This window comes from Phascolarctos cinereus, unplaced genomic scaffold, assembly GCF_003287225.1.
Source record: "Phascolarctos cinereus isolate Bilbo 61053 unplaced genomic scaffold, phaCin_HiC Scaffold_7;HRSCAF=346, whole genome shotgun sequence".
In the NCBI taxonomy this organism is placed as follows: Eukaryota; Metazoa; Chordata; class Mammalia; order Diprotodontia; family Phascolarctidae; genus Phascolarctos; species Phascolarctos cinereus.
Window position 1 is genome coordinate 33,609,061 of NW_027556180.1, and position 103,838 is coordinate 33,712,898.

Sequence of the window (103,838 nt, forward strand, 5' to 3'; positions counted from 1 at the left end):
TTGGTGCAGTAAATGAGAGGAAGTACGTAGTTCAGAGTCAGGCTGCAAAACTGCCTCAGCAATTAATCAAATAAGCAAGAGTTATCTCTTAAATGGGCCGTAACAGCAACCCCGGGCGGAGTTGTTCCGGCCTATCAAATACGTTGTCTCTTTGACTCAATGCGTTAGTATAACGAAGGTAAGGGACTCTCCCAGCCCTGTACCAATGGGCTTTTGGGGTTGGGGTTACATCGGTCTGTAGATTTAGAGCTGGAAGGGACCTGAGAGGCCATTCAGTCCAGTCCCCTCCATTTGCTGATAAGCAGAGAGAGGCCTAGGCCCCACTGAAGTACTGAGCATCAGAGGCAGAGCCTAGGTTCTCCAAGTCCTTAGCCAGTAATCTTCCCACCGCCTTCCTCGTCTATCCATTTAAAGTATAATCTGGTTCCACCACAGAATGCAAGCTCGCTGAGGGCAGGGACTATTTCATTTTTGTCTTTGTAATCCCGGGGCACTTGACACTTGTTTAACAGATGTATGTTGATTGATTGATACCCTCAAGAAAGAACTAGAGTTGGAAGGTAGGAATGACATAGAAAATTAGAGAAAAGGGTGATTAGGCCACTAGGAAAAATTGGGCTTCAGATGGGGCATCTGTGTGTACAGTACTATTAAATGTCCTACTGATAAGAGAGTGGGGTTTCCGGTGTATTTGGGGGGAAATTTCATTGATGGGCCAAGAAATAACAAAGAGAAAATGATTGTGAGGTATAATGAGGGGAGAAGCCAGGTGTTTCAGGTAACTTCACAGACATAGGGAACTCCAAGCTAGGAAATTCTCTTCACCAATGAAAATGGCAAATTCATTGAACTTGCACTCTAAGAGTATTGCCTTGGGCACTGACAAGTTAAATGATTTCCTCCCAGGTTATGTAACTTAATTATGTATTTTAGATTCTAAAATGGCTAACAGCTTCCATTTGATTACCCAACATTAAGTATGGTTTAAATTTGCATTTGTATTTTTTGGGGGTCTTTTTAAAAATTAAAAAAATTTTTTAAATATGAATTTATTTATTTGTAGTTTTCAACATTCATTTCCACAAGTTTTTGAGTTTCAAATTTTCACCCCGTCTCACCTTCCCCCCACCCCAAGATGGCATGCATTCTGAATATCCCTTCCCCTAGTCTGTCCTCCTTTCTTTCTCTCCCCCCTTCTCTTATACCCTTCCCCTTCTATTTTCCTGTAGGGCAGGATAGACTTCTGTACCCCCTTTCCTGTATTTCTTATTTCCCAGTAGCATGTGAAAACTTTTTTTAAAAATGTTTTTAAAACTTTAGGTTTCAAATTTTCTCTCTTCCTCCCTCCCCACCCCCTCATTGAAAAGGCAAGCAACTCAATATAGGTTGTACATGTGCAGTTATGCAAAACACTTCCATAGTAGACATTTTGTGAAAAACGAACTCTATTTCCCTTAATCCTATTCTGCCCTCCCATTTATTCTATTCTTTCTTTTGACCCTGTCCTCCTCAGAAGTATTTACTTCTGATTACCCCTTTCCCAATCTGCCCTCCTCTCTATCATCCCCCTGCTCTCTTGTCCCCTTCTCCCCCTATTTTCCTGTAGGGTAAGACAGATTTCCATACCCAATTGAATGTGTATGTTATTCCCTCCTTAAGCCAAATCCTATGAGAATAAGATTCACTCATTCCCTCACCTTCCCCTGTTTCCCTCCACTGTAAGAGACTTTTCTGTTTTTTTTTGTGAGATAATTTACCCCATTCTACCTCTCCCTTTCTTCTTCTCTGAGTATAATCCTCCTCATCCCTTAATTTTATTCTCCAGATATGACCCCTTAATCTTCAACTCACCCTGTGCCCTCTATCTATCTATATACATACATATAATTTTTTCCTCCAACTACCCTAATACTGACAAAGGTCTCATGAGTTATAAATATCATCTTTCCATGCAGGAATGTAAACAGTTCAATCTTAATAAGTCTCTTATGATTTCTCTTTCCTGTTTACCTCTTCATGTTCCACTTGAGTCCTGTATTTGAAAGTCAAATTTTCTATTCAGCTCTGGTCTTTTCATCAGGAATGCTTGAAAGTCCTCTATTTCACTGAATGACCATTTTTTCCCCTGAAGGATTATACTCAGTTTTGCTGGGTAGGTGATTCTTGGTTGTAATCCTATCTCCTTTGCCCTCTGGAATATTATATTCCATGCCCTGCGGTCCTTTAATGTAGAAGCTGCTAAATCTTGTGTTATCCTGATTGTGTTTCCACAGTACTTGAATTGTTTCCTTCTGGCAGCTTGTAATATTTTCTCCTTGACCTGGGAACTCTGGAATTTGGCTATAATATTCCTAGGAGTTTTCCTTTGGGGATCTCTTTCAGGAGGAGATCTGTGGATTCTTTCAATTTCTATTTTGCCCTCTGGTTCTAATATATCAGGGCAGTTTTCCTTGATAATTTCTTGAAAGATGATGTCTAGGCTCTTTTTTTGATCATGGCTTTCAGATAGTCCAATAATTTTTAAATTCTCTCTCCTGGATCTATTTTCCAGGTCAGTTGTTTTTCCAATGAGATATTTCACATTGTTTTCTAATTTTTCATTCTTTTGGATTTGTTTTACAGTGTCTTGATTTCTCATAAAGTCACTAGTTTCCAATTGCTCTATTCTAATTTTTAAGGAAGTATTTTCTTCAGTAATCTTTTGGACTTCCTTTTCCATTTGGCCAATTTTTCTTTTTAGGGCATTTTTCTCCTCATTGGCTTTTTGGACCTCTTTTGCCATTTGGGTTAGGCTATTTTTTAAGGTGTTATTTTCAGTATTTTTTTGGGTCTCCTTTAGCAAGCTGTTGACTTGTTTTTCATGATTTTCTTGCATCACTCTCATTTCTCTTCCAGTTTTTCCTCTACTTCCCTTACTTGCTTCTCAAAATCCCTTTTGAGCTCTTCCAAGGCCTGGGACTGATTCATATTTTTCTTGGAGGCTTTGGATGTAGGAGCTTTGACTTTGTTGTCTTCTTCTGGTTGTATATTTTGATCTTCTTTGTCACCAAAGTAAGATAATATAGTCTGACTCTTTTTGCGCTGCTTGCTCATGATCCCAGCCAATTACTTGAGTTTTAAACTCTTTGTTAAGGTAAGAGTCTGCTTCCCATGTGGAGAATGTACTGTCCCAAGCTTCAGGGGTTTGTACAGCTCTTTTCAGAGATACTCGTAGGGACCTGTAAATTTTCAGTTCTTGCAAGGTGGTATGATAAGGGGTGAGGTGTTTACTCCTTTCCTGGCCTGTGACCACAAGTGTTCCTTTCTGTCCTGTAACTGTAAGGAGGGGTTCCTCTCTACAGCCACTACAAGCTCCCACCACACCAGTGTTCCTCCTCACCCCAGCACCACCACCCAGAACTGTGACCCAGATCCAAACACGGGCAAAGCAAGAGATTCCTGCCTCTGCACTGGCAAAGAGATCCCTGCAATCCCTCTCTGATCAGCCACTGGATTCCCCCTCAGTCTGTGGGCTGGAAGTTCGGGAAGCAGCTGCCCCCCCAGGGCCATGCTCTTGGGGAATGAAGCTGAGACCCCACCTTCCTTTCTCAGCACCAACAGAAACAGACTTTTCCCACTGATCTACAAAACTTTTTTTTCTATTTGTATTTCTATTATTTTCAGCATTACTCTCCTAATCACTTATTTATCTCCTTTTCAATGTCTCTATTCCTTCATTTGCCAAATACATGGAATTTTCCTTTAAAATACCTGTGATTGATGTGACCAGTTAGATGGAAGACTACAATTTTTTCTTATCCTCATGATCTCTCGAACCTCTACAAAATAAGAACTATTTGTAAGAAATTTTAGTTATCACATATTTATGTATATATGTATGTATGTATGTATGTATGTATGTATGATGAAGATCCTTAATGAGGCAAATAAAACAAAACAAACAAAAAAACAGCAACCTAATGAACCAACATTTGGGTAGTCCCAAAGCATTCCCTCAGCAACCATGATTTTCTAGCTGGGCTGCAGAAGCCACCAAATAGATTTGAAATAAAACCTACTTCTACCCTTCTCTGGACTATTGCCTAAGGAAATAGAAAAACAGAAGTTTCTTGAAATAAGAATACAACATGGCAGTACTTTCTGTGCAATAGCACTCAACCATAGAATTGAAGTCCAGAGAGAACTAGGACATGTTGCCAGTATGTTTGTGTTTCCACCCAGCTTTCTAATACTTCTCCTTCTCCTTTGTGGCTCCTCATCCAAGTCATATCCCCTGCTAGGCTGTTCACCAGAGTTCTGCCCTACTCCCTCCTCTCTTTTTTCTTTACATTCTTTCTGTAGGTTTAGTCTATAATCTCTATGCAGATAACTCATAAATTATACACATATATGTATATAATATATGCATATTATACACACATATATCTGTGTATTATATGTGTGTATATGTGTTGTGTGTATGCATATACATATGTAATACATATACAGCTCTAATTTTCTCACCCAAGCTTCTATTCTGTATCACCAATTGTCACTGAATAAAACAGAGACATTTCAAACTAAACACCTCTAAAAGTGAACTTATTATCACATAGCCATGCAAACCCTCCATTCTTCCAAACTTCCCTTCTTATAATGAAGGTACTACCATCTTGCTGGTCTCCCAAATTTGTAACCTTGGCATTATCCTCAACTTCTCACTCTTCTTCATCCCACATATCCAGTCAGTGACCAAATTGTTTCCTGGGAAGATGTATCATTGATGTTGTTGTTCCAATTTGGGGTTTTCTTAGCAAAGATACCGGAATGGTTTGTCATTTCCTTCTCTAGCTCATTTTACAGATGAGGAAACTGAGACAAAGAGGGTGAAGTGACTTGCCCAGGGTCACATAGCTAGTAAGTGTCTGAGGCCAGATTAGAACTCAGGAAGATGAGTCTTTCTGACTCCAGGCTCAGCACTCTATCCACTATGGTGCCACCTAGCTACCCTAAGATGTATAAACTGATGCAGACTAAGTGGGAAGAATTAAGACAACAGTCTGTACAATAACATCACTGCAAAATGCCAATGACCCTTAGATGCCAGATGCCCAAATCCTTAAGTTCCGAACTGGCTTATTTTATATAAAACTCATAGGTGCCATAAGTCTCCTCACACATTATTCCTGTGTGACATCATTTCCATTTATCCAATGGCTTTCAAGTAAATCTGAGATCATCCAAATTAGATTTTTTGAATTTAGTTTAAAGTCTGTGATTGACTGATAGAGTTGTTTTTACCTCATAAGGTAATAGATGCTAAAAGGAATGAGGTAATAGATTCAGTGGACTCCTGCCCTTACCGTGACATGTTGGATATAGTCTATATTTAAAAAGAAAGGCAAGCTGTACATAATAGTCTGACAATTTTATATATAACCGCCTCTGTTCTACTGTATATATGGAAAAGCTCATTTTAGTTGATGTTGGTTAAATATGGAATAAAGTAGATCAGAAAAATGATGATCTCTTTAGCAAAATATGGAAAATTAATATAGTTGTTGAATTTTTTTTTTTTGGCTAGGCAATGGGATCAAGTGACTTGCCCAGGGTCACACCTTTGTAAGTGTTATGTATCTAAGGCCTGATTTGAACTCAGGTCCTCCTGAATCCAGGGCCAGTGCTCTATCCACTGCACCACCTAGCTGCCCCAAATAGCACTAATTTAAGTACATGGGACCACTTCTCAAATTCATTATTCACACTAATTGGGACTGAGCTGGATAGGAACAGCCTCCTTACCTTCTCTCACCACTCCAGTCTAGCCTACACCCTTCCTGCTGCCAAAGTCATTTTCTTTAAGCACAGACCTGGCCACTTATGACTTCTCTACTCAGTCAACTCCAATGGCTTCCTACTGCCTCTAGAATAAAATATGTCCCCAAACTATCTTTCCATTATTCTTCTGCCTACACCCTGAGATCAAACCAGCCTTCCCTCATTTTTCCATCCAGGCCATTCCATCTCCTCTCCATTTCTTTGCCTTTGCACTGGCAGGGCTACATTGCCAGGAATGTGCTCCCTCCTCCCCTTTCTCTAATAGAGTCCCTCTCTTCCTTTCAGATGCAGTTTAAGCACTACCTTCCTCATGGAATATTTCTCGACCCCTGAATCTGCTAGGGTTCTCCTTTCTGGCCAACTTTGTATTTAACCATTTCATATATATATGTATATGTATGTATTTGTAAAAATGTGGTTGCCTGGAGAAGTTCTTCAGCATTGTATGCCAATTTCATGATGGCATGCTTGCACATGTTCTGGATAACGGACGATGCTCTCAAGCTGTCCCAGTCGCCAGTGGAGTGAAGCAGGGCTGTGTGCTTGCTCTCATGCTTTTTAGCATGATGCTTTTAGCCATGTTGTCAGACACCTTAAGCAAGGATGAAAACTGCATCAAGGTCAGTGTGGAATATGTGCATGCTGCTTGTGCATATCACTCAATCAGAGCTTGGAGTCAGTTTAAACTGGAAGAGAATGTGAGAAACAGGGTTTTTTTTGTTATTATTTGCGCAAAAGTCTAGTGGAAAGGAATGCAGTCTGGGGGCTAGGTGGAAGTTGAACAAAGGGAGTTATATTAGAATAAGAAAACACTCTTGATGGTGAATAGACCAGAAGGCCAGAAAACCAGTTCTAAGGTTAGGTATAGATTAACATCAAAAGGGGTGTTCCTGCGGACAGCTAGGTGATTGCAGTGGATAGAGCACTGGCCCTGGAGTCAGGAGGACCTGAGTTCAAATCTGACTTCAGACCAAACACTTGACACTTACTAGCTGTGTGACTTAAGTCACTTAACCCCAACTGCCTAAAAAGCAAACAAACAAAAACAAAACAGAACAAAAAAGGGGGTATTCCCAACTAAGGGTCGTGGAATTGTGGGGAGTGGGAGATGTAATTAAGGATGGAGACTCATGTGGAAATTAGGCGCCTCAGATAGGCTGTAACCTCTACAGTACCCAGCGAATGGGGAAACAGGGGAAGGAAATTCGAATGGGAATAGGGAATAAAAAGGTGTGCATTTGTTGATACATGTGCTCCCACATGCATGCTCTTACACACGCAGGACACCGGGCCTTCCCAGATCATTAGTAAAGTTTCTTCCTGATTCAACAATGACTTAGTGGAATTTGTGATATTGTTATAGACAATAGTCAGCTACCACACTGACACACTGAAATTCTTCAACTTGAAAAAGCTACAAGCCAAGACTAAAGTAGAGGGAGTATTGGCTCATGATTTTTTTTGTTCACAGATGATTGTGTACTTAATGCAGTCTCTGAGGTTGAGATACAACAAAGTGTGGAGAGAATCTCTGCTGTTTGTCTAATTTTGGTCTAACAATTAATACCAAGAAAGCACAGGTTCTCCACCAGTTAGTACCACACCATCCATACATGGAACCATTGGTTGCAGCAAATGGAGAAAGAGTGAGTGCTGTGGATATATTCACTTACCTTGGCAGTATACTTTCCAGGGATGGTTGACACATTGCCAGAGCTAGCTTAGTGTTTGGGAGGCTCTGAAGGAAAGTGTGGGAGAGAAGAGTTATCAGACTGCCTACCAAACTGAAGGTCTACAGGGAGAGAGAGAGAGAGAGAGAGAGAGAGAGAGAGAGAGAGAGAGAGAGAGAGAGAGAGAGAGAGAGAGAGAGAGAGAGATGGCAGCAACAAAAACTAGGGACCCAAAAGGCAGCTCCAAGAAACCCTTGGGGAGAATTTGTCTCAGACAGTGCCCCAGAACAGCATCGAGAGACTCAGTCGAACTCAACAAACATACTTTAAGCTATTTTATGCAAAGCACTACTATGCCTTAGGCATACAAGATAATAACCAAAACTCTTACTTATGTTCAACTTGGGTACATCACGGATAAGACTAGACACATACAAAAACATTTAAGGGAAGAGAGCGCTAATAACGGTGGAGATTGGAGATCAGTAAAGGCTTTCCATAAGAAGTGGTGCCTAAGCTGATCCTTGAAGGAAGCTGAGTAGGCAGTGCTTTCCAGGCATGCCATTGCTTGTGGAAAGGCCAGAGGTGGGAGGTAGAATGCCTAATTGGGGGAACAGACAGCACGATGACTAGACTACTGGACTCAGAGTCAAGGACGCCTGAATTCATATCCTGTTTCATATAATCACTAGCTGTGTGACACTGGGCAAGTCACTTTACCTCTGTCTTTTCAATTCCCTTCTTCAAACTCAATACCTCAGACTTTTCAATTCCTTTCTTTGTGAAATAGGGATAGGTTTCACAAGGTTATGAAGTTTGAATGAGATAACACACATGCAATGTTAAATAAATGTTATGTTAGCTAGTAGACCACCTTGTCTGGAGCACAGCCTGAGGGGGAATAATATGAAATAAATATGAAAGGTAAACTGAAGCCACATGGTGGGAGGTTTTGAGTACCTAGCTCAGGAGTCTTAGAGGCAGGGAATGAAGTTTGGGCATGGGAGAGAACCAGGCAGAACTGTGTCTTGGGAAGATTACCTTGGCCGCTTTGTGAACGAAACATCAAATAAGGCAAAGACTATAAGCAGGGAGATCAGTGAGGAAGGCTATTACTATAGCCTGCCAGGTGAAGTGTTAGCAGGGCTGCTGGGAAATTCTAGTACATTATTGGTAGTGCTTCCGACTGGTGCAAGCCAGCCTTCATTAGGAAAAGCAGTGTGGCACTAAACAATGAGTCACAAAACTAATCACACCTAGTAACTCTACTGCCAACACTCATAAAAAAAAAGGGAGGGGGAATATCTGTACCAAAAATATTCATTCCTTCTCTATTTGTAATAGTAAAAAAAAAAACTGAAAACAACCTGTATGTCTAACAACTTGAGCATGGCTGGATAAATGATGATATGTTAATGTAATGTAATACTATGGTACCATACGTGACGAGTGAAATCAGCAGAATCATTTCCAGCAAGAAGTGGTCATCAACCGAACTAGTGGTCATTGCGGATAGGGGGAAGGGAAGAACTGTGAAAGATGTCTGTAACAGAAAAGAGAAGGTGAAGAAGAGAGAAGGTTCAAAAATGACTACAAGATTATAAACTTGGGTTAGAGAGATGATGGTGCCCTTAATAGAAAGAGGGAAGTTTAGAGAAGGAGCTGATTTAGGGACAAAGAATGAGTTCATTTTAGCCATGTGGAAATACAGATATGGATGAAACAACCATTTTTCCCATATGTCCAGAAGGCGGTTTCATAGCTGCATTCAAGAAAGAGGTTAGGAATAGATCTATACATTTAAGAGTCATCTGTGTTGAGATGATACTAGGAAGGATGAAGCAGATGAAATCAACAAGTGAGAGAATAGATAAGAATGGATGGAATCTGGAAGGGAAACCCATGCTTAGGGTATAGGAAATAAATGGATATATACATACACGCATATACATACATACATACATACATACATATATATGTTCTTGGGGGACAGGAATTGTTTTTGTTTTTGTTTTTGCTTTCAATCCTAACTGGTAATCTCCCAATGTCAAAAAGTTGGCAAAAGCCATTGCCACGTATGGGTATATCACATGGTGATCTTATAGGAGGATATAATTTTCAAAGGCAAGATAGACAAGGGATAGGTTGTGCTCTTTAGTGTTGGAGGGCAAATCCTTTTTATAGAAGACTATTCTCTCTCTCTTTCTCTCTCTCTCTCTCTCTCTGTGTCTCTCTCTCCTCCCCTCCCCATTGTGTGTGTATGCATACACATACACACGTATATAAATATATACATATATGTGTGTATGTATATCTATTCCTATATTTGTGTGCATATGTACTTATTTATGTGTGTGTGTATGCACACATAAATATACATTTGAGCATTTTAAGCATTAACAGTGCCTAGCCCAATGCTTTAGACAAAGGATAAAAATAAGAATCAGATATATGATTTCCCTGGCATAGAGCACCCCTAGGTGAGGATATTCTTTCTAATAATGCAAGTAATCACCTACTCTACAATTTATAATCTTAGACGCTCAGAACACTGAGAGGTGAAATAGTGTACCCAAGGTCACATAGCCAGTATGTATCAAAGGGAGGACTTGAATCCAGATCTTCCTGGCTTGAAGGCCAGCTCTCCATCTACTACAGTGTAGTGTACTGTCTCTCCCACAAAGCAGACACCTTATGCCTACTTGCTGGATTGGACTGGACCCAAGTAGAGAGAGACTATGGGAGGAGAAGAAAGCCTGGGCTATATCGTGGAAGCTACACAAGAGTCTCATGGTAGGATGAGGTCTTCTGCATGGTCAGTAGAGAAGTCAAGCAGGATAAGGGCTGAGAAAGGGCCATTCCATGGAGCAGTTGCCAGATTATTGGCAACCTGAGAAGAGCTCTCTCAAGACTAATGGTGTTAGAAGGCAGGCACTGAGTGCGAAGTGAGGAAGTGGATTCCTCATGAATATAGATGATTTTTTCAAAGTGTTTCACTGTGAAAGGAACAGCAGCTATAGAAGAATAGTAACCAAGAAAGGGATGGCAAGATCTAGGAGTCAAGGCAACAGACATTTATTCAGCTCTTATGAAGTGCCAGGCACCGTGATAAGTGCTGGGCATACAAACACAAGCATAGAAAAAGAGTGAGATGGGGTGTGTGTGTGTGTGCGTGTGTGTGTGTGTGAGTGTGTGTGTGTGTGTGAGTGTGTGTGTGAGTGTGTGTGTGTGTGTGAGTGTGTGTGTGAGTGTGTGTGTGTGTGTGTGCGTGTGTGTGTGTGAGTGTGTGTGTGAGTGTGTGTGTGTGAGTGTGTGTGTGAGTGTGTGTGTGTGTGTGTGTGAGTGTGTGTGTGTGTGTGTGTGATGAAACATTGCAATTTTTTGTACTGCTTGATCAATTCTTACCAAAATCATAAGAGCATGGACATAAGGCTAGAAGGGACCTTGCTAAGCATTTAGTTCAACTCTCTCATTTTCTAGGTGAGGAAACTGAAGCCCAAAGCTGGAAGCCATTTGTCTAAGGTTTTAGAAGTAGTAAATAGCACATCAGGTATTTGAACCCGGGCCCTTTGATGCCAAATTGTCTTTCATATACATTTTATTTAAACCAAAACCTGAGACACTTAATCTGATAATTTTGAAGAAATTATACATATGCGTGTGTGTGTATATAGACACATATGTAAAATGTATATATAAGGACAGAGATATAGTATATATGTACATGTATGTATATATATTTTTAGTTTATGAGAATAATGAGGGACAGAAAATTAAATTAGGGTCACCTTGGCAAATCCAGGACATATGGTCATTGTATTTTACACTTCTTACTTGACATAACATTTAACATTTATATAGAACTTTAAGGTTTACAAAGTGCTCTACATGTATTATATCACATTTGATCCTCACAACACCTCTGTGATGTAGATGCTACTATTATTCCAATTTTAAAGATGGGGAAGCTGAAGCCCAGAGATATTAAACAAATTGCCCAGAGCCGACCTTCTAGTAATCATCTGAGGCATGATTTGAACTTGGTGCCTTTCTGACTATAGGACCAGTGCTTTAGCCACTACACCACCTGGCTGCCTTCATCATCATTCCCATTTGCAATCATCTAGTAAGAGGGTTACTATAGAAGCTTCTTTTTATTTCCTACTTCCTAGAATATCTAGACAGCTAGGTGGCTCAGTGGATAGGGTGCTGAGCCTGGAGTCAGATAGACCTGAGTTCAAATTTGGCCTCTGACACTTACTAGCTGTGTGACCCTGGGCAAGTCACTTAACCTCTGTTAGCCTTAATCCACTGGAGAAAGAAATGGCAAACCATTCAGTATCTTTGCCAAGAAAGCCCCATGGACAGTAATGGTGTGCTATGGTCTACAGGGTCATGAAGAGTCCGAGGCGACTGAACATCACAGAGTATCTACTTTAAAGTAATCTGCTGCGTAATAGCCTCGACCCAAAGAAAACTATTTTCTAGTAACTTTAGATAATACATCCACTATAAATTGATATGGCATTTCTAAGAAGACTTATGTTAGTCCTCAAAGCACAATTAGTGGTTAATAATGAGCGTTTCACCGAATGGCTGTTAAAACTTACAGTCATTTCACTGATTAATTTCTTTAAAAACTATTACTTAAGTACAGCTCAGGTACTGTCTCCTACACAAAGTCTTTCCTGATTCTCCCATTCCTCCAGTTGTTCGGGGTTATGTAATCTGGGCTTCAAGTTAGACATTTGCATGAAACTCTCCTTAGGGGAATGATGAGGAGCCAACTTTCTCCTATAGATCTCCCTTCCAAATTCTATTCTTATTCTTTCAGTTCCAAGAAAGAAAAAAATAGAATATCTCCCTTTCTCCAGCCCCTCCTCTCAGTCAGCTGCTCTGTTTTGGATTTGTCTTTCTCTCCACCAATAAGAAGTCTTATGCAAATGACCCAAGCTTGAATCCTGGGTTAAAGATACTTTTTTATTTTTCTCTTATATCTCCCTCAAACCCTCTTTCCTTCTCCCCCCACCCCACCTCCTCTCCTGACACATAATTACCTTGTGGGCATCCAGTGCCTAGTGTCTAAGACTATTTTGAAGTTTTGTTGTAGTTTAGTCATTTTTCAGTTGTATTGGACTCTTTGTGATCTTATTTGGGATTTTCTTGGCAAAGATAATGGAGTGGTTTGCCATTTAATTCTTCAGCTCATTTTATAGGTGAGGAAACTGAGGCAAACAAGGTGAAGTGACTTGCCCAGAATCTTATGCAGCTTACACAAGCACAGATTTACTCAGCTAGGAAGGATCTGGGGCCAGACTTAAACTTAGGAAGATAAGTCTTCCTGACTTCAGGCCCAGCACTCTCTCTAGACATTTTAACAAGCAAAAGGGAAAAAGATATCACACAAACTAGACATAGCATCTAGAAAGAAAATTAGTTTTTAAGAGTATTAGGAGGGAAAAAAAAACTTAAGAAAAGAAGAATGTTGCAGTTTCTATACATGTGACCCTAAGGGAAGACTCTTCTTTCAAACAATGTCATTAATTACAGGACAATATGTAAAAGTGTTATTATGAATGAGTTATTGATCAAATCATGTCTTGCAAAGTCCTGGGCAGTAAGTCACACGAATAACAGGGCTTTTGTCAACCCCTGGATGGCTTTATGAATGAATGCTTTGTTTCTTGGTGTATGGACTCATGTATAGTCACTGGCTGTAAGTGGGGAGTAACCTGCCTTGAGGGGTGGGGGCTAGCATAGGGGTGTTGGCTCCGTTTCATGAGAGGTTCGATTTTTTTTTAAGCTGTCACTATTTTAAAATATGGGTTTGTTTTTTTGGTTTTTGCAAGTGGTAAGTTATTTTGTAGTTAGCTTTACCGGACTTTTACTTGCAAATAGACACATTTACTGGCATATCTAAGACAAGTTTTTAATTTGCAAAGCACTTTACCTGTACTATCTCTTTTGATCCTCACACCAACTCCATGAGGTAGATATCATTATTTCCCCCACTTTACAGATCAAGAAACTGAGGGTCATAGAGGTAATGTGAATTTTCCAGAATAACACAATGTCTAGCACTGCCTCTTCTCTTGCTCTTGATGAAATACTGACACAAGTCAGACAAAGAGAAGAGATAGGTTCTTGTTGACTAGGGAAGAAGGAAGGGGAGGTAACAGCACCTACTGGGTGCCAGGTACTGTGCTAAGCATGTTACAAACATTATCTCATTTAAGCCTCACAACAACCTTGAGAGTTGGGTGCTATCACCCCTATTTTACAGTTGAGGAAACAGAAGCAGTTAGAAGTTAAGTGACTTGCCCAGGATCACGCAGCTAGTAAGTGTCTGAGGCTGGATTTGAATTCAGGTCTTCCTGATGCCAGGTCCAGAACTTTATCCATTGTGCCATTTACCTTCCTCTAGTGCTTTTTGAACACACCTCACTTTTGTTCATTCATCCAACCAAAGAGGCTCCTCTTCACTGTGTGCTTAGCACACTGGAACCACCCTCAGAAGGGCTTTGCATCCTCCAAAGTCCACATGGGGACTGCAACAGCTAAGCATTCTCTGCATGTTCATTGGCTCACAGGGTTCATGGCCAATCAGTCCCCTGTTACATACCTATTCTTCTGAGGTCCAAGTCACACCAGATCCCAAGTTTGATGACTCAGGCTGAATGGAGATCCTATCTTCACCTACAACCCAAATCCAGCCCTTGCACCGTGAGTTCCAGGATGAGTTCCTCCAGAATCACTGTTTTCTTGTGCAGCTGAGTCAAGCATATGGAGGGGCCTCTGTGCCACTAGAAAGGGAACAGCAACAAGGACCAAAACAAACTCAGATTGTATACATCTTAGAACTCCTGGATCTAGACAAAAATCCCTATGACCCAGGGGACTCGAGGGATTCGAAAGAGCAGCAAAGCAATTACGTAGATATTTTATGTGCTTATTCTGTGTTGTTCTCTGGTTATCGCTTAGTTTTCTTTGCTGATTGATTCTATGCTGAGTAGATGTTCCATCCAGTATCCAATTGTGTTTTCTGCTTCTCTATAAAGCTGATGTCATCATACCAAAGTCACACGATGATCTTAGGAGGTGAACGCTAGCACTCACTCAGATATAGTCAATGGGGTGGGGGCTTAGAGCTAATCTTGGTTGATTGGTAGATCCACAAATTCACATACAGCTTCTGACTACAAGTTGGCGCTGTCCCACATTGAAATGGGCCTGAGGAATAGGTCAGAACATTTAGTCAGCACTTCTGCTCAATGAAGCATGTGTAAATCAGGGTGAGTATGGAGAATTCCCAGTGATTAGCTATTAATACCTGCTTGGTGGCTAAACTTTAAAAAAAGTTTTATTTGTGCTTTTTGATTTTTACATCACAGCTACTTCTCAATATACCACTCTTACTCCCTACCTTATCCTTTGCCTCAAACCATATAGATCTTTCAGCACATGCAATGTTTTACCCCTGCTATCTGAACTTCCCCACTGAGAGGAGGGAAGTTTGTTGTATCCTCTATTCTCTGGAACCAAGATTGATTGTGGTAGTTAATCAGAATTCAATGACCTTTTAGTAATGCTTTTATTTATGCTAATAATAGTATTGTTTTCATTTATGTTACCGCAGTCATTGTGTTTATTATTCTCTCAGTTTTATTTTCTTCAGTCTGCATCAGTTCATACAAGTCCTCCCATATTTCTCTGAATGATTTGTGCATTGTTTCTGATGATGCAATAATTATATTCATACACTACAATTTGTTTAACCATCCCCTAATTGATAACCACTCACTGCAGCTTTTTCTTTCTTTCTTTTTCTTTTTTCTTTTTTTTGTTTTTGCTAACCAAGGAAAATGTTGCTACATATATTGTGGCATTTATCTTATTTGTTTGGTTGTTGTTGTTTTACATCTTTGGGCAATGTACTCCATAGTAAGATTACTTTCTAGGGTAAAGGAAGTTGTTTCTGACTCAGTCACATTTTATCCTTTTAAAAACACCAGCTCTGAGGATACATTTCTGCTCTTTGCTTCAAAAGCATTTTATTATTTTCTCAGGATGACTTCATGGCTAATTATGGCTCTATAAATACAAAATTGTAAACATTCACAAAGTCACTGTGTGTGTGTGTGTATGTGTGTGTGTGTGTGTGTGTGTGTGTGTGTGTGTGTCCCCACGCATATGCTTTCCAAAGAAGTAAAAAAAGACAACCACCCCAAAACTCTGCCCTGTCCAGGGAAGTCAGGAGGAATTATAAATAACTGACATACATTGTGGTTTAAGGTTGGCAAAGTGCATGATATGAGATTATAGGATCACATATCTGAAGCTAGAAGGGACCTTTGAAGCTTATCAAGTCCAGTCTCTCCATTTAGGAGATAAGAAAATTGAGGGCCAAAAAGGTTAAGTGATTTGTATGAGGTCACATGCCCAAGTAGCAAAGTCAGGATTCAAGCCCTAGTCCTTGTACTCCAAACACATCTGATTTTCCACTGTGCCATTTTACTTTTTTTTTTTTTTGCTTTTTGGTGAGGCATTTGGGGTTAAGTGACTTGCCCAGAGTCATATAGCTAGTAAGTGTTATGTGTCTGAGGCCACATTTGAACTCAGGTCCTCCTGACTCCAGGACTGGTGCTCTATCCACTGCTGCCCCCATTCTACTTTTAGAAACACTTCGTGGGTTGTGTTAGGTATATCCAAGTTATATAATTGCATCCTTAGCCGAAAGCCTGCCTTTGCAAAGTGTTTATTTGGGTAGACTTGCCACCAGCTCCTCATTTTGGGTCAGAAGTTATTTTTTTCCTTCTTCTATCCAGAGACTTGGAGCGTTCATGATTAGGTCAATATCAACTGCTTTATCAATAGTGTCCAATTCAAGGCCTAGTGATTGGGCCATCTACTCCACAGTCAGTGATGGAAGAACTTGCACTTGACTTTATCAATTGAACCCAGAGAATTATTTCACAGGCTGAAAAACAATGTGTATTTGGATGCATTTGAGTTTAGGGATTTTCTGTAATTTCTGAACTCTTCAGTTCACCAAGCTTCCACTGACTTCAGGAAGGTAGAGAATCTGACTTTTCATATACAGTACCTTCATTGCATGTTTGGAACCAACCACATGTGTCTTTCCCCAAAGTTGCTGTGGCACCAAATCTGACCCTAATGCAGGTCCATAGAATCACATCAGCATTCTTTCTACCAAGTAGGAGTCACATTTTCCTCTGAAAATGTAGCTTTACAAAGAACACTCCAGGTTTCAATGAAAGCCCGGTTACACATATTGAAGTAAGAAAATGTAAGAGAGGTAGCACCATATGATGGAGAGAGGGCTGACTTTTGAGGCAGGAAGACCTAGGCTCCACACAATGGCTGTGTGACTAAGACCACGTTGCTAAACTTCTCAGTGCCCCCAGCAATTTTTTTCGGATGATAACTCATGGATCCACTGCAGATCTTCATCAGCTCCTGTACCAATGAAATAACAGACCTCAACCAGCCCACTGGCCAAACAAAGAATTAGATTGCCTAGTTACCTTTCTCCTTTGAAGTCAGGGCTGCTGTGTACATTTTAACAGCTTTGTGGTTACTATTGCAACATAGTCTTCTACTTTATATAATTGTGGCCAAATGCGTGGGCACAGTCTAAACATATTAAACATGTAAGATCTGATAACTACACAGGACAGGCAACATTGAAAACACTTTGGGATCACTGTTTGGGCTCCAAATACACACACACACACACACACACACACACACACACACATGCATATATATGTATGTATACTCTCTATATATGCATATCTTTGTTTTACGTCTCAGAGGATTAGAAATGGCTGATTATGGAATAGCAAGGAAATGTATTTCACAGTCATATAATTCTGTTTTAAATTACTATACTGAACCACGTGTACAAGATGTGTCTCTTCCACAAAGTCCTCCCAGGATGCCTCATCATAGATAAAAGGGATCTTGGTTTTCTGAAGACTGTGTTGATGGAATACAAGCTCTGCTTTAAAAGACTTCCAGTCCAGGAAGTGTGGCCAACTGTGTTGTCATGTGAGGACCAGCCTTGCAAAGTTTGAAAAGGCTCCCACAGGGAAGGTTGGCCACCAGATGAACTTTTTCCCCTTAGTTGCAGAAACTCTTCATTGCCTACTTAGTGCTAAATGAGGCTCTGTGTGTGTACATACATACATACATACATACATACATACATACATATGAATATATAAATCATATATAAACATATACCCATTATGTAGTTATTTAATATATATGTGTGAGTATAGACATAAATGTGCGTGTAAATATATAAAATTCACCTTCTGATAGTCCCATACCACACATACACAAAGTCCCATTATACATATGTGTGTGTATATGCATACATGTATCTGTATATACACATACCTATCTATAGTTTTGTTTAGTTGTTTTTCAGTTGTGTCTCACTTGTTATCGCCTTAATTGGGGTTTTCTTGGCAGAGATGATGGAGTGGTTTTCCATTTCCTTCTCCAGCTCATTTTAGAGATGAGAAAACTGAGGCAAACAGGGTTAAGTGACTTACCCAGGTTCATACAGCTAGTGTTTTCCTGACTCCAGCCCAGCAATGTATCCACTCTTCCACCTAGCTACATGTGTGTACATATATCTATACACACACACACACACACACACACATACATACATAGAGAGAGAGAAGGAGAGAATTCTTGCTTAATGTAAATGAACCATTTCACAGACCTCCCGGAGCCTCCCTTCTCAGGGATGTGCATGGTCCTACTCTTTGCAGCTTTTCAGCCAGAATGGTTTCAGTGCCTGGAGTGGAGGCCCAGCTATCACTTCTCTCTCTCTCTTTCTCTCTCTCTCTCTCTCTCTCTCTCTCTCTCTCTCTCTCTCTCCCTCCCTCCCTCTCTCTCTCTCTCTCTCTCTCTCTCTCTCTCTCTCAATCCCTCCCTCCCTCCCTCTCTCTCTCTCTTTGTCTCTGTCCCTTTCCATATATATATATATGTATATATATATATATATATATATATGTATATATATATATATGTATATACATATATATATATATGTATATATATATATGCAAGTGCATGCGTGAGCACACACACACACACACACACACACACACACACACACGGGGTGGGACTGTCAGAAGGTGGATTTCTTTAAGGGTCAAAAAAATTAAATATAATTTAAAAAATTACATACCAAAGCATGGACAGATTGAGGTCTGCATTAGTCAATGCATGACGTGATGGGGAAAGTCCTAGCTTTCAAGTGTGGGACTTGGGTTCCCCTCCTGGCTTTGCCACTTACTGCTTCTGTGACCTTGGGCAAACTTCCTCACATAGATCCCAAAGGTTCTTTCATCGGTGAATCTCTGATCACATGACTATGTACCCACACTTTTGGAATGACTGGCGCTGGTTCAGGTTCTGTTTGGGCAACACGGTCTCTGAGGTCCTTTAATTCTTTATGTAATGAAATAAGCACAAGGTATGATGTTGCAGTGTTGGCACTGGTTTCACAGTAACACATGCGCACATTCACATATTCAGCAAGGAAAGACTTCAGGAGATTTTGGACAGTTTCCCCTGTTTAGGGCACCTTGATTCTCGGTGTCTTCCACATTGGTAGGTTTGCCACTATTGTTTATTCGTCCTTCTCCTTTATCTGCTGTGTCTAGGCTGTCACCCAGCCCAGTGAGTATCTCAAGCACCTGATACATCACTATGAATGTTCTTTTTAAAAAATCTATTGATATATTTTGTTTTTACATGACCTTTCCTCCCTCTCCCACCCCAACTCAGGGAGCTAGTCCCCTGTGACAAAGAATAAAGGAGAGAGGGAGGAAAAAATCAGATCAGTAATATGCACCAACATATCCCCTAAGTCTGACGGGTCCATGCAATGTTTGGCACCCATAGTACTCCAATTCTGTAAAGAGAGAAAGAGGTATATCTTCTCATCTCTTTTTTGGAGCCATACTTCTTCATTTTCACTTTATTTTAAAGATCTTTAGGGCAAAGTTCCCAACTTTCCTTAGAAGCCCATTTCAATGTGACAGAGGCAAGAATTTCTCAAATATCCAACTTAATTTAAGCTTGATAGTGTAATTGAATTACATTTCCTTCTGTTGTACATTCTGTGAGTGGAGATAGAAAGAAACTGGTTAACGTCTTCCTCCTGAAATAGGTTATCCTTCATATTTGGAAGGGCGGCACCAAGTTATGCTTGTACTCAGGTGCAAGTCTTCTGCGCCCACCACTTGGCTGGCACCATACATGCCCTTCCTGGCTGCCCTACTGCTCTTGGCAGCAATTAAGATTTCTCCAAGTGGAACTGTCCAGTTAATAGAGATTGCAGCAGCTGGCACTACTTTACTCCAAATGGATCAGAGCATCAGCCGGACTAACAAAGCTGTCCTCCCCAGAAACTCTAGCCTTGGTTTTCTTGCACTGGGTTATTGCCAATGCCAACTGTTCTGATTAGGAACCTTTTCTTTCATGAATTAGTTATCTTCTCAGTCACTTCTACGTGTCCTTTGTCAAATGTAAGGAGCCAAAGTGGATGCAGCTCTCTGGGAAGATTTTTCTTAGTGCTCAGGAAAGCTGGAGGATTATTACTATTATTATTATTAGTTTACATAATTCTCCTGCTAATTAAACAATCAATAAGCATTTATGAAGCACTATTTATGGGCACTGGGGATACAATGTGAACCCTGCTGTCATGCTTATACTTTAATACAGTAGGATTACAGTGGTGCTTTAGTTTTCAAAGACTCCGAGGTTTTTTCTACATGGGAGTATTTAGGTATTTATTTTGGTCCAGACCTAGGATTTCATTGGTGTAGGAAACTCCCAAAGTGGAAATTCCCTCTATCACTGCAGATCAGAAACTTATCTATAACTTACTGTATAACAGAGTGGTCCAGGTTCAATGAAGAGGTTAATTGACTCGCCCATGGTAAAAAATGGGATTTGATTACAGGTTTTTCTGACTCCTCTATCCATTTAGACCAATGATGTCAAACTCAAATAGAAATGGGAGTCACTAAATCAGATAAGGATCCCTGTGGGCTACATATTGACTTAGAAAACTATACACGTTTATACATTTCTTTATTATTATTATTATTATTACTACATCAACCCATTAAAATCAGGTGAGAACTACATTTTAATCTGGCTCAGGCCATGGCGCAAGGGCCCCATATTTGATACCTCTGCATAAGACCACACTGCCCCTCAAAGAGGAAGGTGGCAGTTTTTAAAAACCCAGGGCAAAGTTTACATCACAGAATTTCTCATTTATTTCCTTACTTTCACAGTATCATTTAGGATGTGCATTTAATTTCACCCTGATTTTCCCCAGGGCTGTGATTTGGAGCACATATATTTTCTTTTGCCAACCCTATTCTTGGGGGGTGGGGTGGAGAATGGGGGAAGTGGAAGAAGGTTTTTTAATGAATAAAACAAAACCTCACATTTTAAAATTTGGAAACAGTTGCCCAGAAACTGAGAGGCAGTGTGAAGTAGAAAGGACATAAAATGTGGAGCCTGTGAACCTGGGTTCAAATACTGACTGTTTCTAAGTAACTGTGTAACCAATCCTAGGCAAATTACTTAGTTTCTCTAATCCTGTTTCCTAATTTATAGAATGGGAGGATTGGATTAAATAATCTAAGGTCCTATTCTATCTGTAAATCCTGTGAAAATGCCAAGACAAATCTTAGGGATAGGAAGCCAGGGACTTTTTAAAAGTCAAGCATTACTGTTCTAATTTGCTTATAAAAGAGCAATATGTGGTAATTTTGATGAAAAATAAAAGGAAGGAGCAAGTAATAATGGAAAATGAGGTTAAAAAAGACCCTTTCACTTTTTTAGTATATTCAAGTTTATATTCCGTACAGTAGCACATTATGGAGAGAAATTGTCTTGGACCAAATAATCTAAGTCCCCTTCTGTCTGTAAATCCTGTGAAAATGCCTTGAAATCTCGAGGACAGAAAGCCAGCATGCTCATTAGTGGGGCCACAATGACTTTGCCATTCAGGATTCTAGGTCACACTTGCATAGTTTGGGCCATCATACACAAGGGAAAAGGAGATCCATGTGTGGTTAAGCTAATAAAGATGATGACTCACTTGTCTTCATAATATGTGAACTGTATGGAGTATATATTGAAGTTTGCAAAGCACTTTCTATATAAATTATTATCTCATGAGAACTGCCAACACCTCTGTAAGGTAGAAACTTATGGATATTACTCTTATTTTCAAATAAGGACACTAAGATTCAGAAAAGTTGTGTTATATAGCTAATTAAATGTCAGAGGCAGGATTTGAATCCAGGCTTTCCTGACTCCAACTCCAGCAAGATAGCCTCTACCCTGGTGCCTCAGTACCATATTTATAGATGAAATAATTTTGTCAATCAACTAATCAATCAAGTATTTGTTGATGCCCTCCTTTGTGTGCTGTTGGGTGAGGAAGGAAGAGATGAGCAGGAGAGGGAGGGATGTGCTCCTTGCCTCCTGGGAGCTGTCAGACCAGTTAATGTGCCGAGTCTAGGAGTGAAGGGCTTTCAGTTCCAGTCCAAGCTCTACCAATAACTAGTTGGGTGCTGGGGGCAAATCACACAATGTCTTTGGACAGGTTTCCTTGTGTGTGAAATAAGGAATTTAACAGATTTCATCATTTTCAGCTCTAAAAAATGTCTGACAACATAGAATTCACATTCTACACAAGGCTATTTCTGTGTTGCTATGCTCAGGGGATAGACCACTGGGCATGGAGTCAAGAAGACCTAAGTTCAAATCAGACCACAGACACTTAACTAGCTGTGTGACCCTGGGCAAGTCACTTAACATCTGTTTGCCTTAATCCACTGGAGAAGGAAATGGTAAACCACTCTAGTATCTCTTTGCCAAGAAAAATCCATGGATAGTATGGTCCAGAGTCTCATGACGAGTAGGACATAACTGCACAACATATAATAAACACCAAAGTAATCAGTTGAAAAGTGAAAAAAAAACCTGTTAGTTATAGAATACCAAGTAGGCAATTTAATATAAATTTTCACTTAGTTGATTTTTTAATTGAGTTGAATAAATTGGCTCCTGGTGTTAGATTTCATAGACATTATGCATGTGTGTTTATACTTTTATACATTCATACTATAATGGGCTAATATACAAACTACTAAAACAAGTGTCCATTATATTGTATACTGGTTAATCAATAGATCATAGACAGAAAGTTAGATGATAGATTAGATAGATAGATAGACCGACAGACAGATAGACAGATATCTTTATCTTTTGAGGAAAAAGTGATGGCCTTGGCTTTAGGCTTAGCCATTTGCTTTAAATGACTAACTCTGTTCAGAGACGCTGGTAAACAATTAATGGCATTCTACTTAAAATATTGATTCTTGAAACTGAAGTAATTTGCCACTATCCTCAATGCACATATCCTATTTCCTTGCCTGATCTACTCACCTCTTAAGAATAAATGTTAGTGAGAAGATATACATCTTAGAGAAATAGAAACAGTTCACTAGAATGTGTTGATATGCAAGCTGGTGGCATTGGTGAGAAAAAAAAATCATGAGATCAGGAACATTTAACATTAGGTTTCTCCTGCAGTTTAGAGAATATGATGAAATTTAGTCATCACTGGCAAGTCAGCATATAGTCAGGAAATTAATAGTCTGATTCTTAAGATCTTGAGAAACTCACACTTAAGTTTGAGGAGCAGTATTTCTAGGTTTCCTTGGCATAACCATATGGACACATCCTCAGAAAGCAGACAGCAAACAACTTGACCCAATCAAATTCAGCCAAAGCTGTGTAGACCCTCAGGACAGCCTTCTGAAGAAAAAAGGCTGTCAGAGGGACAGCCAATAACAATATGGTTCAATGGAAGAGCAGTGGATTTGGAGTATGAGGACCTGGAGTACTGGGTTCATCCTTGTTCTGCCACTTTTTTTTTTTCATGGAGGCAATTAGGATTAAGTGACTTGCCCAGGGTCACACAGCTAGTAAGTATCTGAGGTCAAATTTGAACTCAGGTCCTCCTGACTCCAAGGCTGGTGCCACTTTGATGCCCCATTCTGTCACTTACCTGTGTAACATTGGCAGGTCCCTTACTCTCTCAGGGCCTCAAGTTTTCTCCTCTATAAAATGAAGCGCTTTGACAAAATGACTTCTGAGGTCCCTTCAAGCTCTAAAGCTATGAAAATCTAAACAGTAATAATACCTGGCAAAGGTGTTTATGACCAGAAGGCTGGCACAGTCTAGTGGATAGGTCACTAGACTTGAAATCAAGAAGAACTGGGTTCAAATTCCACCATTATGCCAGACACTTACTAGCTATGTGACCTGGTTAAATCGCTTAACCTCTGTGCCTCAGTTTCCTGATCTATAAAATTAAGAATTTGGACTTGATCTATAAACTCCTTTCCAGCTCTAAGGCTATAAATTCTATGACATTTGATCCTATAACATTAGGTCTATGCATCTGTGCTGATCTTAGTTTTGAAATCATCTAGTACTGTGGAAACTTCTTGGAATGCCCAATATTCATCCTAGATATAAATCATCTAAAAACAATCTATGATTTTCTCATGCCTGGTGAGGAAACCCCCATTCCCAATGCAGATCAACACCTGCTCTGCAATTTACAGAGAATTGCCTAAGGTACTGAGAGATTAAGTGAGTCTTTGGGCTATCAACTACCTTATAGCTACCTCTTACTCTCATTTCAGAAACGGGGAAACTTTAATCCTTTAAATCTAGGGTGAGCCAGTTATAGAAATGATATATAATCACACGGGCTGAATACAAGAATGTTAGTAATGTGTTCCTATCTTTGGATAAAAGATACTTAAGTGTTGTACCTGCCGTCTGGCAATTCAGGAAACAATGTTATCCACAAAAGCAAAAGCACATTTAATGAGGGTAAAAATCTGGGGCCTTTTATAAATAGCATCAGTTAAATTGCTCTATTTAGCTGATAAACTTTCCAGTCAGCAAGAGTTGATGGTGCTCCATTTGAAGTCGCACCCTTCTGACTCTGCCACTAACTAGCTGTGACACGGGCAAGTCCCTTCCTCAATCTGGGCTGGACTTTTCTCATCTGAGAAATGAATGGGGCTGGTCTGCAACATCCCCAACATTCTTTCTGCTTTCAAAATTGTATCAATTAGATAAATGGGAATAATGTCCTCTAAACTCATTGTCCAATTCAATAATTCAACAAAAGCAGAACCTCCCTTTCACTTCAAGGAAAACTAATCCCATTTGCTCAAATGCAACTTTAAGTACTGGATTTGTGTAATCTAATCAGGCTGTATAAATTGATTTATATCCTAATGATTTCCCTGAATGAAACAATGATCCATAGCCTAATTATTGACTGTTGATGCGCATAAAATAGGCTCTACTGTTTTAAGGTAATTGTACACAGCAGATAGGATAAAAAAAAGCCACCTTATTACAACTAGCTTGAAAGGTAAATATTTCAATCAGCAAATTCTGAGCATGGCAACGCAATTCCCTTTTTTAATTCATTACTTTTTTTTCTTTTTTTTTAAGGCAAAGAAGCTTAGGTTTTTAAGCTCCTAGACAAACTCCTCTATAAAATGAGGTGTTTGGAACAAAATGATTTCTGAGGTCCCTTCAAACTCTAAAGCTATGAACATTTAAGCAGTTAACATTTGGTAAAGGTATTGATGACCCAAAGGATGGCATGGTACAGCCTAGGAGTGGCGAACCTGCAGCCTTGAGGCCATGTATGGCCTTCTAGATCCTTGGGTGTGGCTTACTGACTGAGTCCCAAGTTTTATAGAACAAATCCTTTTATTAAGGGGATTTGTTCAGTGAAGTTTGGATGTAGTCAAAGGGCTGCACTTGAGGAACTAGAGGGCCACATGTGGCCTCAAGGCAGCAGGTTCCCCACCCCTGGTATAGTGAATAGGTCATAGCACTTAGAATCGGGGAAGACCTGGGTTCAAATCTTAGCACAGAAACTTAGTAGCTATGTGGCTCTGATTGAGTCCCTCAATTAGGAGGTAGGATTTGATCTTGTTAAATCTTTACACAGTACCTAGTGCAGGGTACAGAGACTAGACCCTTAATAACTGATATATAGTAGTGATTATGTTGGTGATTAGAAGAGATAAAATAAATGACTTGAAGTTTATTTTGTATACATTTTTTTTAAAAGTCAGTAATTTTATTTCTAAGAATATGATGAAAAATTACATTCATTCAACTCGAGTTTATTCAGCACATACCATATGTAGGAGACACTGAGGGACAAAGAAGAAAACAAAACAGTTTCTGTCCTCAAGGAACTTCCACTCCACTGGAGGAAGCAGCTAGGTAAATGGCAAAACAGCATTCCAGCAATGATGTGCGAATCCAGGAGTGAGGCTGCTATTTGGATTGGAGGCACCTCCACCTCTTCTAGGGGGTGCTCCTTTTTCCCAGCTCCTCCTTTGGGTGGATTCTGAGGGGAAAGCTATACTTTTCTATTGATGAGCGAATGATCTTTTCCTAAGCACCTACTATGTACTAAACACTAGTGCAAAGCACTGGGAATACAAACAGAAAAAAGAGCAAGACAGTACTTGATGCTTCCCTCCAAGTGGGAGGGGTCAGCTGCAAGGCTCCAGGTCCTCTGGGGTAGGTACAGCAGGTTAGTGGACAGTGCCAGGGCTATGGAGGGCAGTGGGTAGAAGGCCTGGTGCAGCCCAGAGGACTTGAGGAGGCAGTGGCAGGGCACATGGTAAGTCCTGGTGGAGTTTCATTTCACTGAAAGGTTTATAGTCGGTAGTTGAGCTCATCCTAAGGCTGTGAGCAGCCATGTCCAGGTATTGAGCTCTTCTTCACCTGGTAACCTATTGGTCTGGATGAATCTTAAGTGCTTGTTGAACTGAACTAGAGTACTAGTAGCATCCAATCTAATAAGCATTTATTAAGTGTCGAATATGCAAAGCACTAGGGACACAGACAAAATGAAAAAACCCAATTGTTAAAGGTTCCAGGGTCTTAAAGTGGCATATTCTGCCTTAAGAAACACAAACCTCTCACCCAAACCTAAGGCTTTTAGAATTAGGGAGATGCCTGTGGTGTTGCAGTATATAGAGCGCTGTGCCTACAGTCAGCAAAACCTGAGTTCAAATCCTGCTTAGACACTTAGTAGCTGTGTGACCCTGGCCAAGTCACAACTTGTCTACCACACTTTCTTCAATTGTAAACCGGGCATAATAATAACACCTACCTCCTAGGAGTATTGGGAAGCCCACAAGAGATACTTGTGAAGCATCTAGCACAATACCTGGCACACAGTAAGCACCATATAAATGCCAGCAATTGGGATAGCTAGATGGCACAGTGGATAGAGCACTGGCCCTGGCTTCAGGAACTGAGTTCAAATCCAGCTTCAAACACATAACACTCACTATCTCTGTGACCCTGGGCAAGTCACTTAACCCCAATTGCCTCATTAAAACAAATCAATGCCAGCAATTATTTTATTGCAAAGGTAAAGTCTTTGGATTATAAACGACATTGACGAAGCATCAATAATGTCAAGTAGTATTTAGAGCGGCCGACTCACTATTATCAACATATGAATGTAAAACTTGACATTTCCTCAGATTCAATGAATTACAGATAGAGATAGATTGGTCTTGAGGGAGACTGAGGGTGTTTCATTTGTTTTTATCTCATCATCTGTAATAAGTCCTTGTAAACATCTGGGAAAGAAAACCTGAACTGCATTTCCAACTGGTTGTTAGACCTCTTCCCATCAGTACCCCAAACTCACCATGTCTAAAACTGAGTTCATCTTTCCCACCAAACCTACTCTTCCTCCTGACTTCCCTATTTCTGATCATGGCATCACCATTCTCCACAAATTACTCCGATGTGAAACCTCGGTCTCACCTACTCTCCCTCACCTCCCATCAGTCACCAAGTTCCTGGCAGTCTCACCTATGTATCTACTCCGTCCCCTTCCTTCTTTCCACACCATGTGTTCAGTCGATCACTACCTCTTCCCTGGGACTTTTGTAATACCCTTCCAACCTGGTTCCCCACCTCTACGGACTTGTCAGCTTGGTCTTCCTGATGTGCGGCTCTGATCCCAGGATCTCGGAGGCCAGCTAGTCCAACCCCCATCTGGACAAACGTCCATCCTATACCATCCTCCGAGAACATGCTCTGCCCCCACATCCTGGGCTTTTACAGTACTTTGCTGCTCTGACATCCCAGACTACCTCATTCCTGCTGCTTTGCCGGTCTGGGCCCCAGGTTCTCTCTATGATGTTCTAGGCCCCACACTCCCTCTGCTCTGATGCTCTAGGCCCCCAAGTTCCCCCTGTTCTGATGTTCTAGGCCCTCATATTCCCCGTTCTGAAGTTCCAGACCCTCTCATTCTTGCTGCTCTGACGATCTGGGCCTCACATTCTCTCTGCTCGGACGACCCAGGCCCCCACATTTCCAGTGCTCTGACATTCTGGGTCCCCGTTCTCGCTACTCTGAAGTTCTACGGCCCCCCTCCCCGCCCCCCTTGGTTCGAAACATCTTCTCTAGCTCTAGAACCCATGACTCGTGAAACGCGAGGCACGGCGGGGGCGCAGGCTGGGCTCCTCGGGGCAGGCCCACGCCTTCCACGGAACAGACAAGGGTGCGAGAGCGCGGCCTGCGCCCAGGAGCCCCGCGAGAGGAGCCGGTATCAGATTCTAGCCCTCCGCGCCTGCGCAAAGCGCAGATCTCCCTAGAATGACCGCGGTCTCCCGGAAGTGGGATGTGGGAGGCCGCAGCCTCCGCTGCGGCAGGCGCACCTGCCGCTCTGGGGGAAGGGGCGGATACATCCGGGCATTTCTTCTCTGACGTCCAGAGCCGTTGGGCCAATTTGAAAAGCACGCACAACCAATCGGCTTGCATCCACGGCGTTGGAGCGAAGGAGGGAAGGAGGGAACAGGTGGAGCGACGGGACCCAATCATAGAACGCCCGCCCGCCTCGGTCTCTCGGACCAATGGGAAGGGAATTCACAACACGTGCGCCTCGTCCGGGCCAATGGGCGAGGCCCTTAGAAGGAGCCGCTCACTTTTGAATTGGCGGCGGCCGCAGCCGGCGGGGAATGGCGGATGCGGCTGGAGGCAGTGGAGGCCTGAATCCCGGTGACAGCGACAGAGGGTGAGGAGGCTGCGGCTGCGGGGGTCGAGGTGCCCCGGGGCCGGGCTGGCGGCGCGGGGGGACCTGCTCAGCGTCCCCCAGTGGCGGCGCTCCCGCCTCGGCTGGTCCGGGCGTGGGGCGCGGGAGATTCCGGGGCTGGGGCGCCGCCCTCCTCTCCCCGCGGGGCCCGGCGCCCATCCCTGATCCTCAACCCCGCTGAGCCTCAGTCTCCCCTTTTGTAAAAGGGGCTCAGCACGCCCTCCTGCCGCTCGAGGCCCTTGTGAGGCGCGGGGGGTGGGCGGCGACCCGGAGTGGGGGTGGGGCGGAGCGCTGGGCAGACTCGATGTCTGTCACCCCCACCTCCTTTTTCGCGACGAGGAAACTGAGGCCCAGGGTGGCGGGGAGACTCCACTGGCCTTGAGTATGTAAGTCCCTTCACTTCCCTGAACCTCACTTTGCTCTCCTGGCAAACGGCGCTGTGCACATAGTAGGCGCTTTATCAATGCGTCTTGGCTTGCGCTGGGAGATCTCTGAGGTCCCTCCAGGTCCACGCCTCCAGGCTGGACCCCAAATCCCGGGGAAGGAAGGGGTCGGCTTTCCCTGAAGTTATCCCGGGGTGAGGGGTCAGCCCCTCCCTCCCCTGATACAGACACTCATTGGGGGGAAAAAAGTAGAATAATATTTTCCTCCTATCAAGCAAAGTCAACAAGCACTTATTAAGTGCCTACTACACACACACAGTAAGCGCTTAATAAAGTTAGGATTAGATCTTCAGGGAGAGGTAAGGGTTGGATATAAATCTACCTGCCTAGAGGTAACTGAACCCGAGCTACCTGGATTCCAATCCCAGCTTACAGGTTGTGGGATCTCTCTGAGCCTCCGTTTTTTGTTCCTGGTGTGTTCACCTGCTCAAATGGTAATAGACTCATTGCAGGACCCCTGTCAGGTTAATTGTGAAAGCTAATGCATTCCTGGGCTGCTTTAAGTAAGGTCCAGGGGCCAGGCATGAGCTGTCCTGGGCAGGACTGGGGTCAGAGCTTTAGACCTGGAAGGGACTTGAGAGCCCCTCCAGGTGACACTTGTCCCAGGGTGCAAAGCCAGCTTCTCTGTTTACCCTGAACCACAAAACTGGAGGATTGTGTTCACTTCTGACCACATTTTAGTCAGGAGGTTGATGAGCTAGAAGGTGACCAGGATGGTGAAGGGCTAGGTAGGGGAGGGGATGCTGCGTGAGAATGAATTGAAGGAACTGGGGATATTTAGCCTGGAGAAGACTTGGGGGAGAACTCAGTGGCTGCCTTCAAGCGTTTGAAAGACTGATGAAAGATCAGAGGGTTTAGACTTGTCTAAAACTAGGAGCAGCATAAGGGAAAGGAAAACTACTGATTTGAGCTTTGCAAAAGTGAAATGGACTGCCTAGCTAAGCCTGCCTCGTTGAAGCTGTTCCAGCGAGGCTTGGATGGTGAGCGCTTGTGGGGTGTAGTACGCTCTTGTTCAGGTGCTGGTTGGACTGTCAGCCTCTGAGGTCCTAAAGAATGTAATAAATCTTAAAACACTGTAGAAATGTAAGTTCTTACATTATGCTCAGATCTGAGCTAGTCCAACCAGAAGCAACATAGCTAGAACAGATAGTAGTTATTCTTCCACTGACTGTCGCCAGCTAGCCCAGACATTCTAATTCAGTCCTTCTGCTTGCAAGGTAATTCAAGGTAATTTCAAGACCTCTGTTGAAAAGAAATCTAAAGAAGAGGAACTTTTTTTTTTTGGTAACAAATTATATTTGACCTAGATAGTGATTTGCAGCCTTTTATCTTTAACCAGACTTGCTAGCTAAGAACGGATATGTGAGCTTTATGTAAGTGAATTACAAAATATGTTTTGAAGAGTAGCAAAAGGATACTGTGTACCACTATGAAATAGAATGTAAGTTCCTTAAGTATGATCTATATTCTTTTTTTGTATCCCAAATACCTAGCTCTCTGCCAGCCACAGTAGACACTGAACAAATGATTTTTAAATGAATGAGTGGAAAAGATACTTTTGGTTTATTTTAAGCCTCACCTTCCCAAAGAACTTTCGGATCTTGTTTATTGTTTAGTATCAATCATAGTTCTTATCATTTCTCTGAAATTCCATGGAAATTAATCAATTAGAAATTGGCTTTGGAATAGCTTGAAAGAGCAGATTGAGTAGGATACAACTGGGGAAACACTAGTTTTAAGATAATTCTTTTTCATACCCTTTTAAGTTTACATTTTTCTTTATTAATTTTAAAGAGACACCAAGAAGTATAGAGTATGTCTAAAACATTAAAAAAAAGCAAATAATTTTCCTTTACTGGAATTTAGAACAGCATTAAGGGGAGGGCAGACCTGGGGGGAGAGGGAGGAGGTATGGAGGGTTCAAGATGATTTGAATGGTCCATGTTGCTTTAAAAAGTTGGTCCAGAAAATTTACCTAAGAAAAACTTCTCTGAAGTGACATTCTGTTTACCTTAGAGCTCCATTAAATATTCTGTGTTGAGAGTCCAATATATGTAGTTTGTAGATATAGATTGCCCATTATCATCTTAGGAGTTCTAGCCTCAGTCAGGGGCTTTGTTAAGAGCTCCTCTCACATAAATTGGAATGATTTGATGGTTTCTCCCATAATTAAGCTTTTTTTTTTGCAGTTTATCATACACCTGATCTTCAGTTGATTCAGTTACTATTAGAACTTACGATTTTATATAATAAGCATAAAACTATGCACAGATGGTTAATACATATTTTTTAAATTTTTTTAAAATTTAATTTTTTTATTTTTAATTTTTTTTTGCTAGGCATTGGGGTTAAGTGACTTGCCCAGGGTCACACAGCTAGTATGTGTTATATGTCTGAGGTCGAATTTGAACTCAGTTCCTCCTGAATTCGGGGCGGGTGCTGTATCCGCTGTTCGCCACCTAGCTGCCCCCATACGTGTTTGAATGAATAAGTCTCAGACCAAATAAAAACCATCAGGAAACAAGTGTTTTATTACTTTTGACATCTTGGCAATTGTCTGAGTGCTTTTTGGGAAAAACTTAGACACTATCACTAAGTCATTAGGAATTTTAATTAGGTAGCAAGAATGAGGATAGCAACCATGTGCAAACTGGGAAAAATGAGAACTTCCAGTACTTACACTGAATTCACTTTTGAACAAAGTGAGACATCTAAGTTACAGAGGACCTGACTGAAGCCCACTTGGGATGCTGTCTTCCATCTTGTTCAACCCCCCCCCCTCAACTTGTCTCATTCTAGAAATAGACCGTTTGTAGTCATGCCAAGCACCAACCTGTGCCAACTTGTCCTTTTTCAAACCCTTTCAGGAGAGATGGCTAAATGTTGCTCTTAGCAGCAGGCTTTCTCTGCTTCATCTGAACAGAAAAAAAAACCCTGTGTCTTAAAGTTTTCAAGTAGAAGAATTGTGACTCAGGGAAGATCTTGATTCATATCAGTCAGAAGAGAATTTATGGTTTGTCCTTGTCAATGTAAAGGCAAGTATGAAATGGTTTCTGCCCTCCAGGTGGGCACAGTCTGTTGAGGGGACAGTATCAATCAGCAAACATTTGTGAAACACCTACCGTGTCAGGCGCTATGATAAAATACTGGGAATATAAAGGTAAGTGAGACAGTGTCTACCCTCAAGGAGCTTGTGTTCCAAAGGGAGAGAAAACATACACATAGTAGTATGTGCATAAAACATATAAAATGAACGGAAGGAGCTTTTGGAAAGGGGCGTACTAACGGCTTGGAAGGGGAAGGGAGTCCAGGAAGTTTTCATTTACAACATTTCAGAGGGAGAGGTGAGAAAAGAGTCCATGAGAATAGCCAGTGCAAAGGCACACGCATGGCTGATGTGATGCCATGTGTGAAGAGCAGAGACAAGCCGATTTGGATGCACTGGAGAGTTTGCTTGGAAAAGGGGTTGTTGGTCGGAGCCAATGCTGCACAAAGAGGTTGTAGTTTACCCTGGAGGGAATAGGGAGACACTGGAGCTTATTGAGCAGGAAGGCGACATAATTAGACCTAGGCTTTAGGAAAATCGCTTTGGCAGTTCTATGGGGAATGAATTGGAGAGACAATTGAGGTAGGAAGATAGGCCAATGGTTCCCAAATTGTGGTTCCTGGATCTGGATTTGCAAGTTGAAAACTGTTTTCTTAGTAATACTAACATATTATTTGCCTTTTAAAATACACATCCCTTTTCTAATTACATATCTGTGTGAGGTCAGATTTTCTTCATATACTTCAACCAAAAATCACAATAGGTTGAATGCAGAAATAGATATGAAGATCCAGCTGTCTTCTGTTAAGCTAGCCATTAAAAAGATTTGCAAAAGTCGTTAGAACAGTCCCATTTTTATCACTAATTTTTGGAGAACATATAGTTATTTTTCATAGAAATATTATTTATGTAAACATGTAGTGATTTTGCTATTATTTTTAAATGAATTAGTAAATATTTTAAAAATTTATCAGTTTTAATTTCTAACATTTTTATCAGTAAATATGAATACATTTAACTCACATAATTCTCTTTGGGTTCCTCAATAGTGTTTAAGAATATAAAAGGAGCAAAAACTTTTGAGAACTGCCGGATTAGACTATTACAGTAGTCCAGGCGAAAGGTGAGAGATAAAGACTCAAAATAGGATAGTAGCTGTGTTATTAGAGATTTGAACATGGTCAAGGGTTGTGTATCATCTGCATAGAGATAATTGAGCCCACGGGATGTGAGGTCACCAAGAAGGGTTGCAGAGAGGGAAGAGGGCTCAAGACAGCACTGGGATGCACCTACAGTTAGGGGATGCTTATTCTCATTTTTGAGGGACTAATTCCAGCCTGGTTTAGGCAGACCTGGGTTCAAGTCCCAGCTCTGATATGTAGTGGTTGTGTTAGCCTGGGGAAGTCACTAAACTTTTTGGTGCTTTAGGCTGAGGTTGTTGTGAATGGAATTGTTATTCAAACAGATGTTCATTCAATCCTGTCCCTTACTGAGATTCTATGCTGTGGAGGGATACGCATTTAAATGAATACTTGTTTTAAAAGTGAAAAATACTGCTGTAATGTGAAGAAAGCAATCAGCTTGAGTGACACCTGTATTCAGTCCAATATAGTACTCTCTGAGGTTTAACCTTGTAGAGCAGGAAGGAAATTAGGAAATCATTTTGGGGTCATTTGTAAATTAAAGCACATTTGTAGGCGAATGTTCAGGATCCTTCTCATAACATGAGTGATTACCGTCCTTGTGTATGAGCCAGCAATATAGCTACTTTTGTTCCAATGTTATTTCAGTCTTGGGTTGGTTCCTTAAGTGCTACATCTTATTTTTTTGGTGTGGCATTCCCTAACCCAAAGGTAAGTCGTACTTTTCATTATATGCTACTGCCTTACTTCTTCCTCGAGTCCTGACTAGTTTGGGGAAGGTGGTCAGGAGGAAGATGGCCCACAATTTGACACTCTTCGAGGTTTCACATTGGTGGACTGCTGGACCCTCTTGGTTTGTGTCTTCTCTGATAATTAGCTTCTGGGTGCAGTATGCAGGCTCTCCAGACTGGGAATCATGACAGTGTAGTCTAATGGAGAGAGCATTGGGTTTGGAGTCAGAAGACTGGTCTCAGTCTTGCTTCTTCTAGTTACTGCTAAGGGACTAGTTATTCCTATTCACTCCTTCGCTTCCTTCTCTGTAAAGTAAGGGGCCTGGACCATAGGACCTTTGAGGTGATTTCCAGGTCTAAATCTGAGATCATAGAAATCATCTATTTTGTCTTTACATCCTCCATATAATGCCTGAAACTGAGGATGTAGAAGATAAGAACTGAACTTGTGATTCCACTGGCTGACGGAATACCCGCAACCAATACATTTCTGCATTTCCTAGCCTCAGAGAGTTCATCAGGGCACTGTGAGGTTAAATGACTTGCCCAGGGTCTCACAGCTACTATGTATCAGGAAGGATTTGAACCTAGGGCTTTCTGGCTCTAAGACCAGCTTTCTGTTCATACACTAGCACCAGGAAGAGCAGTGGCCGTAGCATTTTTTCTGTCAGCCTGTTAGATTATTGGGAATGAAATTACATGTCATTGAGAATGGCAGAATGCAATGAGGAGTGTCTTAGTATAATGCATTTTCTTCAATATTATATGTTGGGTTGTGAAGGAAACGTTTTTAAGATTCTTGACTTTTTGTTGCTCTTAGTTATGTATTTTTAGTTCTGATGCTTTTATATTGAATGTTAGCAAGGAATAAAATAAATCTCAATATTAATCTTATAGCTTAATACATTGGATTACATTTTATACTGATAGACATCGAAGATTCTTAAGAAGTAATTAAAGTATTTCTTTTTTAAGAAATTGTAGGTAGAAGCACATTAAAACAGTGCTTAAACTTGACTGGATAAAAATCATTTAAAAATAATCTTGCTGTTCTGAATTTCAATCTCTTCTGAACTTTTAGGTAGAGAAGTTGAGAAGAATCAATAATGGCTGACAACAGTATATTAGTGTCTACTGCTGGGAAGAGTCTCTTGGCAGATACCTCTATTTTTGATTCTAAAGTTCCTGAGATGTCTAAAGAAAATGAACTTACTGGATCCGCTTCAGATGCTGATGGTAATTACCAAAACATTTCATGCTTTTAAGTGTTTTCAAAACTGAATAATAATTTTAAGAACAAAAAAGTGGAATGAAACCTACCTGTGAAGTTGGTGCCTGCTCCCTTTGGAGGTGTTCAAGCAGAAGCCATGTAACTGCTGGTTGGGTTGGGATGCATTGGACTAGGTGACTGCTGAGGTTCCTTCCAACTGAGATGTTTTGTGTTTCTGCTTTAACAAGCAAACTCTCTGTGGAAACTATTTCTGCTCTTTAAAAGAACCACCAAATGTGGATATCTTATCAGTCAATGTTTATTGACCCTGACCATGTTTTAGGAAAATAAATGTCACAGAAGACACTTAGAATTTATATTTATGTCTAGGTACAGTGAGTCTTTGTTGTAACGTTGTACTTGAGAATTCAGTAGAGCATGAAGTGGGTCTACCTGGTCTTCTGTTCAGAAGAGTTTGCTTTCACTCTTTTACCTATAACTTTTTTTTCCAAATGGTGTTAGGTATACAAAAAACCTAATTTCATTTTGGGCCATTTTAAGAGGTTTATGATGTGTCGCCCTAAGAAATTGATGGTATTGCTGTACCTTGTCCTGGACAGACCACATCTGGAGTGTTGTATTCGGTTCTGGGAACCACATTTGCCATATGAGGATTGACTAAAAGAACTGTCAATATTTAGTTTGGAGAAGAAGAAGAGGTAACATGATAGCAGAAACAATATCAAAAGTGTCATGTAGAAAAGGGAGTTGCAAAGAGACCAATTTAGCTTGATATAGTTAGAGCTATATAAAATAATGGACTGCCTGGAGAGGTAGGTAATGGAGTCCACATCATTGGAGGTCTTCACAGGTTTCATGCCGCTTGACAAGAGGAAATTCTTGTTCAGACACTGGTTGGAATAGATATCTTAGATCAGTAGGTCAATAAACTACTAGCAGTCAGGTACTTTGCTAAGTGCTGAAGATACAAAGAAAGGCAAAAAGCAAAGCAAACCACCTCAAAACTCAAAACAGCAGTCCATGCTCTCAGGGAGCTAATAATTTAGTGGGAGAGACAGCATGCAGACAACTTTACAGATGAGATACATACAGGATAAATCAATGATGATCAATAGAAGGAAAATACTAGAAACAAGGGGGATCAGGAAAGGCTTCCTGTAAAAGGTACTGTTTTGGCTGTTCTAGGCATGGGAGACAGCCAGTAAAAGTATCTTTGAGGAAGAGCAGCTCTGAAATTCTGTGACTTCAATATTAACCAAATAAGTTAGTCACTAATTGAGAGTAGTTCTAGTGTATTTATAACTTTTCTGCACACCAGTATTGTTTTGTGATTGCCAGATTTTTAGATTAAAAATTATAATATTTTTTCCTGTCCTCTAAAATGGTATTTGGCAGTTCCTCCTGCCCCCACCCCCCTCATTAATTAAAACCGAATTGGGCTTCAAGACAGTTTAGAGGGTGTTAGTCTGCGCCTTGAATGAACTGAAGACATACAGAATGACACCGTAGCAGGGAAGAGAGCCATTAATATCACTGTTCATTTCTGATGTACATAATGATGTATTTTTTACCCCTAAACAGAAGAAATGCCTCAGATTGAAACTCGAGTAATACTGGTTCAAGAAGCTGGAAAACAAGAAGAACTTATACAGGCCTTAAAGGTATGAGTTGGCGCTTTGGCCTCAGGTGGAGCCGTGTGGTTTCTTTCCTTAAGTTTGCATGTATGCCCAGTGTGGTACTTCCTTAATCTCATACCCAAGTCTCTCTTCCACAGACCATTAAAATAATGGAAGTCCCAGTTATAAAGATAAAAGAAAGTTGCCCTGGAAAAGCGGATGAAAAGTTAATAAAAAGTATCATTAACATGGTACGTCAGGTGTCTTGACTGCATGTGGCATGCTGTCCTTCCTTTGATTTGGCTATTCTGCAATCTGTGATAATCAGACCTAAATTTGGCATGGAGGTGGATGCAGTGCACTCTGAAGCTAGTTGAACAGAAAATGTGGGATGCTAATTTCATACTTCATTTTGAAACTGGAAGTTAGTAGGGCCTCACTATAGCATGTGGTGTATTTGATGAAATTTATAAAATAATTTGCTACTGCAAAATTTCTAGATAGCAGTACATTTCAGCTGAGGTCTCATATTTTCCTTTGAACTAGCTTCTTCCATTAATTTTACATTCACTCTAAAGTTTTGAAATCTTGGTGAAAGTAAAATTAAAGAACTTTGCCAAATACTGGGAGTATGTTATATGAGCATATGAAAGTATATCTAATTTTCTAGACTAGACATTCAAATACCTTTCCAGTCCATTCACACAATAACAGCTTCCAAACCACTACATTTACGAGCTCAAAGATGTTAAAAAAAGAAAAAAGAAAAAGCTTCATTTAAAAATATGTGGGTAGTAAAATGAAGATTTCATTCCTTCTTCACTTGTCTCTGAAAAATTTGCTTAATACTTTATATAGTGGCAAGTGATTATTTGCTAGATTACTTGTTTTTTATATATCCCTTTATATGTTCATTTAAAATAATTTATCATGCTTAAGTTTAAACATTAACAAACCAATTAAACCTACATTTATAACTATTTACATTTTAGAAAAACATCAAGATATTAAGTGCTCATAACAGCTCATTGGTTACTCTCTCTGTATACTCTTGGGTTGTCTTTGTCTATTCATTTCTTTAAACCCTTTTCCTTTCATACTGCAGTAGTCACAGTAGTTCATACTGTTTTCTTTTTAGATAAAAGGCCGTCTTTACTGATCCATCTCATATTTCCTTTTTCCCAATATGTAACGTTGATTAGAATGTTTATTGTTTTTCAGTTTAATTTTATTCTGTCCCTTAGTTTTTTGTTATAGTACATGTCCCTGCTGCCTTATTGTTGGATAGCAGTGTCCCTGGGTCTCTGAAGTCTCTGATAATGGAGAACACACTTTAGCAGTCCTACCAGCTAGAAGGTATTGGAGTAGAGGCCTACTATATTGGTTAGAGTAGTGAACTTGGAATTAGAAACACTTGAGTTCAAACCCCACCACTGGTACTTATTAGCCAAGTGATCTGGGCAGATCATTAGTCTCAGTTACATCACCTATATGTGTAATACTAATAAACTTACCTAACAAGATATTGTGAGGCTCAAATGATATGATACATATAAGATGCTTTTCAAACTTGAAAGCACTAAATGTCAAGTTTTCTTATTTCTTCTTATTAAGTCCCCATTTTCCCAAGACAAGCCTAGTTAAGTTCAGAAATGCTCACCACCATTTTGACTGCAGGATGTTGAATTTTTCTCCTATAGTAACTCTCAAAAATCTGTAATGAGTTAAAGAATAGTGGTGATCTGTGTTGGTGGAAGAAACATCCTCACTGACAAAATATAAATCTATAATTAAAAAAAATTTTTTTGCTTCACAAAAGGCTGCTTATATACAACTTTTTTTAGATCAGCACAAAAGAATAGAAGCAATCAGCACTGAAGAATAATAGTTGGTCTTTTTTGTGGAAATAATTAACATACCTCTTTTAAATTTGTCATTTTCCATTCCATGATATTTTCTATCAGTGTCCAGACCAATTGATTTGATGCTTAATCATCATCCATTCAGGTATTTCAATCTAGAACTAACTGAAAGTTTGTAAGGTAATAGTAGCACATAGACTAAGGCAACATTTTCAATTTTAAACTTAAATGTAATACTGATATTGAATAATTAATCTTAAATGTTTACTTTTTGGATGGATGAATGGTATGTAATGTATAATGTCTATTTAGAGTTACTTTATTAACTAATTGTGTATGCATAAATACTTCATACTTATAATATTACATTTTTAAAAAAATCAAGGAAATAAAAGTGCCTTACCTAAAGATGGAATCAGTGGCAGAATTTGAAGATTCAGATTCACCAGAATTTGAAAACATATTTGTGGTCATGGACTTTCAGGATGCTGTCTTCAATGACTTATATAAGGCCGATTATAGAATTCTTGGACCCTCAGTTGTGCTTAATTGTGCTAAAAACGGGGAGGTAAGAGTGTAAACTAATTTTAACATTTCAGTATTGGAACTGTTTGTACATGTGTGTTACACATAGTAAGTTTTATGACTTTGCATTAAATCTACTGTATTCTTCTATACCATACTAGTGCTGTGAAAGGAGGAGTTGTGGCATGGCCAATAGAGGGCCAGCTCTCCATGGGAGGAAGGCCTGGGCTCTGCTCTGACAGGTGACTGTGGGTCCCTGGCTATAACCCTAATTCTCTAAAACTACATTACATACAAGTTGCTTATTTGAATCAGTAGAGGGAGTTTTCATCTTGGGAATTTCCTATACCGATGAAATCACAGGTCTGATATAAAGAAGAGTGGAGTAGAAAGAAAGAACACTTGCTTGAGAATCCACCCAGCTGGGGTTCGAGTTCCTGTTCTATTAACTAACTGGGATCTGGGGCCTATCCCTTGACATCTTGGGACCACCTTTTCTCTATGACCTGTAAAATAAGGGTCTAGGTTAGGGGATACTTAAGGGATATTCTAGCTCTTCCAGTCTATGATTCAGGACCCAACCAGCAGGATGTTAGTTCTTCTTATTTTCTGGTATTATGCGATTGTAGTATGCATTAGAAGAGTGGTGATTGTGCCATAGGAGTACCTTGTGATAAAACCTGTTGATTTTAGGGCCCTCAGAAAATCACCTGTTTAATTGGGCGTCAGATTCTTAGTATAGAAATAATAGCAGCTGCAATGTTGTTATCAGTCAATGTTTTCCCATTACATAATAAAAGCCTTGTGGCCAATAGATGTCATTGCTGGTTAGTCTAGTACCTATGAAACTAAATTTATATGTTTAATAACTGAACTGAGTCCCAGTATCCTACCATCAAGCTGCCTCTTTTCCATGTTCCTCTTAGAGAGTTTTGTAGGTTAAGTGATGTGATGTGCCTAGGGTCACACAGCCTGTATGTGCCAAAGGTGACATTTAGAACCATGTCTTCCTAGTTCTGAGGCTGGCGCCTTTATCCATTATGCCATACTGCATCTCTTAAATATAGTCTAAGCAAAAGAATCAAAATAGAGTTCTGAATCATATTTTTTATTATTTGATTTTCTTATATTATTTTGTTTTTATATTTCCCTGGTCCTTTAGAATTATGTTATTCAATGCTGTGTTTACTTTGTGACAGTTGCCTTCTAATTAAAAGCTCTTGATGTGGTCTCAAAGTAAATTTTTTAATGGACAATTTAATACTCTTAAATAATGAAGTCAGTAATACTAATGAATTTTTGACAGATGCTGTGGAGAAAAACTTCATAATGGGTTCTGTTTTCACCTCTGTGACTAACTGAGCATTGGATAAATTGCTTAATTTGTTTCTGTTTTTTCCGTCTTCAAAATGGATATATTTTAATAAAGAGCTTTTTTCCCCCTTTAATTGCAAAAAATATTATGATCTTTATCTAATGTTATTAAATTTCTTTGATTCATTTTTAATAACTAATGATAACTCAGACAGTGGAAGTGTTTGCCACAGTTTTGTTTGCAAACTATTTCTTCTGTATAGTATACAATTTGGATTGAAGTAAACATACAAAATCTCTCTTTGAAATTTTCTGTAAGAGTAATGTCATTATGTTATGTGTAAACTAATCCTAAGTTGATTTAGGAGCATATATTCTTGGTGAGTGGTTTTATTCCCAAAGAGAAAACTGTTTAGGGAGACTAATATTTGAAGATATAAAATTTTTGATTAGGGAATCTTTTAAAAATAGGTTTTTTTTGGATTTGTCTATTTGAGTGATTATATTTATTTTTACTAAGGGATCAGGTAGGATTAAGTCAAGTAGAAAATACTCTTACCTAAGGAAAAATATGTAATGGTGCCTTTAAGTGATCATGAACCTATATAATACAGCGAGGTGCTACTGTGGACAGAGGCACTAGGCTGGGAATCAGGAAGACTGAGTTCGAATTCTGCCTTAAACTCTTATCTTGCTTTCTGATGTTGGTCAAGTCACTTAACCACTCAGTTTCAGTTTCCTTATCTGTTAAATGAGAGTATTACACTTGATAGCCTGAAAAGCTTCTTCTAGCTCTAAATCTATGATTATCTTTCAGCCTTTGCCATATTCCTGCCGCCCTCTGTACTGTGCAAGCATGTTGAATCTAGTGCTGTGCTTTACAGGATTTAGGAAGAAAGAAGAACTTGTGAGTCTCTTTAAACATATCACCATTCAAAGGGTTCCTCTTTGATAATTTTGTAAACTGCATTGAGAGCCTTATTTGTACTGTTGTCTTTTTAAAGAGATGATTGAGGGATGAAATAACACAGACCAACTATTTTTAAAAATCTTAAGTAGAGCAGTTCTGAAGAGATTATATCAAAATCTGTATGGATAAAAAAAACTTGGTAAAGAATTTAATGTCTGATTTATATACCTTTGTAACTGGTGTTGAATAGACAGGCTTAACATAATGTACTGTCTCAGACTTCAAAGATTTCTCTGGTTCACAGAATAGTGCAAGTAATAAGAATTTAATATCTGATTTTGTTTTTTTTGAGGGGGATGAAGGGGGAAATCAATTTGATAAAATATAGACTACTGAAGGGGAAAAACTCAGATGTGATGCAACATGTAGTGTTCATTGTGGAAAAAGTACTGAATGTCAGTAAGAAAACAGTTAAAACCATTGCTTAACTTACTTAAGCTCAAATGAAGCCTTTTTTTCTAAGACTATTGTCTTTGAGGTTTTTAAACTATTGTTATTGCTATTAAAATAAGTCTTTAATCTGTATGATAAAAATTTATATACTCATGAAAAATCTTGTAAAAATCATTTAATTTAAAACAAGTTTGCACTGATAACGTGCACTTTTTTTTTTCTCCTAAGGTCAGATTGGTGACTTTGGCCCATTACATGGGTGGAACTATTCGAAAGGACTTTAATTCTAAAGTTACACATTTGGTGGCAAATTGTACACAAGGAGAAAAATTCAGGGTATGTATGATTTGGTGTATCTTTAACTTTCACGTAACAAATTGCCTTGTTGTGAGTTGTGTGATACAGCAGTATTCTCTCAATTATTTGTAGGACAGAAGGAGTTTTGCTCTACTTAACCAAGATTTTTAAGCCACCTCAGTGTGGGCCTCTTATACTATAAAACATAAGAAGGCAGATCCTAACTGAACTTTTTAACCAGGTAGAGAAATATAGGGTAGTATTATTGATTTCTTATGCTTAATTTATGGTCATTAACCAAATATAGTGGCTTTACCCAAGCCCTCCTCTGGCTTATTATGGTTTGGTGAGGACTGATTTCTTGTGTACAATGCCAGTGGAGCCCAAGCTCTCATAGGTCCTGCCATGATGCATGAACCTGTCAAACAGGGAATCACAGTGTCATGAGAGTCATGTGAAAGCCAGGTTTATTACAACATGCATGTGGAACCCAAGAGTTTGACATTCTTACAGAAGTTTGCATGTTATGACCTCTGGATAAAGGAAGGAGGAGTTACTAGGAAGGAGCGTGGCATGGGAGGAGGAAAGGTGCAATAAAGGAGGAGAAAACCCCTCCTGAAGGGGAGGAGCAAGGCTATGGCAAAAGGCCCGTTCTTTTCCCTTAGGAATAGCTAGACTATGAAGGTAGGATGGTTTGCATATCTACAGGGTCCCAGCTGGGCACAGAGACTGGCCAAGGACGTACAAGGAGTCCAGCTTGGGATACAAATAACAAATTATGTTCCTCTTTCCGTCCTTGACACATTCAGGGCCTCCTGCATGCTGTGGGTCCAGTGTTTCTGGAAAATATAGCGAGTCAAAAAGACAAGTTCGGGGACCCCTGTATAGCCCTTAACAAACCTGTTATTGGTCCAGTGACAGACTCTATTTCTGTCATTTTAAGAGGAGCCTAGCTGAATTTGAAGAAGCTCCTTACCATGTTGGCCTCACTGATGCATTTTTCAGCCACAACCACTCCCAAAGACAGTTCATTAAAAAGTATTAGAAGGATTATGATTTCTGGTGGTGGAAAGCTATGCCAATTAAATCGTAGATCCATGAAATATGGAAGTATCTAGTATATACAATTGCTGCCTGCTTCCTGAAGTCTTGCTGATTTTGCTTCCTTTCCTTCCCCCTACCTTTTTCTCTCAGATTTTCTTTGAGCACTTGTCTGGACCTCTTCTGCTCTTATCATAGCCTACCTTGTATTGTACTTCTTTATCTCGATCCCCTTCATCGGATTATAAACTCCTCGGGGGAGGGAATGTGCCATTTTCATCTTTGTATCCCCACTGCTGAGCCATGATAGTTGTTCAGAATAGGTGCTTAATATTTCATGAATTGAATAGAACTGTGGGGTTTATAAAGAAGAGTTATTCCTTGCACTTTGAGATGCAAAATGTTAGCCGACTGTGTTGCTAAGGTGGGTATTTCATAGGCTTTTTATAGGCACCCAGAAATCATTACCAGAATTAGAATTTTGAGTGAGGCTTTCTTCTATATACTGGCTTGCTGCTTTTGATACTAAGAAAAAGACGATATCTTATATCTGGTAAAGTCAAAATACCTACCGTGCATCCATCACCGAGTTGTAATGGAGGCGTATAAAGAAGTAGAGGACATCACTTTTGCTTGTGCTGTTGAGGAGAAGGAAGGGAATCCTTGAAAGGTTATGAAGAGAAGTGGGAGATGAAAGACGATCGAGCTGGCAGTGCTGAGGGCTTACAGGGGCAGAGAAAGAAGGCAGCACAATTTATGGAGAGACTGTCACACCAGTCCAAGGGTGTGGCAGTGAATACTTGGACCTCTCTAAACTATTATATTCTCATTTTTGAGAAGAGCATAGTCATACTAGAAAGACTTCCATCATAGGATTGTTGTGGGCAAAATCCTAGGTAAACTTTAAAACAACGTAGCATATTGGAGAGAGAGTATAGTAGAATCAATGCAAATTGGTAACCAAATAGTAGAAGTAAGGGCAAGGAAGAGTCAGAGATGACGCCTGCAAAATTGGGCCAATGATAATAAGCTAACATTTATATACTGTTTGAAAGTTTTTAAAGCACTTCAAGGAGATCTCATTTGATCATAATGGTTCCACTGACCAAGACAGTGAAATCAGAAGGAGGTGTAAGTTTTGGAGGTAGGCTCTTTGTTTTTTTCATTTTGAGCTTGAGGTGTGGTTCTGAAGCTTGGGATCAAGGCAGGATATCCAGATTTGGGGAACCATCTGTTCAGAGGTCATAGTTGAAGCTGTGGGAATGAATGAAATTGCCAAGAGATAGAATGAGCATGGAGAACTGTATCTAGTCTTGTCTGATGGAAATGGCACTTTGGTTGTAGGTAATAATTGTGTAGGTAATAAAGTGTAAGAAAAATTAGGTTGTATACGTAGTGTACGTACAGGTTATATCTATTTATGTGAAATGATTCTTGTTTATATTTTCTGCTGTTTGTGAGGAGAAAGAAATAATTATTTGAGCCTAACTTAGTGTTGCTTCCTTATCAAGTAAAATCCTGGTTTTATAGAATATATGAGTGCCGGGAATCTTACTTTTGCTTAAATTCTTCCAAGTCTTTGCAGGGAAGTTTTGATATGTAGCAGGTGGAATTTTCACCTACTGTATATCCCAGTGTTGAGCCCTGGACAGAATAATGGAGTCACTTTCACTAAGGGGTTATGGGTGTGGCAGGCTCTAAGAGGCCTTCTTTGCCTGGACTCCTTTAAGAAAGAGATTAGAAATAAAGGAAGTTGTGATGATGAACTTTGCCAACACCTTTGTTTTGGCAGGGGATGCTTCTGCTCACTAAAATAAATTCCACTGCAAGAAAATAATTGGATTATTTGGAGTTTTTTGAATAACAAATCTTTACAATATTTTTCTTTTGTGATAATAATTCCATATATTTGTCTCAAAATTATGAATTTGTGCAAGCTAATTTATAATTTCTTTATAGCAATTAAAGTTGGAGCTACATAAGATGACTGTCCTTTAATAACTGACTCATCATTATTGTTAATAATGATTTTGTTTGTTTTAGGCTGCTGTAAGTCTAGGCACTCCTATTATGAAGCCAGAATGGATTTTTAAGGCCTGGGAAAGGAGAAATGAACAGTAGGTGTTTTATTTAAGTATTTAAATTTCTTCCGTATATCTTACTAGAATTCAGTACATGAAGCTAAATTTAGATCTTATTCGCTAAGTGAAGAAATTTTAAGGCTTCATGGAAAAATTAAGAGAATACAATCCAAGGAGATTGATATGGATAGGGAAGTCCCCACAATTGAGGATCCGTTACATATTACTACTCTCTCCTTAGAATCAACCTGGGAATTTTTAATACAGTGGATTATAGGCTCTAGTTGGTCTCCACATCGAGTCATTTGCCAAGTGCTATCGTTTGTATCTTTGCAGGCTTTCTAATCCCCCCTCTTTTTCCTTTACTTCTGCTGCTGCCACCTCAGTTCATACCCTGCTTATGTGGCCTGTTTTAGGAAGTGTTTAGGAGAGGGCAGCAGAGAATGCTGGGCAAAGGCATTCGAATTTTACTGTGAGCGGTAGGGAGATGTCAAAGACATTTTTGAGGAAAGAGAAGATATGACCAAATTTATATCTATAAAAAGTGTTTTTGGCAGCAATAAAAAAAGGTGGGTTGAAGGAGGGAGGAGTGGAGGTTAGCAGAACTATTAGACAATTGGTGGTAAGGACTGTCAGGAGGGTGGTGAGAGTGGGAAGAAAATAGGAGGAAAGAGGACATTCTTGGTTCTATAGATTTTGATCCTTTTGTTTCACCATTTTAGAGTGTTTATGGATTTTAACATTCTTTGAAATTCATATAAAAGAAGACTTCAGAGCAGGGATTGGAATTTTCTTTAAAGAGATCATTTATGGCAAAATAAATTACTACGTTCAATTGCTACTTCAGAGTGTGAGATCAACTATTTTCAATGACTGTTTATTCACATTTCAGAGCTTCTGAGCAATTAGTATAGTTCTATGAATTTGCTGTAGTTAACATTTTGGAATTTGGGCTTAACTCTTCTTTCCCCCGCAAACCCATTCATCTTCCAGTTTGTTTTCCCCTCAGGAGCACCACTGTCCTTCCAGTGTTCTGTATTTACTCCCTAGGTCAAATCATCCTTGGCTTCCCATTCTCTTTCATTTCACATAGCCATTTGAGTTGCAAATAGTCACATTTTTATCTCCACAGCCTTTCTCACTTACATTTTCTCACAGTCACTGCCCAAGTTCAGGACTTTTTTGCTGCTTGGACTGTCATAGTCACCTTTTGATTGATCTCTACGTCAGGACTCTTCCCTACCCTAGCCCATCTTTCACGGTGTGCCAAAGGGGTATTCTCTAAGCACTAGTCTGATAAAGTCATTCCCCATATCACTAACTCCATTTTCTTTCTGTTGCCTCTGGGATTAAGTATGAAATCCTCAAGCCAGTTGGCTTTTAAAACCCTTCACCACATGGCCTCAATCTCTCTTCCCTACCTCATGTTCTGACTATCCTTATTGGTCAAGTTGCTCTCATCGTGTTTCTCCATATAGTTGCCCATTCTTTTTGCCTGTGTCTTTTGCATGCTGTCGTACTTCCGACAAGGCTCAGCTAAGCACCACCTTATACGTGAAGCTTCTCTTGATCTCTTCTGTCTAATACTTGTTTTGTATCTTCCCCTCCCCCAGTCCTGAGAGCAGGCACTGACTCTTCTTCGTTTTTGTCTCCCTGGTGGCCAGCTTGATGCCTGGCACAGGGTACATTTTTAAGGAATGATTGTTGATTGGTTTTCTTTGTGTTTAGGGATTTCCATGCTGCAGCTGATGAATTTAGAAATGAATTTAAAGTCCCTCCATTTCAAGATTGCATGCTAAGTTTTCTGGGATTCTCAGATGAGGAGAAGGCCAATATGGAAGAAATGACTGAAATGCAAGGTGGTATTATCTGGTATATTTAAATGGGGATGGATCATAAGAAATTAATTTCCCCCCCTTTATCTAGTGTTGTTTCATTCTATAAATTTTAAAATATTTGGATCGGGAAGGAAATGTTTGAGTCACTGTTGGCTCTTCGTTTAACTTTAGGAGGAATCCATTTGCCAGTTGGAGATGAACGGTGCACTCACCTCGTAGTTGAAGAAAGTGCGATAAAAGAGCTTCCATTTGAACCTTCAAAGAAACTTTATGTTGTAAAACAAGAGGCAAGTGATTCTTCTCCTCGTTAAGCCTTTTAAAATACATGATCTAGGTGTGTTCTGATTAAGAAAAGGTTTGTATTGTACCAAGAGTGAGCAATAACAGCTGGATGGCTTCCATGCTTTGCTGGCACCTAAGAAGTCTCTGTTCATGAGACCACACTAGACCCTGAAGTCTGGAGAAGACTGGGCACACGAAACACACGTGTGACAACAGACCAACTGGAGGGAAATTGTTATTAAAAGAAAAAAGTTCGTGATCTGCAGGCTAAGCGTTGTTGCCCTGAAGGAGAGCACCCAGCTTACTGCCCGGCTGCTCGCTAGAGGACTCGTGGGGGTGTGACTGGCTTGTTCCTTGCACTGATGGAGGATTCATTGAAGTCTATAAAAACATTCTTTCAACTTCCATTGGCAAATCATTATTTAGACATAGAAACAGTCCCCCAACCATTTCCTTACAACAGTAAAAAAGAGGCAAGGAAAGCTGAGATACCAAGGAGAGTCTGATGTACGCAGTGTTCCATACCTGTGTCCCTTACATGCCTACAAAAAAGGTAGAAGAGATCCCTTCTGAGATCTGTTCTTTTGGGACAAAGCTTGGTCACCAAAATATACCTGCATTCAGGTTGCTTTGTTGTACTTTGTGTTGACATTGTTGTAGCCATTGGTTACATTTATATTATCTTTTTATGTCACTTTTACAACCATTTACATCTTTCCTAGTGGATGTTTTGTTTGCAGTTCTTTGCTTCTACAAAAAATGGCAGCTAGGTGGTGCAGCGGATAGAGCTCCGGCCTTGGATTCAGGAGGACCTGAGTTCAAATCCGCCCTCGACCTCAGACACTTGTCACTTACTAGCTGTGTGACCCTGGGCAAGTCACTTAACCCTGATAGCCTCACCAAAAGCAAAAGAACAAAAACAAAACAAAAAAACAAACTACAACTAGGATGAGAAAAGAAGTGATTAATTGGGAAAAAATTTTTGTGCCATATATCATAAATAATGAAAAAACAAAAGCCTTTCTCCAGTAAATAAACTGTTTTAAGCAAAACATATAAACGGTTATTTGAAGGATGCTGTAAATCATTAATAATGAAATGCAAATCAGGACAACAGCAAGGTTTTGTATCGTAACCAGCGAATGGCCAAAGGTGGTAAAAGATGGGAACACAATCACTATTGAAAGGACTGCGGAAAGATGAGACTCACTAACAGAGCTATTGGTGGAACTGGCTAGGGTTCTAATCATTTTGGATAGCCATTTGAAATTATGCTAAGTGACTATAACGTCCATACCTTTTGATTCATATTATAATGGTAGGCATGTACCCAGATGAGTTCAGTGGTGAAAGACAGGCCCATATACTCCACAGACTTAGAGTAGCAACTTGGACTTTTAAAGAGTAACCTGCTATAGTACGAGGTTAAGTGCTTTGCCCCAGGTCACACAACCATCAAGCGTCATGGGGAAGACTGGAATCCAGATTTCCTGAACTTGACTTTAGTCCTCTTTTACACATGCATTACTGCCTCATTTTAGATGGTACAATAACATTCCATCATTTTCATACCGTCACTTGTTTAGTCTTTTCCCTCTTATTGGACATCTAGTTTGTTGCCCATTTTTATTCTTATGTTGGCCCAGCTTCCAGGCCAGCCTCCACAGCTGTCATCAAGGGAGTGGTAGGGTAACCTTTTTGGTGAGGGGACCTGTTATTGCTGCTACAGTCAGGAGCGCCTGCTGACCAGCTGCCATTAAGGAGCAAGGTAGACCTGAGTGTCCTTGGAATCACTGCTCTTGCCCTGGGAATAGGAGCATGATGCAGACTGCTGATCCTGCTTCCAGCCTTATCCCCACTGCCATTGTTGGTGGTGAGGTGGGGGGGGAGGGAGAGCAACCTCTGTGTAGAACAGGGCCCATCTTCACCAGTGGCCAACCACCTGTCACCAGCGGGCAGGCAAGGGCAATAGCCCTTGGAATAGTAGCATGCCCCACTCTCGTGTTGTACAGGGAGCATCCTGTTTGCATGTGCTAAAGTCTCTGCCAGCTGGGCAATCACAGCTACTAAGGACCCAGAGAAAAAACTTCTCACTACTGTAGTCTTTATCACTGTCTAATGACTCATTTTATCAATTGGAATAATGCTAAAGGTGCATTCCCATCTGCTTTGCTGCTGCACCTTAAGAACCTCCTTAAGAACCATCTTCCTCTGATCTGAAGCAGACACTCCCATACATATTGTCTCCCCTGTAGAACATGAGGTCCTTGAGAACAGGCACTATCTTCAGTAAGCGTGTAGTAAGTGCTTACTATGTTGTAGGCACTGTCCTCTTTGTATCTGTAGGAGTACGGTGCTTTGCACACAGTAAGTGCTTAGTAAATGCTTTTTCATTCTTTCTTTGAAGAAATAGCTTTTCTAAGAATATTTTTGTACAGATTTTCTTTTCCCTGTCACTAACTTTGGGGCATAGGCCCAGCAGTGGGACCATGGGGCAAGAGATAGTGAACAGGTAGCTGTGTAGTGGGTAGAGTACAGAACACGTAAAGGCAGACAGGCCTGAGATCCAGTCTTGTCTCAGAAGCTGTCAGACTCAGAGCAAATCACTTAGCTTCTCTGTGCCTCGGTTTACTTATCTGTAAAATAGGAGTAATAGTAGCACCTACTTCACATGGTGGTTGTGAGGATCAAATGAAATAATTTGTAGAAATACTTTCGGTTATTCAGAGCTGAATGCTAGCTGTTAATTATTAGCCAAATATATATATATTCCCTAATAAAGAATCCTAAATTTCTCCACAGTAAGTTTGGTACAACTTGATAACTTTATCAACAAAATAATATTGTGCTTCCCTCCCCCTTTTTTTTTCTGTAAACTACAGCCATACCAGTTATTTTTGTTTGTATTTTATTATCTTTGTCAGTTTGGATATTAGGTAGAGATTCAAGGTTCCTTTAATTTCAAATTTAAATTTTAAAATATCCATTTTTCTAATTGTTAGATATTTGACACATTTTTATATGGTGGTTAATTTGTATTTTTCATATCCTTTAACCTGTTATCCCTTGAGTTAATTTAATAATAATATAAATATATATAAATAATATAAATTTTTGTCTATTCTTATACATTTTCTTAGATGCCAGACTTTTATTTTTACAAGTCTTTGATACAATGGTTTTTACCCATTATTTTATTTCTAGATGTATTACTTTTTGTTGTATAAAATACTTTTATTTTTATGTACTCAAATTATTCTGTTCTATAATACAGATTTCAAGTCTTCTATGTTGAATTTTTTTCCCTTGGTTCTTTTCAGTGGTTCTGGGGCAGTATTCAGATGGATGCCAGAGCTGGAGAATCTATGTATTTATATGAAAAGGTATAAAAGATTATTTCTTCTTGCATTCAGAGAGAACGTGTACTAAGTGGTGTAAATATAGCACCTTTTAATCCTTAGAGTACTTCATAATTCTTACCTCAAGGACAAAAAGCTCTGAGATATATGAACTGATTTGCAAAATCTTTAGCATTCATAGAAAATAATTTTAAATGAGATACAAAGTAATATTTTTTTTTCTTCAGGCATACATGAAAACAATCAGATCAATAAATTCAGAATAATAAAATCTAAATGGAGAAACTTCCTATGATTTTTTTTAAAGTTCCCATGTTCCTAATATAAAATTGGAAAATATACTTTAGAAAGTTAATCAAGATGTTACTATTAGGCAAATACAATTCTTTATTTACTATTGAATTTTATAAGGCTTCAGACTTGTCTGAAATAAATGTGCAGCATCTGAATTTTGTTCAAATTGGGCTATGGTCTGGTTAATGCATACATACACACATATATACATGTGTGTATGTGTGTGTGTATGTGTGTATATATGTATACATATGTATGTATACATATACATATACATATATATCTATATCTATATCTATATCTATATATCTATTTTCATGCCTTAATAAGTAATACAGAGCATTTATGTTTAATTTTAGGCAAATACTCCTGAACTCAAGAAATCAGTGTCGCTCCTTTCTTTGAGTACGCCGAATAGCAATCGTAAGAGACGCCGTTTGAAAGAGACACTTGCTCAGCTGGCAAGAGAAACTGACATATCACCATTCCCCCCTCGTAAACGCCCATCAGCTGAACATTCCCTTTCTATAGGGTCACTGTTGGATATCTCCAACACACCGGAGTCCAGTAATAGCTATGGAGGTAAAATACATTTTAATAAATTCATTTTGAATATTAAATACAAATCTTGTTGAAGTATGGGTGAGTGGAGATAGTTTGTCCACAAATTTCTATTGTAGTTAGTTAAAACCATTTCTTATGGGCTTAGTATGTGATTATGTATGATGTGAAAAGCAGAGTATTAAGGAATTTGGGGAATATAAAAAGTATAAGACATAATTCCGGTCTTTATGCCACCTATATAAAATAGTTGTGGAGAAAAGATAGAGATATACAAAGTATGTAACAGCATACTATACCATCATAAAACATGTTGCAAAATATGTCATTAGTTAGCAAAATGGATAACGGGCAGTGAATGTGCTATGCAGTCGGAGGCTGTTTGGTGAATTGTCCTTGGAGGAGATGAGACTTGAGCTGGGAAGTTAAAGATGGATCAGATTTAAATAGGAAGATGGGAAAACGCCAGTAGATTCATTTGGAAGAATTGTAAGGTTATTTTAGAGAAGTAGGAAATAAAAGATTGGAACAGTTAGTTAGAACCATGTTCTAGAAGGCCTTGCAAACCAGACAGCAGAAGCTCATTTACTTTATCCTTCAAATGAACATTGGGAGATCTTTCAGCAGGTGGAAGGAGATAATTAAAGAGGATGACTTAATTTGAGATAAGATGAATTAGAGAAAGTAGACAACAAAGAGACTAATGCTAATTGTAAGGAGAGCAAATAGTAGTCTTGGAAAGGAAGGAATGAATGAATGTCATCTCATCTCAGCGAGAAGGAAGAGAAGAAGCTTGGTGGGAGTGAGGGATTGGAAAGCATCCATGATGACTAAGTCATCGAACCAGGATATTGTACAGATAATGTTACCATTAGCATGAACATAAACTTTGAGAGATAGAGCTTGGTTCTGGGAAGATCACATATTGGTTAGGAAAGGAGTAGAAACAATTGGACATGATGGCAGAATGTTTAAATGTAAATAGCACTCAGTCTGAAAAAAAGGGACTGGGATACATAACTATGGCTAAAATCAGAGATTTGGGGATCATCCTTATGAAGGCCTAGGATGAAACCAAAAGAGTAAATGCTATCTAGAGAGAAAGAGAGAGAGAGAGAGAGAGAGAGAGAGAGAGAGAGAGAGAGAGAGAGAGAGAGAGAGAGAGAGAGAGAGAGAGAGAGAGAGAGAGAGAGAGAGAGAGAGAGAGAGAGAGAGAGAGAGAGAGAGAGAGAGAGAGAGAGAGAGAGAGAGAGAATGTATAAGGTGAAAAGAGCCAGTGACCCAGGATGAAATTTCAAGAAACATCCCTTAGAGGGAAAAATATAAGATGAATCAGTTATTTAGATGAAGAAACAGGTAAGTGGGGAAAGAGTGAAGGTTTCTAAATGTGGAAGTTTGTTGTGTTGAATAACTAGGTTTCTTTTCAAATTAACTTTATTTTGGTTGTTGTTTTTGTGTTTTTGTGTTTTAAGTGACTTGCCCAGGGTTACTCAGGTAATGAATATCATTGTGTCTGAGGCTGCAGTTGAACTCAGGTCCTTCTGACTCCAGGGCCGGTGCTCTATCCACCGTGCCACCTACCTGCCGCTCCTTTCAGATTATTTAAGAAAGTGATTGTCAGTGAAAAAATTTAGACAAATCAGCTAGGCTACCTCTGATCAGATCATTAAGTGTAGTAGTTAAACATGAAAGGAAAAAGGGAAATGCTTGAAGACAATCAACAAAGCTTTAGATAATCTATTTTTTACAAAACAGATTCTTGGAAAAATGTATATTAAATCAATGAGGCAGCTACAATTTTTCTCTCTCTTCCTCTCCCCCTCAAAAAAAAACAACAAGGAAAATTAAGTGTTTCACCTTTAAAAATAAAAGATAATACTTTGTTTTTCTTATCAACAGAGTAACGTAGTTTTTAGATATGTTCCAGAAAACTCTGGGAGATTGAGAAACAGTGTCATCTTAACAAGGTCTATTAAAGGTTCAGGTATAATAAAAGTAAGAAGTAAAGTACCTGAATCTAAGAGGGGCCAGGAAAAGACAAGTTAACAATCCCCAGTCTGGCTTTTGCCTTCATTTTAGAAAGTTTCTTAATCCTCAGATGTCTAGTAATCCTTCTCTCCTCGCTGCCCCTTTTTTTCCCCTTTCCCTCATCTGGAAAATGTTCTTTGGAAAAGTTCCTAAACCACACTTTTGTATTTCTTCCAAGTTCATTGTAACAAATGGTACCTTGCTGCTTTGGGGCAGTGTTTTTGTTTATGTCTTGATTTCCCTCATAGCCTCTGTTACCAATTTCACTTCTAATTCCTTTAGAACATCAAAGCACAATACGAATGTGTATTGTTGAAGATATCTTTAGATGACTTTGCCCTCCCATTTTACTACTCGGTGCCACACCTGCATCATGTGTCCCCTCTCTCCTGTATTATCTCTTCATTTTCTTCATTAAATACTTGAAGAGCCTATACTTCTGTTGGTTCTCTCCACCCACGTTGGCTGTAACATCTCTATAGCTTTGAGAATTATGTCAGAGAAGTCCATCAGCTTGTATGGTAGTGAAGCTTCTCCAGACTTAGCCAGGCCAATCCCTAATCACCTAGACTATCACCAGACTTGTACCCAGTGTTGCCAGATTTATAGGACCTGCCTAAAATTGTGCTCCCCTGGAATATCCTTAGAGAACCCGGAGTGAGCTCCAGAAGTGTCAGACTAGAACCAGTGTACCTCACCATTACCACAAAATGCCTCAGGCTTCATCGTGTCCTTCCTCTTCTGATGGAATAGGAACCCTCATATCTGATCCCCTTACTGGCTCTCTTGATGGTATTTCTCTTTTCTTTTACTTCAGTGTTTTTCATGGTATGGGCTGTGAAGTCATTACTAAAATATACATGTCCTTCTGTGTACAAAACATTGTCATTTTTATCTTTTATTTAGTTTTCCCAAAATATAGTCATGTGAATAATATATTTGGTGATGATGGTTTTATATTATTGATGCTTCATTTGTACCTGAAAGGAAAAAAAAATTTCTGGCCTCCTTTCAAGGAAATATTCTTGACCTTTTTTTTCTTTTTCTTTGAAGATCTGAGTTATTTTCAGATTTCATGAAGTGTCAAATTTGTTTCTCAGTGATAGAATTGCTTTGGTTTTGACTGATAAACTTATTTAATCTTCATGCATTTAATAACGTACTTTGAATATTGATAAATATTATATCTTTGAGAATAGTTGTTCATGAATTTTTGTGATAACATTATTCATGCTGAGATTTAACTTCTAATTAGATGAATTCAATGCTTACACAAGATAAGTTTCCTCACCAATTAATAGATATTTTGGCAGAAATACTCAAAATTGGAATATTCTGATCTTCTGCTTGGGATTCAGGTGATCTTAAGCAAATACTATAGGGAGAAGCATAGCTAGCTCCAGCAGTTCTTTTGTGCTTTAATAAAATAATCATTTGACATCATTACTGAATTTATAATAACTTTGTGGTCATTTTAAAAAAGTCAATAAGGACATACTTACTATCATGGAGATTTGTGAAATTATTTGGTACTAAAAAGAGGTCTTCATACTCATTATTTGGGAAACACCATATTGTACTTTGTTCTGCTGTTTATCCCTTCTCTCCTGTGCCTTCATCTCTTCCTTTCAATTAGCACCTTCCCATCTGCCTTAAGAAGTAGCATAAGCTACTGCACTTAGAGTCATCGAGGTGATTCTGGGTAAATCACTGCAATTTGGAACCTCATTTTCCTGATCTCTAAAAGGATGCCAATAATGCCTGGAGTAGTTGTTGTGATCAAATAAAATATTAAGATGCCATATATATGTCTGTTGTCCCTACCCTACAGCTATGCCCACATCTCCTTAAAAACACAAGCATTAAAAGCTTTCTGTAGTCTTGACTCGGCCTCCTATCTAACCTTAACTGCCATTACTCTTCAGTAAAGTCCTTCCCTCCAGCAAAAATAGCATTTCACACATATATAGTGCTTTAAGATTTGCCAGCACTTTCCTATTGGTGAGGACAAGAAATGCCAGTGTGAGGAAACCTATCAGAGGTAAAGTAACTGAGCTGTGATCATGCAGCTTGTATTTGAGGCAGGATTCAAACCCTTCTCCTGATTCCAGATTCCTCCCTCTAGTCTGCCATGTTTTCCCGCAGTCTGGACTCTGCTGTTTCTTGAACACGAGAGGCATTTTTCCACATGTCCTGTCATGACTAAAATAAAAGCGACCCTTCTTTCCTCTGGGCTCCTGAGCAGTATTTAGCAACGAGGGTGCTGTTGATTTTGGATACTGGAGATTTGAATCTCAGGTCTCCTATTTTACCAGGGCTAACTTGGGCAAGTCACTTGATCTTGAACTGAATGTAAAATGAGGATAGTATTCTCAGATTGAGAAGTTGGTTTTCCTATTTTGGGCCATACTGGGATGACGGCTGCACCAGGACTAGGTGTTCTCATCTGTAAAAGGAGGCGTTTGGAGCTGATTGCCAAAGCATGGGCAGCCTACCTTTTATGCAATATTTTTTAAGTTGTGTCAAAGAAGGGACCATGCTTTATGCAACCTTGATGTATGCTGAGTAGCATCTTAAACTAGGGCTTCTGGATAGCTGTCTGTGGAATGAAAGTTTATTTTTTATTTTTTATTTTTGCAGGAGTTATTTTCTTTTCCTGTTCCCAACAAGTAGTTATTGAGGGCTTGCTTTTTGCAAAGGCATTTTGCTTGGGTTTCAAGCAAGTTGTTAGTAATGCATACTAAAGGTAAATAGGTTTCCTTTCCTGGCATAGAAATTAATTTTTGTAAAAACCTTTGTTTAAGAAGAAAAGTTTTTAATTAACAAGTTTTATTAAAAAAAACCAACAGCTTTGCTTCTAAAAGAATTTGAAAGGGGCAGCTAGGTGGTGCAGTGGATAGAGCACTGGCCCTGGAGTCAGAAGGACCTCAGCTCAAATCCAGTCTCAGACCAGACACTTGATACTTACTAGCTGTGTGACCCTGGGCAAATCACTTAATCCCAGTCCCCCCCAAAAATAAATAAAAGAATTTGAGGTTATTAAAAGATACTTTTTAAAAGTTATGATTAGCAGTTTAATCCTATGGGGGTGTGTGTGTGTATAGTTTTTTGTCTTTTTTTTTTTTGGTGAGGTAGTTGAGGTTAGATGACTTGCCCAGGGTCAGACAGCTAGTGAGGGTCAAGTGTCTGAGGCCAGATTTGAACTTGGAGCCAGAGCTCTATCCACTGTACCACCTAGCTGCCCCTAGGGTATAGTTTTAAACATGTAATTTATGTCTGAAAGACTTGCTACCTAACATTTCAGTCTTACAATAGTGGATGCCGGAAAAAATTGCTAAATGTGCTGATACTTGGATATTAAATGTTACACAGTTAAAGAAACTTTCAGAATCTGGAATTTCCAAGTTTCTAAAAAGACAGTTTTGACATGGAAACCAGTTTGTGTTAGGACTCTATTAGGACACTGTATTCACAGTGAGGAAATCTGATTTATTTCTAAGGCCTGGCCTTGGTACTTGCTGTGTGGTTTCTTTTTTTAAATGTCATTTAAACTTTTTCCTCTCACTTTCTTACTAAAATGGGGATTCTTATCAGCTCATGAAGCTGTGAGAATCAATCGAAATGACAATTTGAGTATAAAACAGCATTCACACATGAAGTACTGATTTTGAGTACATTTGTAAGACTAACTTGTTTTAAACCTTATGTTAAATGAGTACATTTGCTTTATTGAAACATTTTGTGTTTAGAAATTTTTAAAAATTCTTGTTTTTCATTTTGTTTTTGTTTTTTTTTTAGAAACACCAAAATCTTGTAATAAGCCTTCCAAAAATTCCACTCCTGTTCCTCCAAAGCAGTCAGCAAGGTGGCAGGTGGCAAAAGAACTTTATCAGACTGAAAGTAATTATGTAAATATACTGGCAACAATTATTCAAGTAAGTCCAAATTGGTGGGTCTTGTTTGTTTTTAATGTTCCTGATGTAAAATTCAAAATATATGTGCTAGAAAAAAAATGTGAAGAAGGAATCTACAGTTATGATGCTAAGATGTGTGTGGCCAGAATTGGAACTAGTGACTACCACACGTTCCTCTAAAAGCAGTCAGCACAGTGGTAGACTTCAAGGAAGGTTATGTTCATGGAGGACAGTAGGGCTTCTGTTCACGTGTGGTGTATTTAATACGACTCATCACTGGTCTGGGAGGCCCTTGTGAAGCTCTGCCTGAGTTTTAAAGAAGTGTGTTTGGAGTCCCAGGGATAATCTCAGTATTGGACGTCTTTTCTCATTCACAGTTTACATTAGAACTTGGAAAATATGGCGCGTGAAGCTCTTCTGTAGCAGTCTTCTGCACTGTCATTGTTCATGAGGCAGCTTTGGAGGGAGAGGCAGTGGTTGATTTAGTCAGGCTGACTCCTGGGAATATAAACATGGCTGCTGTCAACTGTGTGGGGGTAAAGAAATTGGTAGCTGAATTAAACCCCAGATAATAGGGATACGTTGCTATTCAACTCTTTCTTGTTTCCTATTTTGCACATTGGAAGCTTATAGTTATTGGTGAATGGTTGATAACTTGTGTAAATTCTGTTAGGCCACAATAGAATACAGGGGTAGGGGGTGGGGAGTAACAGACTTCTAATTAGCATATCAGTTAAATTCACCTATACTGGGTGGTGTTGCAGATAGAGTAGAGACTTATTCAGTAGAGAAGTTATTCAGTCCTTTCCAAAACCCCTTTGGGGTTTTCTTGGCAAAAATACTGCAGTGGTTTGCTATTTTCTTCTCCAGCTCATTTTACAGATGAGGAATTGAGGCAAACAGGATTAAATGACTTGCCCAGGGTCACACAACTAGTGAGTGTCTTGAGGCCTGATTTGAACTCCGGAAGATGAGTCTTCCTGACTCTAGGCCCAGCACTGTATTGCCACCTATCTGCCCAGAGTTAGGAAGACCTGAATTCAAATGTGGACCTAAACCACTTACTAGCTGTGTGACTCTGGGCCATCACACAGCCTCTCTAAGCCTGAGATTCCTTATGAGTGTTGCTTCAAAGATTAAATATGAGGCTGAAATAAAATAACATATGTAAAGCCCTTTACACACCAAACCTTAAAGCTCTGTAGTAATGATGTCGTCATCATCATCATCATCATCATCATCATCATGATCATCAACATCTCAGAAGCCCAGGGAGCGTAACAAGAAAGCTACTACAGCATTCATATTCTAGAATGCTAAGCATGAAGTTATCAAAGCTTTCATATGAAAGACTGCAGCCTAAACCATGATAAGTCTTTGTCCTTTCTAGTTTCATTGCATGAAATTTTTTTTGTGTTTCATCTGGTATAACCATTAATTTTAGTTTTTAAACCTTCACTGAGGAACCTAATTCGATTGCTATCTATCTATCTATCTATCTATCTATCTATCTATCTATCTATCTATCCATCCATCCATCCATCCATCCATCCATCCATCCATCCATCCATCTATCTCTCTATCTATATCTATCTATCTATCTATGTATCTGTCTATGTATCTATCTATCTATGTATTTATCTATATTTATATATATAGAGAGAGTAAATTTTTATTCAATGTGGTTCAGGAATGAGATGTTCCAGTTAACCTAACATTTGGGTAGAATTGTGTACTTGTGTGGATTACCTGCTTTCGGGGAGATTTTTAACGTAAGAAAATTTTTGCTTCCCAATGTACTTTAGAATTTCATAGTGCCTCTGGGCTATCTTTATGAGTCTCCATTGTAGTTGTACTAGAGGTGGTCTGATGGACTGGTTGGCCAGCTAGACTTAGTTGGATGAACTAGCAGTTATTTTTGTTATAATTAGCATGTCAGCAGAGAAGTACACTGAGTTATTAATTAACTTGGAGCTCAACCTTTCCTTTACTGCTTGGAATAAGTTTTCAGTAAACAAATGGCTGTCAGAAGGGTAAGAAAGTTTAAAAAATCAGGCAATTATGAATATTAAATATTTTAGAAGTAGATCTCTGGAAGTTATTTATATTTTCATTGATAACCTTTTGCCTTGCATAACTTTTATTTCTCAATATATCCCTCCCTATCAGAAAGCCATCCCTTAAAGCAAAGAATTAAAAAATCAGAGAAGAGGGAAAAAACAATTCAGTAAAACTAAGCAATGCATTAAATATGTCTTTGTAGTGTTTCTAATTGTCTGAACTTTGATTGCTTTTTGCTTTTTGGAGATGTACCCTTTTCTTTAGAATAAGTATGCGCAATCAACTAGGAATTTGAATGTAAAATAAAAATTATTATGTGATTATGTGGCTGGAACTATGATTAACTTTCAATAAAATCTGATGTACTACTGGGCTAAAACATATATATATCTGATGAAGGGTATAAATGTATTTGAAAATGTGAAGGAAAAAAATTCTTGATTTTAATTTTGGAGAGATTGGGATAGAGTGTCATCTTTTGCCTTCTTCTACTTGTCTTACATATAAATCACTATTTTTCTTAGCTCTTAAAACTATAGATTTCTCTTTGCTTTCTCTCTTTAGTTATTTCAGGTTCCTTTGGAAGAGGAAGGACAGCGTGGAGGACCCATCCTTGCACCGGAAGAGATTAAGGCCATCTTTGGTAGCATTCCTGATATCTTTGATGTACACACTAAAATAAAGGTAAACTTTTTTACAGAGCAGATAGCATATTTAATCTTTTTTTTTTAAAGGCCTTTTAAAGGATTATAGATGTGCAAACCTGTAAATATTTCCTTTTGATGCTTTACTTGGAGTAAGTAACATTTTATTCCCAAAATTCTTCTACTTTCTTCCCCCTCTGATTGAACTGTTCCTGGAGCTGCACATCTGTTACATAGACCTGTTACTTTTTTATATTAATAACAATAATAATGATGATGATTGAAGGTATTAGTAGTTCTTGCTACTGTTTTTTTTTTCTTTACCTCTATTGTGGGGGTTTTTTGGGTATATTTGTTTTGCTGAAGTTTTACACTAGAAGGGATTACTATTTGTTGTTCAGTCATCTAGTCATGTCTAACTTTTTTTGATCCTGTATGGAGTTTTCTTGGAAAAGACACTGGAGTGGTTTGCCATTTCCTTCTCTAGTAGATTAAGGCAAACAGAGGTTAAGTGACTTGTCCAGAGTGAGTATCTGAGGCTAGATTTGAACTTGGGTCTTCCTGACTCCAGGCCTAGTGATCTATCCATGAAGTCACCTAGCTGCCTCTCTATTTTCTAATTTCTCTCTATTTAGACAAACAAATATGTACACAATCCAAGAAAAGATAATTTTTTTTCTTTTATTTTCATGACATTATCTCTAATCAAGTATCTGTAATCTCCCTAGAGGCCATTATTAATTTCTTCTGCAACTTAACAGCTTAGACCAGAACTCTTGATGTTATTAGACTTATTTCTCCTTCATTGTTCTTTTAGTGAAGATTTTACAGTTTGCCAGTATTTTCCCCCAAAGCAATGTTCCTTAAAATCACAAGACCTTATAATGTGAAATAATTGGGAAAACAGTCTGAAGCATAAAATATTTTCTAAGAAAATAATTTCCTCATTGTAAATATCAGCAGTACATATTTTTAATCTTTTATTTTTTCCCAGTTACATGTAAAAACAATTTTAACATTCTTTTTTTCAAATTTTGAGTTCCAAATTTTCTCCCTCTCTCCTCTTCCACCCTCATTGAGCAGTCAAACAACTTGACATAGGTCATATATGTGTAGTCATGCAAAACACATTTCCATGTAAGTCATTCTGTGAAAGAAAACACAGGCAAAAAAACCCCAAGAAAAATAAAGGTACCTTTGATCTGCATTCAGACTCTACCTGTTCTTTCTTGGAGATGGACAGCATCTTCCATCATAAGTCCTAGAGAATTGTCTTGGGTGGTTGTATTGCTGAGAATAGCTAAGTTATTCATAGAAGATCATCATACACTATTGCTGTTAATGTGTACAGTCTTCTGATTCTGCTCATTTCACTTTGCATCAGTTCACGTAAGTCTTTCCATGTTTTTCTGAGAGCATCCTGCTCACCACTTTTTAAAGCACAGTAGTATTCCATCACAAACATGTACCACAACTTGCTCAGCCATTCCCCAATTGATGGGACATCTCCTCATTTTCCAGTTCTTTGCCACCACTAAAAGAGCTGCTATGAATATTTTTGTACATAGAAGTCCTTTTCCTTTTTGTTTTTTATCTCTTTGGGATATGCACCTAGTACTGGTGTTGCTTAGTCAAAGGGTGTGCATGTTTTTATAACTTTTGGGGCGTGGTTCCAAATCGCTCCCCAGGATCAGTTCATACCTCTACCAAGTAGTACATTAGTGTTTTAATTTTCCACCTCCCCTCCAACATTTCTCATTTTCCTTTTCTGTCATATTAGCCAATGTGACAGGTGTGGGGTAGTAGCTCAGAATTGTTTTAATTTGTATTTCTCTCATCGATAGTGATTTAGGGCATTTTTTATATGACTAGATAGCTTTGATTACATTGTCTGAAAACTGCCTGCTCATACCTGTTGACCGTTTATCAGTTGAGGAATGGCTTTTATTTCTATAATTTGACTCAGTTTTCTGTGTTTAAGAAATGAAGTCTTCATCAGAGAAACTCACTGTAAAATTTTTTTTCGCAATAATGATTATCAACTATGCATTTCCCTCCACCCTATTTTCCCCATTTATCCTACTGTGTCTCTTCTTTTACCCTGTCCATTCTCAAAAGTGTTTTTCTTCTGACTTTTACATCCCCCAAACTGCCCTCCCTTCTATCAGCTCCCCCCACCTCCTTCTCCTATCTGCCTTCTCTTCCTACTTTCCTGTGTGGTAAAATAGGGTTCTGTACCTAGCTGAGTATTATTCCCTCTTTGAGCCAATTCCAGTGAGAGTAACATTCACGTGCTCCCTTCTCTGCTTCCCCTACTTTCCCCTTCACTGTAAAATCTTTCAGATCTCTTGTTTTTAAAGACTTGAATTTCTCATTATTCAGATAGAGTAACAGTAGCTCAAATAGGCTCGTGCTCCAGGACACTGTGGTACATAATGTGGAAGGAACAGCAGGCAGGGTTGTGGTCACAAAGGGAAAGCTCAGTCCTTGGAGTGGCTGCCAGTATGGGATGGGTCCAAACTGCATGCAATAAAGATGGGAGGGCAGGTGCCTAAAGAAAAAAAAAACAGACCAGAGCTAAGGCAGGGCCAAGGCCCACAGGTGCCCACCCCCTCTCCCCTACTCCCCCATTTTCAAAACTGGAAGGGGGCAGCCATATATAGCTATATATCTATATTCTCATCCCCTCACCTACAGACACACAGACAGACAGAGCAGCCCCCAAGGCTCTAGCTTCTGGGGGTAGCACCGAGAGTTGATACATGTACAGAGTTGGGGTAGATGAAAATTTGTTGTTGACACAGGATGTCTTCTGTTCTGCTCTAGCCCTGGGTGGGCAAAGTCCTTAGTTTGGCATTGATCTAAGTCAACCACTTCTGCTTTGGGTCCTGGGGAATGGGCCCAGAGAAGGAGGAGTTAGAGGAAGCTTTACAGTTCTGGAGTAGGGGCTAGGCTGCCCTCTTCCCAGGGCCAGGATACTCCCTGCCCCTTTCTGCTCAGTAGCCAAAGGTCTCCTGGGAGGCATAAACCGTGTAAAGGAAGCCATCTTCATCTTTCTCCTGCTCGTAGATCTCTGAGATGGGCGTGGAGACGCTCACCATGCTGTGCTGGCTCACCAGCAGGACAAAGGCCTGAGTGGAGTTAAGTTGGGGTCTTCGGCAGATGATCTTCACTAATTCACTTATGTTGACATGGTCAGGGACAAGGAACTTGATCTTGTCCAGGACAGGCAGCTGTTTTTCCCCTTTGTATTGCTCAGTGATCACCGGATCTTACTGGGGTGCTGCTCATGGATCTGCTGCACTTCCTTGCATCTGTTGGCGAAGCTTCGCCGCTGCTTGAAGGGCTGGTCGGAGGGCATCACACCAGGTTCCTCGGTTGGGCAGGGGTGGGGTGGGGTGGGAAGTTCAGGGCCAGGGATTCGGGTGTCGCCACTGCTGCTCCGGGTTCTCTGTCGTGTGTGCTCGGGCTAGTTCTGGTTCTCAAACCTGAGCAGCTGCTGTCCGGAGGAGATGGTAACTCCAGATCTCTTATGTCAGATAACTTATCCCTCTACCTCTCTCTTTCCCCTTCTCCCAGTGCATTCTTCTTTCTCATTCTTTAATTTTATTGTTTTGGGTAATCGTACCATCATATTCAACTCACACCTCTGCTTTTAATCTATGTATAATCCTTCTAACTGCCCTAATGAAAAAGTTTTTAGGAGTTATAAATATCATTTTTCCATGTAGGAATGTAAACGGTTTAACCATACCCTTATGATTTCTCTTTCCTGTTTACCTTTTAAAGTTTCTTTATATCTTGTATTTGAAAGTCAAATTGTCTTTCTGAGTTGTCTTAGGCTGGAAAATTGTTTTACTCTGCGCTTTTGTGGGTTCTGCCGCTCTAGAATTTGTTTAGAGGCATTATTTATGGTATTTGGAGCTGCTTGGGGGAGAGCTCAGACAAGTCCCTGCATTTACTCCACCATCTTGGCTGCACCTCCCCCATATTTAAGTATCAAGTTGTGTTTAGGGGGAGGCACTTTCAGACTTGATGATTTGAAAACCCAGTGTTTCCTCATTATTTTAGCAGGACATCATTGTCCAGTTCATAGAGCTAATTTCATTTTGAGAACAAGCAAAAGAATATTATCTCTAAAAAAGTTAAATTTGATGTATAATTTATTGTGGGGTAGTGGTGAGGGACTCCAAGTGACTTGTAGAATTATACGAGGGGAAGGAATTTCTATGGCAGGAGTTTCCCTAACCCCCTCACCCTTCCAAAAAACAATCACAGGCTCTGACCAAATCTATAGTAATTTTTTTTTATTCCTTTATACAATTCTTAAAGAATCGGGTGCACTCCTTCCCAAGAAAGAAGCACAGTATAGTAATTTTCTGAGGGAAGCAGTGCGGGGTAGTGGAAGGAGCACTTTTAAAGATAGCTCCTGCCTGGTCCTCACTGCTTGTGTGATCTTGGGCAGGCCATTGAAACTTCCTGGGCCTCAGTTTCTTCATCTGCAGATTGAGGGGGCTGGTCTAGATCACAAAAATTCTTAACCTGGTGTCTATAGTTTTGTCTTAAATTATTGACAACTGTATCGCAATATAGTTGGTTTCCTTTGTAATTCCATGTATTTTATGAATTAAAAAAAATTATTGAGAGAAGGGGTACAAAGGCTTCAAGAGTTCTGTGACATACAAAAGGTGAAACTCCGGACAAATTGTTCTCTCGTGTCTTTCCACATCTAGATCAGTGATTCTAGCAAATGTGTGTGTAGAGGTAAACGTAAAAGATGGTTAGCTTTAATCTTATGCTCCGTTTTCTATTTCAGGAGGATCTTGAAGACCTCATTATCAATTGGGATGAAAGCAAAAGTATTGGTGGCATCTTTCTGAAATATGTGAGTGCTTACTAAAAGAATACTTCTCCTGCTTAGAGTAATATATTATCTGACAGGGTGTTCCACTGAAATTAATTTTCCATACAATAGAAGCTTACCAAAGTATTGAAAATTATTTTAATGCTAATTGAGGAAAATCTTTCTTGAAAGTTCCTTGTAAGATTATGCACTCTTATTCTTTCTTCTACTGGGTGTCTCAAAAAGTCTTTGTGTGGTTGTAAGCTATTAAAGCTCATAAGCTTTAACACAAGCTTTAATAGCTTACAGCTGTGCTAAGACTTTTTGGGATGCTCTGTAGAAGGAACACTGAGCATCATTCTTTTTCTTGTTGAAGGTCATCGTTATGAACATCAACGGTTGTACTTTATTGGAGCACAAAAATTCGTTGCCATTGAAGTGTAATAAGTTATCATTAATCTGAACACTTTCCAAATACTTTGATCTTTGTTTTTTTTAGTTTATAATCTACTTTTCTTTTTCACTATCCATTCTAAATCACTAATAGTAAGAGAAATGTGAATCAAAATAAGCCTGAGGTTTCACGTCAACAATTTTTGGCAAAGATCTTTCTTATATAGCAAAGTGTTTATTCAGTTTTGGTTCTTCTGCAACTTTTTCCATCTTTCAGAAGTTCTGTGTTAGTATCACATGCAAACCTTTGCCTTTGTTCAGTCAGGTACTCAGTTATTTAGTATATGGATGGAGAGAAACATCAGAGGCATTTTCTTGTGTTTTGATTGTGTTTCAAACTGAGTCACATTACAACTCCTCTCTTGAAAAATGAACAAATGAATTGCAAATATTAAAAGTTAGCTAATATGAAAATATTTGTACCAATTAATTTAGGAGTAATATTTTTCAGGTTGGAACTTTTTTGATTACTTGAAATTGTTAAGTAATTTTTATAGTGTGTAGAGAAAATAATTAAAACATTCATTATGTTGGCTTTTTTCCCCTCTCACAGTCAAAAGATTTGGTGAAAATTTACCCGCCTTTTGTAAACTTCTTTGAAATGAGTAAAGAAACAATTGTTAAGTGTGAAAAACAGAAACCAAGATTTCATGCTTTCTTAAAGGTAAAGTGATATTTAAAAAAAAATCTTGTGAATTTACTGTATGTTGTTTTGAAAGACTTTCATAAGAAACATATTGCTAATAAGAATCAAGCATAACTCTATTAAGAATTATCTAGTTATGCACATGTTTTAACCTGCAGTGGGAAAAATTGGGGGAAAGAGGAAGGAACTGGGGGATAGGCAGCCGTAGCATAATGGACAAAGGGCTGGCTCAGAAGCAGCTTCAGACACATTCCAGTTGTATGACCTGAAAGGAGAGGTGCAGGGTGGGTGGCAGAGGAATTGTCCAAGGAAATCAAAGGCCTAGAAACTGGTTAGTGTGAGTGGGTCATTTGTAAATGGCACTGAAAATATCTGTCTCCAGGTGGTGGTTGGGGGGGGCGGGGGAAGGCAGGTGTTGGCTCATCTTTGGCTTGCCTGGGCCAGGAAAGGTAGAAAAGTAAAAATGGTGCTAAAGGGAGAGCTGATCATCTCTCAGGGATGTCTGCAGTCAGTGAGATATCAGGTTAGGTAATCTCCATGCTTCCTAAGATTCTCAAATTGAAATTTCTTTAGTCAAATATCAGTACTCCTGATTCTTTGATGTCATATGAAGATTTAAGATTTTTCATAGTAATTTTAAAAATTCTGAAAAGCTTATACTAGGACTCTGAATGGAGTTAAGACTTTGGCTTGATAGGAAATTATTAAACTGATTTCTTCTTTGAAGTCTGAACTCCTAACCTATTCGATTGCCATTTCAGACAGTAGAGGATGTAATTTCAGAGCTTAGTTGACCTACAAAAGGGCAAATGATTTTCTTCCTTCCCTTTGGTGTAATCAGGCCTACATATGTTAATCTTGAGTTGTTGTATTTAACTTGTGCTGAATGTCCAAATCTGAACTTAATAACTTTCCCCCCAAACCCTTCCTCCTTCCAAACTTCCCTATTATTTCTCTCAGTCTCACAGGCTTGCAACCAGGTGTCATCCTCAGCTCCTCACTGTCTCTCATGCCCCATGTTCAGTCTATTGCTAGGGCCTGTTGTTTTCATCATTGGGACATCTCTTGAATACTCCCCTTTTTGCACTTTTCTCTTCTGATATGGACTTCCATGTGTTTCCATCAACAAGACACTCAATCTCTTAGATCTGGGCATGTTCTCTGGGTGCCCTCCATGCTTGGAATGCTCTCCTTCCATGTTTCCCTGGCTTCCTTTAAGTCCCAGCTAAAACTCCACCTTCTATAGGAAGCCTTTTCTTAATTCTAGTGCCTTCTTTCTGTTAATTATTTTTACTTTATCCTGTGTGTAGTGTGTTGGTATGTATTTGTTTGCTTTTGTTGTCTCCTCTGTGAGATTGTGAGCTCCCCAAAGGCAGATGGTCTTTTGTCTTTCTTTGTGTCCTAAGTGCCTGGCACATACTAGGCTTAATAAATGCTCATTAACTGACTGATGTGACTATTTTCGGTTTTATAATAATTTTCAAAAATGTCATTTATTTCTAGATAAACCAAGCTAAGCCAGAATGTGGGCGTCAGAGCCTTGCTGAACTTCTCATTCGACCTGTGCAGCGGTTACCTAGTGTTGCATTGCTTCTAAATGGTACTTTAGTGATATAGTTTCATTAAATTTTAGGGAATGGAATTTTCAAGCAAAAGAAAAATTGCCAATATATTCTTAGATTTAGTACTACCTTTGAAGTATCCTTACTTAGAAGTAGTAAGGTTGTTTATAATCCTCTTTAATTTTGAGAGAAGAATGAATGTATATATGTTTAGGGGAGAGAAATATCCATAATGCACAGACTTTATAGGCCATGAAATCTGCTTGTGAGATCTTTGAGGACTCTTGAGAGTGGAGCCACCGAAATGATTACAGTATATATATATATATATATATATATATATATGTGTGTGTGTGCTGTACACACATATACATCCCAAGTAGAAACCCGCATAAGCTTCTTCTTTCAGTATTTTGGAAGAGGGAGTGTGACAAGTATAAGAACCTAAGCAGTCAGGAAATTGGCACAGTGAGGGCTGAATTCATTTAAAATATGCATACTAAATTTAGAGTCACCAAAAAAGAAACATATTTTTATATCTGGTATATAAGTATACTGTGTTTTATTAAAGAAAAAATATTCTTGGGTCACATTTGCATAATTATTTGATAAATGCTAGAATTCTAGTCCTAATGTGAGTCATATTGGGTTTATTTGAAGAAAAGAGCCTTTTTTCGTTTCCTTTTCCCCTCTTTCTTTTCCTTACCCTAACCTAGATTTTTCTATGATGTCATATCATTTTAAATAGTGTTCTGCATTATAAGCATATTTGCATTTTCATTTTAGTAAAAGAAAGGAAAGGGGAAAGATACTATAAGAAATCAATAAATTTTAAAAGCTAAAAATATGTGTTTTGGTCCACTTGTGGGCCTCCCACGTCAGAGGGATAGGGTGGTGTTGTCTAATTATAACTTGTTTGGAGGCATGCTTGTTGGTAATTTCTCAACGTTTACTTTTGGGGGAGAGAGATTGTGGTTCTTTCCATTTACATTGTTGTCATTAGGTATATTGTTTTCTTGGCTCTACGTTCATGAGGATCTTTCATTGTAGTAAAACAACTCTTTTATTAAAGATCTTAAGAAACATACTGCAGATGATAACCCTGACAAGAATACACTAGAGAGAGCTATTGGATCCTTAAAGGAAGTAATGACGTAAGTTCATTTTAATTTTGGGGTTTTGCTTAAGGTTTAGAATTACATTGATAGAAAATTTAAGTGAATTAATTAATGGGAGTGTGTTTGTGGCATAGCACAATTCACCTGTTTTCTAGTAGAGTTAACATGGCGAAATAATGATAAATGATTCCAGAAAACATTTACTAGACAATGACAGATTTTGGTTCCATGCAAATAAATTAACAGTGTTAGAAATTTGGAAATGTTGTAGACTTCCTCATCTATATATATATTCCCATGAAGAGTTTGCTTTTGAGCTCAGATGTACCAAAGTGACTTAACTTATCCATCCTGAAACAAAAGAAAAAGGTATAAATGGTACAAACATCTTTTCCTTCTTGATTCATTTTTCTTGTTGTTTTTCAACTAGTATTTAAGGAAACTTAAGTTTTGAGGACATTGGAAATTTAAAGTTTTTGCAGTGTAATGGAGCCTGTTTAAGGCAGACAATCTGTGAGTCTTTAACAAATTACTAGAGATTTTCTCTTTCACTGTCGTAGGGGAATTTGAAGTCCGACAGATGTGTGACAATCTACAACAAACTCAGTAGAGTTTTGTGGTGCCCAGGTTGTTACTCTTTAGCCATTTGTGTTCGTCATAACGGGGTGATTGAATTGGTAGCAGATAGAAAGTATTGAAAGGACACATCTCTGTTTGGAGTGTGGAGATGATGAGAAAGCCCTCATTCATCAGTCCTTAGGCATTTTAAACAATAGATTTATGAGGATGAGAAGATACATGGTCACTGATAGTAGGTGTGTGTGTATGACTGGGCTTGTAATTGAAAGTTTATGTCATAAATATTTTAATAACAATTTAAAAAAAAATGAACTTTAGTATGAATCGGGAAATTGCCTAAAGGAAACCTTAATACTACTCAGTGTTTCCTGACATCTATGTAGATGGACTGCTTCTTTGAGCAGACTAACTAGGGAATTTCAAAATTATAAAGAAGTTGTAGTCTTATACACCTTTGGAATATGTTGCCCTTTAGAAGTAATGTTATGCATGGCTATATAGCTCACAAAACTTGTAATGTCCCTGAATAGGCTTGTTTGTGGTGACTTTGGATTGGGTGACAGTTGATTTCCTTGAAAGATTCACCTGAGGGATTCTTTGTAAGGTAAATTACCTAGTTACCTGTGGATTATTGTAAATTGTCCAGTTTGGGCATTTCTGCAGATGCCTTTTCTGTTGTAAAGTAAGATAAGTTTTTACCTCTTTTTTACATAGGCTGTTGCTATGGGAATCAGAGTTACTTTTTCCTTATCTAACAATTTTCTTTTATGTTTGCAGACATATTAATGAGGATAAGAGGAAGACAGAAGCCCAAAAGCAAATTTTTGATGTTGTCTATGAAGTAGATGGATGCCCAGTAAGAGTTCTTATTTAGTAACTGCCTGTCTCTTAAAATGTTTTACTTTTCAGTTGTAATTGAAATCTGTCATTTCTGTCTTTACAAACTATTATCAAGTATTTTAAAAATTCTTTTTGTATGACTGAACACCAAGTGGTCTTGTATTTATATCTTCATTTCATGCAGGCTAACCTTCTGTCCTCTCACCGAAGTTTGGTGCAGAGAGTTGAAACCATATCTTTGGGGGAGCATCCTTGTGACCGAGGGGAACAAGTGACTCTGTTTCTCTTCAATGACTGCCTGGAGGTATGTGGCAGTATCATAATGTTAGTGGCTGGGACTGCAGCGAATACTTGAGACCAGGCTTTCAGCTGTGAAGTTAGAGGTGGCTTTCTTACTCCAAGTCAAGTTAAATTGTCATGTCTTAGTGATCATGACCAGTTGATGAATTGACCCTAGGCAGAACATATGTTTAGGAGTAGAGAAATACCTTCCCTTCAGTGGGATACATTTTAAGAGACTGATAAAGGATAGAGATTTTCCATAAGCAACTTCAGGAACACATCAGTTGCTTTCTTGAACTTAATCATTGCAGATAAAGCTTATTAGAGGTCAGAAGGTATTGTCCATAGAGATACCATGGAATTCTCTGATGTGGATGTATTTTGTTGAGAAAGAAGACAAGGATTTGTGTTGGCAGCACTGTTTCATTGTTGTCTGCTCTCTGCGATCTCTTGATCGCTTGGTAAAAAAGAACTCAAATTCTGGGTCTCTCTTCACTCAGCTGGACTTGGCTTAAAGTACTCTCCATCTCTTTGAGAGATCTTCTCTTTTACTTTGAGATCATATGGGCCTAGCTTTGGCTTACTTGTCTATCCTTCCATTGTTCTGTTTTTTATGCTAGAGCTAATTAAGCTAAATTCTCCCTTTTTTGGTTCACAATGCCTGATATAGGCTAAGGGAGCGTCTTTCTACACTCCTTTCCTTCTCTCTTAATCTCTTTTAATGCAAAGCACAAATTCCAGTTATACCAGTTTAGATGTCCATCCTCTTCTTTTTTTTAAGTCAGCCATCCTGGCAATTTCCTTTTCCCTTCTCTCTATTCATCTCATGGTCTTATTATTTCCTTATGTAAACCTCAATATATTTATAACATTACTACACTTTAATTATTCCAGTGATACAAATTCTCAGTTCATATGACTTTTGGAGAATATGTTTTACCTACATCTGTTACATGAGAATCATTGTGTTTAACAGAATACAGTAGTTATTTGATTAAGTGGAATTCATTTAGGTTTTAATTTTTTTAAGCTTGTTGGTAGAAGAAAAGAGATCTTAAGATTTTACTTACTCATCTGCGTTACTTTTTTTTCCCCTTAAACAGATAGCAAGGAAACGGCACAAGGTTATTGGCGCATTCAAGAGTCCTCATGGCCATACCAGACCCCCAGCAGCCCTTAAACACATTCATCTGATGCCTCTTTCTCAAATTAAGAAGGTGCTAGATATCAAAGAGACTGAAGGTCTGTGTTTTTGGCAATCCTCAGTGGCTAATTCATGTAAATAGTTTGTATAGAGTTGTAGGGTAGAATCTTCCAGTTATTTGAATGTTGACAGCTAATAAATCCTATTTATAAGCATTTGGCAGTTGAAGTTACAGAAATTGTTTGTGAAATTGCTATTTACATGAGTTGAGTAATCACAGCACTCAGTGATATGGGAATGTCTTTATGTTTGAACAGTGTGTAAGAAATCTTTATGTTTGAACAGCCAAAGAACTTTTAAACAGTTACTTGTCAAACCAGTGCCTCCAAGGCACTAACAGTGTTCCTCCCATTCCATCAAGACCCAATGAAAGTCACCAAGTGATTTGATTGCATTATAGTCTACATGTATATAGTACCCCTTATGCCAGTGTCAACATCTGAGGGATGAGACATTTGAGTTACTGCAGTCTAGGTATCCTTGGCAGACATTTTGTGTTTTCAGACTGACTGTGTTTCCTAAGAATATTTAGTGAGCTTTTGGGGAGATTTCTGTACCCTCGGGAAAGGGTCTGCAGCTAGTCTGGGTACTAGAGCTACAAGAAGTACCCTCCCCCGCACCCCACAAGGGTGTAGAGCAGTACCTATCAGGGTGTTGTAATACTCCTTCCCTTAAGGAGTATATGTAAGCATTTATTATGTGTTTGGAGGGCATCTCTTTGTTGCCACATTTAGCATTATAGAACTTGTTCCCTAACTGACAGAGACATATAATAGTACTAGATGAAACTCACTACAAATAGTTTTCAAGGAAAAGGTTGTGAACAACAATTAAAAATTACATTAATGTTTTCCGAAATGGTAGGTGTTCTAGTTGATGACTTCAGTCTTTGCTGAGTCCATAATGACTGTAAAGACACTGATGTTGAAATATAGACTGCTTTTCACATCTCTCGCAGAAAGTTTTAGAACAGAAATTTTAATGTCTAGGCTTTTTTGTTTCTTTGGATTTGATGCAGATAGTTTGTATTACTGAAGTAGTCTTAAAGTAGTTTTGTAATAGAAAAGTTGCTTACATAAAACTTTTGAGATCGATGAAATTTAAGTAAAAGAAAAGTATAAGTTTGCATTTTGGACAAGTAGCATGTAAAATACTAAGAAACCTTAAGTCCATTTGGTCCCTCTGTTTCTACCTAGTATGTCAGAACTGTTGTTAATGGCAAGAAGGGGAAAGATTAAGAGAACAGCTTTCTGAATTTCTCAGTTAATGTATATCCTGGTACTGAGCTTGCATGCTCTTTTTGTACTTTCAAGAGTGACCCTGAATCTCATTGATGGCTTTTTGGGATCCTAGATTGCCATAATGCTTTTGCCCTGCTTGTGAGGCCACCAACAGAACAGGCAAATGTATTGCTCAGCTTCCAGATGACATCAGAGGACCTTCCCAAAGACACCTGGCTGAAGATGCTGTGCCGACATGTGGCCAACACCATTTGTAAAGCAGATGCTGTAAGTTCTTGCCTTTGTGTGTCAGTGAAAATGATTTCATCGAATACATTGTTACACAGCCACAGAATTCTTGGAATTTCTTGTGAAGCATGTGGGAGATGTGATTTTATGTTGTGACGGAAACTGGTACAGGGTATTTTCTCTTGCTAGGAGAGTGGCTGAATCTGCAGAACCTTTTGGGATGGAAACTCCATTTTCCTGCTTCTAATTTCTGAGTCAATAGGGACCTGTATCAGAAAGGATTTGAACTCCAGCTCTCTCCTCCCTGCCCACAAGTCCTTGGTGAAGTCGCAAAAAAACACTCTAGATCTCATTTTCTCTATTCATGAAATGAGAGAGTTGTGCTAAAGTAATCTCCATGGCCCTTTCTGCCTCGAGGTAGCCTCCCTAGGTTTCCCCTCACTATTTACTCACATAGATAAAGACTACTACGGCCACCACTTCGGATTTTTAAGTGTCTTTCTCCCAGGGAGTTTAGAGTACTTGCATAGATACATAACTTCTTTGAGACTGATGGTGCAGAAAGAAAAATTAATAGAGCATCGGGAGCAAATATTGGACTTGGCCAAAGTTGTATAAACTAAAGTTATGAATGGGTGAGTAGTTAGGTAGAGCAGAACACTGGTACACTTGGTAACATCAAATATTTTTGAGGTCTTAAGCCGTTTCTGCTACTTAGTACCTTCAGACCTTGGCCATGCCTCACTTTCTCGGTGGACTTCATTCTTCTCATCTCTAAAATTAGGGGGTTAATCTCAATGGTCCATAGGGTCTCTTCTAATTCTAGATCCTGAGCCTGTGATTGTAACGTGTGTGTGTGTGTGTGTGTATGTGTATATATATATATTTATATATATATATATATACATACATATATATATATACATATATATATGTATGTATATATATGTATATATATATGTGTGTGTATATATATATATATACACACATATATATATATACATATATATATATATGTATATATATGTATATATATAATTTGTATATGGATATAATCCTACATGACATCGTTGTGGAAGCATTTTGTAATCAGGGCTATGTATAGGTGGATTGTTATTACTATAATTGATGATGACAAATGGAATGAATAATTAGCTATTTAATGGTAGAAGTAATTCTATAAAGCATTAAGCAGTTTACCAAGACCGAGGATGACCATTTCTGCACAACATAATTGTCTCTTAGACTTCCCTTCAGAATCGTACATACGTCCCATCCTTGATGTCAGACTAATGTAACAGATGACTGCTTTCTTGAGTCTGAGACCAGAAGTGTCCTTTTTGAGCCTCTGTGTGTGGGTGTCTTCTGTTGATGTGAGTAGTGGCCCTTCCCATGCCTGCTCATACTGTGCAGTTCTCCTTTGGGTTGTCATAGAAATCTTTAGAGTATTTTTCTGATGGATTTGAGTCTCTCCTGGTGTTTTTTTAAGAGATTAGAGATAACAGTGCATGATTTTTGTAGTGCACCGGTTATTTGTCATCTTTTCTTCTGACTCAACTTTTATCCCTCTCTTTAAAGAAAGATCTCTTTTCCCACCTCTAAGTCTCCCTTGTGAAAAGTAAAAATTTGAGTAAAATCCAAATGGTTGTGTGAACAGATCAGGTCCTGACTGTATAGGTAACATTTCACAAAAGAATAATTCCTTTTACCAGGGAACTCAAGGAACTATATTTCCTTCTTTTTTCTCTGGAAGCAAGATTATTATTGGTCATTAGAATTTATTTGAAGTCAGCATTTTCATGCTTTCATTTGTGTTAATTTTTTTTTTGGTTCTACTTTCTTCTGTATGAGTTTCTATGAATTCTTCATAATTTATCTGTTGTAGCATAATAATCTTTATTCATAAAGTTGATTTAGCTATTCTCCCCATGAATAAAATGCTGCTTTAAGTATTTTAGTGAATATGTGATTTTTTTTTGTCATTAGCCTTCTTGGAAGATAATGCCTAGGTCAGAAGGTACAGACAATGACTTTTTTTTGCATAATTTCAAATTCTCTGTTAAACTATTATTGTCCACCCATTCTTCTGGTCACATTTCATCTTTTTACATGATTTCTCATGTTCATCACCACTGGTGATGGGCTGCAGTCTACTTAGGAATTTGCCCATTGCTCTTTTGGGTCATTTATGATTTTGGCATTCCATGATTCATAGCCACATTACCATTAGTATTAAGGAATACCGGTGTTAGAGATGGACTTGTGAGGTAGATAGCAATTTGGGATCGTTTAAAACACTAAAAAGTTTCCTAGTTGTCATTCAGCTTTACCTCTTCCTGTTCAATTTTGGACTCATCTCATCTGTCCAAGGAGTAAGCAGGGCTATACAAACTCAGCAGTTTTCCTGTTCATTTGTGTGTCATAAGCTGAGCAATGTGAGTTTCTAATCCTTTTTCCAGGGTTGCTAATTAGACCAGTCTTTTTTTTTTTTTAATAACTATGGGTTTCCCTGAGGAGTCTTTATATAATATTCAAGGACTTGATGCAGTTAATACAAATAAATACATTGGGCAGATCTCACCTAATTAGGAAGTTTGTCTTTCATTCTTTAGTTTGGGCTTTACCAAGTTTAATGTTGGTCAACACTTTAAGCATGAATTTCTCAGTTCATATGAAGAAGTATATCTTTAGGTATAGCTATGTTTCTTCTGTTTGTTTCTCCTGATGTCACTAATTTTAGTACATCATCTAATAACATTCTTCTTTTTGTCACATTTATCAGTTTTGTAAAACCTTTGACATTTGTGTGGAAGAGACCTTTTTAGAGTAGAGCCTTCAAAGTTTTGTTTTCTTGAATCAAATACTTTTTTTCTTTTCTTTTTTTTTGGGGGGGCAATGGGGATTAAGTGACTTGCCCAGGGCCACACAGCTAGTAAGTGGTATGTGTCTGAGGGCTGATTTGAACTCAGATTCTCCTGAATCCAGGGCCAGAGCTCTATCCACTTCGCCACCTAGCTGCCCCTCAAATACTTCTTTAAAATCATGAACAGTGAGCAGGCTAAACTTCTGAATTTTATGTTTCTCAGTCTGTTTTATAATTAAAAACATGAGGGCAGCTAGGTCGTGCAGTGGATAGAGCACCGACCCTGAAGTCAGAAAGACCTGAGTTCAAATCCAGCCTCAGACCAAACACTTGACACTTACTAGCTGTGTGACCCTGTGCAAGTCACTTAACCCCAATTGCCTAAAAACAAAAGCAAACATGCAGATAAATCATAGTTTTGTAAACAAGTCATGTTTTCATCAAAAATATCTTATATGTATGCCTAGATCATGTTCCCATAGATTTTCAAGTAGATAAGAAAACAGGCCTCTGGGTTGATATTTGCTGATGCCTCTTTTTTTTTTTTGAGGAAAAGTGATTTTTTTTAATGATTTCGAGAGCTACTTGGGAAGAAAAAAGCCGACACATAGGCAGTGTTCACAACTGTACATTCAAACTCTTTGTACATTTTTTTTTAAGAAAAAAAGAAAACCCCACAGTAGCAAACTGTAAACCTGTGCTAATTGTAACTATTCCTATGCTGACTTTTATATTAGTGAAAATTTCCTCGAGCATATCCATTTTTAGCACCAGAGTGATCTTCCAAAGAGGTCTTGGTACTTGCTGATGCTTTTTAAGTAGACTTGCTGTTCTTTTTTTAGAAATCTTTCCTTGGGGACCTTTGACACTGTTTAATCAAGCCCAGGTTTTGTTGTAAATGTGTTTGATCAGGTTGAAATAGTCATCTGAAGGAAGAGGGGAAGCCCACTTCTGTACTGATCTAAATAAATGTTCAGAAAGTTTTCCTTAAAAGCCACTCATTTAGGGGCAGCTAGGTGGTGCAGTGGATAGAGCTCCAGCCTTGGAGTCAGGAGGACCTGAGTTCAAATCTGGCCTCAGACACTTGACACTTACTAGCTGTGTGACCCTGGGCAAGTCATTTAACCCCAACTGCCTCACCAAAAAGCCAAAAAAATAAAGGCCACTCATTTGCACCTCTTTCTGCCCTTTCAGGCCAATTATAACATTATAGTTGTTGAAATACTTGAAAATGACTTTTGTGGCCACATCTTGTGTTTTCCAGGGTTTAAACGTCCCCATTTCTTTCAGCTGATCTCCATATTACATGAACTAGATGCAGTCCTCCACTGTCTTGGTTTCTCTGCCCTAAATTTGCTCTCCAGCTAATCATTTTCCTTTCTAAAATATCAGGTTGGGAAACTTCTCCCACTTTGGTTTCTTTGGTGCTTTAGTGCCCACGTACAGAGCCTTGGCGTGCTGCCTGACCTCGCTTCCATCTTCTGTAGGGGACTCTAAAACCACCTGAATAGACGAGCTTCCTATCCATCTCTGTTGGTCTTTTTAGATCAATTCCCTCTTTCTCCTCGTTGGAGTTTTTTCTTTGTGTTCTCAGAATTTCATACTTGAGAGTTGTCTTTCCTTCTTGGACTGACGTCCCCTATCGAATTTGAGTCTGTGGGATACTACTTGGGCTTTCTCTGAATCCTCTAGGGGGCAGCTCAGCCTTGTCCCAGTGTTTTCTTCTCTGTCACATTCTAAGACGGAGCAGTGTCTCTTTCTGTTAGTGAGAGTCAGGTTGGGAATAGAATTTCCTCTTGTTGGTTTGTCCATCATTTGTAGGGTGTCATTAAGACAAGCCAAGAAGTCATTTGCTGCTGCTCCACTTTGTTCGTTGTGTCAGTAGATATTCAGATCATTGAAGTCCCTTATCATTGTTAGATCATGCCTCTGTGACAGGCTTAGGATTTGTTTCCCAAACTAAATCTATTTCCCTTTTCTATCTAGGTTAGAAATGAAGGCAACTGGGTTGCTCAGTAGATAGATCACTGGGCCTGGAGTTAGGAAGATCTGAGTTCAAATTTGGCCTCAGACATTTACTAAGATGTGTGACCCTGGACAAGTCACCCTTTATTTGCCTCAGTTTCATCAGCTGTAAAATGGGAATAATAATAGCATCTACCTCCCAGGGCAGTTGTCACGATCAAATGAAATAATAATTGTAAATTGCTTAGCACAGTGACTAGCATATGATAGTGACTCCTTTCCTAGGTATTCCCTAATATACCCTGACAATATTTTTGGGGGCCTCCATTGATATTTACAGATTCTCTCCCAGTTTTCCCTTCCGTCTGGTTCTTTGATTTCTATACATGAATATATTTTCCTAATATGCACTGCTACTCACTCTTCCCTCTTTCTTTTTTTCTCCTTTTTTTAAATTAATTTATTTTGATTTATCAACAATCACTTCCATATGCTTTTGAGTTTAAAATTTTTCTCCCCCTTCCTCCCCACCATTTGTCCTTTTTTTTTAAAACCAGTTTTGTGTTGTTTTTGTTTTTAAATAAGAAAGCCATCCTCTGATCATGGCTTTCATCCTACCAAATCTCAGGGATACCTGTAAAATCTAACTTGCCTCCTTGCGTTAGGATTTCCAATTCATCATTTTTGTCACTTATATTGTATATGTATGTCTATAGATATACTGTGTGTATATATGTCTATCTATGTAGACATCACCTGTCAAGAGACATCTCTTCCCTTCCCAAGTTTGCCTTTCTGTACTGAGACCTAAGCTTTCCTTGATTCTAAGTAGTGAAGATCACTTGACCCCCTATGGTCTTTAGGTTATTTTCCCTAGGACTTCATAATCCTTAGCAGTGTTTTCTAGGTTGCTTATGGTAGAATCATTTCTGCCCATATATAGGAAGCAGGTAGGGTGCTTTGTGCTTCGACATGTCTGGAGAGTTCGATAGGAAGACTGTCTGTTGTTATCCTCTTGACAGACAGTTGCCTCAGTGTTGCTTGGACGTGTAACCTGCAATCAGGAGATCACTGGTGTTTTCTGTGGCCCAGAATGTTCACATCACCTTTGACCTTGCCAGACCCTAGCAGCCCTGCCCTGAAATGTTCCTTCTCTCTATTTGCCCCTCCTTTTCCACTCCCAGTACCTACCTTAAGCATCTTCTTTCTTGATTGTTGGGATGGCCCCATAACTCGCATTCCTGCTCTCTTTAATTGATCTTTCCTCCACTGTCCTTTATGCAGTTGGTGCCCCATGGGTACTGCCAGGGGCTCTGATGCCTCTTGCATTTCTGATCTTGACATGGAAGACCTTGCTGCAGCCTGCCTTCCTCACCCAGCGTGATTTCCTGACCTCCTTTCTTCGCCCATGGCTGGCTACCGGAGACTACTTTCTGGCTCTTGTGTTGCCTGTGCCCATTTGAACCCCCATCCCTATCTCCTGAAGGCCCAAAGCAGGGGCCACCTCTGCTCTGTCTGTCTTGTGCCTCCCAGCCATTTACCTAGACTCTCCTTTTTCTCAGTCCATTCTTCCTCGTATAATCATATTGTCATGGTATAGGACTTAGAGGGCTGAATCCTTATTGAAGGCAGGACCCATGTTCAAGTCCTAATCTGGATACTTCCTTAGCCCGGTGTGACCCTGCACAACTCATGAAACCCTCTCAGCCTCTGTTTCCTTATGTGGAAAGTGAGGATTGCGATGGCCCAGCTTCCCAGGGTTGTGAGGGTCCAACGATGTGACACATGGCAAACCTTCAAGTGCTCGTTATTATTATTAACCCCTGCACTCCCATTCCCGTTTGAGTAGAAGATCTGGAGAACCCGGGTCCCGGCTTTTATCCTCAGGCCAGCATAGTGAATGGATAGATGGAGTAATACTTATTTGGTAAGTGCTTCCTGGGCGGCTGGATGGCACAGTGAGTAGAGCTCCAGGCCTGGAGTCAGGAAGACCTGAGTTCAAATGTGGCCTCAGACACTTCCTAGCGGTGTGACTTCTGCTTGCCTTGATCCAGCAGAAGGAAGTGGTGAACCACGCCAGTGTCATTGCCAAGAAAACCCTCAGGACAGGCTTTGGTTCACAGGGCCACAAAGAGCTGGACACACAACAGTGTGGAAAGCACCGGGCTCAGGCCTGGTGAGACAGACAGAGAAGCCACATAGCCCCTGCTCTCCGAAGAGCTCATGATTTTAAAAATTCTAAAACTAAACGCCAAAAAGAGAACAATTATATACAAAGTAGGACAGAATAAAGGATTCTAAGTGAAACCATGTGTTTCTATTCAACACAGCTTGTTTTTTTTAAAAAGTATAATTCAGTGTATTACTTTCATTGCTTTCTTTTTTTTTTTAACTAATTAATTTCTTTTTTGTTTTCAACAATCACTCCCATAAGTTTTTGAGTTTTAAATATTCTCCTTCTCCCTCCCCAGGACAGTGCAATCTGCTATAGGCTCTACATACACATTTCTGTTAAACATATTTTCATGTTAGTCATGTGGTAAAGAAGAATTACAACCAATAGGAGAAACCACCAGAAAGAGGAAACAAAATAAAACAGATGAGAAAAAAAGAGCAAATAACGTGCTTCTATCTTTTCAGTGCTTTCTTGTTTGCTTCCTTTTGTCCTCTGTGTCTCCCTCCCCCTCCCCTCTGTCTCTCTTGGACTCCCAGCACCTCACACGGGCAGGGAGGTTTTGTGCTTGAGATGGGAGTGAGGCCCAGCAGTCCTTGGGGTGCGTGACCCAGAGGATCCCCATTCCTTACTGTCGATGCCGGGCCAACACCACCCGTGTGCCCGGGGTGCAGCCCTCGGTTGGCCCCTGGAGTTGGGTGTGAAGAGCTGTGGCTGCCCTGTGCTGCCTCCGGAGACAGCTGTCACTCACCTCCCTGTGTGACAGCCGCAGAGGCCAGGCCAGAGCAGGGCCACGGTCACTGCTGCTGTTCCCACCATCCCGGGCTAAGCTCCCCTGGAGTCTGACTTGTTACATAGTATCCGCTTAATTAATATTGAATAATTGTTAGGAAAATTGTGAAGGATTTTGTGCCTGTTAGCCACAAGGTGGCACCAAACATTTAACTATGTGTCCTGGGTTACTTTTGTGTTTGTAGATTTAGATTTGGTGACCCCTACTGGGTGCTTTATACACGTACACCTCTACAAATGACAGAGAAGCCGCCCTTGTAAGCCTGGGACTTTCCATATTGAGAATATATTGTTACCTAGTGTTTGCCAATATCCTGTACCAGCTTTGCATGGGAAGCAGGTATCAATGACGAGGTACAGAAAACACTGGTTTATTTGTTTAGCTCTTACAGACAATGCGTTTAATATCTCACAGTTGAGATGGTGAAACTGATACATCCATCATTCGGCTGCCGATGTCACACCCATGGCCTCATGGCAGTCTAAGAATCTTCATCGGTTCCTCATTTTGTAACAGATGAAGTCAAGCCTTGCCTTCCCATTCCTCTATAATCTGCCTTTCCCACTTTCCTTCCCACTACTCCCCTTAACACACACTGTGCACCAACCAAACTGGGCAACGTTGGAAACAGGAAATCATGAAAATGGTTTTGTTCTGCCTGATCTCCACATCCCTGCATTTGCACATATCACATGCATCATGCCTAGGACAGACTTGGACATTTCTGTTTATTGAAATCCTTCAGCCCAGCTTTCTGAAGCCTTCACTGATTTTTAGAGAAGTGATCTGTTCTTAACTGTCCTGCCATTCTTCCTCACCCCAGTGGATTGCATAGCTTAATTTGCATTATTTTTGTGAGACATTTTATTTCTCCCAACTAGATTTGAAATTCCTATAGACCATTTTTGTTTCTTCAACATCTAACCCAGTACCTTTCCCATTATAGGCATTTGATAAATATTTTTTAGTGGAATTAAGTCTAGCATTCCATTTGCTTTCTCTAAATAGGCCTTGCAGCTATTTATCCATTTATCGCGAACTCTTCTGCTTTCCAAAAATGTTCCATTGATGTTTAAAAAGAAAAAAAGCCCTTGTTTTCATTTACCAATACCCCCTCCAATAGGGAACCCTTCTTTCTTCAGTCCCTTCTCCTCTGCCAAGAGGAAGGAGCTATTGAATTAAGTCTTGTAGTCACAATTAGTCATTGCATTAATGTCTTTTAGTGGTGTTTTCTATTACATTGTTCTGGTCATTGTGTGTATTGTGCCCTTGATTCCGTTCATTCTCTGTCAGTTCTAACAGATCCTCCCAACCTTTTCTGCATTCATTACATTTGTCATTTTTTAGGATTTAATAATATTTTGTTATATTTCTAGTCCCATTGATGCCTTGAGGAACAAGGACAATCTGGTCATTTTCCAAACAATTTCAAATTGATTTTCAGAGTGGATGGACTAATTTACAACCCTACTAATGTGTTAAATCTTTTTTTCCCCATCCAGTTAAATAAATTTCAAAATGGAAATTGCTAAGCTTGTTGAGTTTATTTTTCACTTGTTATTTTGGACATGAGTATAATTCAGAATTTTGGTGGTCTTAGAAAATTAACAAGTACTATTTTTCAACAGGAAAACCTTATTTATACTGCAGATCCAGAATCTTTTGAAGTAAATACAAAAGATATGGACAGTACATTGAGTAGGGCATCCAGAGCAATTAAAAAGACTTCTAAAAGGGTAAGAATTCAGTAAAACTAATATTATACTTCTAAAATGTATCCTCCACTATCTTTCCCCCAGAATGCAATACTAGAATATCACCACTTTTTCCAAGATGGAGTTTATGTGACCAAACTATTTTTCCATAAAAAGTGTTTTGATTGAGGCAGTTATAGTAAATGCAGTATAACAGTAATTGTATATAACATTATTTTCTGGGCCCTTACCCTCCTTGTTGGTCACTCTCTTCAATGAAAACACTAATTTGGTTGTTTGTAGGTCTGGAAATGAAGTTCTGAGCTGCCATACAGCTCTTTAAAATGATTTTGTTCTGCTAGTTCCACTTTTCCCTTCCTCCCTTTGCTTTCCCCACACTCCAGTGTCCCTTCAGGTATATTAAAATAAAAAGCCTGTGTTCTAATTATGCTTTTCTCTTATTCACGGCTTTCTAGGCTTAGACATTTAGCCTCTCATTCTTAAGTTCCTCACTTGTAAACCTGGGATGATGATTGCCTCATGCCCCTCCTCTAGACGTGAGGCGCAAATAAGATACTTCATGTGAAAGTACTTTGAAAAATATCTAATATAATGCTGACCTGGGGCTACTAGCGCTTTTGTGAGAATACTTAAGATGTGTATTTTGCTCTTTTTTCTCTGCATAATATTTGATGTTTATCAGCTGTTTTAGATTTGCCAAGTGACAGCCATTCCATTTATGACTAGGTTACCAGGGCATTTTCCTTCACCAAGACGCCAAAGAGAGCTTTCCGCAGGACTTTGATAGCTACGCAGAGCAGTGTGGAGGGGAGGAGCCCTTGCTCCAGCAGTGATACTTGCATAGGCAGCCGCCTGACCAGCACATCCTCATTGGCAGTAAGTCTTGGCACGTGACCTGACCAAACTGGTGGAGGCAAAGAATTTAATGTTTTATTTTTGTGGATGTATCATGATGAATTTGCCAGTTATGTTTGCCACCAGGCCTTGAAAATCTCAGCAGCATTCTGTTGGTGCAGCCACCAGAGCGATGGGCAAATCCCCTATTGATCAACTGGCAGGGAATGTGGGGGCACCCTTATTGGCTTGTTGTCCCTTCTGGGGGAGTAGGGGGAGGTTCTCGTGTGATTCCAGCTCTATCACAGATGAGGTGCACTTCAGGGCAGAGTGCCCGTGGTAACAAATGGCTAGATGCCTTTTCTCTTCTCAAGCCAAGGAGGGTGCTGAAGGTGTCAGGTGTATATTAATTACTTTCATTTGTAGATCCTGTGATTATTGGAAGCTCACTTTTTCTGAGCCTTGAATTCCAAAATAAGATTGGAGTTCCAGATGGGATGTAGATTATCAAATACATGTGGCTAATATACAATCATGTGACATTTATTACTAACATAGAACAGTTAAAGATCAATAGTTATTAACACTTCAAGTATGTGGGGGATAGCTGTGTTCTTGGTGAGGCTTATATTAACCAGATCTTTGGTTTACATTTAAGTCATCATGTGACACATTGGAGTTAATTTCTAGGGTTTTGAAACAACTGAGACCTAGAAAGAAGCCAAGAAGTTGTAGTTGGTTTACTAATCTGAAGTATGCAGAACATCTGTGTCTATGATCTCTAAAATAGACTGTTGCTTTGCTTTGTTAACAAGATGATGCAGTTTGGAACTCACTGATAACTAGATTACAACTTTTTTGTCTTACGTGTATCCATAGCAACACATGATTTGAATTGCAGGGAAATTGAATTTTACCAGAAAATTATATTAAAAAAACAATACTTACAGGTATTGTTTTGACTGTGTAAAACGTTTTAATATAGTCTTTTAAAAATTTCCTGTACATTCATGAAAGGAGAATAAAAATATTGCTGTCCTTTTCTTCATTATTTGCTTTTAACTAACAACTCTCCTCCTCTTCTGTTTTATAGATGACCTGTTCCATTTCCAAATACGTTGTAATTGGATCTGTTAAACCTGTCCGTGTTCATGCCTCAGACTCTACTGATGGGCACTCTCAAAGTTTTTCACTTCAACCTTTACTTCATTCTAATTCCTGTAGTAATGTATCACTTATAGCAGATGGAAATGTTCCTCTTTAAACTGAAAAAAATTCTCCCAAATACCTTTTGACCCTAAAGCCTCTCTAAGCCACTCATAACATTTATGAAAACTTGGGACAAAACAGTGACAGAAGCTAATTCTAAAATCCTTTAAGTTAACTATATTGAGGAGTATCTAACTTGGAATTTATGCTTCTTAAAAAAACGGGGTGCTAATTTTTCTTCTCTTGAATTGCCAATTATTGGGAAGTGAAGCTTTTGTACAATTTCTTGGTTCACATTTTCTTGGACTGAGTTTTTTGTACCTTTGGTCATTATTCACATAGCTCTGTGAGCACTAGTGATCAGTATTCACAGAGAATTTAAGCACAGTGAAGTTTGAGAACGTTTTGAGATTTCCTGATATTAAAGAGAACTGGAAGTTTAAAAAAGACTATTAAGGATTGTGAAGACTAGATTTACATGTAAAATCTGTTTCACAGTCATATTTGTGGCATTAAGCATTGGCTTACAATAGAATAATAATATATTTAAGAAGGTTTACCTAAAGAAAATTTAAGCTCTACTGGCTTGATGTTTGAATTTTAACTTTACTGTTGATTAGTACTCAACTTAGCACTCAGACTAATCATTTAATTTTGCTATTTGTTTGGTAAGAGTATTGAATAAAAGCTTACTTAAATATTACTGAGTCATTCCACTTGATGTGTTCTCTTTTTTATTGGTTTAAATTGGTAGCTTTATGATTTTTATTAAGATTAACACCTACTTTTGGACTTCTGTCATGGCATGGGTGGTACTGTAATTGTAGTTGTCAAATTTGACCATAACCTAATTGTGGCCTTTGAAGCAGTTTGGAGGGCTAACTGTTTGACAAAAGCTGTTACTGGAGGAATTTATTATTTAAGCCCCATTTTCCAGTCCACTGCCCTTTCTCTACTTCCCTTTTTCTTTCTCTCTACTCTCCTAACTCCACTGCCTATCCAAATCTCCATTCTCTTTTAAATGGATTGTTTAGGAACTTGTAAAAAGACTGGATGTACACCCATCAGTTGCTTTAGAAAAATGCCTTACATTCTTTAGCTTATTTCAAAAATGCCCCTGAATCTACCCATCATTTCAACTTTATGATTGTCTTTCTACTGTAAAAACTAATTTCCAAAGTGTATAACTAATTGCCTACAAAGGAATGCTGCACCATTAATTTCAGCTATTAAAAAAGTTCTGGACTAATGTTAGCATATCATATAATGCAATGTCTCTTCAAAAGAGGGGGCCTTTCAGATAAACTGCAAGCACATATTTCTTGATCTGTTCTAATTTTCTTATTAAGGTACTTTAAATCAGTTTTCCTCAGAGTTTGTCATTTTTCCTCATTTTGAATTGTCTGATTTGTGCTGTGGTCAAAAGTTTCTAAACCTTTATGGATAAGGTTCTCTCTTAAATAATGTGGTGATAGTGATGATGAGGTAGGAGTGTTCAGCACCATCCTCAGCACCTCTCAGAACATCTTGGAATATATTTTCAACCTTCTTCTCTTGTTTCTGCAGGGTATTCCATCTCCTTCCCTTGTTAGCCTTCCAGCCTTCTTTGACAAGAGGAGTCATACTTTAAGCCGATCAACAACTCATTTGATATGAAGTTATTCCTTGTATATGATGTCTTAATCCAGTGACTGAAGAGCAGTTTCTTCTTGAGACAAGAAGCTGCCTTAAATAGTACTGTCAGTAGCACTTGATGAAAACTGGGAGGAAGTTAGGTAACACTAAATTAACCATTTGAATTTTTTTTAAAGGAATTTGTTGCTCAATTATAAATATAAACTGAAGTTGAAGAATTTGATATTGGTTTAGATGTAATTTATTTGTTTAAACTCCTTTTTCCATGCCAATATCTTAAGTTATTTCTCACATCAGTAATTTTGATCCTTTGATGCAATAAATGATTTTATTGTTGGATGCAAAGATTTTGATGTGAACTATTTTGTATAGTGCTTATTAACGATCTTATGAACGACATCTTTGTATTTAAATGCTGTGTTCAGTGCAGAGATCAAGTGACGTTGTCAAGATTCTCACCGAATAAATGACTTCCCTGGCAGCTGACTCTGCAGACATGTTTGCTTCGCCACACTGCTTTCAAGTACAGTAACTTCTCTGTTGTATAGCTTATTGTTATTGTGTATTGCCAAATCTGGCACGTGAGGAAAAAAATTATAATTTGCCCCGTATGAAAATGTGCAAGAGACAGAAATGATCAGAATCCTGTTATAGATTGTAGTGAGGACATAGTTTTGAAAATATTGTATGTTTTGCACAGAAATAGGTCAGCAGGTACATGTAGTTACTTCAGAGTCTAGATGTTTCATCATATGTTAGCAACTGAGATATTTTTAAAATTTAGTTTTATAGTTTGCAAAAGTTCACTTTGAAATACAAGGCTATGAAAAAATTATGCTGACACTGTATTTATAGCATTTAATCAAAATTATTTTGAAAGTTGGCATTAAGTTTGCTTATCTGCTTTTAAAATGCATGTATATATTTGGGCATTTCATTGTGAAACTCAGATTGTGGTTCTAATCTATTGTAAAATTAAATTCATTTATTTACTGTAAAAAAAAGCTCTATCTCCAATTGTCTAATTTTTAACAGACTATAGTCTTCTTTTTTTGTTATAGTGAATATTTTGAAATAATAATGTTTTTCTTTTGGGCAATTTGTCCATCTTTCTTACATGTTTAGGGACTAGTCTAAACACATCGTTGCCGTTTAATAATTCTCATGTTTCTGTTGTAAGAATTTAACTGACTCCAAATAGTTGTTGTATGTTGTACATGGAACTAGAGTGCTGCTTTTGAGGACATTAAATGGCCCTTTTCTGATGTGTTTTTAAAGCTAAGAACTGTGTAAATAAAGACATGAAAGCCTCCAGTGTTTACTGTTCTGACTTAAAAAAAAAAAAAAGAAAATCCAGAAAACCAACAAAAAAACGACAAACTTGAGAATCTTTTGATGTTTCAGAATGAATCTGTTACAGGTGGTCACTTATCTCAGTCGTTCTTGTACCCGAAAACAGTTAAAGTACAGGAGTAAGTTAATTTTATCAATTAGTTATTTTACAAAAATAACGAAAAAAGTACAGATCAAAGGAAGGTCATAGGAAGTACCATTATTTATGTATCTGACTTTCTAGATCACATGACAGTTATAATCATATGACTGCCACCTAAATGATTTCCTTAGAGTGATCTCTTATTGTAGAAGAGTCACATTCAACATAAGGTGATGGCAGAAACCTCTCTGTACTGAAATTTGTGGGCAAGATTAAGGCTATGTGGCTTAGGCCGTGATCTTATTATCTGACTATTAAGATACTCCAAAAATTTATGTTGTGTTTAAAAAGACCAAATTTTATTGTGTGGGGGAGTTTTTGTTTTTAGATCTTAATCTGACCATCCTAAACAAACTTTTTATCATTTTCTGATCTAAGAGATAGAAGAATATAATCCCTAAGTGTATTTTTAGTTTATTTTTAACTTGGCTCTTAGAAAATGTGGTCAGAATGTGTCAAAAGCATGCCCTAGCACTGGAATACTTGATTCAATCAACTTTGAAAATAATTTTTTAAAAGTTAGTCTCTTCAGAGGTAAGACACTTGAGAAGAGGAAATATGATGTACCTCACTTTAGGAAAACTTGATTTAAAGCCGTGTGAATTTTCACAAATGATAAATGAGGGTATAAAGATTTAGTTGGTGAAATGATTTGTCATAGAGTTACTTTAGTAAGCTTCCCTAGCATGTTTAAAATATTGCTTGGTTTAATAAGTAGTGAGCATTTTTATTTATAGCATCCTACAAGGCGTCTGGGAGGGGCACAAGAACTGGTCTTGTTTTTAAATAGACACTTGGTACTTCTAAACAAAGTTTAGCAGATGTCATAGGACAAGTCAAGTGGCTGGGAAAGCTAATTGAAATTGATGATACACAATGTGTCTTACACAGTCTTGTTGTGCCTTTCTTTCTCTGAAATTCTTATTGATTGTAGCAGTGATGATACATTAGCTAGGATGTTAGTGAACAAAGACCCAAGGAACCCCAGTAGTGGTATGTTTGTCCATGAGTCTTACCTGACCCTGCTTGGGCTTGACAACAGGCAGAGCCTGGGTATCAGCACTTCCTACTCTCTGACTGGTATGACCCAGCCTAGGCCTTAACCTTTATCCTGCCCATGCCTATTGTGAGTCACTTTTAACAATTCATCCACAAAGATCAACAAGTTGTAAAGAAATGTGCATAACTTGCTTAGCTAAGACAATTCTGTTGCACTCTTGAGTTGTATACATCCGCTGTTGAATCTGGCTTCACTTCTAGATCTATTGTACAGACATATTGTCTAGCAACTCAGATTGTATTGGGTAGAGTCAGTGGATGGCGTGTGGCAAACTCCAGGCTGCTAAATCCTAGGGGTACCAGAGAAGAGAATGTCAACTTGTCTTGTTAAGCTCTCTAAGGCAAGTTGGCAAGCAGGTGCCAGGCTGCAGTACGCTGGTGGCAGGGGTTTCCTAGGCCCAAGGCAGGAAATGGTTCAGTTCACCCTCTGCTGCTTTGGAGAGCATGTGGGTCTGGGTATATCCTTGAGTGTAGACTGCATACGATGTAGGGCTGGAAGATCTCGTGGAGTCTCACCTCCTTATTTTGCCCAGAGAGAGGTGAAGTGGCTTGTCCGGGGTCATAGCTAGTAGTGTATGTGGTGGAATTCAGAACCAGGTCATCCCAACCTCCTCATGACCCAGTACTTTACACACCACACTCCCATCAGTTCTCTAGAGTAGCTATAGTCATGTGTGAGGGCTCCCTCCCTGTAGTGCTTTTCAGGGACACCGGGGTTGTCATCAGAGTGCCTCTGTGACCTCCTCTTAAACATTGCTGCAGCTGGCAAAGCCCCAGAGCCTGTCGTGCTGCCAGGAAGTCAGCAGCCTCTTTCTCCATTGGTTTCTGGCATAAACCTTAATCTGTCTGGATGAAGCTTTCGTCATTTTCAAAGGGGGAAGATCATGCTTGTACTGTGTACATCACACGGCTGTCACAAAGGTTTGATCAGAATACATGGAGAAATGCTTTAGTAGGTTTAACACATTGGAGAAAACGTAAACCATTATGTGAGGGAAAGCTTAGGAAAAAAAATTGAGTCACTCTTTGTGTGTGTGTGTAAGGAGAACCTTTCACATAAGGAGCAAAGTAGGTATTTATACCTGCAAACAATCCAGAGAAGTCTCTGACACACCCCTCTACTTGCTCTGTGATCCTTCCATGCTGGCCTTCATGTTCCTGGTCCCGCATGCTCCACCTCGTGACTTGGTCTTTTTACTGGCTGTCTCCCTTGTCCAGCTAGAACAGTTTTCCCTCCTAACCTATCCCCTTGGTTGCCTTCAAGGCTCAGCTCAAATCCCACCTGTTGAGAGGCCTTTCCTCCTCTTCTCCCTTCTCATCAATATTAATGCCTTCCTTCTGAGACTAACTTCCATTTCTTCATATACGTGTTCTATGAAGTTTTATATTTGCATGTTGTTTTTCTGATTAGAAGGGCAAGTGAACTAAAAAGTCCCATTGGTGTTTCTTTATGACTGGAATACCAGGACTGACATTACAGCTTGAAGGAACGTTGTCTGTTCTCACATTCCAGTGCCCAGCTTGGTGTCCCCCGTAAAGGATGGGGTAGTGATAGAGACTGAACCTGTGATTGTCTTGGTCTAGATCTGCAACATTTCTTCAACTTGCAGTCTTAGAGTTAAGCGACATGGGTGCAAACAGCAAGCATGGAAGAGCATGTCAGGCCTTGAAAACAGCTCTTGCTGGCCAGGACAGCTCTCTATCCTACCTTTATTCTTCTCCTGGCTTTCCCAGACTTTCTCTACTGAGCCCCAAGAGGTACCACCCTCCCCTCCTCTCATTAACTCCCTTTTACGTACTGTCTTCTTTCATTGGGTTGTAAATCCTTCGTTCTTATGGTAGACAGCACGATGCCTGGTACAGAATAAGTGCTTAATAAATGCTTATTGATCAATCACCTCGTGCCACATTTATTTGGAGAAGAACATTTACTTGGACTGGCACGTAGCTCCCTTTTTTACTTTGGCAGCTCAGTTCTGCTTTAGAAAGGGGAAAAAAAGTTTAATTCAAGACTGCACTAGTCTTGTTCGGGTCATTCATATTCACAAAGCATTAAGCTATTACTCTAGTCATCTTCCTTGGATACTTCAGTTTGACAAACACTTATTTAAGTGCTGACCCGGTGAAACAGACCCTACCCGCAAGGAGCTTGCATGGTTCATGAATGCAGGAATTCTTTTGCTAAAAGGACAAAAATTACAGGAGTGACTTCAGATGGCTCCATTGACTGCTAAGTGCTCTGTGGGAGTGATGTCTAGAAAGAGCTGCTTCATAAATATTCATTGCTAGGAAAATTTCACCTTTCATGTTGGACAAAATGGGTAAGTCTCTCATCTTATTTTAAGGTCACCATCATTAACACTTCATTACTGTGACTTACTCTACTGTCTATAGAAAACAAAATCTCTAGGGAAGAAAAGAATATTTCTAAATAATTTATAATGCTAGTGTTTTGTAGAGAGGCAGCATGAGGTATAGTGGGTCTCAGAGACAGAATGATCTGGGTTCAAGTTCTTCTTTCAACACGTACTTGCAAAAAGGGTGAAGCCTTTCGCCTCTTAGTGTTCTGGGTAATTCTCAAAGACTGAATTGCAGAGAAGTTGCTGACAACCTTTGGAAGAGGGAGTTTCCATGCCGGGAGTTCCCCACATTCATGAAACTGGGCCAAAAAAAAATAGATTTATCCTCAACTGCTTGTCAATAAGATTGTTCCTCTCTGCAGGTCATCTCTTAGGTGACTACCAACATGAGATGAACTTGAAAAATTGCCTGGAAACAACAGAGAGTAGACTGTGCAATGATTTCTCCCACTCCTGTGATAGGGAGGTGGGCAGAGTACCCTCCAGCAGTCATGTTGCCAATCATGGGGTATCCGTGAGATGTTTTCACTTTTTGGAGCTTATTTGAACACCAGAAAGAAGAAAGGCAAGATTACTTAGTTCATCTAATTGGTTTCTTTCTAGCAAGGACAATAGGAAGGAAGAAGTGGGAGTTTCTTCAAATTTGGAATTAGGTTAAGTTAGGTAGCTGGTCTACACTGGGGCAGGGGGAGGAGAAGAGGGACAGCATCTTGTGTTGGGAGGTGTCTGCTATCGAAATACAAACATTCCTTTCCCAGCCCTGCTCCTGTCTCTCCCAACTTCTCTCCCGCTTCTGCTTTTCTGGTCCCTTTTTAAGAGATTATCTATCAATCTGTGAGGGTAGAAACTGTCTTTTCTTTTTGCTTTTCTTTATATTCCTAGTGCTGAATATGGTGCCTAGCATGTAATAAAGCTTAATAATGCTTATGGTCTTGGCTTGTTAACTTGAAACCAGGCCTAAGATAACTCCGGAAACCAGACAAGATTGGGCACATCTAGGATGGAAGAGCTTGGGGGCAAGCTAATTCTTTAAGACCTCTATTGTTTAATCAACGAATCAATAAACATTAAGTGCCAATAATGTGTTCTGTCTGAGCCATCCCCCTCTGTCTTTTTGTTTTGTTTTGTTTTGTTTTGGTGAGGCAATTGGGGTTAAGTGACTTGCCTAGGGTCACACAGCCAGTAAGTGTCAAGGGTCTGACTCCAAGGCTGCCTCTATCCATGGCACCACCTAGCTGCCCCCCATCCCACTCTGTCTTGCCAATGTGCTTCTCCCTTCTTTCCATTTTTCTAGATCCCCAGTCTCAGTCATCTAGTGTTATTGCTCTAGCTGGAGGATGTACTGCTCCCTCCTGAACTTTCATGCTTATTCTGATCAGGTGGCTCTGCGTGTCTCCAGGCCCACTGACTCCAACCTGGTTCACCCATTTCCTAGACTCCCTTTACCCTTTGGAACACACTTTATTCTCAGTAAATTCCCACATGTCCTCAGTCTTCTTAAACAGCATCCTTTGTATCTCTTGGTTCAACAGGAATCTTAACTTTTTCTGAGGCTACCCCTTTCCAATCAGAGGCTCTATCCCCCCACACCTGACCATCACAGATCTGAGAGAAAGAATCGACACGGTCGGGGTCTACTTCTGCCCCTTTCACAGTCTCCTCTAACTCCACGTGTCAATAATCCTTCCTCTTTTGAATCCCATGTAGCTTGGTTATACCACCCTCTTCCTGTCCTTGGGGCTGCCATCTGATGGACTCTACTTCACTCACTTTTCTCAATGCTGTTAGGCCTGACTTCTCCACCATCTTTGGGGACTTTGATATTCATGTTGACAGTCCTGTATATCCAGCCCCAGTCTCTTCCCCCCAAGCTTCATTGACATAAGCTGCAGAGTAAACGTAGAGGCAGCTAGGTGGTGCAGTGGATAGAGCTCTGGGCCTGGAGTCGGGAAGACCTGAGTTCAAACCTGGCCTTAGACACAAAGCTGTGTGACCCTGGGTGAGTCACTTAGCTTCTAGCTGCCTGAGTTTGTTTCTTCATCTGTAAAAATGGGGATAATAATAGCACATTCCTCATGGGGTTGTTGTGAGGATCAAATGGGATATTATTTGTAAAACTTAGCATAGTACCTGGCACATAATAGATGCTTAATAAGTATTAATCTTCTCCCAGAGACATTTTAACTCATGGCCAAAACTGAGCTCAATATCTTTTCCTCTAAACCATCCCCTCTTCTAAATATGTTTATTTCTGTCCAGTGCACCACCATCCTTCCAGTATTTTAGGCATATAATTTTTAAAAAATAATATCTTTCCCCCAATTACATGTGAAAATGATCTTTAATGTTTTTTGTTTTGAATTCTAAATTCTATCCCTTTCTTTTCTCCCCTCTTCTCTTCCTGAGACAGTAATAGGTTTATAATTTTTGACATCATTCTCTACTCCTCTCTTCTCTCATCTATTCAATCAGCTGCTCAATGTTGCCATTTTTACCACATCTCTCACATTCAGCCTCTTCTTTCCACTCACACAGTGACCATCTTAGTTCTAGCCTTCGTCACCTCTTGCTTAAATTATTGCCACAGCCCTGTAATTAGTTTTTGCCTCCATTTCCACATCTTCACATAGTTCAATTTTGAAGACAAATATGGTCTTATCAATGGAAGTGACAATAAAGATGATACATTTCAACCTGCCTTGCCATGTCATAAGGGCCATTGGACCCTTCCATCTGACTTCCAGCTAAAGAATCATTTTGTCTTCCTTGTTAGAATGTAAGTAAAGACTGATTACTTTTCTATTTGTATCCCCAGCACTTTGTACGTAGTAAGCACATGACGAGTACTTTTCCATTCATTCATTCATTCATTTATTCTTCTGCCCCCTTACACTTTCTCACATTGTATCATGACCCCTCCATATTTTCCCAGTTGATCTCTTGTACTCTTTTTTCTTGCTTTCATACCCAGCTTTGGTATCATGGTGATCCTTTTTTAATGATTCACTAGCCCGCAGCCCAGAATCCCCTACCCCTACTTTTTACCATTTCCAACCTAGCGCTCATCCCGTCCTTTACCTTGTGCAGTATTCTATTTCTTGAAGAATATTCTTGAAGAAAGCCATGAAATGGAGCAGACTGTAGTGTCCTCCCTTCTGCTGGGCCTTCCCTGCTTCATTGTCCATAGTGACTGGTTCTCCTAAGCGTTTTCCTTTGCCCTCAAGTTCATAACTGTACTCCTAACCTTCTATACCTAGAGCAGATGGCAGCCTATTTCATCACCAAGATTGAGTCCTGATGTGTGTTCCTTCATCTTCTTTCTTCTGCTACTCCTTACAGGGGAAGGGAACTTGCGGCCTCGAGGCTACTTGTGGCCCTCTAGGTCCTCAAGTGTCGCCCTTTGACTGAATCCAAACTTCACAGAACAAATCCCTTTAATAAAAGGATTTGTTTTGTGAAACTTGGACTCGGTCAAAAGGCTGCACCCGAGGACCTAGAAGGCCACAGCTGTGTTCCCCACCCCTGCAACCTTTTAGCAATGTCATTTGCTCAGTTGTCTCTAGTTATAGAGGTCAAGGTATTTCTATTTCTCTCTAAAACTGATCCCTTTATTGTGCCCTGGATCCTGTCATCTTCTCACTCCTCCAGAACATTGTTCTGTGAGTCTTTCCTTCTCTTTCCCTCTCCCTTTCCCTCCTTCCTTCTCCTTCTCTCCCTTCCCTCCATCTTTCTCCCTCTCTCCTCTCTGTCTCTTGCTCACTTTCTCCCCTCTTCCCTGCCACCCAACTTGTTTTGCATAGAAATATACCCAAGTTAAAAACCAAAGCAAAACTTTTCCATTGAACAATATCCAGGTGCTGTCCTATCTCTCTTTTTTCTTCTTCATTGCTAGACTTTTAAAAGAAGTTTTCTGAACCCAATGCATCCGCTTCCTCACCACCCATTCTCTCTTCAGTTCCTTTCAATCTGCCTCCTATCCCCATCTCTCCACTGGAATTGTTCTCTCACAGGTAATAGATACATTCCTGTTGGCTTTATTTCAGTCCTCAGCAATGTGGCAGAGTAATGTTGGATTTGGAGTCAGAATGGCCACTTCAGACACTTGTTAGCTGGGCAAGACATTTAACCCCCAACCTCCCTGGACCTCAATTTCCTCATTTGTAGAATGAGAAAGTCGGGTTAAATGGTCTCTGAAGTCCCTTTACAGTGCCTAGCACACAGTAGGTACTTAATAAATGCTCATGTCCTCCCTCCCTTTCTTCCTTTCTATCTGTGCATCTGTGATTCTGTGATCCACCTTGACATCTGATCATTTGACACTTATTCACCTTCTTCCAGATACTCTTTTCTCCACTGGCTCCTAAGATAACAATATTTGTGCAATTCTTTTCATTCTCTGGTGCTCCTCTGTCTCTCCTCACCCTTCTTCCAGCCCCTTAAGATAGATGTCAGCCAAGAACAATCTCGAGGCTCTTTTGTTCTCCAGATTTTCTTCAGTGTCTTCTGTAGACTTTTACAAACAGCCTCTTTCTTGGTCTCAGCCTGTGGTGTCAAACTCAGGTAGAAGTGGATCCCTCAAGGTGGCAGATTGACTCAGAAAATCACAAATTAGCATGTTCTACTTGTATTTTTATGTATTTTGTTAAACATTTTCCAATTAAATTTTAATCTGGTTCAGGCCACTTGGGAGTTTTGTTGGCTGCCTTGTCTGTGGGCTGAGTTCTGCACTTCCAGCAGCTCTTAATCAGATGTTCAGATGACTCCCAGATCTACATTTCCAATTCTGATCTCTCCTCAGGACTCCAGCACCCATGTCAGCAGCTGCCTGTGAGACGCTTCCACTTGGATGTCCCACCGGCATTTCAAACTCAACATGTCTGAAATCAAGCTCATTATCTTTTCCTCCTTCTGAATTCCCTCTTTCCGTCAGGGCAGTGTCATTCACTTACTCTCCTGTTATCTGAAGTTTCAGTCTCGTATTGGACTCTTCCATACTCCAAATAGGATACATGGAATGTAGAGTTGGAAGGGATCCTAGGCCTCATCCAGTCCAATCTTATTTTTAAGAGGAGGAAACTAGTTCAGGAAGTAATTTGCCCAGACTTCCGTAGGTAACAAGTATTGGAGTTGGGATGAAAGCTTAGGTGCTCTGACTCCAAATCCAGAAGCTTTCTCTCATACCCCAATTGTTCTTTCTTTCTTGTCCAGTCAATTGCAAAGCCTCTGAAATCCTCCTCACAGCAATCTCTTCCTCTGTCTTCCCATTGCTACTACCGTCATTCCTATCTATCTGGCCCATGGCAATAATTTTCAGTAACCATTTTTGCTCACCAGGAGCTAGACATTTTGCTAGGAATACAAGGACGAAAATGAAAGTCTTACTCTCAAGTAGCTTACAATTTCCATTCTCTCCCCACCTTTAGTCCACTCCTGAAACTGCTGCCAAAGGCATCTTCTGGGTAGATCTGGCAATGGCAGCTTACTTCTCAACCATCTCCAATGGCTCCCTATTACCTACGTAACAGTGGTCTAACTCTTTTGCTTATTTTTCACAGCCATCCACAGTTGGTTACCACCTTTCCAGGTTTATCTTAAAGTCCTTGACATCCCTTTTATCGCTGACATAAATCCAAGTTGGTCAAAGTGAGTGGATATATTGCTGTAGAGAGTAGCCTGGTGGCGGTGGATAGAACGCTGGGCCTGGAGGCAGGAAGACTCATCTTTATGAGTTCAAATTCAGCCTCAGAAACCTATTAGCTGTGTGACCCTGGGCAAGTCACTTCACCCTGTTTACCTCAGTTTCTCATCTGTAAAATGAGGTGGAGAAGGAAATGGCAAACTATTCCAGTATCTCTGCCAAGAAAACTCCAAATGGGGTCATGAGCAGTTGGACATGATTGCATGACAACAACAGATTGCTGTAGTCTTTTTTCCCCTAAGATATTTCATTTTTTTTTTCGCATCAATATTCATGGATGAAATTGGTCTATTGTTCTCTTTCTTTTCTTTAACCACTTCATGGTTTGGGCTTTAGGATCATATTTGTCTCATAAAAGAGAGTCAGTTAAGTTTTCTTCTTTCTGAGTTAGTGAGAATATTTGTAGCATGTATTTGTTCTTTGTAAATCCATCTGGACTAGGGTTTCCCCCCCCCCCCCTTTGATAGTTCAATTATTTCTCTTTCTGACATTGGATACATATTTCTTATTTTTTAAATTTTGGGTCTTTGACAGTTTTGCTGATAATCATCAGTTTTCTTTGAATTCTCAGTTTTTCTGAGATATAATTGGTCATAGTCACTTGTGAGAAGTCTCATTAGTTTCTTTCTATTGCATATGCAGCTTACTAATTTTTTGTGCTTTGGTAATTTTTATTTTCACCGTTATTTCTTTAGTTTTCAAGATTTCTTTTGTGTTTGTTTTGGGGATAATTATTTGTTATTTTCTATTTAAAAAAAAATCATACTCAGTTCCCTATTTTTCTGTTTTGTTAAAACATGTCTTCTGAGATGGACATTTTCCTCTGAGGACTGCTTTAACTCTATCACTGAAATTTTGATATGTTGTCTTAGCATTCTTTTCAATATAATTTATTTTCATGATTTGTTCCTAGAACTACCTATTACTTAGTTTCCAATTATTTCTGTGTTTTTTGCTCGTTTCCTTCATTCATTCCTATTTTTTTATTGTGTTATAGATTGTAAGGGATGTTGATTATTTTTGCATATTTACATTTATTTAAGATTTCTTTGTGCTTCAGCACATGATCACTTTTGGTTAAAGTTCCCTATGTTACTGAGAAATATCTAGATTCTTTGTTTCGGAATTCTCCACTGGTCTTTCATGTCCATTCCTCCTCTATCCCTAACAAACTGTATTAAACTATGTTGTCTTTCTTGTTTCTACCTTGTTTACATTTCTGGATTTATCTCGCTCTAAGAGAGGAATATTAAAATCCCCTGTAATTATTGTATTACTCTTGGTGTATATTAGCAGTTTAGCTAGATTTGCCTTTAGAAACTTAGACATTATGCCATTGAATGTATAGGAAGGACCCCAGCTGGTTGGGTGGATACCCTGTGGTAAACCTTTGGGAAAACAAAGACAAAGATTTCACAGGAAAGGCAGGCATGAATGGATTGAGAGCTGCATTCATCCACATTGATGAAGTCACAGGTCCGTTGGAGAATTTGGAGTAATGAATTTTTTTTCAGTATGTATGGTTCACTGTCTCTAGTTTCTTCCATTTTTTATTTTTAAATGATTTAATGAGAGTCTTTTACATCACTGCCATGTCCAATTGATTTCCTTTCCCTCCTCAATACAGCTGTCCTTTGTAACAAATAAGAATAGTCAAGCAAAACAAATTGACACATTGTCCATGTCTTTCTTTCCTTTTTGTATCCCCAGAGCTTAGCTTACTGCTTTTCCTATAGTAAGTGCTTATTAAGTGTTTCATTCATTCATTGTCCACATCTGAAAAAGTGTACTTCATCCCACATTCTGCCAAGGGGCAGAAGGCATGCTTCCTTATCAGCCTGTTGAAATCATATGTACTTGCTTCATCAATTGGAGTTTTGAAGTCTTTCAGTATTGTTTTACTTTACATTATTGTGGACATAATAGAAATTACTCTTCTGGTTTTGTTTATGTCTTTCTGCTTCAGTTCACACATGTCTACCCAAGTCTATTGGAATTTTCCATATTTGTTAGTTCTTGCAGTAAAATTATATTCCAGCTAATGAATATATCACAGTTTGTTCTGCCATTCCCCAAATGATGGGCATCCATTTTGTTTTTAGGTCTTTGTTGCCGTAACTTTTTGTCTATCTTTAGTCTCCTTGGGTACATATAGCAGGTAGTAATATTGCTAAGTCATATGCTATGGATAGTTTAGTGATTTTGTGTGTGTAATTTCAAGGTATTTTTTTCAGGATAATTGGACCAGTTGTATAGCATAATTTCCCCATTGGTTTCTTTTGACAATTTTTATTATTACCATATCTGAAATTATAATGCAACTGCTACTTTTTCAAATTGCCTGAAGCATAATACATTTTGTTCTGTCCCCTCATTTCCATTCTGTATGTTTTGAAAGAGATTTTTATTTCATTTTCACATCACCTAGATTTTGTAACAAATAATTTTTTTAAAAGAAAAAAAGAAGTGAAAAAAATTTCAGGAAAACCAATCAAGACATAAAAATTAAAAGAAAAACATTTGGTGTCATGTGCATCCTTCCACACCCTTGGTCCTCCTTCCCTGCCTCTCTTCCCCCACCTCTTCAAAGGAGTCAGGACTGTCTTCTCATCTCTTCTTTGGGGCCAAGCTTATTCTTTGTACTTTTGTGACATTCATTTTCTTTAAATATTTTGTTTTATTGATATCTTTTGTTTTTTATATCACTTAAATTTCCCCCTGTATCTCTTCCTTTTCTCCTCCTAGAAAGCCATCCATATATAATTTTTAAAGAAGCATAAAGAAAAAAAGTTCATAATTTTTAAAGAAACAGTTTATAAAAAAAATTCTTTCTGACATCGGGTATATTTCTATTTTTGAAAATTTGAGTATTTCATAGTTTTGTTGATAATTATCCATTTCCTTTGAATTCTCAGTTTTACTGGTAAAAAAAATTAGCAAAACTGGTTATTGAAAAGATCTGGCAATATAAATAATATTCCTGGCTAGAGTACGTGGACACGCTGCTCTGCAGAGGAATTATGGAGATATCTTCCCTTATCTATTCTTTGGGGCCAAGCCTGTTCTTTGTAATTTTGCAACATTCATTTCCAGTTGTTTTATTGGCTATTATTTACATTTACATTGCTGTAGACATGTATATATATATGTGTGTGTGTATACACACACACACACACACACATACACTCATATTTTTATTCTGCTTCTATTCTACTTTGCATCAGTTCATATAAATCTTTTCATGCTTCTCTGTATTTATCATATTTGTTGTTCCTTGCAGCAAGGAAATATTCCATTACACACAATTGTGCCACAATTTGTTTAGCTCTTCTCCAAATGACAGACATCTTCTTTGTTTCTAGTTTTTTGCCACCACAAAAAGTGCTGGTGAATAAACCAAAAACTGGAATTAAGGTTTCTGGGAGAAATATCAACAACCTCAGATGTGCAGATGATATCACTCTGAGGGCAGAAAGTGAAGAAGAATTAAGAAGCCTCTTGATGAGGGTGAAGGAGGAGAGCATAAAAGCTGACTTGCAGCTTGACATAAAAAACAAACAAACAAACAAAGATCTTGGCAACTGGTCCCATCACTTCCTGGCAAATAGAGGGAGAAGAAATGGAAGCAGTGTCAGATTTTATATTCTTGGGCTCAAAAATCACTGCAAATGGCAACTGCAGCCATGAAATGAAGACACTTGCTCCTTGGAAGGAAAGCTATGGCAAATCTGGACAGCATACTAAAAAGCAGAGACATTACTTTGCCAAAAAAGGTCCATATAGACAAAGCTATGGTTTTTCCAGTGGTAATGTAGGGCTGTGAGATTTGGACTATAAGGAAAGCTGAATGCCACAGAATCAAGGCTTTCAGATTGTGGTGCAGGAGAAGACTTTTGAGAATCCCTCGGACAGCAAGGAGATAAATCAGTCAATACTTAAAGAAATTAATTCAGGCCATTCACTGGAAGGTCAAATACTGAAGCTGTAGCTTAAATACTTTAGCCACATAATGAGAAGATGGGACTTATTGGGAAAGATTGAAGGTGAAAGGAAAAGGGAATGTCAGAGGATGAGAGGGATAGATAGTGTCATGGAAATAATGAATGTGAACTAGACAGACTTTTAAGAGATAGTAAAGAACAGAAGGGCCTAGCGTGCTATGGTCCATTTGGGAAAGATTGAAGGCAAAAGGAAAAGAGAATGGCAGAGAAAGAGATGGATAGATAGTGTCATGGAAACAATGAACATGAATTAAACAGACTCCAAGAGATAGTAGAGAACAGAAGGCCTAGTGTGCTGTGGTCCAAGGGGTCATGAAGAGTCAGCCATGAGTGAACAACTAAACAACAGCAAAATAAATATTTTCAAGTCTATGGGGACTTTCTTCTTATCAATGACTTCCTTGGGGCATACGCCTAACAATAGAATCTCTGGGTCAAAGGGTATGGACATGTTAGCTTCTTTTTTTAAAGCATCATTCCAGATGGCTTTCCAGAATGGCTCAGCCAATTCACAGTTCCAGCTATTTTTACCAAAACCTCTCAAACATTGACTATTCCAACCTTTTGTCATCTTGGCTAATTAGGTGAATATGAAGTGAAACTAAAGAATTGTTTTGCATTTCTCTTACTAGGGATATGGAACAATATTTCATATAATTATGAATAATTTGTGATTCTTTTGAAAACTATTCATTTCCTTTGATCACTTACCTATGGGAGAATGGCTTTTGGTCTTATGTATTTTTTATAAATTGCATGTATATATATAAATACATAAATATGTATACACAAACATACACATAGATGTATATTTGCATATGTACATTTATATGTATTAATACAGGACTAATATAAATATATAACAGAAACATATATTGGACCTTTATTAGATATAGTTGATAAAAGAGATTTTCCCCCAGTTGATTGCTTTCCTTCTTATCCTAGTTAATTTTGTTCATGCAAAAGCTTTTCAGTGCCATGTAATCAAAATTATCTATTTTCTCCTCAATAATTGCTTCTTTTCCTTGTTTGGTTTAGAATTCACCCTCTCACCGTAGCTGTGAAAGCTAGCTTATCTGGTTTGAATCGCAGCACTAATAGCTAGCATTTGTATATTACTTTACAAAACACTTTACATGTTATCTCATTTTGTCCTTACAACAGCCTTCGGAGGTACATGCTGTTATTATCTGCATTTTACAGGTTAGAAAATGGAGTCCAGTAGGGGTCAAGCGACTTGCCCAGGGTCTCATAGCTAGTGAGTGTCTGAGGCAGGCCTCAAATCCAGGTGACTTGACTTGAAGTCCACCACTGTGTCCACTCAGCCACCAAGCTGCAAACATTTGTAAAGGGAGGAGGTGGGTCTGGATGACTCAGGGGTCCCTTCCATCTCTAGTCTAGGATCCATCTTGACCTCTATGTAGCATTTGACACCACTGCCCCTCCTTCATGATATCATACTCCTTCTTTCCTTGGCTTCGGAGATTCACCACTCTTGCAAAATACTCTTCCAACATTTATGGAGACCCTACTATGTGCTGCCTAGCACTGAGAAGAAAGATGGCTAAGCTGTAGAATGTGCTGTCATGGGGCTTACAGTCTAGTAGGGAAAATGATGCTTGCACACAAATGGGAAAGTGGGAAAATATGCAATGAGAAGGCAAATAAGAGGGAATGATTATTTTCAGCTGGAGGGATCAGAGGCCACTGAATGGAGGGGGGAATATGTTCACAAGGCTGGAGGGATCAGAGGCCACTGAATGGAGGGAGGAATATTTTCACAAGTCCTTGAACATAATTTAGATCTGGAAGTTAACATAAAAACTTCCCTCACAGGTAATTTTTTTTCATGTCAAATTGTCCCACCTCTCTCCTATTACACCTGGAAGTTTATATTGGGTTCAGCTGAATAAATGACTATTTCTCCAGGTGAGTCATCAGCACACGTGTAACCTGGGACTTAAAAAGCCAATAGTGTTACAAGCACCTAGCACATAATTACCATCTCCAAGCTGCAGAAGTGGGTCAATACAAGCAGGCACTCTGGAAACAGAGGAAGCTGGTAGATATTCCTTAGCTGGGAAACCAAACCAGTAGTGTGTGTGTGGGGTGACTCATGCTTCAGCACTAGGAGGAAATAACTAGATTCTGTCAGTGTTTCTGAAACAGCTTTTGGGTCCTGGATCCTCTGGGAAAATGTGGAATGACTGTGATTATTTCAAACAAGAAGGAAACTGAAAGGCGGTATAGGGAAAAGATTAGATGGGAGACAAGCTTAGCCTAGGGTCACACAGTTAGTTAGTGTCTAAAGCAAAGTTCAACTCGGGTCTTTCTGACTTGAGGTCCAGTACTTTCAGCCACTGTGTCACCTCAAGGAAGACTAGCCCTCTCAAAGAACCTGAGTCCATGGGCTGAGGCTCGAGAGGAGTTGATCACAAACATCGATGAAACCCAGCTGTGGCTCTGTATGATTTTATTAAATTCACAAAAATGGAAGATGTAGCAAAGCCCTGGTTCTGTGCCCCTCCAGGCACTGAAAGCTCACCGCCCTCAGAGTCACTGTTGCTGTCGCTCTAGAAAGTGTGGGAAGGGCTGAGGAAAATTGCTGATAGATTTTTTAAAAACAGAA

General features: G+C 39.1%; 1 protein-coding gene and 1 pseudogene across 2 annotated transcripts; one reads left to right on the plus strand and one right to left on the minus strand.

The window, feature by feature from the left end:
• Positions 1-28,480: 28,480 nt before the first annotated feature.
• ECT2 (epithelial cell transforming 2) lies at positions 28,481-87,906 on the plus strand. Of its 2 annotated transcripts, XM_020980475.2 has the most exons (25): positions 28,481-28,722; positions 35,184-35,338; positions 36,915-36,994; positions 37,108-37,200; positions 39,197-39,379; positions 41,468-41,557; positions 42,242-42,349; positions 45,395-45,468; positions 47,161-47,291; positions 47,442-47,557; positions 50,873-50,935; positions 51,565-51,787; positions 57,593-57,729; positions 60,334-60,453; positions 65,230-65,298; positions 66,263-66,373; positions 67,859-67,955; positions 68,990-69,071; positions 70,392-70,470; positions 70,639-70,758; positions 71,840-71,978; positions 73,294-73,448; positions 82,832-82,939; positions 83,645-83,794; positions 86,528-87,906. In XM_020980475.2, exons 2-25 carry the CDS (start codon positions 35,209-35,211, stop codon positions 86,615-86,617), a joined length of 2,748 nt encoding a protein of 915 aa, XP_020836134.1. In that variant the 5' UTR covers positions 28,481-28,722; positions 35,184-35,208; the 3' UTR covers positions 86,618-87,906. The 2 variants fall into 2 exon arrangements, with proteins under 2 accessions (XP_020836134.1, XP_020836152.1); XM_020980493.2 differs by lacking the exon at positions 37,108-37,200 and having other exon boundaries at positions 28,483-28,722.
• On the minus strand, positions 63,383-63,774 carry LOC110204221 (microtubule-associated protein 1 light chain 3 alpha pseudogene; annotated as a pseudogene).
• Positions 87,907-103,838: the final 15,932 nt, after the last annotated feature.

Excerpts from the sequence above, each read along its gene's own strand:
- ECT2 (XM_020980475.2), top strand. The coding sequence starts at position 35,209 with ATGGCTGACAACAGTATATTAGTGTCTACTGCTGGGAAGAGTCTCTTG. Across the intron at positions 39,380-41,467 it reads ATTGTGCTAAAAACGGGGAG|CCTTTGCCATATTCCTGCCG; the intron begins GTAAGAGTGTAA and ends ATTATCTTTCAG. Across the intron at positions 67,956-68,989 it reads TGTTGCATTGCTTCTAAATG|ATCTTAAGAAACATACTGCA; the intron begins GTACTTTAGTGA and ends CTTTTATTAAAG.